This window comes from Mirounga leonina, unplaced genomic scaffold (assembly GCF_011800145.1).
Source record: "Mirounga leonina isolate KUSES-001 unplaced genomic scaffold, KU_Mleo_1.0 Mir_101799, whole genome shotgun sequence".
Classification (NCBI taxonomy): domain Eukaryota; kingdom Metazoa; phylum Chordata; class Mammalia; order Carnivora; family Phocidae; genus Mirounga; species Mirounga leonina.
The window spans coordinates 4,553,615-4,679,652 of NW_023270210.1; the positions used below are offsets into that span (position 1 = coordinate 4,553,615).

The following is a 126,038-nucleotide window of genomic DNA, read 5'->3' on the forward strand; positions in this document are numbered from 1 at the left end:
CCTTTTCCCAGTTCTTTGACTAGAGGGAGAAGACTTCTCTTTGGTCATTTCACGTATGCCTGTTGCCAATTTCAGGTTGGAAGTGTCTGTAGTGTGCTGTCAGGGATACATGGGAGGCAATAAGGAAACCCAGGGAACTCGCCACCATGTCATTCCTCAAGTCCCGAGGTCCCTCGACAGTCCTCTATCTTCTTTCTGCTTCTTGGGGTCTTCCTATGATGCTTATTGCATTATGTTCAGGGTTCACTAGTTGTCACAGAGAGAATCTGGGGGGAATGGGACTATTCCATCTTTGCTGGACCTGGAAGTCTTTATATTTTATCAAAGTAATAAGAACGACAAACCCATATCAAATGCTTACTATAGACCAGGTATTCTGTCTTCTGAAAGCTTTCTGTATATTATCTCATTCCATCCATATGCAATGCTGTGGAGCAGGATTAGCTTTCTCGTTGACAGATGAGAAAACTGAGTCTCGGGGTTGAAATGACTTGCTTAAGGTCACATAGCTAGTTGGTGACCCAGAGCTATCTGATTCCTGAGCCCTGTCATTAACCTCATGATAGAAGGTTTCTTAGATCAAAGAACAAGCAAATTGCAGCAGGAACAGAGAGGAAGGTGAGATGAACAATTCCCTGGGAAGGAGCAGCAGTCAGCAAGGATGGGCAAAAACATTTCTTGAGCATCTACTCTAGCTCAAGCACTGTATTAATCAGTTTGCATGTCATGCCATCAGGGAAGGCTGTCTAAAAGATTTGGCACTGCACTGGGCCTTAAAAGATAAGTGAGATTCCTAGAGGCAGAGAAAGAAGTGAAAGAAATTATAGGTAGATGGAACGGTATGAGCCAAGCCAGAGAGACTGGAAAGCACATAAAGAACTCAGGGAATGGAGACCACGCTGGAGCAGCTGGAACACGGGGAAATGCAGTTGGAGAAGTTGAAGCAAGATCAAGTCACAGAGGGTCTTAAGTGCCTGGCATAGGTGCTTAGGCTGAATGCACCTCAACAATGGGAAGCAAGGACAATGCATCCCAATCAGATGCAAGGTCAAGATGGTCCTGTGGGTAGCTGCATGCCTGTCTTCTTGCCTGTGGCTTCGAGAAATTCGATTTTATATAAGCTGAAGATTTTAGTTCCTGAATACATGATATTAAATGTTAGACTAGATCTGATAATTTCAGATTACTGAAAGAACAGGCCCAAACACCGGGAAAGGCACAATTCCTGGAAAGAAAAGGAGGAAAGGGACTGCAAAGTTCGCTGGGGGCTGGACGCCCAGGTTACTCAACTCCAAGCCCGCCCGGAAGTGGGCCTGGATTCAGCACCACTTAGGTGCTAATCCCTCACATGCTGTCACTCCAAGGGAGGGGGAGAAGCAGTCTCCAAAGAACCCCAAATCCCTGTCCCAGCCAAAAGCCTCTCTTCAATTCAGAAAGAGTGAATGAGCTGCTCTCACCTCTGCCTGCATTTTTCAACCTCTCTGACCAAAGGGCATATCTTCTCTTACAGAAACAATGGAGGACTGAGAGCTGGAAGTGTCCCCAAAGCCCAGACTAGTGTGTGTAGCAGGGACTCAAAAATAGATTCCTTGAATGACTGATTGGCTAGTTGCCTTGTAAACTGGCAGCATGCATTCCCATGTTCGGTATATTTCTCCATAATCTGAACCTTCCCACAGCCTGCCAGGCAGGGCTTTTAGTCCCACTCTACAGATGAGCAAGTCCAAGCTGCTCAGTAGCAAATGGATGCACCGGATGCAGTTGAACCTCTAATCTTTGGCTTATGTGCTTGCCCAATAGGACCTCCTACCCACCTCTGACTGGCTCTCCATTGGGCACCTTGCCTCGCCTGCCCACAAGGTCCCCAGCCTCTGCTATCCCCCACTTCCAAAACTCCTTGGAAGAAGTAACCAGTTTCCACCAGCATCTTCCTTAGTGAACTTACAAACTCTAGGCTTCTCTGCACCCAGCCTCCCCACTGGCCCCCTGATCTCTTGGGGGATTCATGCATCTAGTCCATGAGGGGAACTCATCTGCAGGTCCTTACTGTTCCTTGGCATTAGGTGTTCCTCAATGCTGAGTTTTCAGAAGGCCCGCCCAGTCTGCAAACAGACCCTGGCACCCATCCTATGGTCAACAGTGTCTAGCTGTGGTATAATGGAACAAGGCCTGGTTTTGGTACCAGACAGACCTGGGTGTGAATCATAGCTTGGCATCTTACTTGCTCTGGGTCCTTGGTCAATCAGTATACCCTGTCCGTCTAAGTATGGTTCTCGGAGAGAACCACAGACTGCAAGGCATCTAGGTTCCTCCTATGAACCCCATACCTGGCTGGAGCCACAGGGTAGAGGGAACAGTTGATGGAAGAAACAGCCATCCCCAGAAATCAGCTGAGAGGAAGGACATTTGCCCAGTTAGCAAGAAACGCCAGTGCTTGGGGCATTGTGAAGTGAGTTTGCTCAAAGGCTTAGACAGTAGCACGCATCACACATCACGCCCAGCCATTTCTCACCTCTGGCACCATGGATGGCTCTCCCAGCAGAGGTCCAGATAGCCTCTCAGATCCTCGGGAGCAAAGGCACGGAGACTCTGCACCACCTCTGGAGGTCTTGACAGGGGTTGGCAGGGGTAGGGAGCATGGAAGGCAGGGGCTGCTACCAGGGACAGCCTTGCTTGGAAGCAGAGCCAACTGAGAAGGGAGGTGGAGGATGGGGGGTTGCACTCCTCAGAAATCAGATCCACTGAGGCCCCAGACCTGGAGAGCAAGGTGAGTCCTCCTGCAGCCCTTCACCACCCCCAGCACAGAGCCTCACCAGACCCTCTCTGGAAGAAGAGCCACCTTCTCCCGGAGTTGAACAGAAAGAAAATCCATCATTCTAAAAGAACAGCAGAAATTTCCTGAAGGAGCAGAAATGAAATCTGGGAGGGAAGAGATTTTAGCAGATCTGATATGGGCTTTTTAATCTGCTAGCTGATATCTCTAAGCTAATTTCCAAACAAAGAGAACAAAGAGCCAGCTGGGCCTCCAGGGACATTCATATTTTCTGACTGAAAAGTGCATCAGGTTGGATGAAAGTGAACAGACCCACGCCCACAGCACCATCCTCCATGAGTGGGGCATGAGAGGGGCAGGCAGGCTGGGGGGAGGGCAGGAAGGGGGACAAGGAGGGAGGGCATTGTCAGTAATGGATGCACCTCGCTCTTTGACCTTAAGAACTGTCCTCTAAATATTTTCTAAATAATTTCTTCACAGCTTTTCTGGGTTCACATACACTGGCACACCCAGTGAGGAGGGGGCTGACACCTAGTGGTAGGGCAAAATGGCCCAGAGACGTGGCTGGGATGTCTGAAGACCTGGCAGTGATCCCTGGCTCCAGTATCCCTTCCCTTGTCCTGATTAGCTGTATGATTTTGGTAGGGCCTTTGACCTCTGCTTTGAACTCTGCCCAGCCAAATTCCCAAGACTTTGGTAAGGAGCAGAGGGACAGGGGCTCATGACACATTTGGGGAGCCATAAGGGCTGTGCCCATGGGATACAGGAATCTCACGGCCATCAATGGCTGCCTAAGGGCATCCAGCAAAGTATGGTTCAAGTCCATACAAGGTCAGTGCTGCCTTCTCATTTCCTACCCATTCAACCAACAGAAGAGCCACATTACTTGCAGAATCTCTTAGGGTCCACTTCCGTATTCTTCCTCAGGAAGGCTTGTTCCTCCAGCTTGTCTTGCACAGCTGAGGTGTATCCCCCACATAGTCCTGACCATGTCCCTTCTTTGCTCCAAACCCTCCCACGGGTTCCCATTGTCATCAGGATAAATTCAAAGTCCCTTGGAGTGGCCTGCAAGGCCCTATAGGATCTGGCCCTCATGGTCTGCCACTATCCGCCCACCAAGGCCCCCTAGTCATCTGGCTGCCCCTCTTTCTTTAGGATTCTCATGTTTCCTGCCATGCTGTTCCTGTGGCTGTCTTCCCCATTAGACTGTGAAGTCTGATGGCATTGACTGGCCTCATTTATGCTTGGATCCTGGCACAGAGACGGACTAGGCACTCAGAACAACCTTGTGGAATGAATCTCAGGGACCATGTTTCCGCGTGGACACAGATTGAGTGACACAGGAAATGAGCCCAGCACAGGACCACGTCACCAAAGGCCTGCTGTTCATATCACCTCTCCAACCCAACAGGCTGGGGGCCTCATTGAGACACATGAAATTCAGACCCCTGGAACCTGGACTCCCTGAGCCCTATGAGCATCCTGTGTGAGAGGACTACTATCCTGCCCTGCAAGATGGTGCCAACCCCGAAGGCAGCATGAGTGAAACCTGTGGACATCCAGGTGCTGTCCATCATGAGGTGGGAGCCTCCGCCAAGTCCTTGCTCACCCACACGCTGTGTGGAATGCTGAGTACCATGGACACTTCTGTCAGCCTTTACTTTCCCCCTCTGGCTTTGGTCAGCATTGGGCAGAGAGAGGCAGGTCCTTCCCTCAGGAAGGCTGGAGCCTCTGGGACACCATGGGCACCAGCTTCTCCCTGGGAGAAGTCTTCTCTCTTGCCTTGAGCACAAACCCCTTGAGGCCTGATCCCATGTCTCCTTCCCCTCTCAGCACATTGGACCTGGCCAGGTGCTGACACTTTCAAATGCAGACTGACTCCAGTCATTGAAACAAATCACTATTAGTTACCAACCCAAAGTGAAGGGGGTACATTTGTCAAGGGGAAATAATTACCTATTTGGGGGCACCATACAAAGACAGTCGTACCTCAACACATCTGACCCCCAGCCCAAAAGGCCAGCCCCTGGTAGAACTGCACCCATGAAGCTCTACTTGAATCCTGAGCCTGAGGCTTGGTTAAAAATTAGTCTTAGAAACAGCCTTATGAATATCTTCTGAATTTACTTTGAAACTCTTGACTAGTGTTCCACTGAGCATCTTAACTTTAAATCCTCGGGTTTAAAAAATGTCCTTTCTTTCTAGATTTGGGGCCATTGGGGAAAAACATGTCCCTCTGAGAAGAAAAATATGCTTTCTTTTTTCTGATGATGAAAACTCTGGAGTTCCACACGTTTTGTTTTGTTTCTTTCTTTTTTGCTCTGGCTGCCAGTAAGCTCCTGGCTAAATGTTATTGTTAGCCCCCAAATTATGTCAACGCTTGGAAATACCAGGTTTGTTTCTTCTCTTTTCCCCTGATTATTTTTTCTCAGTTTCCTACTTTATTAACTGGACAATGCTCACCCTACCCCCAATCCCTTATAGAGTCAGCGTAGGGATATACAAATCATACTTTCAGAAAAGTCTTTCTATAATAATAATAATCATAACCCAGCTGTGTGCTCAAAGAACAGGGTTCCAGGGGGCTCCCTTAGAAGAAGTGACTGATTAACTGAGCCAATGAGCAGGCCTGCAGCATCAACCAAATGGCCAAGATTCTCCCTCTTCCTTTCCATGATACAGTTGGAAACTGAACCCAAGAGAAGGGAGAAGACTTGTCCAAGGTCATGGCCCAAGGTGAAGTCAGAATTGGAATAAATCTCTCCTGACTAAGTTTCGGCTCTATCTCGCTGCATCTTTCTTGCCCTCCGGTTTGACAAATGGGGAAACTGAGACCCAGAAAAAGCAAGTAGTTGATAATAACTCCCCTTGGCCACAGAATCCCAGAGACCACAAAGTATATCCAACTTCTTGTTCTAAGCCCATTATGGCACTAATGTGTGTATTGCAAGGGGGAAAGAGAGAATACGTTCTTTTTTTGTAGTGAACCATGCATCAGTCTTCACTGCATAAGTAGGGGCATGGTTTAAGCTACACAACAGCCAAATCTGTGGCCTAGTGAGGTGTTTATAGCAGCCAGATATAATCAGGGGATTCTATGAAAGCATCAACAATGGATGTAGGACCTTTAGTTTCAACCCCTTGGGATCCTCCAGCCTATCTTGGTGCTGAATAGATGGCATTCCAGATTACCCTTCCATCCGCTCTGAGTCCACAGCATCTCATGCTTATCTAATCAACCACAGGCACCCCTAACAATGGTACCTTGAGCTGGGCACTCAGACTTGCCCACACCCATCTATTCCAGTGTTGGGTGACAGGCTTCAGCAGGGTAGTCTAAACACTTCCTGGGGTTCTAGACTGGGGATCTGGCAAGTGGAATGGATCCCCTCCTCCCATTGTCCTTGTCCTGATATTCACTGGAGAGTATTTATAGCTCGTGGAGGAGCCCAAGCAGAGGGAAAGATACCACCAAAACTGGGAGTGGACTCTGCCACTGGAAAATGGAGACTCTGTAATTTACTCCATTATAATTCAAGAAATAAAATCTATTTCCGGTGATTAACTGGGTCTATTTATAGACGATGAGGCCTGAACTGTGATATTTATAGAATGTCATCGCATTTAGAAGTAATAGCACAATTACATGTTTATGAAGTAATGGTTTTGCAATTTTTCCTAGAATTCTCTGACATTTAGATCTGGAAATTTTACATTTTAACAAGCAAGAACAGCAGCTATTTATTTAAGGGTGAACAGCAGAAACTGTCTTCTCTGTAACTAACTCCTTTTTACTCTAAGAGCCTGCAAACCGTCCAATTCATTTTGCTTTCCCATATGAAATAAGATGATGTATGGCGAATAATACACCTACTTTTGTGGAGCTCTGATTTTCTTCTTAAATGGTGTCTTTCATCGCTTGGGATTCTTACATCCCTGAATCTTCCTCCTTGGGATTTGGTGTTGACATGTTTCTCCTTTTCCATAATGATCTAAGCCAGGCTAAGAGGCCAAAACAGATGTGTTCAATATTCAAAATAATACAGTGGAAGTGAAATGAGATCCCATGCTAAAGAGTCCTCCTTTGCTCTGACTCATAATAGGACTTGGTGTGGCAAGCGGAGGGAATGGAAATTCGCATTTGGTTATTGATCTCAGTAGTAAATCAGCCTGACCAGTTGGGTATCCCTGGGGCAGGTGTTCGAAACACTTTGTAAGGCCCAAGACCGAGTGCTGACCCCGAATCCCTTTATCACCCAATTCCAAGGTGGACATTCTTCACACACAGCTACTGAGCCCTAACTCACACCTCCTGGTGGCAGGCACAGCCTCCGGTGCTGGAAGATGGGTCTGCAGTGACCTGGAGCCGCGATGTGCTGGTAGCATTTGTTGATTCCCATGGTGTAAATATTCACATCGTAGCTGATTTCAAACTACCAATGTGATGTCACCTGTCAGCTGGCTCCAAAGTTTCGGAAAATTGATCATCGTTGGGAACCACTGCTGACCACCACCTGCAGCCAAATGATGAAGTGTAACCGGCACCAGGCTGAGAGGTAAGAGTTCTGGGTCCAGGACCAGTTCCTGGGCCTGGATTCATTGACTCCTCCTTGTGAGTGCACATTTTCTACCCCGAGCCTCAGTTTCCCCAGCTCTCAAATGAAAATAATCCTTGCCCTGGGCCTGCTTCGAAGGCATTGGGATGTCAAGAGTCAATGGCCAGGGAAGTGCACAGAAAACATGGGTGCTCTGCACATGAGACAGACTTCTTGCCTGCCCCCCACCTCCAAGCTAAGTGCCCTCAACACCTCCCCGTGTCCTTTCTTAAACATGCCCGCATTTGCCAGTGACAACTTGTTTCACTCTCTTGCCAGCCAAACTCCTCTGTGGCTTTTGCTGGGTGCCCCAGTGTTTAAAACATGGATATTCTGGGGAGCAACCACAAGCTGCTTGGCCATGAAGGCCTCAGAACCCACTGGAAGTTTGGGAGAGTTGTTTCTGATCATAGCAGACACCTCTGGAGGGGAGGTACAGGACTCAGGGGTTCAACTTCTTTGGCCTCCCCCCACATCACCTAAAACAGGGCACTGTGCACCTCACAACTTCACGTTTGGTAACTGACCCAACAATTCACTTGTGTTTTGCCTAGAAAGTGACACGGACATCCCAACAAACAGTCACCTCCTCCTCAGGAGAACTGGGGTTGCAAGATGGCAAAGCATTCTGTGTCACTGGAGGGGTACCCTGCCCATGGGCTCAGTGCTGCCCGCATTTGCCATGGGCAGGCCTCTCTCTTTGTGGTACCTCATCTTCAAGTCCCCAGGGGATGTGGATGTTGAAGGGTGCCCTCTTGCCTACCATCGGCCCCCTCTCCTGGACACTGGGTATTGGCTATGGACATTTCCTCCAGGGGGTTCTCCTCACTCTGGCAGTACCCCCTGAGAACTGCCCCTCCTCCAGTGCTCATCATCTCAGTAAATGGCCCCTCCTCTTCCCGGTCACCCGAGATGAATACCTTCTCTCTGATTTCCCACAGCCAACCAGTTACCGAGTTTGGTCCATCCTACTCCTCCATGTCTGGGAACCATCTCATCCTTCCCGGGCCCATCGCCAGCACCACCACGGTCCTACAGTAAACTCCTGACTGGTCCCCTGCCTATGGTCTCTCCCTCCAATCCATCCTCCACGTTTCATGACGTGACCTTTCTGAGTTGCACATACAATCATGTGACGCCCCGGCCTGGAACTCTTCTGGGGGTCCCTGCTGCTTGCATTCTGCCTGAACAATTTATGTACAGCTCTAAGCCTCAGAGTCTACATAACAAATTGTTCCCTAGACATGTCCCCTGGACACTCTATAGATCCCTCAAACCAACTTGTCCCAAATAGAACTCATCACCTCCCCTTCCTCTTCCTCAAACCCGCCTCTTCCCCGGGTCTTCCTATCTTGGTATGTGGCACCATCACGCCACAGCGCCTGCTGTGGGTCATGTCAGAAAGCTGTCGCTGTTGACTCCTCTACCTCCTTTGTCTGGTCCTTTCCATTCTACATCCTAAAATTACAGAATACATCCACCCACTTTTCTCCAGGCCCACTGCTACTGCCCTGGTCCAAGCCATCATCATTTTTGCCTGGATTCTTCCAAATCTCCCTCCCCCCCCATCCATTCTATCCTCTTTGTAGCAATTCATGTGCTCTTAAAACACTGATCTCATGCTACTTTTGCTGAAAAAATGTTCAAGAGTATTCCATTACCTACATTATAAAGTAATTTGCATACATTACCTCCATTCTTTATAACAACCTAGGAAAGTAGCTATTATCCAGGAAACTGATTCACAGGGAGGAAACAATACAGCGAGTGATGAGCAAAGTCAGGGTTTGAATTCAGCTCTGCTTGGCTCTAAAGCCCATGCTCTTTCTCCGTACCACAGGGATTGGGGGGCGGTGGGCATGTGAGTTTTGCCCAAGCAGTGCAAGCTCTTTCTTAAACCACACTCAATCGAGCTCATTCCCCGGCGGCCCTGATGTGGAAGTAAGCAAGGAAGAGGATCCAGGGCTCAGATGGGGGTTCTCCAAGGATGCTCCCAGCGTGGACAGTCACAAACTCCAACACTTGGGAAGCCATTTGTCTGCCGATTTGTCTGTCCTCTTTGAGGCCCCTTTTCAGCCCCACTAATATTGAAGCATCTACTACTCACAATGAAACGTGAGTGCACGCACAGGAATTGCACCAACAGGTAACTTCTCTTGCCCTCAGCCCTCGTTAATGAAATGGGAGGATGAGTCCCTGCCCTGCGTCCTCCCTAGGCTGTTGGATTGGTCAAGGAAAAAAGGGACTCGAACATTTTAGCAAACCGCAAAGTGTGTTACAAGTATGTGGGTTTCCTGAGCATAACCTTCTTGTTTTCCTGTTGGTGTCGCGAAGACAAGGAACAGTCAGTCCCCTCAGCCAGAAAGCCAGAGTCTGGGGTGGTGCAGGCATCTGGCTGTGTGGTGATGTCATCCCTTGTCGTCCAAGTTTGTCAGCTTAGACAGGTCGTAGGCCTGCTGGGCTAATTCTCTAGTTGCTTTCCACCCTGGGCCTCAAACCATCAGCTCAAGGAGGGGCCACTTTCCTAATGCGCACTCCAGGAGAGCAGTGGGCGCCTCTGGCCCTGCAACCTGACTGCTCCTGGGAAGACACCCCTCTGGAGCCCAACAGAGGGGTCAGGCCAACTTGAGCTCTAACTCCAGCTCTGTCTCTTACCAGCTGTACAACCTGGACTAGGTAACCACTCAGAGCCTCAGCCTCATACATAAAGTAGACATCATAATTAATTTGGCACAGGGTGAGTTTGGCTTCAGATTCAGTAATTACAATTATTTCAGCGGACAATGACTAGATATCCACTCTCTGAGCCACAGAGCCAGGTACGATAATCACGAGCATTGGTTGGGTGCCAGGTGCTTTATGTGTCTTCACCAGTGCTGGGAGGGAGGCACCACTTTTGTCCCACGTTATACATGGGAAAGGAAACCAAGGCTCCAAGAAGCAAGGTGACTTGCCCCAAGTCATACCATGAGTGAGGAGCTCGATGGCTCGAGCTGTGCAATCTTCCTCAATGCCCTTGAGGACTGTGGGCAAAGGGACAGACAGATCTAAGGATAGCTCCTGGCCCCCTCCTTCTTCTGGGGCCCCACACTTAGGGCCCCCTTGGTGACCACCTCAGTCATGGCTAAAAAGACTGTGCAGCCCTTCCCCAGCCCCATCTTGGCTGCTGGCTGGCAGAGCCGATGTCCAACTCGGTGTTAATGATTAACGCACAGTGGTGGGATCACAGAGTTGCCTGAGAGTCCTGTGTCCAAGAATGAACTGCATTGCTAAATCAGCGAAGACAGTTGCCAAGGTAACCCCCATGTAATCTATTTAACTGGCTCCCCAAACACCAATCAAGGTCAGATAACGCACTCGAGCACCATATGAACACACTCAGACAGCAGGGAAGGAAGAAACCTCATTAGGAAGAAGGAAAAAAAGCACCCTAAATTTCATTTTGAAAAGTGTTAATTGGGGATGCAGTAGGCCTGGGCAGGGGCCGAGTCCACCACTAGGGGCATGTCCTGGCCACAGAAGAAGTCACTGGGGGCCATTTGGTAAGAGCTGCCTCCGTCTTCCCACTTAGGATCAAAACAAAAGGCGTGGCTAGACTGAATTATTTATTTCATTGAATATTTTATTAATGCAAAGGCTTGCATTTACATTTTAGCCTAACAGGGTGGTTTTTACTCCTTTTAGGGGTCCCTTATCTGCTTCTCCCTTAACCACTAGCCCCCTCACCAGCTCTTCTCGATAGTTCTTTTTTTTTTTTTAAAGATTTTATTTATTTATTTGAGACAGAGAGAATGAGAGACAGAGAGCATGAGAGGGAGGAGGGTCAGAGGGAGAAGCAGACTCCCTGCCGAGCAGGGATCCTGATGCGGGACTCGATCCCGGGACTCCAGGATCATGACCTGAGCTGAAGGCAGTCGCCTAACCAACTGAGCCACCCAGGCGCCCCTCGATAGTTCTTTTTTTTTTTTTAAGACTCTGAGGGGCCATTGAACTTGCATTTCTTCTTCCCTCACCCCATCAGCATCCCCAGAGAGGGGCCCGGAGAAAGCTCCCAGTTTGTAGACTTGTTCTCTAATGCTATCTCATTTCTGACTCTTATAAACAAGGTCTTGGGCAGGAGGTGGGGAGACAGAGGGGAGGCATGGAGTGGGCGTTATGTCTCTGGAGGAGACTCCCAACAGTGAGCCCTGTCATGTCACCCATCCCTGTCCTCGGCCGGCACTGGGCCAGGAAGAATAAAACTGGCTAGCTTCGAAGGGCGAGCCTGAATCAAATCTCCAGGGCTCTTGTCCCCAGCTTTGGACTCTCTGAGGCTCTCTGAGACCCCTGGCCAGTTAGAGCAGAGGGGTGCCTGCCCCACTCACTCATCCCCCAGTCTGCTTCCCGGTCTTCACCCAATCCATTGTGGTGGTCTTGTCTCCCACAACCCCACTGGTCCTGCTGGACTCACATTAGGGTCTTAGGAAATGTTACTGAGTTAAGCCATCCACCTCCTCTTGAGCAGATCCTGAGACTTGGCCTTTAGTTCATCTTCCCCCTTCTGATCCTTCCAGGGAGGACACTGAGCCATCTGAATCAGTAGCCACGGGAGCAGTTGATGGGCATGTCGATCAAACATTTCCTCCAAAGAAGAGAAGCATTTTGCTTTTTTTACCCAGAGGCCCGGCCACATGTAGATTTGTCAAATTTGTGTCTCGAACCCTCTTTTTTCAAGCATGATTAACTTGAGGAACTAAGAGAGCTAAGAGAGCTCTCAACTCTGATGGCTTCATCAGAAAATTAGCAGCTCGTGTCTGGATTTGGGCCCATCAGGCAGAATGCTCATGCCACTCACAGTCCATGATAGAAAGTCTTCCCAGATGAACTGAAATACCCCAAGGTGGAACGACTGCGTGTTAGGAACACACGAGCTGCGACGCTGGGACCTTCGAGCCTCCACTTCCCCATCTGTCTTGAATATGGGAAAGGGGGGCCCTAGGACACAGGACCAACCCACTGAGGGCAGACTCCTTCGGTTCAGGAATTGTCAGCAAACGCTTCAGAAAGGCCATCAGTTGTGGATGTGGAGGTGGGGCTCAGCGTGCCGGGTTGGAGGGGGGCTGAACTGGAAGAAGGCGGGGCGTTGCAACACCACAGATATGTGTACATTCAACATCCTGGGCTGATAGTTTTAGAGGAGGTGGATGTGATTGGATATTTCCAATTTGGCCAACAGGCTCCTTTCAAAGTCCAGTGCAAATTGTGTAATAGCTGTGACGTAGTAAACACACACCAGCCTGGGAAGCATTGCTCTCATCCTTTGAACCTCAGCATCAGCCCAGCAGTGTGTTAACACTACAGACCTTTATAAAGTCAGATGCAGATAGAAATTTTCTCGTCCTCCCAAATTGCTCTCTGATTGGCAGGCAGGCCACTCTCCTCGAAGTTTCCCAGATGGAGGGCTGAAGGGTGTATTTTGGTGGCTTCCAGAATGGAGGGGATCACAGCAGGCCTCTTTCTGAAAGGCTCCCAGAGGAGCTGCCTGGCTGGGGAGAGTCATGAGAGGGCCCTTCACGTCTCAGCTCAACGTCCTTCTCTCCCAAGGGCTCCCCCGGTTTCCCTCCTCCTCTGCCAAGACCCAGGTTTGCAAAGAGACTGAGAGGCAGGGGAAGGGGACAAGCCCTGGGATAAGCTGACACCCCATTTCCCACCCTTTCCCTTGTGTTCTCTCCTCCCACAGTTGCACTCTTTCTATAAAAGGACCCCACTTTGGAAACCACCCAAATGTCCACTGCGGCGTGAAGGGATAAACCAAATGCCATAGATCTATATAAATGGAATGTTAGTCAGCCTGAAAAACTGAAGGAAGTGCTAACACCTGCTACAACATGGATGAACCTTGAGGCCATGATGCTCAGTGGCTCAGTGAAATAAGCAGTCTCCCAAAGAAGAAATTCTGCATGATGCTACTTGGATGAGGTACTTGGAGTGGGCAGCTTCATAGAGACAGAAAATAGAATGAGGAGGGGCAGGGGGAGGGGGAGTTGTTGTTCGACGGGGACAGAGTTTCAGTTTGGGAAGATGAAGAGTTCTGGAGATGACGATGAGATGATCGTCCGGCCGTGGAATGTACTGAATACCCATGAAGTGGACATTTAAAGTGGTTAAAGTGATAAATGGTATGTTAGGTATATTTTGCCACAAGGCAACATTTTCAAGAAAGAGCCCCACTTGGATCTGCTTGCAGGCAAGAAAGAGGGACTCGGCAAATCAGTTCCTATTTAGGTCAACCCCCACCACACTTTTCTGCAAGCACTCTTCAGCGGGCCCGGCGCTTGGGGGCCCCGGGCGAAACGGGAGGCACTCACAGTAGAGCCTCACAAGTGGGCTTCTCGTCAGCCACTGGGAATCCAAACAAACAAGCCTCAGGCGCCCCAGATTCGGCTGGACCCCAGCCCGCCCTCCTCACGCCAGGGAGGGAGGCAGGCGGGTGAGGTGAGGAGCGGGCTCCTCTCTGACCAGGCGGGAAAGCGGAGGCCAGGCCCAACACCACAGAGTAGGTGGCGGGGTGCGGACGGAGCCCGGTCTACACCACAGGGCTGCAGGCTTGCTTGGCTAGAGCGCCCTTCCTGGGGCATTTGGGCCAGCCTGGGCCCCACTGGAACAGAGTAGCCAGACAAGAGGGCAGATGCTGGCCCAGGAGGGACCATTTTGAGCCTTGTGGAACCCAGCCCTCTGAAACCGAAACCGCCTCCCCTTAAGCCGGACAGAACCTTTTTTCCTCAGTAAAAAGGCTCCAGGATCAGGATGATCTAGGTGACAAAGCAGGATGAGTATCCAGTTTTACAGAGGAGGAACCAAGGATCAGTGAGGGGAGATGATTGCCCAGGGTCCCAGCTAGTGAGTGACAGAGAAAGGACTGGAACCCCCTAAATCAAGCCCTCTGGTTTACTGCCCTCTGTGGCCCCACCCCAGTCATCTGGAGGCACAGTCCTATATGTTATTCCTTACCCCACCCCCAGATTATAGCAGAGATCAAGGTCAAAGTGGCCTTAGAAAGCAAATTTTAGAAGCTGGAAAAGAACAGAGGCCAAAGGGTACAGAGCCCCAGATGTCACCAAGGTTAATACCAAACATGCATTTTTTCGACGGGCAGTGAGGAGTTCCTAACTAGTCCTTTTTTTTTTTCTTTTTTTTTTACTTTGTTCATTATATTTTTAAAAATTGAGATGTAATTCACATACCATAAAATTCACCCTTTGAAAGTGTACAGTTTTTAGTCGATGCACAGGGTTGTGGGACCATCTCCACTCTCTCGTTCCAGAATATTTCCTTCACCCCAAAAAGAAACTCTGTACCCATTATCAGGTACTCCCCATGTCCCCTCCCCCCGGCCCCCGGCAACCACTCGTCTGCTGTGTGTCTCCGAGCATTTTCCCACGGTTGACATTTTACATAAAGGGGTTCATTCAGCTTCTGAGGCACTTCATTCTTTTCATGGCTGACTCATATTCTCTAGTACAGATAAACCACATTTTGTTTATACACTCATCAGTTGATGGAAATTTCAGTTGCTTCCACCCTTTACTGGTATGAATCCTGCTGCTGTGAACATTTGTGTACAACTTTTTTGCATGGACATCGGTTTTCAGTTCTTTTGGGGCTATACCTTGGAGTGGAATTGCTAGGTCAGCTGGTCACTCTGTGTAAATTTTGAGGAACTGCCAGACCTTGTTCCAAAGTGACTACAACATTTTACATTCCCACCAGCAACATATGAGGGTTCCAGTTTCTCCACATCCTCACACCACTTATTTTCCTTTTTAAAAACTTAGAGCCAGCCTCGTGGGTGTGAAGTGTTCTTTCACTGTGGTTTTGATTTGCATTTCCCTAATGACCCGTGACGTTGAGCATCTCTTCCTGTGCTCATGGGTCATGGGTATATCTTCTTTGGAGAAATGTCTATTCAGATCTTTTGCTCAATTTTAATTGGATTATTTATCTTTTTATTGTCAAATTCTTTACATATTCTAGATACATATCCCTATCAAATATATGATTTGCAAATATTTTCTCCCACAAACTGACCTTTGGTTCATACGGTTCAGAAACACCAGAGCTGGGAGGATCTTCTGGGAGCACTTGGATCTCTTGATCCCCCTGTACGTGAACGTCCCTTCCAGAATCCCAACTGCTGTCATGGCAACCAGGTAGAAGCCGGGTGTAGACTGATGGCAATAGCAATTTGCTCTTAAAAAACATTTTTAGTCAAAAGTAACCTCTCCCCAGTCTGCTATGGAAAACAGATTAAAACAAAGCAACCATCCAGAGACAGCCACCTTCAACAAACAGCCCACCCAACCAAGTCTGCAACGCTCAGAGCACGGACTCCATTTGTCACACAGGGTATGGCTACCTTGTTTATCTCCTCAGTCTGGAAAAATCTGACTCCCCGAGACATTACAAATGAGGTTTGAATTTTAATTAAATCTCATTCAAAATACACGTGTTCAATCACAGCAAAGCCTGCAACAAATTGGCTTAGTCCATTTCAACAGTGGGTTGGCTCCAGCTGGGCGGGAGTTGGGAGTTCGGTCCCATAGGCTGAGTTTAGTGAACCACCTCAGGAGTGCAGATGGCTCCTGGCAGGGCCACTTGGTAGCTCGTGACAAGAATGGTCAGGCTCTAAGTGGGCCTGCTTGAAGACAGAAGGACTTGCATTGAAAACGAGTTGTAAGAAAAACCTGGGAGCCGAGAGAGCACGGTGGTGCCCTGATGATGAGAAGAAGATCCCACTGGCCACGCCAAAGCCCAGACTCTGGTTAGGATCAAGCTTAACTAGCAGATGGTACTAGAAATGGGGAGAATGAGCACATTTCTCTCAGCCTCGTGCTGTAATCTGTAAAGCACCTGGAATACCTGGGAAACATCTGTCCACCTCCGCCACTTCTGCTTCTTGGCCCACACTTGCCTCTAGCCAGATCTCCGTGGCTAAGGCAAAGATTGCAAGGCCAGCGTTCACATCAGCCAGGGACCTGGGCCTTTTGCCACCACAGACCCTGCCGTGGCCTGGACCGGCCCCCGTAGTGTGCAACAGTTTGTGTTTGTGCTTTGAAGGGTGTGGGGCCACCCCATCTCAGCCAGATGCGAGGGCACACTAAAGCTGGTGTCTTGCCAAAGATACCCCCTAGAGCCTCCATCCAGAGCCATACCTTCGCCACAGAGAAACTACACTTGCGGGTTTGGTTCTGAGGTGCCGTGTAGGGGTCTTGTTCATCCTGCGCCATGTGAAATGGCCAGAATGGGTTGGGAGCAAAAGGGAAGGAGCAAATTCAGCCCTACCCCTGAGAGGACGAGGAAAGCTTCCATTAGCGCGAGAGCCAAGCCAGTACCGCTGTCTTCTGAGCTCAGATCAAATTCCTGCCAGCAAGGCCATCTCAGCTCTGTTACTCATGAAGGAGAAAAACAAAACACTGTCATCTCGACCACTGTAGAATGGTTGGGAAGAACCATTTCCAAAACCTAACTCAGAAAGTGCTCAAGTCCCATAAAGAAACCATTTTCTCCAAGGAAGTAGGGCCAGCCGTGCTCAGGTCCATCTTGGCGAGCTTAGGTGTCCTGGTTTCTCTTGATACTAGCGAGCTGTGGACAGCTGCTTCTCTCCTGGGAAAGTAGGCTGACTGGCATGGTGTGCCTCACAGGGTTGTTTCCCAGCAGCCGCTGCACTGAGCATCTCAGCCAAATCCAACCACCTTGGCCAGAGAGCACAGGAAAGCTGACAAGCTGTTCAGAGCTTTCCTTCAAATGTGTGCAAAGCATTTTGATCGGAAGGGATTACATTTAAACTCTCTTTATGGTGTCACCTTGGGAAACGTAGCATGACCAAAAACGGTGGAGTCCCCAGTTTTGATTTTCTACAATTTCCATGTTTGATCTGACATCTGCCATCCTTCTCCTGGTCACAGGCCCCTTCTTGTGTTGCCCACGGACTGAGCTCTTGCCCTTTGCCCTTGCTCAGAGCCACTGCCGGGTCCCCAAGAACAGACTGAGGTCCCCACCATCTGAGGCATCAGCCCCTTGTCCAACTTCTGTGCTTTCCTCAGAGCCATCCCCCCAAACCTCCTCTTGGGCCTAGAGGACAATAATATCCTCCCCTTTTCTGGACTGGGCAGGACTCGGTGTCTCAGGGCACCCTGCAAAAAACGGTCTCAGGTTCGGGAAGTCAGGATGTTTATTTGAGCCAAATCAGGGTGTCTGGACAGGCCACTCAAAGGAGACAGTAGCCAGGGGTGAGCTACCTCCCCAGCCAAAATGGTGCCCTCTCTGCCTCGGATGGTGGAAGGTTCATCCCGATGGATCCCAGAGGACCAGACCCCAAACACAGTGAGCTCTATGATGAGCAATAATGACAGCCCACACCAGGTGGTGATTTACGGTTTATAGCATTCTTGCACCTGAATCCTGTCGCCCAATCCCCCAGGAGCCTTGAGCATCTGTTCGCTGGCTTGCCTCAGATTTTAAGATTTGTGGCACAATCAGAATTCAAACCCAGTGCTCTTCATGGTGCTCAGGCCGCCAGTGACACTTCCCCCAGAGCCCCACAGAAGTGGAGGAGGTTGCTGTGAGGTTGGAAAAAAAGCTAGAACAAACGCATCAAACAAAACAAAAAAAACCCAACCCCGTGTATGCTTCACAAAGACGGTTGTGGGAGAAGTGTTTGGCTTGGAACCCAAAATGTTTTTCCAAGCTACAAAGGAAAAGACCAAGAGTCAGAGGTTCAAATGGGCATATTGACTACATTTCCAAGAGTGACACGATGGTTTAGGAATGGCTGGACTGTTCCTCTCCTTGGCTTCCCTTGGTAGGCACCAGTGAGAGGGCACCAGGCACCATATCCAGCCGATCACCTGGGCGGCAAGCAACAAGACTGGGTGTGCAGCCCTGAGCCTTCCCAGCAGCAGCCCCAGGGGCCCAGGCTCCAAGGTGGCACTAAATGGCTGTGTGATGACATCAGACCATCCAAACAGTCCCCTGATTCTGCCCAACAGGGCCCCACCTGATGGTAGAAGTAGAATAATATAAATGATCAAAGGAAAAGCAGAGAAGAACCAAACTCAAGGCCAGGCTTTTTTGGATTGGGCCTGCAAAGAGACCGAGGAGGCTGTCACACCAATCTCCCCTTGCAGGTTGGGGAGCTGCCATGGGGCATGGTGGCCTGGAAGGTGGGGAGAGAGGTGGCCGCCAGCACGTGGAGACCAGAAACACAGAGATGAGAATGGCCGTGTGCGAGAGCATGTGTGGGTCTATGTGCACACGTATATACAAGCGTGTGTGCAAGTGCATGGGTGTGCAAGTGTGTGCACATATGAGCATGTGTTTGTGAGTGCACGTGCTCTTCTGTGTACATAAGCTTGTGTGTGTGTGTGTGTGCACATTTATGTGTATGTATTATTATATATTCCACCAGTGAAGGCTTCCCTGGGGTTCCCTGGTTCCCCTTTTCCAAAAATATAGTATAAAGTGAAGGAAAAAAATCCCTGAGCCTCAGTGATTACTCACCCTACCAGTCCAAGAGGAGGAGAGGGCAACACCCCTGTACGTAAGTGCTGTTATTATATTCTGATTTCGCAGATGAGGAAATAGGCATTAACTTGGCCAGTGTCCCAGTAAACCCCATCCCAACTCCCTGGGAGGTACTTGCAGAGGGGGGACTAGAATCCAGGACTTCTGACTTCTACACCACGGCTCTTTTTTTGATACCCACCACTCGGGACCATCGCACTCTTCTGAGCAAAATGACAATGGCACATAGAGGGACCGAAAGAGCTGAGAGAGGCCATCCAGCTTTGCTCCTGGCCTGCTGCGAGCTGGTCGGGTCCCTTTCCTGGAGGCTGGGATGGAAAATGGCCATGGTCCCAGTGCCCCTGTGGAGTGCACAGTGACAGGTGGTGCTCAGTTGAGACAGCCTTATGAGTTGTGGTGACCAAGGCACCTGGAAGACCCAGCTCTGCTATGGTTAACATAGAGGAAGCAGGGTGGTGTGGCCAGACTGGCCGGTTGGAACCGGGTCAAGGAGGACCCTCTGTGGGGCGGAGACAAGCTCAGCCTTTACCCCATAAACAGTGGGAAGCAATGGAAGGGTTCTAGGCAGGGAAGTAGCACAGGCAGATGTGGGGTCAAGGCACCTTGCTCTCTGAGCGCCAGTCTGGACCCAGGGAGACCAGACAGGAGACTGGAGTGGTGGGGCTGGTCCCAAGGGGTGTAGGGAAAATCCGGGCTCCAATCCCCATAAGAATCCCTCTGCCTACAAAGGCGAATGCCCCCTTAAAGACAGCGATGATCATATTGCTTTATAATTGGCTTTTCCAACTATTTACATACAACAGTACCCCCCCAAAACAGGTGTCAAAAATCACAAACTCTATTGTGCTGAAAAAGTCATTTTGACAAGTCTAATTTACTGAGATTGAGTCATGAGAGCATAAACAAATCTTTCTTGTCAAGGTCCATATTGAAAGTGGGGAAAATGGATTGTAGAATTAAGCACACTAATGTTTGGAAAGGTCTTCTTATTTCCTTTGGAAAATTCTAGCACTGCTCACACATATGTTGCCCCTCATCCTCCAAACCTGTCCCCCAGCAGAACACACCATTTGGTTGCCCAGAAATATGAGTGGCCCCAGAGGTGGCAGCGCTCTGGCTCCTAGCCGTGAGGTTCTCGTGTAAATCAGTTCCACAACCTCAACTAGGGTAACATGAGAAATCTGAGGGACCTTGGGGACAACCAGCCAAAAGAGGACCCGGATTCCGTAGACAGAATAAAGCTCTTGACTATGGTTGCTAGTTTCTCACGTGTTTTATAAATCCCTTTGGCAGTCAAAGCTAGAAGGAAAAAGCAAAAGAACATTCCAGTGTCCATGTCTCCTCTTGCCATATTTAAGACCAAAATCAGCTGGGCCACTCTGCTTCATCTTGGACTTCTGCAGCAGCCACTTCTCTCCCTTTTCTGATGCCCCCATGCCCTGGCACCCAAGGATGGTGGGTTGCTCCTCTTGGCCTTCTCCATTGTGTTGAAAGCCCATTTGTGGTTCTCCCAGTTGGCCCTGGTGTCTGGGCATGTGTGGTGGGTCCCGAACATCCACCGCCTGCCCCAGTTTGGGCTGGTTTGGGTTCTACCCTGATGTCTCCACCTCTACTTGCCTGGGAATCCCACAGCAGAGAGCACCCTTAAGGCTTCTAAACTTCCTGGACTCTGGTGGGCCCCCTCCCCCTCAGGAAAGGCTTGGTTGAGGTCCAATTTGGGTTAAAAGTCGGGAAGGCCCATGAGCCATCACCCTACTTCACCTCCCCACCGAGCCTGGGGTGAAAGGGAGTCCCCAAGATACCCACGGTCACCACTTATCCATGGCAAATCAAGAGCACTAATTTTTTTTTTAAAGATTTTATTTATGTATTTGACAGACAGAGACACAACGAGAGAGGGAACACAAGCAGGGGGAGTGGGAGAGGGAGAAGCAGGCTCCCTGCCGAGCAGGAAGCCCGATGCGGGGCTTGATCCCAGGACCCCGGGACCATGACCGGAGCCGAAGGCAGATGCCCAACGACTGAGCCACCCAGGCACCCCACTATTTTTTTTTTAAGATTTTATTTACTTATTTGACAGAGAGAGAGAGCGCATAAGCAGGGGGAGCGGCAGGCAGAGGGAGAGGGAGAAGCAGGCTTCCCGCTGAGCAGGGAGCCCATGTGATGCAGGGCTCCATCCCAGGACCCTGGGATCATGACCTGAGCCAAAGGCAGACGCTTAACGACTGAGCCATCCAGGTGCCCCAAGAGCACTAATTTAATGTATGAAGCAGACGAGGCAACAACTGCAGTTTTATTTTATTTTATTTTATTTTATTTTATTTTATTTTATTTTATTTTATTTTAAAGATTTTATTTATTTGTTTGACAGAGACATAGTGAAAGAGGGAATACAAGGAGGGGGAGTGGAAGAGGGAGAAGCAGGCTTCCCGCCGAGCAGGGAGCCCGACGTGGGGCTCGATCTCAGGACCCCGGGATCATGACCTGAGCCGAAGGCAGGCGCTTAACGACTGAGCCACCCAGGCGCCCCAACAACTGCAGTTTTATAAGTGATTTCCTTCAAAAGTGATTGACCTTCGAAAAGTGAAAAGTATTTGGTATTTCATCAGTTCATGAGGCACCTGGCCTGGTCAGCTCAGTGTCCACTCTGCGGGGACATCGGAGGCTATATGCACAAACTGGAGATGGGACAGCCACACTTTGAATTGTCACCAGGTACCACCGAACCACAGATCGACCCAGCTGACTCATAGAGGGAACCATTTATTTGCAGCAACGCCAGCTAAGGAAGCGGGAGATCTGATCTCAGAAATCAGTACCACATCTGTAAATTAACATTCGTCACTCTACAATCGTTTCCCCTCCTGTGACTGATTAAAGTCATGGGTGGCAAAGAAGCACTTTGCCCTGCTTGGAGAAATCCCCATTGGTCCAGAGGCAGTGGAAGCCACCCAGGGCTGGCTGAATTCCTGCACAAACACACTCATCATGCCACAGTTGGAAGGAAGAAGCCTCGTGAAAGCGCAATGTGCCAGACGCGTTTCAATTAACAGCCCCTTGCTTAGTGACGTCGGACTACAAGCCGCCCACGCCCCCCCACCCGCCCCCCAGCCAGCTCGGGCCAGCAGGCCAGCAGTCAGTCCCCAGTAGCTTGGACCAGTGCTGCTCCCTGCCTAGAAATCAAATGTCGGCTTGCATCCTCATCAGTCTCAATGCCGCATCAGGTCGTGTAAAAGAAACATTCATTGCCGCTGAATTTAAAATTGAAATTATAATTAATTTGTGAGATAGACAGATATATATATATATATATATATATATATATATATATATATAAGCTTTTTGTAAATTCTGGTGATATGGTCGGAGGCTTTCTAAAGAGTGACCTGGAAACAGTGTGAGGATGTGTTTAATGGAAGAAGCTTGGAAGGCTGGAACGAAGAAATTACTGAAATATGGGTAAGAGGTAATGAGAATGTGACCGTATCACTTCTCCATTAAAAATAATAATAATAATAAAATTTAAAAAAAAAAGAAACTTTTACAATACAAATCAAAGGAGTGGCGGGAAAGTCAGATTGCCCCAACACCTGACAAAAAGAGGAGCGCTTGGTTTTAGACAGGTCGCGCAGGGAGCACAGCGGGGGCTGGCCCGGGAGAGGAGGGGAGGCCCCTGGCCCTTCCACCAAAGCCCCGGGTGCTGCTCGCTCGTGCACGCCGCAGGGGTGGAGACAACATCTTCCCTCTACCTTCCAGGTTTTTGGCTGAGACCCTCCGGTAATAAAAAGGTTAACAGGAGGAAACCAAACTGCAGCTGAATAACCCGGATCCCTCCTGTATCCAAGGAAGAGACCCAGGAAAACTGAGCAACTCCCCGAAATGGCCCAAGCCACCACCTGAACTAACACCTCTCGCTGAAGACACCAGAAGCCGCTGGGGGTGGGGGAGCCAGTCGGGGGAGGTTATCAAGAAAAGCAGGGTAAACAAGGGTAAGGTTGTTATGCAGATAAATTGGAGGCCTTCTCCATTGATAAGAGTTTCTAGAGATTAGAGTCTCCCCCCTCTTCCTGGTACGAGGAGGGAGACCCTTACAAATGGAGATTTCCCTTAGACATGTAAATGTCTCTTACAAAAGGGTGACTTGTACTCCATTTTCCGAGCTTCTCCTACGTCTGCTCTTTCTTAAAAATAAGAGCTCAAGATAATCCCTATGCCCAAGAGGCATATTTTGGGGTGGCGAATTCTGCCCCTCTTCAACACCCGACCCAGCTCACTCCTAGGATTTGGGGCCGGGGCCTAGCTGGAGAGGGGAAAAGCCTTCTCCCACAGGAAAAGCTGCTGTCGGCAGCATCCTTGTCTTGGACGAGGCCGTCACCTTGGTCACTGCGGCCGAATCTGCCCCTGCCCTTCGACCCTGCCCCAGAGACCCAACACCACCGTGGTCTGCACCACAGACCCGGTGGGTGCCCGTGGGTTCGCGCAGGGTGGGTGCAAGTTTGTCTCAGGCAAGTGCGCCGGCTGGCAGGGGGCGCCCAGAGCTGCTTTGCCCTCTCTCTGACGTAGTCGCAAGCAGGATCTAGCTTCTTTTCTTCTTAAAGCACCCAAGAACTTACCAGAAAGAACTCAGCCTTCTCAAGGGAGCAGAGGTGGACAAAGCTGGGACTAAGAGTATTCTGAAAGTCCGAGCAGCTTGCCCAAGGCCACCCCGCTGGGAAGAGGAGCCGGATTTAGACCCCAGCTTTCTGCCTCCCACGTGATGCATGGCCCCCAACAGACTCTCGCCCTGGACGCCCATGAGTAAACGGCAGTCCGGGCGTGGGGGTCCCATGGCCTCATTCCTCCCTGAGAGAAGAGAGGCATGGCGTTCCTTGGTTTCCTGTCTCAGGAAGTGACTGGAAGGTTCATTCTGACGGCCCATCGCACTGCACTCCCCTCTTGAAGCATTGCCAAGCCCTTTGCCCATTTGCAGGGCCCATCGGCCCGGGTTTGAGTCTGGTTTGGAGTCTGTGTGGCTCCCTGTGCTATTTCCTTCAGGTCCTGTGTTTGCCCTCTGACTGACGCACTGCTCTGGACTTAGCCAGACGCGGGCTCAAATCTCAGCCCCTCACTTCCCTGCTGTGTGACCAGGGATGAGGGATTTAAGCTCTCGGAGCCTCGGGTCCCTCCCACGGAACATACCGTTAGTCCCCTATGCCAGCAGCAGGGCTGTGAGGCTCTCTGGAAGCCCTCTGGGTGGGGCTGAGCCGCGGGCCTGCGTGGCTCCCAGGGCAAGGCCCTTCCGCTGAATGGAACGAGGTGTGTTGGAAGCCAGAACCACAGGGGGCCGGGAGTCGGCCGCAGCGCAGGGTCAGGCTGCGAATGGCCTCCTATGACCATGACCTTGTTGGAGTCTGGCGTCCTGATCTTGGATGCCCACCCCGGCTTGGGATTTTGCTTGCTTTTGCCAGGTGCTTACCAAGTCCTCCTTTGTACTGGGGATCCCGTGGGAGGTAAAGCGGACCTAGACTCTTCCTTCGTGGCACCTCCAGGCTAGGGGCTCCTGGGCTGTGGCTGCCACGTTATTCTGGGATTTGGGGGCTGCCCACCAGCCTGAAAGGCCTTCAGGTCGATGGTGTGCCCGCCGTTCGGGGGGAGCCCCACACCTCGTATCCGGCACGTGCTTCCCCCAAGTCTGTGTGGGAGGTAAAGCACGCGGCCCTTCTTCTTGGAAGGCGGATATATCTGGGGAAAGTTTGCCATCAGCCACCAGATGCAGCCCTTGGCAGCGTCGGGCTGGGCACCAGGCATGGGCTCCACGATGGAAACCATGGAAAGCACACGTGTTGTCCATTCCCAGGTGGCAAGCTCCGTGGGGCAGGGGGGGACAGACGGCTGCCTAGGTACAACGGAATGCCAGCAAGGCAGTGGTAGGGGTGGGCGTAGGGAGACACTGGGGGGCTGGGGTTGGTGGGGGATCAAGGCATTCTGAGCAGGGTACAGTGGAAGGGCGATCGCAGAGGTGAGAAGAGGTCACTGCCATAAGCCCTCTTAAAATGCCAGAGCAGGGCCAGCCCCCACAGCCCGTGGGATTAGATCACAAGGCAGCTTCTGGGGCCCCAGGCTGTACCCACAGGAAAGGCTGAAACTTTTCGTTCCTTAGAAATCCATCTGCTCAGAGAGAAGGAGAGGAGTGTCCACTCAAAGGTGCCTCCTGCCCAAACCCCCCGCCCCCCAACACACAGATGTCGGCAGGAAGGAGCTGGGCCCTCATTGCTTCCCGCCTGGCTCGCTCTGTGTGCTCTGAGCTGCCTTAGGAGACTGGGGCAAGGGGGCAAAGGGGCAAGTGCCTGGGCCCTTCACACTCCCAGGCAAGAGTTCAGTCCGGAGAAAAGCCACATTCCTCTCATTGTCATTTGCACCCCTTTGTCCCCACTGGGCCCCATCTCCTCTGTGACTTGGTCCTGCGCAGGTTTACAGCCGGGGCATCAGCGACAAGGCCAGAAGGGCAGCCCCACGGAACAGAATGGGCTTGGGGGAGGGGAAGGCAGAGGGCCATCTGAGCCACTTCGGACGGAGTACCAGCACTGCAGTCAGTTCTCGTGGCCCCTCAGCTACTTTCTCAATGGGATTGCTGAAGCTCACAGAAGTTCAGCAGCTCGTCGGAAGCCAGGGAGCAGGTAAGTGGCCAGAGGCTGGGTTCTAACGCAGACGGTTGCACCTCAAAAGCCCATGTTCCTTCCAGGACCCCTGGCGGACAACTCAAACCCTCCCATCAGACCTCCTCCTCCCTCCAGTTCAAGCCGCACCTGCACACGCCGGGGTCCAGGGCAGCAACCTGAGACTAAAATTTGTTCTCTGTCGCCTGCCACGACAACAGGGAGTTTTGCCAGTTAGGGTCATTTGCACTGTAGTATCTAAAACCATGCTGCTCAGTGGGGAAGGTACTAGTCACACGTGGCCATTTTAAACAGAAGTTAATTAAAATTAAACCAAGTTGAGAATTTAGTTCCTCTGTTGTACTAGCCACATTTCACATGCTCAAGAGCCGGCATGATGGCCAGCATGGCTCTAGAATAATGCCTGCTACGTAGTGGGCACTCAGTACATCTCGTCTGAATGTGGAACAAACAAAAGAACTTTGAAGGCTACGACTTTGATAAATAGTAAAGGGGGTAAACAGCTTCCAAGAGCTATTGACTTCTGTTTCTGATCACGAACTAGGTAATCTGGATCATTCTTCTCAAGGAAAACTAGAAAAGGTATATAAAAGGGTAAATTTATGGGCAAATCTGAGTGAACACAGGCTGCAGAAAACAATAAGAGTGCTATCTTATGGGGGCCTCAGGGTATATGAAGAATTCAAATACACTAGTATTGGAAGAGGGGAAGTAGAATTAAAGCATAAGGACTGGGCGCCTGTGTGGCTCAGTCGGTTAAACGTCTGCCTTTGGCTCGGGTATAAAATAAAGCATAAGAACCTTGCATCACCTGGGAAGAGAGTACAGGTAGAAAGTAACATAAGACTTTGCCAAGTCAAGGGTGAATGTTATAGTCTCTAAGGCCCCCGGGGTCTCCAAGAGCCTTTCAGCGGGTCTGAAAGAGGCAAGCGATTTTCATAATGACACTAAGATGAGCATTGCCTTTGCCACTCTCCTCGCACACGTGGAGGTTTCCAGAGGCCACGTGACATGTGATGTCACAACAAATGGCATGCAGGAGCAGATGTGAGAATCCAGCAGTCTTCTCTTAAGCCGGACATTAAAGAGTTTTGCAAAATTGTAAAACAATAACACTCTTCTTGTTATATTTTTTGATTTAGAAGAATATAGTCATTTTTCATAAAACAAATGTTGTGTTGACATGTAATGTGTATTAGGGTTCTCCAGAGAAACAGAACCAAGAACCAACAAGACACACACACACACACACACGCACACGTATATATGGAGGGAGGGAGACAGAGTTATTACAAGGAGTTGGCTCACATGATTGTGAAGGCTGACCAATCTCAAGATCTGCGGGATGAGTCGGCCAGCTGGTGGCCCAGGTGTATGTAGCTCCAGTCCGAGTCTGAAGGCTTGAGAACCAGGAGAAATGATGACAGTTCCAGTCCAAAGGCTAACAGGCTCAAAATGAAAAGTTCTACTTTTCAAAAGACACTGCTAAGAGAAGTAAAGACAAGTTACAAACTGGGAGAAAATATTCACAAATCATTTATCTGATAAGGGGTTTGTGTCTAAAATACATAGAGAAGTCTTATAAGTCTTTTTTCTCTTTCTTCTTTCTCTTAGATTGTTTTTTATTGCTCAAGTGTCTCTCTCCTCCATCCTTGTCAATTGGTAGTTATATCTACATATTATTACTAGTGCTTACTACTGCTTTGGTTCAAGTTTGAAGGAAGGGAAAAGCCTACCTTGTGGTTGGAAAGCAATCAGGCAGGAGGAATTCTCTTACTTGGGGGAGGGTTAGACTTTTGTTCTAGTCAGGCCTTCAGCTGATTTGATGAGGCCCACCTACATTAGAGTGGGCAATCTGTTTGATTCAGTCTGCTGATTTAAATGTCCGTCTCATCCAAAATCATGGTCCCAGAAACACCCAGAATCATGTTTGACCAGATATCTGGGTACTCAATGGTCTAGTCAAGTTGACACATAAAATCAACCATCACAAATGGATTTATTATTTTGTAATTTTTAAATGAATTGATAAATATTTTAAAATTATTTTGGTTTTAACTTCTGACATACTAAATATCAATAAATATAATGTAAAGGGAATCCAGAGATTAGAATATTTGAGCATCTCTGCTCTAGGGTAATTATTATTGCAGATGGTGGAGACCACTCCCCAACCCTGACTTTTGGCTTCTTCCCCATCATTCTTACCTCTAGAGGCATAGCCTGATTCCCTATGAGCATGTGGCTTTGTCCCATCACTTCTGATGGCAGGCATGAGAAGTGTGGGGCAAAAAGCATGGACCCCTAAACGATACTCCCAAGGTACCCCAGTCCAAGAGAGCTCTTCTTGCTGATGGATTCACTCTCTCTCCATATGCATATAAATATACACAGGCAGAACCCAGAACCACATGGAGCATATACACAGTTCGAAGGTAGATAAGATGTTTCCAGATGGAGATAGCAAAGCAATTGTTTGCAATGGTGCAATGGGACCTCAAGTTTGCTAGCAAGCTGGTAAATAACTGTACCAAATACAAGGTTGTCGAAACAGTAAACATTCAAAATGGCTGCCTCTCTCTGGCCTTCTGGGCAATGTAAGGGGCTTTCAAAATGTTGGGAAAAGGAAAGTGCGCTGAGGTTATAAAGACTTTGGAAATGGGAATTTGAAGTGGAGCTCCTCTTTAGGAGGCCCCAGGTGACACAGTAAGAGAGGCAGATGGCACCTGGGCAATCATTTACTCAGGAGATGGGAGAGGCAGATGGGCCTTGCTCCTGGGCACATGCGAGCCTTGCTGTAAATGTATAAAAACTTGCTTCTTTGGGCTTCATGCTTACTTCTCCAGCATTGAAATTTCCTTTACAAACACTAAAAAGCCAAAGAGAGGAAGAGGCCCTTTTTTGGGGCCTCAAGAGCCAGCATTTTATGTGGGGCACCGCAGGAATCCTGGGGCTAGGGCCAGGGTGGAAATGCTCAGGAGACAGGGAATCCTAACTCTAGACCTTGCGCTTTTCCACAGCTCTATCCCTAGGAGACTCCCAAAGCCCTAGTGCGAGGCTGGGACAGGGGATTCGAGAAGTTTTAGTGCCCGTGCCTTTCCTCAGTGCTTCCTGAAAGGAGGAAAGGTAGAAGGTTCTTGCAGGAATTTCCCCAAAGGCAAGCTTCGGGCCGAATCCAAAAACTCACTGATGCCAACTCACTGTTCTTCTTCTCTCTCACTGTGTGTGTGTACCTTTGCGTCTCTGAACTCTCACTGTCTGTCTGCACCCAGACCTGGGCTGACAGGGGTGCAGGCCGGATCTTCTGCCCTCACCGAGAAAGCAAGCTTCGGCTGTCACGGGCTGCCTCTTGCCCAGACCCCAGGTAACCTCTATTCCCAATGAGCATGTGCGCTTTAGCAGCCAGACTCTTTCTGGATTATGAGGGAGAAAACAAATGACAAATAAGCTGCTAGCATGTGCCTGCCTGAAATGTGTCCTTCGAAGGCTTAGCAACCACACGTCTGGCCGTCGGGGGCCCAGCAGGCCTTCTGCCATCCCAGCAGCCTGCGGAGAGATGCATCTGGGGGAGACCAAGTGCCGGGGGCCCGGGACAGGTGGAGAGGGATAAAGGAGGCTGAGGGGCAACACGGGAGGCCACCTGATACTTTCATGAGGGGTTTAAAGCCAAGCCAAGCTGCAGCAAACCTTCCCTGACCACCTGCGCCCCTCCCTGCGCACACAGACGCGCTCGCAGGTGCTCTGTGTGCTGTGATGCGCACACGGACCCGCGGACCCACACACACTCTCACGTGCACCTCTGGTCCCTGATGGCCTGGGCTTCCTTCTGCCCACTGGCCCAGAAACCGCCCTTCCTAGCCCGCGGAGCATCCTGCTGCCGTGCCCTCAGCCCTCCCTCCTGCCGGCCCACCTGCCCAGAGCCCAGAGCCGCTCCCCCCCTCCCTACCCCCCCCATCTGCACCTCCTGCCCCATGCCGAGGTGCCGGTCCGCGGGGGAAGGGCAGTCCCAGACCATTGCTCCTGGGACCCGGGGCCCCCTCATTCCCAGGCCCAGCCTGGGTGGAGCATGCCGCTTCCCTCGCCCTGCTGCTGTCCTGGGGCTGGGTGGGCCCCAGGGGCTCCCTCTTGCCATTGAGCCTACATGAGTTATGGTTTGAATTGTGTGTCCTCCAAAAGATGTTGAAACCCTAATCCCCAGTACCTGTGACTGTGACCTGGTCTGGAAATAGGATCTTTACAGAGGTCGTCAAGTTCAGATAAAGTCATTAGTGTGGGCCCTAATCCAGGATGACTGGTGTCCTTATAAAGGGGGGAATTGGGACACAGAGACAGATCCACAGAGACGGAAGACTTCATGAAGACAGAGGCAGAACACGGTCCACACGCCAAGGAGCCCCTGAGGCTGTTCAAGGCAGAAGAGAGGCCTGGTACAGGGAGTCCCTTCCGGCCTTCAGAAGGAACCAGCTCCGCTGACACCTTGGGTTCGGGCTTCTCGCTTCCAGAACTGGGAGAGCTGTTCCGCCCCTGGTGAGCTGCCTTGAGGTGCTAGCCGAGGGCTGGTCCTGCTGGCTCTAGTCCCATAGCCCTATCTCTGGCTCAGGCTGGGGGAAACAGTTCCTGAGGGCCCTGCCTGCCTTTCTGGATCACCCACCTGGCCCCTCCCAGTAACCTGATGTCCACAAACGCAGTCCTCAGCTTCTAGCAGTTCGGTGGCTCCTCACAGTCGCCAGAGGAAGCCCAGAGGAAGCCCAACCCCTGCCACCTCCACGGCCAGAGGGGCCGGTCCCCCACCCCAGGAATCTGAATGTCACCGCTCACTCCCCTCTCCCTCTCGCTCAGGCCCCATCCCACTAGTGACCGAGCCAGCTCACCACCTGTCGCTCTACCTCCACTCTGGCCTAAGCTCCCCTCTCCCGCCCGGAGGGCTGTGTCAGCTTCCGCCCTGGCCTCTTCACTTCCGCACGGCCCACCTCCCACCGTTCCCCACGGGGCCACCAGCGGGGTCCTTCACAAGCGTGAATCTGACTGCAGCTTCCGCCTACCTCCCACATTTGGGTGGCATCTGGCGGCTCTGAACACAAAGGCCACAAGGCCCTGTGACTGCAGCCCCATCATCCTCTCCAGTGTTGTTTTCTGGCCTCCTGTCACTTGCTGTCAGTGATCCAGGAGGGCCCCCGGGGCCCCCTGGAATGGTGGCCTGGGTCCTGCGGGAGGAAGTGCTGCGGGTGTGACAGGTGGGCGGGGAGAGGGCCTCCTCAGCCAGTTGGTCGCACCAGGGCATGAGCAAGGTTTCTAGGGCTGAGGTGGGCAGGGAGCATGCATTATGCTAATTAGACCTGGCTTCTCAGGACTGTCCTTCAGCCACAGATTTCTAGAAAGCGCAAGCACAATGAGCGCGTGGCATGAACAGATGGCGCCAGGAAGTGAAGGAGTGTGAGTGTGTACGTGTTCGTGAGTATGTGTGTGTTCATGATACAAGTGTGTCTAGATATGTGAGTGACTGTGCTTATGTGCGCACGCATCCTCCACACGCATACATATACTTGTGTGTTTGTGTGCACGTGTATGTGTGGGTGCATGGGTGTATATGTGTGTATGTGTTTATCTTTGAGTGTATCAATATGTGCATGCGTGTGTGTGTGTGTTTATGTATGTGTATATGTGTTTATGTGTGTGCTCGGATCTGGGCATGGATGGATGTTTACACAGGGTGTGTATGCACGGGTATGCATATATGTGTATAAATGTGTGTGTGTAGGTATGTGCATACATATGTATATGGCCGTGTGTCAGTGCGTGTGTGTAGTGTGGATGTCTATAGGTGTGCAGATGTGTGTGTGAGCTGATCTGCACAGCTGTGTATGCATGTGTGTGTATATGTTGAGGTGTGTGTAGTAGATGAGTGTACGTGTGTGAGGGCTACACACCTACATGGTTGTGTGGGTTCATGTCTGTATTTGGGCGTATCTACCTACGTGTAGACATGTGTGTGAGGGTATGTAAGCGTATACAAATGAGTGCACTGGGGGTGTGTGGATGGATAGGGGTGTGAGGATGTGTGTTTGTATTTGTATCTGGGCATCAACTGAGTGAGCGCGATGTGTGGAAAAGATGCATCTACGTGTCTGAGTGTGGGTGTGTGTGTGATGTGGGTACGTATGGGTAGTTGAACGCATGTCCGCATCAAATATATCTTCATGGGTGTGGGTATGGGGTGCACATGATGTGCGTGTTCATACATCTGCACATCTGCACGGATGTTGATGTGTGTGGGTGTGTAGATGGATATCTGTGACTGAGTGCATCTGTGCAGGTGTGATTGTGGGGACGGTGCGGTGTGTGGGGGGAGTGTGGATATATATGGGCGTATGGACACGTGCCTGTATCCCAGTGTATGTGCACATGTGTTTGCGTGTACGAAGGTATACGCATTTCAGTGCATGTGAGTTGGGAGTGCAGTTGAATGTGTAAATGTGTGTCCACATCTGGGTTTATCTGCACACGGCGGTGTGTGTGTGTGTGTGCATGTACGTGTGTATGTTGGGAGCGCAGATGGGTGTGTAGACGTGTCTGTATCCAGGTGTATCTGCAGAGGTGTAGAGGCGAGGGGAGTCCATCTGTGTGTACGTGTGTGTTGTGGGAGGTGTCTGCCTGGGGGTGGGGTCTGGATGGTATTTGCCTGGGCCCTTGCCCCCGCAGCCCTCTGGACAAGTCATGACTCCTCCTTCTCCCGAGCTTTCCCCAGGTGGAACAATGGGGACAGCAATAGCGCTTATCACGCAAGATGGCTCTGAGCATTCAGTTGGCTTCCCCAACATCAGGTCTGTCCTGAGGGACCTAAGTCAGCGGGCTCAAGGAGAGCCTCGCCTTGGATTCAGATTATCGAACACTCTGGTTTCTTCTAGTCTGCCTGGAACAGGCTGCAGGCAAAGGCAGGGAGTGGCTGCAAGTCTGGGCCCCCTTTTCTGGGTACCCTGCCCCGTCTCCCTTCAGCCTGGTCTGCCCAGGACCCAAACCTGGGGTCACCCCATCAGGACAGTGACAGATCCTCTGCCATCGACTTCGGTACTTAAACATGTCATATGAAGCTGAGCAAAGAAACACCAAATTTAATAAAGCCCAGGAACGGGGAGAGCTCTCCAACCCAAATCAATCCTCGATGTGTTTTTAATTAAGTTATAGCCCTTTGTGATTAAAGAGTGTGAATTTCATTACTGTGACCATTTATCAAAGAGCGTACCTGCTGAACCTCTCCAGCAGGCAGGGAAGAAGGCTTTTTATTTTCATCAACACCAAGTGCCCAGCTTGTATCTCGACTGACTCATCAGGGAGAATTGTCTCCCCTCCCAAGCTGCCACCCACTCAGTACTGACAAAAACCATGCCCGCCCCGCCCCCAACATTGCCCATCAAAAGGCCAAGGCAGGTGAGTAAAAAACCTCTGATTTGGCTCACGTCTCTCTCCCAAACCCCAGCCAGCCAGGTGCCCCAACTGCCGAAGTTCAGCCCAGGCCTCGGGAGTTGGGGTGCATAGAGGAGGGAGCCTGAGCATTCCCTAATGTTGAGGTTGGCCTTCCTTGAAACATGGTCCGCTTCAGACGTTGGCCTGGCCATGGCTCATGGGGCTCCAGGTATGAATGAAGACTGAATGTTAACAATTGAAAGACCACTTCAGGGACGGTGCCTCAGCTAGTTTCTACACGTGTGTGTATGTACATGTGTTCTTTATGTTTCCCAAGATTGTTTTCTTGAAGTACTATACACAGAAAAGTGCTCAGACCATGTGTGTACCAGATAAATTTCACATGAACCAGATCAAGAACCAGAACCTTAGTGCTCCCCGCAAGTTCCCACAGTATCCCTCATGATCACTAATCCCAACCCCCGCCCCGCCACCCAATGGTAACCACCATGCTGAATTCTACCAGTGTTTGTTTAATTTCGTACTTTATTTAAACGGAATCATAAAGAGCTTCCTTTTTTGAGTCTGGCTTCTTTTACTCAATATTATGTCTGTGAGATGTGTACGTGCATATGTCATGGTTTATTTATTCATTCCGCACCTGATGAATATTGGGCTTGTTTCCAGTTGGGGCAGTATGAACATTGCTGTTATGACCATTTGTGTACATGTCTACTGCTCAGCACACATTTGCATTTCTGTTGGTGGAATAGGTGCATCGAGTATGTCTGTTCAGCTGGAGTAGACGCTGCCATATCGCCATCCTGTTTTCCCCAAAGTGGTTGTACGATTTACATTCACACCAGCAGAATATGAGCGGTCTGATCAGTCTACCTCTGGAGCCAGGAAGACCCTTCAGAATTGTCCCAAATTGGGGCCGGGGACTGAGTCTTGCGCCTCAGATGCACCCTTCTGGGGAGAGGAGGTGGCTTCGGGCTAGGTGGCTCTTTTCAGCTGAGAGCAATCACCAGGAGGGGGAACTCATCTGAGAGCTGTCAGCTGTCAACTCTCTCTGCTTGGGTGCTTCAGTCCTGAAGGGGAATCTGGGAAGCACACTACAGAGTCTACTACGGTAGTGGTATTGCTTGGGAGCTGAAATTTGCATTTTCTGGTGACTCCTGAGGTTGCACCTCCTTTGGCCATTTGGATCGCCTCTTCCGTGAAATGTTGATTCAGGTCCTTTGCCACATTTGCTGTTGGGATATCTGTGTTTTCTTATTAGTTTGTATGATTTCTTTATCTATTCTAGATAGTCCTTTGGATATATATTCTGGACATATATCTCCGAGAACTCTCCCAAAGTGCATAATATATAAAGAATCCTTACAAATCAATATGAAAAAGACAGACACTTCAATACAAAAATTGGCCAAGGACTTGAATATATATATATATATATATATATATATAGCAAATATCTTCTCCCCCCTCTTCCTACTCTTAATGCTTTTTTGATAAACAAAAGTTGATAATTTTAAGGTAGTCTAATGTATCATATTTTTAACATGGTTAGTGCATTTAGTGTCCCATGTGAGCTACCTTTGCCTACTCTAAAGTCATGAAGATGTTCTCCTTTGCTCCTCTAAAATATTTGTGATTTTTTTTTACCTTTTACACTTTGCCTAGAAGTGGTTTGGGTATGTAACTTGAGGGAGGAGTCACACTGTATTTTTCCATATGACATTCCATTGGCCCATAATAATTTATTGAAGAGACGATCTTCTTCATGATCAGCTAATGATGTATGTGTGGGTCTGTTTCTGGACTCCATTCTGTTCCATTTTCACATTGACTTTTACCTGTCCTTGCACCAATGTCACATTGTCTTATTATCATAGCATTTTTGATATCTAGCAATGTAAAAAATAATTTTTAAGCCAGCTTGGATCTTGACTAGAATTGAGTCAAATCTATGGGTTAATGTGAGGCAAGTTTATATGTTTACAGTATTTGGTGTTCCAGCCTCTTAATAATAGCACATCCCTCTTTTATTTGGATTTTCTTAATTTCTCTCAATAATGTTTTCTTATTTTCTATGTAGAAGTTTTGGACATATTTCATTTATTTCTAGGATCTATTTTTAGGTATTTGATGTTTTTTGATATTGTAAGTGGCATCTTTTCTCATTTTATTTATTTATTTGTTGCTGATATATAAAAATGTAACTGATTCCTATTAAGGAAAGTCCTATATATTGACTTTGTATCCTCTTATTTTATGAATTCTAATAGTTTATAGATTCTATTGGATTTATTATGTATGCAATCATGTCATTTGCAAATAGTAGATTTAATTATTTTCTATTGAACTAGATTGGACTTCTGGTACAATGTAGAATGGAAGTGGGGATAGTGGGCAACTTTTTCTCATTCTTAATCTATAGGTAAAGATTTTAATACTTCACTGGTTTTTTTTTGTTTTTGTTTTACATTTTTAAAAATTGTATTATGTTATGTTAATCCCCATACATTACATCATTAGTTTTTGATGTAGTGTTCCGTGATTCATTGTTTGTGTATAACACCCAGTGCCCCATTCAGTACATGCCCTCTTTAATACCCATCACCAGGCTAACCCATCCCCCCACCCCCCTCCCCTCTAGAACCCTCAGTTTGTTTCTCAGAGTCCATAGTCTCTCATGGTTCATCTCCTCCTCCGAATTACCCCCCTTCATTTTTCCGTTCCTACTATCTTCTTTTTTTTTTTAACATATAATGTATTATTTGTTTCAGAGGTACAGGTCTGTGATTCAACAGTCTTACACAATTCACAGCGCTCATCATAGCACATACCCTCCCCAGTGTCTATCACCCAGCCACCACATCCCTCCCACCCCCTACCACTCCAGCAACCCTCAGTTTGTTTCCTGAGATTAGGAATTCCCCATATCAGTGAGATGATATGATACATGTCTTTCTCTGATTGACTTATTTTGCTCAGCATAATACCTCCAGTTCCATCCACGTTGTTGCAAATGGCAAGATCTCATTCCTTTTGATGGCTGCATAATACTTCACTGTTGATTATGATGGTTGCTATAGTTTTTGTAGCTTCCCTTTATCTGACTAGGAAGTTCCCTTCTACTCCTAATTTGCTTAGAGATTTTTGTTTGTTCATCTGCTTGATCATGGATGCCTGTGAATGTTGTCAAAAGCTTTTCTTTTTTTTTTTTTTTAAGATTTTATTTATTTATTTGACAGAGAGAGAAAGATAGCAAGAGCGGGAACACAAGCAGGAGGAGTGGGAAAGGGAGAAGCAAGCTCCCCACTGAGTAGGGAGCCCGATGCAGGGCTGGATCCCAGGACCCTGAGATCATGACCTGAGCTGAAGGCAGATGCTTAACGACTGAGCCACCCAGGCTCCCTGTCAAATGCTTTTCTGCATCTATTTAAATAATTCCATGATTTTTGCTCTTTTTTTTTCTGTTAATATGATTAATCAGCTTGATTGATTTTCTAATATTAAGCCACCCTTGCGTACCTGGAATAAAACTCAATTGGTTGTTGAATTAGATTATTTTTCCCTAGAAGCAGACACTGGGTCAAGTATTGGAGTCCAAGGAGGTGATTCCTGAAAACACCAGAAGGAATATGAATGTGAAATGTTCCCTCTTTTCCTTTTTCTCTGTCTACACACACACACACACACACACACATGAACAGGGCAATAAATATATATGAATAAATATGCATGGACAGATATATGAGTGTAATTTAAATGGGGATATATCTATATATATATATTTATATGTGTATAAATAAGTATATTGATACATATTATAGGTGTATATATATTAGATTTGATTAGCTAATTTTTTTTTTTCTTTTTGGTTATTTTAAGTAGGCTCCATGCCCAGCATGGGGCTTGAAATCACGACTCTGAGATTAAGACCTGCATGCTCTAGCGACTGAATGAGCCAGGTGCCCCTGATAGGCTAATATTTCATTAAGGATTTGTGAGACTATGTTCGTGAGAGAAATTGGTCTATAATGTTCCTTTCTTGTAATATCCTTGTCAGGTTTTGGACTCAAGGTTATAGTGACCTCATCAAAAAAGGAAGTGCTCCTCCTTTTCTATTCTCTGCAAGAGCTTATGTAAGGTTAGGGTTATTTCTTCCTTAAGTGCTTAGAAGGATACACAAGTGAATCCAACTAGGCATGGGGGCTCTTTGCGGGGTGGTTTTAAACTAATTTTCAACTTCATTGGTAGATATTGGACTACTCAAATTTTCTGTTTCTTCTTCTGTCAGCTTTGGAAATTGTAGCTTTTTTGTTTTCTTTTTTACTATAAGAAAAAGAAACCTCTAAGCACAAGAGAGCACCTAACTTGAGACATCATGTGAGACATACGACCCTTGCAGAGACGTAGGCGGTTTCCCTGGCTGCTCCAGGGATGCAAAAGGTTAAATTCATTTATGATAGGAATGCACTTGTCAAGTCAGAGCATAAAATGATCTGGAGGCAAATGCTAATGCATTGACTCGGAAGCATTTCCATGTTATCAACAGCCCTCCGTGATTATGCAAATTGGAAATAAATGATTGGCATTCACAAATGTGCCTCAGAGCACATATGGATAATTAGCACAGCACCGAGGAAGCCAGTTGTAGAAGGCAATTGTGACAAATCCACAAAAATAATGATTCTCGGTTAATAGTTAATGATATGTGTCGGGGGGAGTAGAGCTATGGGGCCCACCTCCTTCAGAGCGTGCTCTCCTTTCTTCCTCAGCCAGTCTTTACAGCAGTGCCGAGCTCTCTACCTGACCCGCTGCCAGGACTGGGAAATTGGAGACTCCAGGCCAGGATGCCATGGAAGTCTATCATAGTCTATCGCAAAGCAAGATTCAACAGCTCCCTTCTCAGTTTGCAAATGGGCTGGAAGAGCACCAGCCAGAAGGCTCGAATGTCAAGCTTGTTTAAAAGCCCACAGTGTTTAGCCAGTGCGGGGCTGGGGTTTTATTACTAACACCAGCCACCATGGGCAGCACCCAAGTCATGGTCCCTCCCCCCTCACCTTCCAGTAACAATTCATAGAGAAGGCATGTCAATTCCACAGCTCAGACGGTCGGTCTGATGTCTGGAATAACACAAGGGCACTGGTGCTATTAAAAGCAAATGGGGTTTGATTGAAGGGCCCATGGAGTACGGAGACAGCACTTTTTAACAATCTGTATACATAGGTTGCCTGGCGGCGGCCTGGGAACTGATGAAAGAACAGAGGTGGTTAGGGGAACTCCCTGCTGGCCAATTGTAATACTTTTGGTTGGCCCGGGGAGGGTCTTTTCTGCTGGCCAAAGTCCCCAGGACAAGAGCAATTGACGCGGGGTTTGGAAGCCCAGATCCTGGTTCTGCGAGGCCCCTGGCTCCTCACGTGGTCTAGGTGAGTTTCTCTCGTTTACTGTAATCCTTCAAGGTGGTGGGTGGGTAAAATCCTCTACTTTGTGGCTAGGGAGCTTAGACTCACTGGAGGTGCGAGGGTCTGGTAGCCAGGGGAAGGCCCGGTGCTGTTGGTTCTTTTAGGCCTTTGTCCTGCAGCCAAGTCACTGAAGCTTTTGACAAGAAGGTCTTGGAAATAGAAGCTTGGGCACTTGGAAGACCTAGATTGAAATCTTGTTTCTGCCAGTTACTGGGTGATCTTGGGCAATTTCCTATTCCACACAGTGTCCCCTGATTTCGAGGAGAGCAGTTCTCAAGCTTTTTGGTCTCAAGGTCCCTTTACACTCCAACAAGGACTTCACAGGAACTTTGGTTATGAAGGCTCTCTCTCTGTATTGATATTTACAGCTTTAGGAATTGAGATTGAGAAAACTTTAAAATATTTATTAATTCATTCACAAAATAACAATAATGTACCCATTGCATATTAACATAAATAACTATATTTTCCAAAACAAAAATGACCACCGAGGTGGACATCGATTTACATTTTTGTGAATCTCTTTAATGTCATGCTTAAATGAAGACAGCCGCGGGGCGCCTGGGTGGCTCAGTGGGGTTAAGCGTCTGCCTTTGGCTCCGGTCATGATCCCGGGCTCCCTGCTCAGGGGGGAATCTGCTTCCCCCTCTCCCCCGCCCCTCCCCCTCTCCATCTCTGTCTCCCTCTCTCGCTCACTCTCTTTCTCTCTCAAATAAATAATTAAATCTGTTTTTAAGAAACTAGAAGACCCCTGCCCCCCTGTACCTGCCTGTGGGTCCAGGCTGCTGTGATGTCACCTGTAAAACAGTCACTGTGCAGTTGTGAGAGAAGGCAAGTGGAAAAGGAAGATGTCCCCCCTTCCCCCGACCAGCTCAGGTCCTGGACCACGTGTCCTGGCCCCCCCAAGGTGTCTGCACATTGATGCTTAAGCTTGCTTTGGGAGGGGGCCACTTTCTCACCCCCAGATCCTGAGGGAACTGAGTCATTTTATTTCCAGAATCCTTACCTGCATTGGGGTCAGGCCACGGCCATGGCTGTGCCCACCTACCGACTCAGGGTCTGTAACTGGTGCCGAACGGCTTTAGGTAGTTCAAAGAGAAACAAAGCAAAAGCCAATAGAAACAAGCGAACAGGTGTGCAAAACGGTATATTCCATTTCCTGTTAGAGAGCCGGAATGAACCGTTCACACAGCAAGGTGACTGGGCACGGCATGCGGAGCGGGCTTTCGGAACAGGGGGCTGCTCTGCAGTGGAAAAGGGTTATGTCGTGGAATTATGTTCAGAAGGACAAGAGGAGAATAAGCCGATAATGCTTCAGCCAACACTGCTGGGCGGTCTCCTGAGCTCCGAGAGACGGGTGGAGGACCTCGAGTACTGGCCGACAATCCCAAGACTTGAGCTTGGCCAGGGGGGATTCTGCTGCCAGTTCTGTGTGTGTGTGTGTGTGTGTGTGAGAGAGAGAGAGAGAGAGAGAGACTTCGACAAGTTACTTCTCTCTGGCTCCAGCCCCCCATCTATAAAATGGAAAGAGTGTCACCACCCTGTCCCTTCTCAGGGCTTTAGGGCACCCCAGCCACGAGGATGGCTGCAGAAGACCCTGGGAATCCGTGGTATGCCCCGAAGAGGTCAGAGCCCTTCAGGAAGAGGCCGCAGACCCGAACGGGGCAGGGCAGTGCCCACATGGAAGCCGCCGGCCTCACTGTCTTGGGGAATAATAACAAAATTCCCCCCACCAATCCTCCTCCTCCCTGCCCACTCCCCAAACATCCCATGCCCATGCTGGCACATTGAGGCGGTGGGAAGGCCGAGTTCAGAAAGGGTCTTTCTGTTCTCGGCTTCTCACAGGCTTAGCTGAAGCACCCCCCCTCGCCCCCCGCCACCACCAAGGTGGTAGCTGATGTGACTTCCCTGGGTTTGGGTCGAGAGACAACCGTTTCCCTTGAAAAGCTTGCTGGTAATCTCCATGGTCTCTGCTAAGCTCTGGGAGCCAACTGTGGCCACATACCCAGGGGTTTTCTAACCAATCTCTCTATTCAGAGCCTTTGTTGTCCCTCGCCTACCTCCTATCAGCTGCGGGACAAACTGTGACCTGCCCCCAGGTAGGCTGGCCAGGAGCGGCTGACCGGTAGGGCCCGATCCACCAAAGTGACTGTGGATGGCGACCGGCAGAGGACCAGGATGGCACCCATGCCAAAGGGCACTTGTTCCAGAGGCAGCAAAGGGGTGAGAAGATCAGACTGCTTTAATCGCTACTCAGAGAACAAACAGGGCTTTACACTCATGATCCTATTTATATACACGTGGGTCTCACTGGAACCACCACACGGCAGAATGGGAAGGGAAAGTTTGGACAACTGAGACGATCCTTTGCCAGGGCCTGGGATCAAAGCCGGAATGGCTGCCACCCACCCAAGGACCTTTCACTCTCCACTGTCGCTCATTGGGACAGGGTGGGAGGAGCCAGTCGGCTTAGAGCCCAGTTCAACCTGGAGGGCAGTCATCACGACATACCTGGGGAAGGCTGTGGGTGGCCGCACTGAGGGGTCCGCAGCTTCGCAGGAAGGGAGAAGAACCAGCCTCAGCGCTTATGCTGGTCTCCACTGAACGGTTTATAAAGGGCCAGGACGTCCACTGTCTTCCTGGAACCAAGAGGTCAGCAAACAAGTAAGGTTCAGAGAGGTGAGGAGACTTCATTGCCCAGAGACCCATACCTGGTGTGGTAGGCTAAGTACTGGCCTCCAGAAAGTTCTGTGTCCCGATCTCCGGAACCTGTGAATGGTATACAGCCAAGGGGACACTGCAGACGTGACTACGGATCTCGAGAAGGAGAGCTCATCCTGGACTATCTGGGTGGGCCTTAAATGCCATCACAAGCGTCCCGGTAAGAGGGAGGCTGAGGCGGTTTGACAGGGACAGAAGAGGGAAAGACCCCGTGACGCGGAAAGCAGAGACTGCAGGGCCGCACTAGGAAGGTGGAGGCAGGGCCCTGAAGGCAGGAGTGCAGGTGGCTGTCCCAAGCTGGAAAGGGCGAGGGAACGCGTTCTCTCCTCACAGCATCCAGAGGCAAGCAGCCCAGCTGACACCTGGACTTTAGCCAAGTGGGACCAACTGTGGGCTTCCACCCTCCAGAACTATAGGAGAGTAAATGTAAATGGTGAAGGACGGGAGGACTTCCGGGGGAGACGCTGGTGGTTCAGGAGCTGGAAGCTGCTGGAAGCCACCAGCTAAAAGTCCCTTGCTTGAGGCACATCATATGATTTACCCAGTCGCTTCAAGGAAGGGGCTAGAAGCATGGAGGTCGTGGCCTGTCCTTGGCCCGAGGGGCTGGGAGAGTCAGTCCATTGCTGACTGAGACTGGACCGGTGACTTCTGGATTCCGCACCTCCTTCTTCACTGAATCCGGGTGTCCCTGCCAACCCAAGGCGGCTTCTGTCTGGCTCCAGGCCCCTGTGGCCCTGAGGTGAGCGCAGTCCACGAGGGCAGTTGGGGGCAGCGTTCACGCTCTGGTGGCTGTGGAAACCAGCCGTTCCCCTTGGAGAGAGGAGAGCTTTGGCAACTTTTGGAGGCTCTTCCTTCCCTTGTGGCCCAACAGCAGTAGGCTGCTCGGGAAGGAGTGAGCCCCACATTCTTCCTCCCTGAGGTCCCTCCCAGGGGCCACAGTAGGTGGTGCGGGAAAGTGTCATGGTTGACAGCTGGGTGGCACTTGGCGACGTGAAAATTAAAATCACCAGGAACTGTCGCCATTCCTTCTCTTCTCTCCCCTCCCTGCCTCCCCTCCTCTGAGCTTCTCTCTCTGTTCTTGTTCTTCCTCCATTGCCTTTTTTCCTGGTTCATTTTATAGCCCTCAGATTCCTAGCTCTGACAACTCTCGGTTGACGCTTGGATTTCAGAACTTTTAAGAACTACTTTGAATCCTTAAGGTGTCTACAAACTGCTCAATTTGAGCAATGGTTGGGGGGGTGGGGCGGGGACAAAGAAGAGACTGCTCCCGCCGCCCGGCGCCCCACAGTAACCCCAGCATCTTTACTCTGTGAGTTCCAGAACCTGGGCAAGTTTGAAAAATTCTTTTTTTTTAAGAGAGAAAGCAAGTGAGCAAGCAGGGGGCGGGTGAAGAAGGGTAGAGGGAAAGGGAGAGAAAGAGTCCTAAGCAGCCTCCATGCCCAGTGCGGAGCCCCTGACACAGGGCTCGATCCCACGACCCTGCGATCATGATCTGAGCCCAAATCAAGAGTTGGAGGCTTAACCAACTGAGCCACGCAGGCTCCCCGAAAAATTAATTTTTATTCCAAAACTCTATTTCTAGTGGGCACTTCCAAGTCTTTTTCTTAAGCTCCTACTGTTTTCCAATCTCCAGTCGAGTCAAGTTCTGTGAAACTCAAGCTTTGCCTGTTGGGGATCTACTTTTCTCTAGATTTTACCATGCAGGGGAAAGAGCTTGCTTTCTCCATGCAGCAGTGACTGGAACGGAAAAGTGCATCCACTGAGCAGGTTTCAGAGCCTCTGAGTGTTTAGATGGTGTGCAGGTGGCTTTTAAGATGCCCTTTTTAGAGGAACGCGGGCCACCACCTACCTCCGTGTCTCCAGCATCTGTAAGCATTACAATTTCTAAAGTACTTTCACAAATCCATTTCATTCCCCGCCCCCCCCCTTATTCTAGACATTACCCAGGGCAATGTCCCTCTCCCACTTCATAGGTCCAGGGCATCCCCGGGGCCACCCAGCCGGCTCAAGAGTGGAGTTCCTGAAATGGTGAAGCTGCAAGTGCCCTTGTTCCATAAATGTGGACACTAAGTCTCTGAAGAGGAACAGGCCCTGCCACTTGCAGGTGGCCCCGCAGGACAGAAATTCAGGTGTCACCGGCCCTCCTCCTCCTCCCCCCCACCCCCCTCCCTGCCTGGGCCCGGACACTTGGCCTCTATGATGTTCACCTCCAAAGCCGAGTGCCAGCCCGGGGAGGAGCCACATGGTCTGTCTTTGAGAAAGTGCCAGGGCGCGGCAAAGAAGGGGTGTGTGCGTGCCAGCGAGTACGGGGACTGCCGGCTTCTGTGGGAGGGCACATCTTGGGGTCGGGAAGCTGGTCGCAAGTCAGTACGGATGCGCTGGATTCACACCGGGAAGCGGGCTGCGGCGGAGCTGTGGGCCGAAACCGTGCTCAGTAAGTGGAATCTTCAACCCCCCTGGGGCTCCATCTATCGCTGCCTCTGGAGAACTCCTTTTATGAAGCAAAGGGTCTCCTTGTAATGCAAATCACCGCCCCCTAATTGGTCTGCTTTGTAACTTCTGTGCCTTCAATTGCTTAAGGGGACCGGGTCCCTTTATCGCTAATAGTACATTTTAATTTTGTTTCACACAAAGCTAGGAAGCTGCCAACTTCAACTCGGACTTCAAGGCTGCTGCCTCCGGACCCGGAGAAGACCCACTTGCGCCCCTGGGGCAGGCCCGGTCCCCGCCTGCCGCCTCCCCTCCCCTGCCCAGTGCAGGTTTGTGCCGAGCACTTAATCGGGAAGCGGGGAGTGCACTCCGTACCACCTGGAGCCATCTCCGAGAGAGTGCCCGCATCCTCCGAGGCCTGCGAGGAATACCAATTGCATGGTTACCGGGCCCCCTCAGGAGCCCACAAGAGGAAATTAAAAGGCATGCACACGCCTGGAATAAAGGGCCCTCTTCTTGCAGCTAATCACCGGAATTGGTCACTGAGTTGTCCCCTCCCCCCTCTGGTGAAAGACATGGTCTTTCTCATGTTCTGTTCCATCACTTCGTTCTCAGAAATGCGTGCGGGGGGCTGAGCTTCGCACGGGCTCCCCCTCCCAGTGCCCTCCATCCCCAGCCCTGCCCTCCCTTTCTCCCCAGCCCCCCCCACCCCCCACCCCCGCTTCTCCCATCAGGAGGGGCGGCAGTCAGTCCATCCCACGCAGGAGACAGATCAGTCCTGGCCCCAAGGCCACACAGGTGGGAGGAAGGGCCCGGCATTTCAATGAATGCCTCCTGCCAGGCCCTGTGCAGGTTGCAAAAGGCCTCCACTTCCCTCTCTGTGTGCGCTTCACACCCCATCAGGCGCACCGCGGCCACTTTCCCTCAATGAAGTGGCCCGAAGTGACAGACGCCGTCGTCAGGGGCTTTCGTTCCAGGGCCAGGCCGGGGACCCTCTGTGCTCCAGGGCTTGCTACCTCCTGCTGGTGTGTGGCTCGGGCACACTGGACAATGGGAGAGTCCCCAAGAGGAGTCTGGGCAGCCCCAAAGGGCAGGAGCGGGAGCCCAAGTCGCCAGGGGCTGCCAGGAGGGGCCGCCCTCTCGACACCTGCTGAAAACAAGCCGGAGGGAGGCCTCAGGGAAGAGTCTCCCTTTCCCCTGCCAGGCAAGCGATTAGGGTTGGGTCACCTGAACTCCAGGGCCAGTTTCCCCAGGAATTCTGCAGAGTAGTACAAGCTGTGGTCTTGCCTCCTGTCGTGGCTGTGGGCACTTCGCTCTGGTGTCCTGTGGGGGGCCTGGCCTGTGATCTTGGGGTTGACGGGGGATCCTAACATTCATACTATCGCGTGTTGAACTGTGGCCCCCCAAAAGATATGCCTGCCTGGACCCTGTGAATGTGACCTTATTTGCAAAAGGGTCTTTGTAGATGCAGTGAAGTGAAGGATCCCCAGATGAGATATTCTAAATTATCCAGGTAGACCCTAAACCCAATGACAGGTGTTATACGAGAGGGAAGAAGGTGATGAAAAGCTGGAGGCACAGACTAGGGGATGCAGCCACAAGCCAAGGAACTTCAGGGGCCACCAGAAACAAAGAGGCGATGAGAGATTCTCCCCTGGGGACTTCAGACAGAGCAGGGCCCTGTGGACACCTCAATTTCTACTCTGGCCTCCAGAGCTGGAAGAGCATCCATCCATCCAGCCATCCATTTCTGCATAAATCATACATTTCTGTTGTTTTAAGCCACTAAGTTTTTTGCCATTTGTGATGGCAGCCACGGGAAGCCAGTGTCCATACCACAGACAGGGGGAAGGAAGGAGGAGGAGGGAGAAGGAGGAGTGGAGAAGAAACCTCCACCAGTCCCAAAGCTAACACTTCCGAGCATTTGCCAAGGGCCGAGCAGGCCCTTCCCCTCGGCCCCAGTGTGCAGGGACAGGGGAGCTTGGCTGGGAGCCCAGGCAGCGGGACCACGCGCCTGCCTTAGCCTTGGCAGCCCAGCACACTAGCTGGGCTGCCAATGGGTTCAGGCAAGAGAAGACCAATTTCTGACCCAGAGGAGATGCCACGCGGCCAGCCAAACCCAGCACCTCCAAGCCTCCCCGGCTCCCCCCCAAACACTGCCGAGCTGGCCCCCAGGAAAGCAGGAGCCCCAGGACACTCTCAGCGCACTGGTGGATCCTTTCCCTGTCTCCCCTTCGCACCAAGTGTTCCTCCTGTTGTGACTCCCATGGGACGGAAACGCGCGGCTAGGACGCCAGAGCGGCACCCCGTGGCTTGTTCTTGCTCAGGCCGTGGGCATGGCGGAGGGTGGAAGTGTCGCCAGTGACTGATGGATGAGGCCTCGGGCGCTTGGCAGGCGGGCTGCCCGGGAGAATTTTTCAGAGTCCGTGCTCTCCCCTGCGTTAATGCCACTCGCCCCGGACACCTTCGATGCAGTTCTGCGGCTGCTTTATTTCCTCTTGAAAAACTATTATCAAATTATTTACATCTTAGCCATCACACCATCTTAAAATCGAAGACACACAGTATTTCGGTGATTCAGAAACTTGACTTTGGCTTTCTGGGCTGCTCAGGATGGGCTCTGTGGTGTTCGTGTCTGTTCTGTCCATTAGGAACAGCTGATTATCTAAGCCTGCGATAGCCAAATACACCCACAGCTAGGCTTAAAAAAAAAAAAAATCTTTCTTATTGAAATCCTTGCAGGAAAAATGACTTTTTACTGCAACTGCAGAATACTTTTTTTTTTTTTTTTAAGATTTTATTTATTTATTTGATAGAGAGAGACACAGCGAGAGAGGGAACACAGCAGGGGGAGCGGGAGAGGGAGAAGCAGGCTTCCCACGGAGCAGGGAGCCCGATGTGGGGCTCGATGTGGGGCCCGATGCGGGGCTCGATGTGGGGCTCGATGTGGGGCTCGATGCGGGGCTCGATCCCAGGACCCTGGGATTATGACCTGAGACGAAGGCAGATGCTTAACGACTGAGCCACCCAGGTGCCCCGCAACTGCAGAATTCTTTAGCTCCCAGCTCTTCGCTGAGTTTTTATAACGTCATGCTTGAGAGTGGGAAATTGGTAGTGGCTCTTCACTCACATCAGCCCAGCACGGGGCCCCAACATTATAGCCCTGGTCTCCTTCCATCATTATTATTTGCATGTCTAGCGCCTCACAAGACCAAGCTGTGAGCTCCCGAGGAGGGCAGAATTTCTGTCCTTCTCACCGCTGCACCCTCGATCCCTAGCACATAGTATGCCTGGCATCCCTAAAGATTTTTTTAGTGAGTGAGTGAATGAACGAGTTCATTGGGACCTGAGGCTCAGAGCAGGTCACAAGCAAGTAGAAGACAGAGCTGGGATGTGACCCTAGGACTGATGTCAGAGTTCATGCTCTGTCCCCTCCCTACACCATAGTGATGGCGGGATGGAGTCCTTGGGCTGATGCTCCCATGGGAGCAGGTGGGTAGAGGCTGGGGGCCAAGAAGAAGCTGGGGACAAAACCAGCCAGTCCCTGAGTAGGCAGGACTCGAGGGGGTGGCTGAGGATGGCTACCCGGGGCTGTGTATCCTGAGAAGGAGGGCTTGTCAGGGAGGTTCTGGGCACAGACTCCAGGGGTGCTGTTGAGTTGGGTTTGGGTATGATGTCTAGCTATGGCCTGGGGGGCGGGGCTTACATTCCAGCAGCCGGAGGAGCTGAGAGGAAGAGGTCTGGCTTTGGCTGAAACAAGGAGGAAGCAGGAAGTGGGCTTGGGGGACATCTGCACAGCCTCGGGCAGTCTGAGCAAGATCTGCACTCATCTCAGGTGTCAACAGAATGAACCCCAAATCCTTGTGCCAAGGCAAGAGGGGGTGCCTGAGAGATTCCAGACTGGGGCACCCTGCAGAAAAGGGGCAGCAGGCAAGGCCAGGGCAGGAGTCAGGAACTTTGGAAGCCACGTGCTATGCTGGATGACTCTGGACCCCTTTTATCTCAGCTGGTTTTCCTACCTTTCCCCCGCTCTAGGAATTGGTTAACTTCCTTGCCAACTAAGCAATGGACGAAGCAGTAAGATGCACACATCCCCTTCAATTCCTTTCTGCAAAAGTCCATTGCGTATCTTATCATGTGCGAAGTGTCGGGGACTGGAAGGCAAGTTCAACTCCATCCCCCGGGGGAGAGAATCCTAGTTAGGAGAATTGGCCACCCTGATATGGACCCGTGGACCCACGGGAAGGGACTAGGGCAGAGGGAGTCATTCTCAGCTCTGCAGGGCTAGGAAGGCTTCTAGGAAGTGGTGGGGTTTGAACTGAGCCTGGAAAGGTGGAAAGAAGGTGAGCAGGTGTGGAAAACATCCTAGGTGAGGAAGAAGCGAGCAGAGGCCCAGGGACAGAGGACACCAGGGTAAGCTGGGGAGAAAAGGGACTGATATGGGGTATGGATGTCCGTGAGGATGGGTGGGGGAGTGGGGAGTGGCTGGAGAGGTAGGCTGGGGCCACCTGATGCTGAGAGCCAGACTGAGTGGCTCAGATAGCATCTCGCAGGTACTAGGGAGCTATCACAGGCTTGTGAGTAAGGGCAGGAACCAAGCAGGACTTTGGGAATACACCTCTGGTGGCTGAATGGAAGAATATACATTATCTCTCATGGGACTCTTCTTTTCTTTTCTTCTCTTCTCTTTTCTTTCTCTTTTGCTTTTCTTCCTCTTTTGCTTTTATTTATTTACTTACTTGGCCAGGGAGGATTTGTGGTTGTGACCTGATTTGGGAAAAGGTCTTTGCAGAGGAAATCAAGTTAAGGATTTCAAGATGAGCTCATCCTGGATTATCTGGGGGTGGGGGGTCTAAATCTAATGACAAGTGTCCTAAGAAGAGGAGCAATGCAGAGGAGAACAAGGAGGCCATGTGAAGACGGGGGGCAGAGACTGGAGGGACGCGGCCACGAGCCAAGGCACCACCAGAAGCTGGAGGACGTGCGGAAGGATTCTCTCCTAGAGCCTTCAGAGAAAGCACAAACCTGCTGACACCCGGGTTTCAGCCCCGTGGTAGTTTCTCGAAGACCATGCGCAGTTCCCATCTGCCTCCCCTAGTAGACTGTGCACTCACAGAAGGCAGGGGCCATGTCTTTCTTGTCGTTTCGGGCCCAGCACGGAACACAGGCCTGGCCCGCACTGGGCCCTCGGGGAACGTAGGCCGAGTGGAGGACCGGGGGCCACTGAGGCCGGGAGCCCGCGGAGCCCTGTGCACACCAAGCGCGGTCTGCCATATTTACGTGGCTGTTCGCCCTTTTCTGTTCCTGATCGACAGATAATAAAAGTATCGCTAGCTGTTATGTGGAGTCTGCAAAACGTTTTAATATTGGAGTAGAGAGAGGAATGGCATACAAGGAAATGAGGCCCGGCCCTGTGATGCTTCCCTCCACCAGGCCTTTTCCTAGGCCGAACTGGAGGAGTCCCAGGCCGCGGCCTTCAGGTGCAGCACAGCTCCTCACCAGCCTGGCTCCTGACCAGCCACTCGCAGCCCAATGCAGAGCACGGGGCGGGCAGCGGAGAACCTAGCAGCCCCGCCAGCTAGGAAACGTCCACGGGGTCTCCAGTCCCATCTGGCCACTTCCTCACCCCGTTTTAGAATCTGCTGGCTGCGAAGAGCCTAGTCACATAAAGCTGATCCCGGGAGCTTCCCCCACGGCGCGGGGGAGGCAGCTTTGCACTCTGCTCCTCGTCCACTGCTCCTTGCAGGTACTGGTTCCAGCAGGGATTCCGAAGACAGGCTTTTGAGGGCTGCTCCGTGCTGCAGGGTCCCTGGGGCCAGCGTGCTGGCTAAAGAGAAATGGTTTAGACAACTTGCTTTAAATAATCTGGCAAATGAATCTCCTTTCTTTATTCATTAGGGATATTTGCACCTAAATAGCCTCTTTGTTTCCTGTGATTTGGGTCCCCAGCCAAAGCGGGCAGGCGCGGGGACCGACAGGGCCAGGGCTCAGGAGGGAGGGGAGATGCTTCTGCAAAGCCCAGAGATGGGCCAGGACCGAGAGCCTCCCTCTGCCTCTAGCGCCCTCTCTTACCTCCAAGGCGCCTCCAAGAACTTCAAGCTCTAGGCGGAGGTCCCAGAGGAGTTTCCTCCTGCCAAGGAGGCCCAAAGCCAAGGATCTGGAGTCGGGTAGCTCTCGGATCACCTCCTGGCTTCTCGACAGGCCGCAGAGGGGCTGCAGACAAGCCTGTCCTGGCTCAGCAGTCGGCTGTTTGCCGAGGCCGGGATGCTCCGAAGAAAGGCAGCTTGCGAGGCTGCGGGCAGGGGGCTCTTCCCCGGGGGAAGGCGGCTGGGGGCCGGCGGGCGCTCGTTCGTTGCACCTGTGGTTTGTGGCTTGTGGCCTGTGACCCACCCGCCTGGCCCCTGGGCCCTCACCCAACTGTGCAGAGGCCCTCAGACAAACACTTTGGCAAATGAGGGCTGAAAGAAGAAAGGCGCTCCTCCTGGGTGCTGTGTTAATGGAACTTCCGTGGAACCTCACGTCCCTGGGGACGGCAAAACTCCTTGAACATACCTCTGATTGGAATGTTCTTCATTTTCTTGTTTCAGTCTCTCTCACCACGGATTTGCTGGTGTATCTGATGAGACCAAAAAAAAAAAAAAAGAAAAAAACCAGGAGAAAAAGTTTCTCTACAGATCAGCTACATTTTCATTCAGTTTGTTTTATGAGCATGAAAGGTTGAAACATAAAGTATCCAGATTACCTGTATTAATGAGATGTTTTATATTGAAAAAACACACAAGAAAATAAGTTGTAATGTAAAACTCAGCAGGCTTTGATTTTCTGCCACCAAGCTATTCAAAAAAATAATAATTAAGACGCAAACAGTAAACTGATTCTATGCATAAATTAGAGCTGTCAAAGGCAAATGTTTGCTTTTTAGATTATGATGTATGTAGATTTAGCTGTAAACTATGGGCTCCACACGTTAATTGAGCTAAACCTGAGCTCTCCTCAGGCGCGGTGGCTGGGCCAGGGCAGAGGCGCCCTGGTGTGGGGGCGGGGTGCAGCCCAGGCAGGGGCTGCGGTGGGGGGGGGGGGCGGTGGAGAGGGCTTCCTCCCCTGCAGTGCCATCGAAGGCCAAGACCGAGCCAGCAGACGCCTGGTGCCAGGACCCCACAGCAAACCACCCCCTCCCCGCCAGGAACTGAAATGCACATTGCTGGGTGCCATCAGCGAGGCAAAGAGACCTCGTGGGAGGGGGTGCGGACTTCAGTTGCTTTTCTCCTGTTAAGCTCTGAGATGCCCACAAGCTAGTCTTGCTCGAGGAAGAACTCAGTTATGTCTACACACATGTCCTTAAACTGTCTCCCGTTAGTCTGCACAGACGGCAGCCAGTGCTCCCCAAACAACAAGCAGGCCACGGCAGATTGTGAAAATGCTTATGGATAAGCATCCCAAAACATTGCCATTATAACAGACCAAACACTGGGGCATCTGAGACCCAAACAGCTCTCCGTGGAAAAGTCTTAATATTAGGAATTTTCTTAGGGTCAGACATGTGACAAGGGCCCCGAGCCTGGGCTGTGCTGGAGGCAGGATTCCAGTGTCCACGGGGCCAACCCCCGCCGCCCACTCCCACCCTGACCCCTCGGTGGCCTCACTCCCACCTGTCAGCCCTCTGGGGAGGCAGTGGTAGGATCAGGGTGGATTCAGCTGGAACGGCCCTCCCTCAAAGAGAGGCTCTTCTAGCCCCGCTTTCCACACCGACCGCACGGGGCTCTTGGCCCCACAGCTGCCCAGAAGCAGCTGCGGTGCGGTGCTGGCCACAGACGCTGGCAGGGATGGGGCAAGGGGACAGGGGCCTTCTAGGCCTGTGAGTGCCACCTTCTTGCACAGAAGGAAGGAACCCTGGCCCTGGCTCTGGCCCAGCCTAGCCACTTGACTCTCTGAGGGGCCTCTAGCACTTTCTGCAAGGGGGGGCGGGGGGTGTTGGAGTCTTCGTTTTCCCAGGTGTGAAACCTTTACATGATTGCCCGGACATTTTTTACGGGCTTATTCTGTCCTTGGCTTATATTGATTGTCACGACGCACAGCCCCTGCAAGCTGAGGGGCTGGGGGCGTGGTGACACCCACCACCCCCGGCAGCTACTCTCAGGGCATCCCACTCAGGGCCCCACTGCCCACAGCCTCCCACCCTGGCAGTCTCGGCGAGGTCTGTAACTACTGATTATTTCTTACTTTCAAGGCTGGAAATACACCAACTCTCTTTATCCACAGATTCATGGCTGTCCCTGGAGGGTTAAAATATAAATAGCAGTTTCCAAGCGTACTAATAAATACATGAAGCTAAGCAAACAATTTCTCAGCTGGCCTCCCAGCCCCTCAGTGGACCCTCTGCCTGCGTTGTTAATGTGCCCACCAGTTTCTCTGGGCACGCTCCCCTCTTGCTGAGGCCAGAGAGAGCCTGGTGAAATGGGCTAAAAATAAAATGAACAAGAGGCAGCAAACAAGTAAAGGACACTGCCCAGGGACCAACCCTGAGCCCCAGGAGCCCACACTGGGGAGGCTAGAGGGGCCTTGGACTGGCATTGCCCTGCGCCGGGGGAGGATGAGCTGCGGATGATACTCTTTATCAGCCCCACAGTGGGAGGGAGCACCCTGTCCCTGGAGTGGTGACGGGACTGGAGGGGTGGAGAGAGAGGGGCCCAAGGCTGGCGTGGCCTCCCATCCCTGTGCATCACTCAGGCAGCCAGAGCGGACCCAGGGTGGCTCAGGGGGCCCTGACACGCCTGGAGGCCGGAGCCCTGAGCCGGCCAGGCCCTGAGAGCCTGTGGGAGGGACAGGCAGGGCCCTCCGGGGCAGCCAGGTCTCCGGCCCACGCTGCGGGACAGGTGGGAAGACCAGGCCCCCAGGGGGACAGGCAAGTCAGGGCCAGCCCGGGGTCCCTGTGTCCTTGGCCAGGGCTCTCGCAGAGACTCCCCAGGGGCCTGTGGTCTCCAGAGGACCCGGAAGCCCCATCCAAGACCACCAGGAGCAACCGGTCCGAGGCCTGGGCCGCTGGGGGAGATTTTCTCGTTGAGGACTCAGTTGGCCTGGTCTGCTGACCCCGGTCACCTGCTGAAGGGGGCATCTGTCGAGCACACGGCCCCTGGGAACACGAGTTGGCCCTGGTGCCGGCCGATGGGGCTTTGCCAATGGGCGCCCATGGCTTTCCCTCCTTCCCTCTTTCCCTGCCCCCCTTCCTTCCCAGCCTGTCAGAGGGATGCAGGGACAGGGCCTCAGCTCCGGGTCCCCTTCACCTCCCACGTGAATGTCTGTCTGTCTCCCGCCGCCCTCGAAGAGCAGGCTGCTCCACGCGAGCTGGAGGCCACTGGCTTCCCCAGCCCCCGCCCCCCGCCCCGGTGCTGGGCCTCTCAGCAGAGGACAGCAGGCCACATGGGTCGCTGACCCCCAGGCAGGTCCCGGCCTGGGGGAGGCACACACGGGGCTTTCGATGTACCCGGAGCTCTAGTGGCAGAACCCTGCCCGCCAGCGCAGACAGGGCCCGAGTCCCCGGTGTGGCAGGGACGCACAGAGGAGACAGCGACGGGCTGCAGCCCGGCCTCCCCCCGCCCCGCCGAGCCCTGCCCTGGTCCACCTCAGAGGGCCAACAGGGGCAGGTCCCACCGGGCAGAGGACCAGCCCTAGAGACTGAGACCTCCACAGGACGAGCCTGGGCTGCGGCACGGGGGCAGGAAGAGACCCGCCTGCCAAGGGGCCCTGGGCCCCACTCGGGGCAGCCAGCTGAGCCCCACAGGACCCCACCCCTGGGGCAACGCGGGGGCCCGAAGCCCCAGACACAGGGCTCCGGGGCTCCAGAGGGTTTGGTTAAACCGGAAACCACCTGGAGGACCTGGGGGCCAAGGTGACCGAGGAGGAGGCTGAGGGTGGGCGAGGGGCCGTCACCCCGGGGCTCCCGGGCCGGGCTCACGGGCCCTCCCTCTCCCCCCAGGGCCAGAGTTGTATGTCCAACAGTCTGCTGGACATGTCCACCTGGATATGCCTTAAACTCCTCCAACAGACCATGACCAAACCCGAACTTTAGCACCCTCCCTCACACACACACACACACACACACACACACACACAGACACATAGATACCACTGAGGAAATGCCTGAAGGGAGTTCCCTAGTCCCTGGAGCCCAGGCATGTCTTCCTAATTCCTCCCCTGGCCCCTCTCCCAGAACAACCCATGGGCTCCTCAGTCTCAGGCTCCAGGGATGGATCTTCCGCCTTTCCCCTCGGACTACACCTCTGCCTCCCCCCAAGCAATGGTGCCAACAGGTAGCAGGTGCCAAGGCTGAACCCCTCTTGGGGCTGGGCCTCCTCCCTCCCTTCCCACCTACTCACATCATATCCCCCTGTTCTGATGGGAAGCCTTTTACTTTCAACCTTAAATACTTAAATGCTTTGCTGGGCCTCCCTGGCGTTGGTGTCCAGCTCGGACCATGCAACACTCACAGTTTCGATAGGGAAATTTCGCCAAACCACGGAAATCCGCAAGCTTGTGTGAGGTGTGTACTTATTTTGTTTTTGATGACAGTTCTGGGCATTTTCCAGTATCCAGTTGTTTCACTGTTCAGAGCCCTCTTCTCTAAGCTGGTTTTTTTGTGCCAGCTGACCTTCTGTGTCAGGAATGACACACAGCGCCACCGGCCTCTCGTGGGCCCCAGCTGCACGGACCCAGAGGGGACAGCCCAGCTGAGCCTCTTGGAATCGGGGCTTCCCTCTCCGCTGCCTGCGGGATTGACTTCCATGAAAACGGAGATGTGTTTAGGACAAGAGTGGCCCCCTGGTCCGCTGGACTCCAGCTCTACCTTTCTTGTCTGGTTTCTTGGAAGCTAAATTTGGAAGGATCCTGGTCTTTGATTTCCTCTTGGCCTAGGGGACCCATCCTCTTCACAACGTATAAAGAAAAGATCAGAAACCAAACTGCAGACCGTTGCCTACAAGAGTTGCTGACATCTCGAAGCAAACAAGTCTGCCGAGGGACAATTAGGCTGATGCAGGCTCTCTGGATTTCCATTCCATTTCTTTTAACTGCCTCAGTACCAGCTGAACTGCCAGCCCTGGGAGATGAAATTGAACCCAAGGATTTCCCCAGCTATCTGGAATGAAGTTTTCACTTCTTTAATTAGAGTCCCAGAATGTCAAGGCTGCAGGGGCCCTTGGGATCAGCTGGCCCGTCCCCATCACAGGACTGACAGCCAGACTGGGAGGCCCAGCTGGGGGCCCACCCCTGCCTCCTCTCCTGCCAGGGCCCTTCCTGTTACACCTGCTGCTGCTAGTTTTTTCCTCTGTGATAGACTTTTCTTGCAGACACACTAGGTGCTCAATAGGCACTCGGTAAAGGGTATCAGGGCTCTTCTGCAGTCTCCAGGCTGCAAGTCTTGGATCCACCAAGCATTCAGCCCTCGTAGTAAGTGGATGCCAAATTTCTTTCTCTAGACCCCAACACACGCAGGAGACCATGCAGCACCTCTACCTGACTTTGAATCCTCCTGCTGGTTCGGTCCCAACCTTATTTGGCACCTACATTCTTTTTTTTAAAGATTTTATTTATTTATTTGAGACAGAGAGAATGAGAAACAGAGAGCATGAGAGGGAGGAGGGTCAGAGGGAGAAGCAGACTCCCTGCCGAGCAGGGAGCCCAATGCGGGACTCGATCCCGGGACTCCAGGATCATGACCTGAGCCGAAGGCAGTCGCTTAACCAACTGAGCCACCCAGGCGCCCCTGGCACCTACATTCTTGTGCAGGACACCTATGTTCCCTGAACAGACCAGGCAATTTCCCACCCCCCGGGCCATTGCTCTTGCTAGTCCCTCAAACCAAGAGGCTATTCAATCCTGGCTATCCACCAAGACCCTTTTCTTTTTTCAAGGCCCATCTCCGGGATTCCCTTTTCTGGGAAGCATTTCCAAAGAGAGTTCCACCACATTGCTCCCTCCTTCCCCCACAATCTACTCATTCATTCCACAGATATTTTAATGGGCACCCACCATGTGGCAGGCACTGTTCTAGGCACAGGAGCTACGGCGGTGAACAAGGCCAATGAAAGTCTCTGCTCTCACGGAGCTGGCATTCTAGTGGCGAAGAGAGGCAATAAAGGGAAGAAGTAAATGATGTAGCATTTTAGAGGTGGCATTAACTTCTCCTGCACCCCCTGGTTCTACTTATCTACATGTTGCCCTTATTTTCTTCTGCCCTGTGGTGTGGTCACTTTGTTGATTCTTTCGTCTCTCACTGGGAGTCAGCTCCTCGATGGTAGTGGCCAAGGCCTGGCATGCTCTGCAGCCCTCTGGCCAACAAGCATACGGCAAGCACTCAAGAAACACTTGCGAAATGAGCATGTAAATGAATGAGGGAGTGAGTGAATGGATGAGAGAGTGTGTGTGTGTGTGTGTGTGTGAGTAAATGAGTGAATTGGTGAGTGAGCGAACGAATAAGTGGGTGAATGGAGGAGTGAGTGCATGGATAAGTGAGTGGATGCGTGAGTGAGAGGACGAATGAATGAGTGAATGTGTGAGTGAACAGATGAGTGATTGACTGAATGAATCCATCAGTGAGTGAATGAATAGATAACTGAGTGGATGAGTGAATAAATGAGTGAATGTGTGTGTGGACGAATGGATGAGTGAGTGGACAAGTGTGAATGCCAGGGAGGGGTCTCTAGGCTCAGGACACGTGGTTTTTAGCTTTTCCAAAACAAGGCTTCTACACCTGAAAGCTAGGTGGCTTGGGCGTAGGATTTCTGAGGCCCAGGAGAAGTCAGCAGTGGTTCTCACGCCACAGGACAAAGAAGTGACTACAGAAACTCAAGATAGCAACTTTGTGGTCCGCGCCACAGTTTTGCTTCATTAGACTGGAGACTCTGGCTACCTTTCAGGGGAAGACATTTCCGGGGGCCTGGGCTTACTGATCCAGCCCCTCATGGCCAGGATGTGCTCCCATAGCACCTCTGATTTCGTGGCAAGCATCAGTAGTATACAGAATGAGAGGCCTTTACAATTTCATATAGAAAAAGAAAAAGTAAACACCAATTCCTCCCTTGACCCATTCTTTGTTAAATATGTGTTGGAATTAGCTGGTTCTTACACTGCCAAATCCCTTTTAATTATTTGCCAAAGATTTTCATATCATTATTAACCAAGTGAATCTTATCCTAAATCTTAATTTTATTTGATGTTTAAGGGATTAAGGGAATGATTTTATGACCTAAAATGTGAATGGTCTCTTTCTAAAAATCCAATCGGTGGTGTAATTGAGCTGTGAACGCTATTTTAGTTTTCTTACAACATATATAATCTGCTGTGGGATTTTATTTTCTCAAGAGACTTGATTTATCTGCTCTTTATACACATCCAGTCTCTGTAAATATGCTTTTGGCTTTTCAGTAATACTATGAGACCTGAATGCTTTGGCAGAGATCAGCAGGGGTAGGAGATGGAGAGGAACGGTGCCATGCATTTAAACAGACTAGGCTGACAGAAAAAAGAACATTTTAAGCATTTACAAAGTATTCAATATACTTTTATTTATTTTGTTTTAAATATTTTAATTTTTAATTTTTAAATTTTTTATTTAAATTCAATTGAGTTAACATATAGTGTATTATTAGTTTCAGAAGTAGAATTTAGTGATTCATCAGTTGCATGTAACACCCAGTGCTCATTCCATCAGTGCCCTCCTTAAAGCCCGTCAGCCAGTTACCCCATCCCCCTACCCACCTCCCCTCCAGCAACCCTCAGTTTGTTCCCTAGAGTTAAGAGTCTCTTATGGTTTGCCTCCCTCTCTGTAGGTAATCTTTACCCCCAACGTGGGGCTGGAGCTCACAACCCCGACCGAGATCAAGAGTCACACGCTCTACAGACTGAGCCAGCCAGGCGCCCCTCAATATTAGATATGTTTCATAGTGTTCCATGAATTAGCCTAGGGTTAACTGGGTTGTTGTTGCTGTTTTTTAAGTTAGTTTTTCCTTTAGTTTTGGTCACTATTTTTTGTTGCTGCTGTTGTTTTAATCGGGGTGACCTTTGCCATTGGGAAGACAGCTGCTTACTTATCAAATGGTGTGTTTTGGGATGTCCTTATGATCCAACTGGGTTCAGAATGCAAAGTGAATCCACTCAACACTACCCAAGGGGGCCTGAATATGACTCAAAGTCTCCCATCAACCCCCAAAGCCCAAAGCCACGGGTGACGTGTCAGTGCTTAACAGCCTGGCTCTGTGCACAGTCAGGAGCACTCGGGCTCTCGGGAACACCAACTGAACTTTCAGGACGGAATAGCAGAAAACACACTCCCCCGACTACTTTATGGGCCTCTTTCATCAAACCAGAATCATCTCTCAGTTTCTGGGCTAGAAAGCTTAGCATCATCGTTCAGTCTCCAGCCCCCTTCCCCTTCCACTGACTCGTAACAAAGGGCCATCATTTTAACTTTCTCTTCTCAATGTCTCTTGGATGCATCCCTCCCTTTCTGTTTTTCCTGCCGCCTCCTTCATCCAGGCCCCTGTGATCTCAGCCTTGGACACCCCAATTACCCCCACATTCTTTTCTCAGCCTCATGCTCCCATGCTGAGACCTGACTTGACTCTCCATTCATCCTCCTAAGAATCTCTCTCTTCTGCTCCCTGACATGCTAGGGAACCCTTTGCCCCCCATGACAACTCCAGGCTTTCCCAGTTGATTTTCTAGATCCTTACTAACGTGGCTATACCCAACCTTTAGCCTTCTAATCCCTAATGAACGCAGCCTGGGTCAGTAGCTGTTGAGAGACATCTGTATTTTGTGGTTTTGGTATAAAGCTGGACAGACTGATGGAATGGAAGAATGAGCTTGGAGACAGTCCCATGTACAGATAAAATCTGCTTTATGACAGAGGAGTGGGGAGGGAACAGTCTTCTCAATCAATTGTACAGGGACAACTGGGTATCCATAAGGATAAAAAATGAAATAGGGCCCCTACTTCACATCACACACACAAATCAAGACCAGGTGGATTGAGGACTTAAATGTGAAAGGTAAAACTACAAAGCTTCCAGAAGATCATAAAGGAGAATATCTTCATGACCTAAGGGTAGGGAAAGATTCCTTAAACATGGCATGAGAAACACAAAGCATAAGGGAAAGGGGGACAAGCTGGACTATATTAAAATCAGGGGAGAAAAGTCAAATTCATAGAAACAGAAACAGAGTGGACACAAGTGGTTGCCAGGGGCTGAGGAGTGGGGGAAATTAAGAGAAGTTGGTGAAAGGGTACAAACTTTCAGTTATAGGATGAATAAGGTCTGAGGATCTCATGTAAAGCATGGTGACTGTAGTTGATAGCACTGGATTGTATAACTGAACTTTGCTAGGGGAGTAGAAATTCAGTGTTCTCAACAACAACAAAAAAGGTAAATATGTGAGGTGATGGATGTGTTAATTAACTCAGTTGCAGGAATCCTTTTACAATGTCTACATATATCAAATCACCGCATTGTACACTTCAAATATATTACAATTTTATCTGTCAATTATACGTCAATAAAACTGGGAGGAAAAAGTATCCACATTAGACTGGGAGTTCCAGGGCAGGGGAGCCAAGTGGGACCCTGGGTGCCAGCATAGGGCATATCTCAGGGCAGAGACACTCTGGGGAGCTGTGGTTGATGAAATTAGGAGGACGCTCTCAAGAAGTGCTGCCCTTGATCTGCTTGAGAGGAGATATCTGTTGACTGCACACCACTGTGTCATCCAAAGCACAGTTGTGCTTTAAGGGGCTGCCATTCGAAGCTCAGGGTAGGGTGTATGTAACTCCCAAGACTTGGACACTACCTCTGGGGACCCTGCTGGGAAGGTAGCTTGGCGCTGGCTGGTCACAGGACAGTTACTGCCCACAACTGTGGTCACCTACCTCTTGGGGCCCCCTGTGGGCATTTTTTTTTTGCTGGCCTTCATCTTCATTGTTAGCACTGTTTACTTTTTTTTTTTTTTTTTTTTTAGCACTGTTTACTTTTTGCCACTCAATCTACTTTCTTTTTAGGGTGCTGTCTTCTAGCTTATTTTACTATTTAAAATTTTTTCCTACCTTTTAATTTTTTCTCTCTCTTTTATTTTATTTGTTTATTTTAAGCTCAATGCGGGGCTTGAACTCATGACCCCAAGATCAAGAGTCACATGCTCTACCAACTGAGCCAGCCAGGCACCCTTCTAGCTTTTTATTTTTAGCTTGTTTTGACAAAGGACGGGAAATGACAGCATGAGGGAAGCAACTTTGAGGAGAATTTCTTGTCTAGACCAGGGAGACAGGAGGCCCTTGGTGGAACCCCCATTTTGATGGCAGGGCAGCCCTTGACCACTAAGTCATTCTGCTGGTCTGTATTTATATTTCAAGCTGCCTACCTTGGACAATTGTCTGCTGGCAGCCCAAGGAAAATGTTAGATGATGCTAACACTTAATGACTACAGACATCCAACAAGGGTTTCACTAGGGGGCCCATTAATGACAACTGACCACAGTAACAAGGGGAAAGCAGTGAGTTGGGAGGCCAGGCCCAAAGGGGCTTCCTAGTGTTGCCCCTCACCTGAAACCCCTGGGAAGGTGACCCCTGATAAGGTTATAGGAATTCCTTTGGACAGAAACCAGGCCCCAGGAACACCCTTAACTGTGCAGTTAGTACCCCTTCAGGCAAGGATTCCCCCAAGAACTCCCACCTCTCCTGAGGCCATGCAGGATGCTGTCTGCAACTGGCATTCTTCAGGTAGTGGTGACAAGCATCTTGGGAGTCATCGTAAGTGTCTCTCCTCCAACACACACCATGAGTGCTCCATACAGCAGGAGCTGGCTGAGGAGAGGACCACCTCCTGCAGTCCCCAAAGGTTCCTCACTCCATATGTCTGTCCAGTTGCAACCTGGAAGGCTGATTTACTTGCCCGGCATCCCACATGACCACACATCATGACCAAAAGTAGAGAGTGGGGACTTGAACTCAGATGCCTACCTTTTGTGTGAGTGAGTGCTGCTGGCCCATGCACCCACAGATATTCTGTTCTGGAACAGACCTTGCTCTCACCTGAAATGAGATCAAGTTTAAAAGAGATGAACATGACAGCCAATGGTAATGTGGAATGGGATGCAGAGGACACAAGAGATGGGCTGTGCTAGTAAGTATTGTTTTGGTAACGTTTGTTTGTTATGGAAAGAAAGGCACCATCGTTTCTCTAAATTCCAAGGAGACACTGTTCTAAGAAGGGTTGCAATTTTGTGAACCTCCCCACTCCCCTGTTGATGATCTCTTGTGAGGCCCTGCTACCAAGGTCCCATGCCATGCGGCAAGACATTCTTCTTGTCATGACAACCTCTATCTTCTATAGCACAATATATGGAATGCTCATATTTGGCCAACTTGTGGACACCACCCAACATAGTGTGCATTATTCTGGCAGGTCTTTCCCTTTCTAAATGGAAGTTGTCAGAAGGTTATAAGAACAGCCAGGCCCATGGTTGGGGCATAAAGACCTAGAACTTTTATGTTCCCATCTGGAAAAGGATGAACAGTGTTGGGAGGGAGGCATCCCTCCTGAGAACCTGGGCTGAACCTCCACCCCAGCTGAGGGAAGGACGCTGGGAGGAAATCAGGACCACTTCCCTTTTGAGTGAGGGGTAGAGAGACATTCTTCCTGTTGGGGGCTGAGATCAGGAAAGGGGGATAAGTGGGGGGGCTAACTCACAAAGTCCAAGTCAATTACCAAGGGGCTTAGTTTAAGGATTCGGAAACAGTCCACAGAGCTCCCCAGACATGCAGGGGCAGAACATGGAGGCATTCCACAGGCCTGAGGCCTGGTGGGGTCACCAGGTGGTAGAAGAAGGGTGGAGGAGTTAGGTGACTGGGGCTGCGAATCCCAGGAGCAAACACTTTGTCCAGAGCAGCATGATTTAAAGCTCTGTTGAGAGACCTGTGGCCTCTGGGCCCAGTGCACCTTGCTTCTCAGAGCCCAGAGAATAAAATGTGCCCAAAATAGAGAGTCAAGCTTGTTCCCCCTTTTCCTGCTAGAACCCCAGTCTGCTGTGTCATGAGGAGGTGTGGGCAGTTTGGGCAGTATCAGGACCAGACCCTTGGCATGGCCTTTGGCCAGGTAGCCGTGTGGTTTCTATAAGGGGCTCCCTGGGCAGCAGATATCAACAAATGGGAATGAATTCTGGAAAGGAAGAAGGTGGTGATAAGTGGATGTTTGTGAACACTAACAAGAGCTCCTTTGGGAATTCCCAGAAATAATCAAGGGGTGTGTTAGTCAATTTGGGCTACTGTAACAAAATTTCACAGGCTGGGTGCCTTAAATAATAAACATTTCTCACAGTTCTAGAGCTGGGAAATCCAAAATCAAGGTGTTGGTGGATTTGGTTCCTGTTGAGGGCCCTTTTCCTGGTTTGCAGATAGCCGCCATCTTGCTGTGTCCTTACATGGTGGAGAGAGGGAGAGGGTTCTGGTCCCTCCCTCTTCCTATAAGGACACTAATTTCATCATAGGGCTCCACCCCCATGACCTCATCTAAACCTAATTACCTCCCAAAGGACCCACCTCCAAATATCATCACACTGGGAGGTAGTTAGATTAAACATGATTTTGAGGGACACAAACATTCAGTCCCTAACAGGGGGTGAGTCAGGACCCTCAGTGAACAGGGAGGGGCAAGAACTGGGCCTCTGGCTTATTAATATTCTTGGGACCCTGTATCTATAGGCAGGTGAGGCCCTGAAACCACGGATTACAAGATGATATGAAGTCTGTGAGGAGGGAGTGTTGGGAGTGCAAAGCTGCCTTTGCCCCCCCACATCAGGCCCTAGAACAAACACACAGCCAGTCTCAGGATGTTGAAGTTTTCTAGATTTCTAGCCCCTGCTGTTTCTTGCACTAAATGGTTAAAAACAGTGGCTTTGCTTCATGCCAATCGAGTGAAACCAGTGCTTCAGTGCCCAGAACCCCTTCCTGGTACAGCTCTTGGTCAGTGGGGACCACAAGAGAATCAAATGACTTTTGGAAAACATAAGTGAAGTAGAAGTCAGTGCTGAGGCAGCTCGCACATTGTGTCCCTGATCTGGTGGCTCCTCTTGTTGACACGGGGTGGGTCGCAGTCCTGTAGCTGCCTCAGCTCCTGCCAGCTTTCTTGGTGAGGGGCACCAGCTTCCCTTGCTGGTCACCCATGGTACCCAGGTTGGAGGTGGCCAGAGACAGATGGGGGTACCAGTGTGCCTTTGTTCTTGCCCATGCCCCATTTTCCTTCCTGACTGTTGGCCTGGGTGACCTTAAGCTAAACACTTGATGCTTAGAGCCCTCCACCAGCCCCCCACCCAGGGCAGCGGGTCCCATCCTACGATAACCCTATCATTCTATATCACCTTGGCCGTGCTGCTTCAGCTCAACCCTGATTGGCGTGGAGACACCCCACACCCCAGAAGAAAGAGAGTTTAGAAGCAAGGAAAGTGGATGGTAGGCAGGCAGAAATATACAAAAACACAGCATCCCCTAAGGAGTAAAATTACTTTGCATTTGTGACTGCAACCCAAAAGTGAATGCAGTTTTTTTGGTGACTTTTTTTTTTAAGATTTTATTTATTTATTTTTTAAGTAATCTCTACACCCAACGTGGGGCTTGAACTCACAACTCCGAGATCAAGAGTTGCACGCTCCACCAAACCAAGCCAGCCAGGCATGCCTGGTGACTTTTTTCTGTAGCTTTATTGAGGCTTAATTGACAAATAATTGTTTATATTTAAGGTGCACAACTTGATGTTTTGATACATATATACATTGTAAAATGATTACCAATACTGTTGTATACTTGAATGCACTTTAAAAAGCCCAATCCATAGTAAAAACAGCTTTTGTCCCTCTAAGACACGCTTGGGATTGTTTAGGGGATCTTGATCTTCCTTGTTAATGTCAAGTCTTGCAGTCCTAGGTGGCTATTGCCACAGTCCAGCAGCCAGTTTGGAGCACGTGGGCTCAGGTCAGGAGACAACTTGTTGATTCTAATCCTTCTCTGTTCTTCCTCATTATAAGACCTTAAACATGTCCTATCCCTAATTTTAGGTCTCAATTTCCCCATCTGCACAATGGCTTGTTTGGATACATTGATGACTTCAAACATTTTTACTTTATCTTTTTTACTTTTTATCTTTAAAAAAAACGTTTTTTAAGTAATCTTTACACCAACATGAGGCTGGAACTCATGACCCTGAGATCAAGAGTCCCATGGCCTACCAACTGAGCCAGCCAGGCGCCCCTCAAACATTTTTATAGTAAGAAATATATTTTGCATGAACACCGAAAACAAGTACACATACAAATCAGTATCAAGTGTAACAAAAGTTTCATGAATCAATACGTAGATTACAACTTGAGATGCTGCTGTACACTGAAGGTTTATGTGCCTAAAACTCGTATGTTGAAACCTAACTCCCAAGGTGATGGTATCAAGAGGTGAGGCCTTTGGGAGGTGATGAGGTCGTGAGGGTGGAGCCCTCATGAATGGAATGGTGTCCTTATAAAAGAGACCCCAGAGAGCTCCCTTGCCTCTTCCATCATGAGAAGACACAGCGAAAGGATGGCTGTCTATGAATCAGGAAGTAGACTCTCACCAGACACCAAGTCTGTTGGTGCCTTGATCTTGGACTTCCCAGCTTCCAGAACTGGGAGGAGGAAGTGTTTGCTGTTTAAGTCCCTCAGTCTATGGTATTCTGTTATAGCAGCCCAAACAGACCAAGAAATTGGTACTGAGAATTGGGGTGCTGCTCTAACAAAGCTCTAAACATGTGGGAGCAGCTCTGGAACAGTAGAGACTGGAGCCTCCATTGCTGTGCGTGGGCCTTTAAAGAGAGCTCAGGAAGGAAAGAGAGGTGCTAGAGAGAATGCCTCAGTCTTCTGGATGGAAAAGGTCACTCTGATGAGATCTCACATGGAAATGAGGACATGTTATTGGCAATTGGAGGGGAGGCGATCCTTGTTATATAGTGGCAAAGAACTTGGCTGAACTGTGTTCATGTTCTAGTGTTTTATGGAAGGCGGAACTTGCAAGTAATGAAATAGGATATTAGCTGAAGAGATTTCTAGCAAAGCGTTGAAGGTGAGGCTTGGCTCCTCCTGACAGCTCATAGTGGAATGTGAGAAGAGAGAAGTGACTTAAATATGGGATTGTTCAGCAAAAAAGAAAGAGAACTCAAAGACTGGGAAAATTCCCAGCCCACCCATATTGGGAAAAATGAGAACCCTAAGGGTATGGCCAAGCAACCCTTTGATACGGAGATTAGCAAGGATGTGAACTACAGACCATCATCAACAAAGGCTAGACACAGAGGTGGGGTGACACCAGCAGATACGCTGCCAGCTGGGACTAAAGGAGACAGAGAAAGTGAGGTCAAAAGGAAGGAAGAATGATGGACTTCTCAGACCCTATAGGACTGGAGCGTAATGCCATTCAGCCGCAAACACACACTGTTCTTCCCAAAAGCTCAGGGTGCCTGCATCAGGCCACGGCTGCCTCCACCTAGGATCCAAAGGACAGAGTGGCCACGTGGAGTCATGGGCTTGGGAGTCCAGCCAGGGAGAACCTCAGGGCACCAGCAGAGAGCCATCTTGGGGGCAGGGCCCAGGCAGAGAGCCACCGCGGGCCATCCCAAGGAGCTGGAGGGTACTGTTGCCAGCCCAGTGGGCTTGAAAGAGCATCAAGCCCAACGGGATTATTCTGGAGCCTTAAGGTTTAATGTTTGCCCTGTTGGTTTGAGACTTACTTGGGACCCATTTACCTCTTCCTTCTTTCCTATTTCTCCCTTTTGGAAGGGGACTGTCTATCCTATGCCTGTCCCACCACTGTAACTTCTTTGCTTTCGCGGGCTCACAGCTGGAGGGGAATTGGCCTCAGGATGCACCAAACCTTGGGTCTTGCTCATAGGTGATCTAGATGAGGTGTAGATGAGCCTTTGGCCTTAGACTTTAGAGCTGATGCCAGAACCTATTAAAATTTGGGGGGCTGTTGGGTGGGATTTTGCATGTGAGAAGGACATGAATTTGGGGAACTAGGGGCAGGATGCTTAGACTGAATGTGCCAGAATTCATATGTTGAAATCTTAACCCAGCCTTTGGGAGGTGATGAGGTCGTGAGGGTGGAGCCCTCATGAATGGGACTGATGCCATCATAAAAGAGACCCAGAGAGCTGCCTCAACCTTTCTGCCTTGTGAGAACACAGCAGAAGATGACCATCTATGAACCTCACCAGACAGCAAATCTCTTGCTGCCTTGCTCTTAGACTTCCCGGCTTCCAAAATTGTGAGACATGAATGTTTGTTGTTTAAGCCACCCGGTGCATAGGTTTTGTTTTTGTTTTTTGTTTTTGTTTTTTGTTTTTTGTTTTTTTTGTGTTTTTTTTTTTTTTTGCTAACAGCCCAAATGGACTAAGACGATACACTTGAATATTTTCCATTATGTTTTTTTTTTAAATTTTATTATGTTATGTTGGTCACCATACAATACATCATTGGTTTTTGATGTGGTGATCCACGATCCGTTGTTTTCGTATAACACACAGTGCTCCATGCAGTACGTGCCCTCCTTAATACCCATCACCGGGCTCACCAATCCCCCCTCCCCGCTCCCCTCTAAAACCCTGTTTGTTTCTCACAGTCCATAGTGTCTCATGGTTCATCTCTCCCTCCAATTCCCGCCCCCCATTTTCCCCTTCCTTCTCCTAATGTCCTCCATGTTATTCCGTATGTTCCACAAATAAGTGAAACCATATGATAATTGACTTTCTCTGCTTGACTTATTTCACTTAGCATAATCTCCTCCAGTCCCATCCATGTTGATGTAAAAGTTGGGTATTCATCTTTTCTGATGGCTGAGTAATATTCCATTGTATATATGGACCACATCTTCTTTATCCATTCATCTGTTGAAGGGCATCTCGGCTCTTTCCACAGTTTGGCTATTGCGGACATATGGCCCTTCTTTTCACTACATTTGTGTCTTTGAGGTAAATACCCAGGGTGCAATCACAAAGACAAACTCAAAGTGGATGAAAGACCTCAATGTGAGACAGGAATCCATCAAAATCCTAGAGGAGAACATAGGCAGTAACCTCTTTGACATCGCCCACAGCAACTTCTTTCAAGATACAGCTCTAAAAGCTAGTGAAACAAAAGCAAAAATGAACTTTTGGGACTTCATCAAGATAAAAAGCTTCTGCACAGCAAAGGAAACAGTCAACAAAACAAAGAGGCAACCCACAAAATGGGAGAAGATATTTGCAAATGACACTACAGATAAAGAGCCGGTATCCAAGATCTATAAAGAACTTCTCAAACTCAGCACCCAAAAAACAAATAATCAAGTCAAAAAGTGGGCAGAAGATATGAAAAGACACTTCTCTGAAGGAGACATCCAAATAGCTAACAGACACATGAAAAAATGTTCATCATCATTAGCCATCAGGGAAATCCAAATCAAAACCACATTGAGATACCACCTACACCAGTTAGAATGGCAAAAATGGACAGGGAAAGAAACAACAAATGTTGTAGAGGTTGTAGAGAAAGGGGAACCCTCTTACATTGTTGGTGGGAATGCAAGTTGGTACAGCCACTTTGGAAAACAGTGTGGAGGTGCCTCAAAAATTTAAAAATAGAGATACCCCATTATGTTCTTTTTATTCTGTTTCATGTTTCCAAATATGCTGGTTGAGGCTTGCAAACTTGATTTTAGGACAACCACATGTAGGTCACGAGTTGCAGTTTGAACAACTAACTCTAGATGCTTCTAGTGCATTCAGCCAACCCCCAAGCTCTAGGATGCCATGGGGGCATTTAGAGGCCTATGCTGGTAGCCTACCTCTAAAGTGGCTTCCTCTGAGTGTGGACGTCTGGAGGGGGCTGTGTTTTCCCCTCTGCTGGAAAGGCAAAGACATTCACTCCCTGCCCTCCATCCCCACAGAAGGAAAGAGCCTAAGACCCTGAAGACAGGGCCCTGTGGCTGGTCCTTTCTGCCACTGCATCTAGGGCTACAGAGCCCAGGAAACCAGAACTACCCAGGGAGAGCACTGACTAGTGCTCACTTCTGGCCATTGCTTACAGTGACAAGGCAAGGGGGCATGAGCTGCACCGAAGAGCCCTGGGGACACAGCATCACTCTGACCTAGCTAAAGGGCCAGGCACTGGGCTGGACGGTTCAAGGTCCCGCTAGCTGAGAACCTGACTTGGGCCTTCCTGACTGGGGAGGCAGGCGGACAATTACAGAGGATTCAAGTAGTTAAATAAGCCAGCAAGGTCTGACCAATACCAATGCAGCATGGGCAACATGAGAGTCAGTTTATGTGTGACCCTGGCCAGACCATGGTCCCCAGTTATTCAATCAAACACTAATCTGAGTGTTGCTGTGAAGGTATTTCGTACTCGTGGGCAACATCTACAATCAGCTGACTTCAAGTCAAGAAGACTATGAACACTTAATAATGTGGATGGGCCTCATACAATCAGTGAAAGGCCTTCTGAGATTTCCCAAAGAAGAAATCCTGCCTCCAGACTACATCAGCAACCCCTGACTGAGTTTCCAGTCTGCTGGCCTGCCCTATAAATTTGGGACTTGCCAGGACCCACAATTTTGGGAACCAGCTCCCTAAAATCCATCCATCTCTCTGTTCACCCATCCATCCATCCATCCATCCATCCATCCAACCGCCCACCCACCCACCCACCTATCCATCTATCTAGGTCTATCTGTCTATCTCATCTCTTGGCTCTGCTTCTGTGGAGAACCTGACTGAGCCAGGTTGACGCTCCGTGGGCACTCCCAGGACACTGGTCAACTACAGCCTCGCAGCGTTATGGAGGTTTTGGCAACAACGGTTCTGACCAGAATTAGTGGTTAACATTTACCTGCGCTGTTCCGACCATGCAGCTCTCTTCCCGGCAGGCCAGAGGTAGCTGGAGAAGGTGGCAGATGAGGCTTGGGGGCAGACTGAGGGGCTCTCCTCTCAGGAGTAGGGGCTCTTCCACCTGACATCTCTGAAATGGCAACAAGGGGCATTCAGGACTGGCGGACACCAACCAGCTCACCTCTTTTTTCCAAAGCTCAGCCTCTCTGCAGGGTTGCTGGTAGTGATCAGAATCGGAAACGAGATGAGCAGAGGGAAAGTGCCTCCTTGCTGGGGGCCCAGGGCTGCACTGACTTCTGTGGCTCTGGGACACTTTGGCCTTTGTGGGCCCCTTCCTCAATAACAAAATGCATAACAGTTATAGTTGATGACTCTGTAGCTATAAAGATGAATATGTGAATTCATATGAATGTCTATGAATCCACATTAATAGTACATATTAAAATATTTTCTTCCATCTAAGAGTTCATTGTCTCCCTTCTGATTTGAAAAGAAATCGAAGTATTTTCATGAGCCGCTAAAAGTATCATGGCCCTAGTACATCCTGTGCCTAATGGAGACGTCTGCCCTGAGTCCCCTGTCAGCCCTGGGAGGCACTTGGAGAATGTCCAGGCCACGGAGGAGCAACCTTCTCCCCTGGAAGAGCCGAGTCAGCACAAAGGATAGGGTGGACAGCTGCTTTTTGTCTTTGTCATTAAAAAAGTCTATTGAGTCCTGTGGGAAAAGATACAGTCTTACAGTTAGATGACCAATTATGTCAGAAAAAGCAAGGTCCCTGAGAAAAATGAGCAGTGATTTTTTTATGATTTAAAGTCATTATAATTGTCACTGACCCTATCAAGCACTTATTATAAGCTGCACATAGGGCTAAGTGCCATACCTTCATCTTCATATGAACCCCATCTTCGAGACTGGAAGGTTGGGGCACCAGGCTGCTGGGGGGTAGGGGGTCAGAGGAAGTGAAGGGCACAAAGCAGAAGGGACCAGTGGGGGAAACGGACTGTGGAAGACACCCTCAGGGCTTCCCCGTGTTCTTATGATTTGCCCTTCTGGAACCACCTTCCATGATAGCTTGATAAACTTGGAACAATAGCACAGAAGCCAATGCAAAAGTTAACATTTTCATGCATGTTTTCAGGAAAAGAGCCTGTGCTTGCCTCTGATTTTCCTCTCAGTGACTTCCCAGGCCAACAACAGAAGCCATTAAATAAGAACACATTTTGTATGTTTCCTGCTCTTGAACTGAATGAGGACGACCCATCTGGGAGTCTGGGGAAGTCTTCGCAAAGGGAGTGAGCCAGGGAGCGCTTGGAGTCCTGAGAGAAAACTGCTTCCTGGTTCCGGGGTGGAGAGGCCCCAGGGCTGGCTGCTCCATCTGGTGGGCCCAGAGGTGCGGAGGGCCTAGAAGTGAGGAAAAACTGCTGTTATCAGCTGCACGTTGTGTACAAGGCCACGGCAGCTCCAAGGGGCAAAGTCGAGATAAGGAGCCGGGCAGTGTGACTCCAGACAGTTCTGACTTGGTCACTTAACTGGATGGCCATGAATGGGTTACTTTGTCCCTTGGAGCTGCCTCTTCCTTGCACGGCACTGTTTGCACACCTACTGTATACTGGAGCTCCCCACGTGCTCTTAGGGAAACCTGGCAGCGAGGTGAAGCTTTGCCCGGGCCCAGCGCTCAGACGAGGAAGCAGGCTCTGAGAGCCTTCGCAAGTGCCGGAAGGTAGAGAGATGCAGATACCCAAGGGCTTAGAACTGGCAGGACGTCTGCCAGTCCTACAGTCTGCCCTTCCATCTGCTGCTTTGGACCCTCAACTGGCCCTCCCATTGTTCTGCCCCCCCTTTTAAAATTGTACTTAATATGGGTGTGTGATGAAATCTGTCAATAACACTTTCCAACAATATTTATTTATTTGAGAGAGAGAGAGCATGAGCAGGGGGAGAAGAGGCAGAGGGAGAGGGAGAAGCAGACTCACCGCTGAGCAGGGAGCCCGACGCGGGGCTCGATCCCAGGACCCTGAGATCATGACCTGAGCTGAAGGCAGTAGCTCAATAGACTGAGCCACCCAGGCGCCCCTGTCAATTAACATTTTAAAGTGTACGATGCAGTGGCATTAATTATATTAATGAAGTTATGCAACAATCCCCACTAATTCCAGAACATTTTCATCACCCCATCCCCCAAAACCCCCATACCATCAACCAGTCACTCCATTCTTCCCCTCCCCCCGGCCACTGGCAACCACTAATTTGTTTTCTGTCTGTACGGATTGGCCCCTTCTGGACATTACACATGAATGGAATCATACAGTATGTGGTCTTTTGGGACTGGCTTCTTCACCTTAGCATGAAATTTTAGGTGTAGCATGGATCTGCACTTCATTCTCTTTCATGGCTGAGTAATACTTCATTAAGGATGGACTGCAGTTTATTTTTCCTCTGGCCAGTTGATGAACATTTGGGCTGTTTCCACTTTTTTCGATTATGAATAATGCTGCTATGAGCATTCATTGTCTGAGCACCAGTCCTCTTGGGTATGTACTCAGGAGTGGAAATGCTGGGGCACAAGGTAACTGTATGTTTAACTTTTTGAAGAACCACCAAAGTGCTTTCTGCAGAGGCTGCCCCATTTTCCAGTCCCATCAGCAGTGCACAGGGGTTCCAGTTTCTCCACAGCCTCCCCAACACTTGTTCTTTTCTGGGGTTTTGTTTGTTGTTTTTGTTTTTTTGTTTTTTTTAATCTTAGTGGCACGAGGTAGTATCTCATTGTGGTTTTGATTTGCATTTCTCCAGTTGCTACTGATGTTGAGCATCTTTTCATGTGTTTGTTGGCCCTTCCCATTGTTCTTTTTTTTTTTTTTTAAGATTTTTATTTATTTATTTGTCGGAGAGAGAGAGAGCACAAGCAGGGGGAGCAGCAGAGGGAGAGGGAGAAGCAGGCTCCTCACTGAGCAAGGAGCCCAATGTGGGACTCGATCCCAGGACCCTGGGATCATGACCTGAGCCAAAGGCAGACGCTTAACGACTGAGCCACCCAGGTGTCCCCCATTGTTCTTAATATAGAATAAAACATCCCTACCAGAGCCTCAAAGGCCCTGCCCCCTCCCCTCTGGCAGCCCCCACCCCTGCCCCAGTGCCTGCCCCTCTGCTCATCCATTTGCACTCTGAGATCCAGCCACACAGGCCTCCCTCTTCCTCACGTGCCTCAGAGCCTGTACACACACAGTCCCCTCTTGTTGCAACTGTTCTCTTCCCCCGGTTCCCCATCCCTGCGGTTACCTCCTTATCCTCCATCTGTCCGCCCTGCCCACCAGACTAGGCTGACCCCTGTCTGCGTGCACGGAGCATCACCAGGCACTGCCCCTCCCCACACCTCATCCGAGTGATGGGCCTCCTGCTCCTTGAGGTTTCCTGATGGCATGTTCGCTGCTACAGCCCCAGCTCCTAGCTGAGTGCTGGACAAACACTACGTTTGGGTCCAAAGCAGTGGACAGAAGGCTGGACCGAAGGATTGAAGGATGTGCAGGTTTCCTGCCAATTCCATCTTGGGCTGTTCCTGCCCCGAGCACCCAGTACTAGGTGGATATGTCTGGATATGTCTCCTAAGTACCAGGGTGGCAGCACAGACGGGCATCCCCAAACCTCTCCCATTGACATCTTTGGAGTTACCCAGCGTCAGCTGTGGTCTGTTATGACTCATGCCCTTGAGGCACATGTCTGTTGTCAGCAAGGGACTCATGGATGCAGCTCCTCAGCCTTGGCAGCCAGCTAGGCCTGCTGACATAGGGGAGAGAGTCCCACACTGGGAGGCAAGAGCCAGAGTTCTCGTCTCAGTCTGCGATGACTCGCTGTGGGAGCTGGGGCCCTGGCCTCCCCAATCTGCAGCATACATCAGAACCACCTGTAGAGCGCTTTTCGAACTGCAGCTGGCTCTCCCCCTCTCCCTCCACCCGGAGATTCTGATTTAGTAGCTTTGGCATAGGGCCCAGGAAATCTGCATTTTAATCAGCAGCCCCAGTGTCCCCTGATGCTCAGCCTGGCTTGGATACTCTGCACGAGCTGCTTGAGGGCCCTCTCCACTGCCCCAGACTTTGGTTCTAGGATTCTAGAATGTCTTTCCATCACAGTCTTTGCTGGGTGAGTTCCAAGAACTTCCGTGAAGTAAGGCCAGCTCCCTTTCTATTTCCTGAACACCAACTCTGAGCCAAGCCCTAGGCTAGTTGATTGCTGACCTACAGTAGATTCTAGTCTTTTAGGGTGGACTGATTCTGCCACCGGCAGCACTTCCCCTCTAAAGCCACAAACACTCTATGACAAGGGCTAGAATACTGAGGTGCAAACCGAGGGTGTTGGGGAGGCAGGGGGGAATGGCAAAACCCCTCCTGATGGGCACCTCAGGGAAGCCAGGCGGGGCAGGCACTGCTGGGTTTTGAGCAATACACTGGAAGCAACACACTGGGCTTTGAGCAATATACTGGAAGAGACCACGGCAGTTTATGGCCGTGTGTCAGGGAAGGTGAGGGCAGGAGGGGCAGGAGAAGCACCATGGAGGGAAAAGGAAGGTTCTAGATTATGAGGTGAGAGAAGTGGTCATGGCCATATCGTGGAGGACCTGGAGTATCAGGGTGACAGCGGTTGGGGTGGGAGATAGTGGCCGGGCAGCTTTGGAGCCTGATACAGATCCTTTTGTCCCTGGGGAACCATGAGAGGCCCAGAAGCATGGGCTACTGGTAAAAGTCTCTTCAATAAATGGTGCTGGAGAAACTGGAGAGCTACACGCAAAAGAATGAAACTGGCCCACTTTCTAAAACCAAAAATAAACTCAAAATGGATTAAAGACCTAAATGTGAGACCTCAAACCATAAAAATCCTAAAAGAAAACATAAGTAGTAATTTCTTAGACATTGGTCTTAGCAACATTTTTCTGGATATGTCTCCTAAGGCAAGGGAAACAAAAGCAAAAATAAACTATTGGGACTACATCAAAATAAAAAGCTTTTGCACAGTGAAGGAAACTATCAACAAAATGAAAAGGCAGAAGATATTTGCAAATAATATATCCAATAAGAGGCTAATATTTAAAATATATAAAAGAACTTATACAACTCAACACCAAAAAACCCCCAAATAATCTGATTTAAAAAATGAGCAGAGGACCTGAATTGACATTTTTCCAAAGAAGACATAATGGCCAATGGACACATGAAAAGATACTCACCATCACTCATCATCAGGAATATGCCAATCAAAATCACAAGATATCACTTCACATTAGTCAAGAAGGGCTAATATCAAAAAGACAAGAAATAACGTGTTGTCAAGGATGTAGAGAAAAAGGAAGCCTCGCACACTGATGGTGGGAATGCAAATTGCTGCAGGCACTCTGGAAAACAGTATGGACGTTCTTCAAAAAATTAAAAATAGAAATACCATATGATCCAGTAATTCCACTACTGGGTATTTACACAAAACAAAAACACCAATTCAAAATGATATATACTTATTTACAATGGCCAAGACAATGGGCAGCAACCCAAGTGTCCATCCATAGATGAATGGATAAGGAAGATGTGGCATTTACATGTAATGGAACATTACTCAGCCATAAAGAAGAATGAGATCTTGCCATTGGCAACAACATGGATGGACCTAGAGGGTATAATGCTAAGTGAAATAAGTCAGACAGAGAAAGATTAATTTCATATGATTTCACTTATATGTGGACAAAGCAAATCAGCAAACAAACAAAAAACCAGAAATAGACTCATAAATACAGAGAACAAACTGGTGCTCATCAGAGGGGGGGGGGGGGGGGGATGGGTGAAATAGGTGAAGGGGATGAAGAGGTACAAACTTCTAGTTATAAGATAAATAAGTCAGGGAGATAAAAAGCACAGTACAGAGAATATAGTCAATGATATTGTGATAACCTTGTATGGTGACAGAGGATGACCACATTTATCATGGTGAGCACCGAGTGAGGTACAGACTTGTGGAATCACTATCTTGTACACCTGAAACTAAAATAACGTGTATGTTAGCTATACTTCCGTAATAAAAATTAAAACTAAAAAATAAGCATCTATTTTAAAACAACAGCTTTGGGAGCTCGAGGCTGCAGCACTGGGGAGGGTCTGGTGATAGAAGCCCTCCCTGCCCTGAACTTGAGTTTCTCCTCCTTAGGTTGCCCCTCATTGACCAGTATGCCTCCCCATTTGGGATGGTCTTAATGATTTCAGGTCTGAGCTGGGGCTTCCAGCAAGCCTGCTTCCTGACCCGTTGGCTTTCTGTTTAGAGCAGGGAAGAGGACTTTGCTAGGCTGTGTGCCCAGAGGAGGAACGAGCACAAGCCCAAGGTGGTTAGGAATGGCAGGGCTCTGGATTCCCAGACCGTCTCTACCCCTTGCACTGCTTGAGCAAGCCACACACCCTCTCTAAGTCTCAGTCTGCTCCTCCATGAAATGAGGGTACAATTAATACCTGCCTTAGGATGTCAATGACCTTAAACATGAGGCTTTACAGAAAGTCTGGACATTCTCCTGTTCTTCATGGCAGAAGAGAAACCCCACTAGACCTACTAACTTGGTGGCCAAAGCCGAAGTGCTGAGCTTCAATCACGCCCCTGGGGCAATGAACCTCGAAGAAGGGCTGAAGAGAACACACAGGCAAGGCTGCCAGAACAGGGGGAGGAAGAGAAGCAGCTTGCAGAGCCAAAGGGGCACCCAGAAGACTAGAGAACACCAAAGACAGCTTCATCATTTGGGAGAGAAGACAGGGGAGGGACAGAAGAAGGGGACCCCCGGGGGAGTGACGAGGCTGATAGTGGGTTGCACAAATCTGGATTTGCACAAATCTGGATTCCCTCTGAGGAGTAACCTGCCCCTGCCTGGCCTTGGCCTGCTCTCAGGAGCCTTGAAGCTGCTAGACACTGTTCCCTCCTCTTGATGGAAGGTCAAAGTATGGGTTCAAACCCAAGGGTGTGGCCACTCTGGGCTGGGGGGAGTGGGGAATGCAAAGATGGTTATCCCCAGGGAGGAAGGCAGAGTTGGGCTCAACCCTGGGCCTCCAGGTCTGGGCTCCAACAGACACATTGCCCCCACCTAGCTCACCTCCTCGAGCACTGATCTCTGGGCAGAGGTCAGAATGTTAGCCCAAGGGCAGCTGTGGGAGGTGGAGAGGTGGGGGGACAGCTGCCAGACTTGGGTCAAGGACACCTCCCCTCCTCTTATAGGTAGACCACCACTCAACAGCACGTTCTGCCCTTCTTCGTCTCTGATTTATGACCCATGCTCAGGGCCACCAGCAGTTCCAGGCCCTTGCCTGCAGGCCCCCTGAACACTGTCACCACTCTGTGAATGCCTCCAAACTACGTGTGAACCAAGTCATCTCCTGTCAGGATCCTCCACTGTTGCCTTGACCCTGGGAAGAATCTCGGTTCCAGCTCCCAAATCCAGTGTTGGGGCCCTTCCCCCATGGCATGCCACTAAGAATTTCTGTAGGAGTCACTTCCAATAGGCCCTGTCTCCTGGACACAGGAGCACCCGTTCTTCACCCTATTCCTGTAGGGGCCACCCTCTTGCTGAGCCTCACAGTCCGTCGGGCTGTGCCCTCCACCTGCTGACCTTCTGCTCCTTACCCTTCCCTGCTCTGCCACCCTCACCTCCTCTCCCAGGTCTGGCTTACAACCTGCTGGCCCAAAGCCTACAGCTGTTTCCCTGGGCTGGTGCGGAGGGGCTGTGGATATGACGGTTAATGTTTTGTGTCAAACCAGCTAGGCCATGGTGCCCAGTTCTTTGGTCAAATACCAGTCTAGATGTTGCTGTGAAGGTATTTTTCGGATGTCATTAGCATTTACATCAGGAGACTTTGAGTAAAGCAGATGACCCTCTATATGTGAGTGGGCCTCGTCCAATCAGTCGATGGTCCTGAGAGCAAAGACCAAGGTTCCCCAAAGAAAAGATTATGAGCCCAGACTGCAGCATGTAAACCCTGCCTGAGATTCCAGCCTTCAACTCAAGAGTGCAGGCCTGCCCTGCTGATTTCAGAATTGCCAGCCCCCGTCATTGCGCAAGCCAACTCCTTAAAATAAATCTCCCTCTGTCTCTCGGTCTCTCGGTCTCTGTCTCTTTCTCTCTCCCCTTACTCACACAGCAGACACATGAGTGAAGTGTGTTGGCTGGGCTGGCATGTGGCAGCCACCACCACGCATGGGAAATGTGAACACTCTCGGGGAACCCAGTCTGCACCCGGGCCCTCCCCACCCCACACGGACTCAAGCCTGTTTCCCACATGGCTGGTACAGAGGCCACTGGCCAGTGAGGAGGAGGGCTGGGTCTACCCCAGCTCACCCGGCAGCTGAGTGACCTTGGGTCAGGTCCTTCCCCTCCCTGGGCCAAAGTGTCCCTATTCTCAGCAGCAGCGCCAGACAGCAGTACTTGTTTGTAAATGTTTTACAGTAGCAGATTGCTCTGTGCCAAAGGGAATCTTATACAGTAGATCAACTTTTAAAGCTGTCCAGGTAGGGCCTCTCTGGCTTCCGTGGAGGGGAGGGAGCAGCAGAGAGCTCCCTCCACCTGCCCCTCAGTCCTGCCTGAACCTTGGACCTTGACCCCCGAGTCTTCATGCTCTGGTCTGCTCCAACATGTGCAGGCTGTACTCCCCACGCTTCCGGGTGGAACCCATTTCCTTGGTGTCCTGCCTAGCTCAATGTGCCTCTGGGCTGGTAGAGGGAATCTCATTACTGCTCGTGACTCAGAAAAGTCTAAAAGCAGCAGACAACAGCTCCTTTCAGAGCTCCCTCTGAACCCCAGGGTCTCCATTATGTGACGATGATTTTTAGAGGCTTGAGACAAGAGCAATCACATATAAGGCAGAAAAATGTGGCCTTGTCTTCTAGGAGAAGTGGCAGTGGGAGCCCCGCTCGGAGTTCTCACACTCAGGCCCCACTCTGTACTTTGGCTGAGAAAGGTGGCCCTGGACTAAGGCAGCCCCACTCCCCTGACAGGCCCAACTGAAGGCCCACCCAGCAGCTTTGTGAGAGGCCTTCCTGCCCCCAGGACTGGTGTGGCCTGGAAGATTGACACTGTTCCTTTTCGAGGTAGCCTGTCAGCTCTCCTGGGGACTGGCACATGTAAGTCTTGTGTATCCCAAAAGGCCAAGGGCAGCTGACCTGAGAGTTCAGAAGGATGGCTGGCCTCCGTCCCCCTCTACCACCAGGTAAATGAAGGCACTTCCCAGAATGAGTCTGGACAACAAAACAGGAACAGGTAAGCTTAGTTAAAACATGATTCTTCCCTGGGACTCATTCAAGGTGATAGTGTGGTGGGTATCATTCCTCTAGCACAAGGGAAAACGTCCCCCCATGTACACTCCTGCCATCTCTGCCTCTGCGGAGCCTCTGAAGGCTCAGGAATAAAGAGCAATTGAAGAGCTGTGAATAATGTAATCAGAATTTCAAGAGTATGAGAGGAGGTGGTTAAGAGCCCACTCTGAAGGTCAAAGAAATCTTTTGTGGTTTTGCTTTCCCTGACCACCCTGAACACACCACCAAATGCCAGTGGTTTTTATTATGGGTAGGCTCCAAAATGGAATCCTAGGCACCAGTGTGAACGAACCAACAGGGATCAGAGGTGTTGTTTTCAAACCCAAGAGGGTACAAAGGCAGCCCAGGAGCCCTGGCTCTTTGGCGGCTCTGACTTGCCACCTGCTCTCTGCGGCTTGACTCCCCCAGGCTTTTTTCTCCTCTGCAGGAGACACCCAGGACATTAATAGCCTATGGACACTATGGCTATATATGTGACTCTCATAGGCAGGGTCTGGTCCCACCTTCTGGGTAGTTCCTGCCACACACTGGGCAGCTGGTCTCAGGCAAAGAGGACATCAGTGGGGGCAGGCAAATGTCCCTGGATAGCATCTCTCTACTACCACTACAACTTAGGCCAGAACCAGGGTAAAGCAAAGCAAAGCAAAGCAAAGTAAAGGAGTCAGGAGTTGGTAGGAGGTGTGAACACTGGCCATTGCCCGCTATCATCAAGGAGCTGGTGTGACACCTGACCTATCCTTGTCTTACTGCAAACTGTCACTGCCATGGCTAGCTTCTTGGGAGGTGGCCTGGGAACAGGGACATTGTACCCAAATCAAATCTCCCTGGCCTGCTGGAATTTCCTCTCTCTAGAGTCACTTTGCTCCCAAAGGCCCAGGAGGGGCTCATCCTTCTTCTGCCTCCTCCTTCTCAGCACCTCCCCGTCCAGGTCAAGAGCACTACTCTGCCCAAAGTGTTCTGGATTGTTGAGTGCTTACCCAGCGTGTATGATTGAACTCTGACCCTCACAACTGCCCTGGAGAAGGGGTATCATCCCATTTGAGGAGGAGGAAGCTGAGCCCAGAGAGGAGAAGGGCCACTTCAAGAGCCCAAGACCACAGACAACCTTGTCTGTGACAAAGCTTGTCAACCATACCACCTCACCAGCCCAGGCCTGGCAGAGGATTTGAAGCCAAGCATCCCCAGCTGGGACTGGCCCCAGGCCAGGTTGCTTTCCACTCCTGGGGATACTGTATGGCTACACAGTGATTGTGATGCCTCCTTTTCAGACTTGGTGAGCCACCTTGCAGCAACCGCCCGGCCAGTGTCTTCTGCCCAGAGGACATGCTGCCTCAGCCTTGCGTGAAAGGCAAAGGGACTCCACCCAAAGAAGGCACTGGTCAGCCACAAGGAGCTCCTTGGGTGCCACCTGGAAGGGGCTGGACCCTTGGAGGGTCCACAGGCTTGGGGTCTCGGGAACAGCACGGCCCACTATATGAGTTTCCCGGGGCTGTTGCAACAAGTTACCACAAACTGTGTGACTTGAAAGAACAGAAATGAAGTGTTTCATAGTTCTGCAGGCCAGAGGTCTAAAATCCAGGTGTCAGCACAGCTGCACTCTCTCCAAAGGCTCTAGAGGAGGGTCATGTGTCTTCCAGTGTCTGGTGGTGGCCAGCATCCTCGGTGTTTCTTGGCTTGTGGCTGCATCAACCCAATCTCTGCCTCCTACTTCACATGGCCTTCTCTTCGGCTCTATGTTCTCCTCCTCCTCTGTATTTTATAAGGACACTTGTCATTGGATTTGGGCTCCACCAGGATAATCCAGGATGATCTCATCTTGAGATCTTTAACTTGATTACATCCAAAGACCCTTTTTCCAAACCAGGGCACATTCATAGGATCTGGAGGTTAGGGCTTGGACATATCCTTTTTGGGCTACCATTCACCCCATTACATCCATCTCCACCAATGGATCACAGGTCACTGACTTCCTAGAAGTCTGGCTATCAGGGCACAGAGGCCATTGGCAAGACCAACTGTCACCTTCTTTCAGAACTGAAGTAGCCTCACAGGAGGAGGCTGCCCTGCCTCAAAGACCCCTGGCAAGTGAGGAACAGAGCAGAGACTTGTTGCCCAGCCCCGAGGCTTTCATTGCCTGGATAAGCCTGCTGCACTCAGGGCCGAGTCAGGGCCCAGCCCAGCTCATTTATATTTGCAAGGGGAACAAGCCTTCGAGGTCCCTGCACACAAGGCAGGACAAAGCTTTGGGGGTGGTGACTCCATTCCTATATCTCAGCATGGCATTGGGAGGCCTTGGTCCCCACAGGCCTCAGGTCCCTCAGCTGGAAAAGGAGAGGGCTGGAGTAAGGAACTCAGGGGGTTCTCCTGGCTCAGGTGCCCACAGCTGCCCAGGAAGCCATAGTGGTCCATTGCTTTCCATATGGCTGCTGATGGCCAGGAGAGGGGCCGTGCTCGGATGGACCAGACTCCAGCTGCTATGGCACCAAGAGCAACCACACTGGCAGTGTTCCTCTGCAATTCCAACAGGGGTGTCCTTGGCTGGTGTGTACCTTGTGGGTCCCTAGGAATGGCCTGCACCCCTCATAGTAAGCCAAGCCAGAGCAAAATGCCTTTGCAGTTTGCAGCCTGGGGTAGGGACAGAACAAAGTTGCACTCCAGACACCCTAGAGGGCTGGGCGTGGCTGCCACTCGATGCTCTCCGCCTCCTGAAACATTAGTGGCTATCTTGTTCCCCTTGGTATGCCTCCACCAAAAGGAACCTCAGTCTCAACCTCCCTCCTTCCTAAAGCAGTCAATACTAATATGACTCTGACTTCTTGAGTGGTCTTCTTCCCTCTATTGCACCAGAATCTGAGTATTAGCCACTTCAGCCACCCATCCCAGTCCTTAAGGAACCTGCTAGCCACATCAGTAGATGCCCTCTCTCCCACTGGGCAAATGGTAGTTCTTCTATCCGCCCTCCAACTTTTCCTCCTTCAGATATGCTCTAGTTTGACAGGGTTCTTCCGAGTGTGGGGCCCAGAACTAGCCAGAATATCTGGTTGGTGTCCAGCCAGAGCAGAGCAGGGGGAGAGCTGTATAGATCAGACACTGCCAAACACTTGGCATCTATTATCTCAGTGAATCCTCCTGACAGCACTTTGAGGTAGTTTTTATTATTGTACTCACTAAAAAGATGAAACAAACCATCTGAGTCTCAGAGGTGTTAAGTAACTTGCCCAAAGGCACAGAGATAAGTGGTAGTCAAAAGTCAAATCAGACGTTCTGGTTCCAGAGTTCATGCCTTACACACTAAACTGCAAAAGAGAGTAGCACACTCACCTCCCTTGTTCTGAATACGTTGCCTCTGTTGATGCAGCCCAAGGCCCTGATTGCTTATCTGAGCCTGCCATGATGGCTCCAAATTCATACTGACCAGTTGACTATTCTCCTCACCCATCTCCATGTGTTGCCTTCTGTGCTCTCTGGGCCCTGGTTCAGAGTCCTTCAGTCTCCACTGCACAGATTGCTTCCTCCAACTGAACCATGCTCTAGCCTGCACAGGTCTGTCCTCCCCTCCCTCCACGCCCCTGCCAGCCAATGTGATCAATGAGGAGAGAGAAGTTAGAGCACAACAGACAGGCAAAAGGCTGGTGCACAGAGCTATGAGCTGGCAACTGGTAAATTGAGAGCAATTCCTGGAAATCAGGAAACAACCATTGAGGCCAAAGGCATCAAAATTAAATTGGCCTTTAAAACAAAAAAGTGCATCTCTGCAGGCATCAACTGTGATTCTGCAAGGTTCTAAGATGACCTCTAAATGAGATAAAGTCTCCCAGCCCACGTTGGGCTGGGCACATGGGGAGCAGAGTGTTGGGTGATCTTTGGGAGCCATTAGCATGATCTTATTTGAATTGCAAGCTATTGAGGAAAGCTGGAAGGGGAGAATCTGGGCCTCCAGTCTGATCTATGGCACAACACAGGGGCATGAACTGTGTCATGTGAGAAACAGGAGGTAAGAGACATAGCACATTCAGTAGAGCCTGGAGCCAGGGGGCTTTCTCCCTTTTGAGGATTCTTCCCGCTTTAGGAGCCAAGAATCCTGGGGTTGGAGTAGCCCAGAAGTAGGACATATCCTTACAGTAAGATCATTTTTTAAAAAAGATTTATTTATTTGAGAGAGAGAGAGAGAGCAGGGGGAGGGGCAGAGGCAAAGGGAGAGAGAGAATGCTCAAGCAAACTCCACGCTGAGTGCTGAGCCGGACATGGGGCTCGATCCCAGGACGCTGAGATCATGACCTGAGCCAAAATCAAGAGTCAGAAGCTTAACTGACTGAGCCACCCAGGCACCCCTCCAATAAGATCATCTTTAAGAAGCATGAATGAGTGTCAATACCGATGGTGACATTCCTTGGGGACTCAAGTCAGAATATGCTCCATGAGCTTTGAGCATTCATAGATATAGTCACATGGCATTTTCAAGTTTTACATTCTTGGCACTGGAGTCCAAGTGAATAAACATCCCCCACCCCAGTGATGAACAAGGCTGTCCTGTGGGAAAATGGGGAGGAAAGACTCAGTGCTCACCTTTGGGGAGCTCAGAGACAAGGATACACCTCCTTCTAATATCACATCCAGCTTGATAGTGGGATCAGGAAGTTCAGAGGAAAACATGATTTTTTCACTTAAAAACCTGGGAAGCCTTCCTGGAAGAGGCAATAGTTGACCTGGACCTGGGAGGGTAAGTAGTATTTCAACAGTCAGAGATGGTGATGAGGGTGTTTTGGTGGAGGGGAAAGCATGGGCAAAGGCATGGAAGGACATACTTGGAAAATGGTGAGGGGCTTATTTGGCTAGAGCCCCGTGTCCTGGGCTGACAGTGTGGGCTGAGATCAGGTCTGCCTGATTCTGCAGGTGATAGGAAGCCACCAAAATCCTGATTAAGGGAAGTAGCATGAGCAGATGTATGCACAGCCTCATGCAGTTGTTTTCAGAGTGAGATCTGTGGAACACCGGAGATCCCTAAGACCCTTTTAGGGGATCTTCAAGGTCAAAACTATTTTCACAATAACACTCAAACATTCTTTGACTTTTCCACTGGATGGATTGGCACTGGTAGCGCAAAAGCCGTGGTGAGTTATACTGCATTATGTGTATATATACACACACACACCTCACATCTTCTTTATCCATTCATCTATCAGTGGACATTGGGTTGCTTCCATATCTTGGTTATGGTAAATAATGCTGCAATAAACATAGGAGTGCATGTATCTTTTTGAATTAGTGTTTTTGTTTTCTTTAGGTAAATATTCAGCAGTGGGATTACTGAGATCTTGCCACTTGTGACAAAATGGATGGACCTAGAACATATTATGCTGAGTGAAGTATTTCAGATAGGGAAAGACAAATACCATATGATTTCACTTACATGTGGAATCTAAAGAGCAAAACAAATGAACAAACAAGTAAACAAACCAAAAACCAGACTCTTAAATACACAACAAACTGGTGGTTGCCAGAGGGCAGGTGGGTGGGCGTGGATAAAATAGATGGAGGGGATCAAGAGGTACAAACTTCCAGTTGTAAAATAGATATGTCACAGAGATGAAAGGTACAGCATAGGGAATATAGTTAATAATATTGTAATAACTTTGTATGGTGACAGATGGTAGCTATACTTATTGTGGTGAGCACTGAGTAATGTATAGAATTGTTGAATCAATATGTTGTACACCTGAAAATAATATAACAGTGTATGTTAACTATACTTAAAAAAAAAAGCAGTGGTGGGTAAAACAGCAGATGCCTGAGCATGAATCAGGGCAGCAGCACCAAACTGTACTAGCTGTCATTGGATTCTTCACTGCCAAGCGCTTGCAGTTAAAAAAAAAAAAGAGCCAGATTCACTTAAGACTGTTGTCAGCGAAGCAGTAATAATTAACTTTATTAAATACTGACCTTTGAGTACCCATATTTTAAAAAATTCTGTGCGACAAAACTGGAAATGTGTTTAAAGCACTTGTGCCTGAAACCAAAGCACAACAGTTGACTCAAGGCAAAGCACTCGTGTGATTGTTTTGAATTGTGAGCTGAATTGGCTGACTTTTCATAGAACATAACATTCACTTGAAAGAATGACTAAGTAATGTTATTCAGATTTGGGTATTCGGCAGACATTTTCTCGTAAATGAACGAAGTGAGCCCATCACTTCAAGGAAAACAACTGACATATTTTTTGCCAACGATAAAATTTCAGCTTTAATGCCAAAATTAAAAATTTGAAAAGCTTGTATCCACCACTGTGAGTTTGACAGCTTCCCAAGAGTTAAAGACTTTTTCCAATGAGATGGATGGTTATGGTAACAAATGTGATTTTTTTTGATGTTGGAGAGAAATGTGGCAACATATGGAAGTTTCACATAAGTCCAGGGCACCAATATTTTCCAAGTGACCGAAGTAGGATGTTACCAACACATAGCTGGGTAAAAGATCCATTCAAAGCATAAGAGAGTCCTTTGGGGACTCAATGGAGTCAAGTATGGAAAGTTCATTAATATCATTTCACATTCCACACTGCAACTTAACCTATAAGGAACAACTACTGGTCAAGTTTTGGTGTCACATCAAAGAAGAATGTCCACAATTATATGAAAAGTCAATTAAAATATTCTTCCCTTCTCTAATTGCATATCTGTGTGAGGCTGGATTTCCTTCATATACTTCACCCTTAAGAATATATCATAACTGAATTGAGTAGATGTGAGAATCTAGCTGTTTTCTACAAAGCCATATACTAGACAAGTTTGAAAAGAATGTAAAATAATGCAACTCTTTTCAATATGAGTTGTTTTGGAAAATACAGTTATTTTCATTAAAATATTATTTATATTCATGGGAAATGAGTTTATTATTTTAATTTATATATATATATATATATATATATATATATATATATATACATATATATATACAATTTTGTTTCTAATGTGGTTAACATGAAGAGCTATAACCCACATAAACAAAAGCTCTTTGGGGTCTTCTACAAATTTTGTTGTCATTGTTGATTTATTCATTGTAATCTGCTTTTTTTTTTATTGAAGTGAAATTCACATGACATAAAATTAACCATTTTATTTTTTAACCATTTTAAATTTTATAATTCAGTGACATTTAGTACATTCACAGTATTGTGCAACCATCACCCCTATTTAGTTCCAGAACATTTTTTCACCCCAAAAGGAAACTCCAAACCCATTGAGCAGTCACTCCCTTTTCCATTCTCCTCCAGCCTCTGGCAACCACTGATCTGTTTTCTGTTTCTGTGAATTTGCCCTCAATAAGTCTGAAGAGTACAAAAGAGAGGGGCACCTGAGTGGCTCAGTGGGTTAAGCATTCGACTCTTGGTTTCAGCTCAGGTCTTGAGCTTAGGATCGTGAGATGGAGCCTGCATTGGGCTCCACGGTAGGCGTGGAGCCTACTTTTTAAAAAAGTGCAAAAACGAACCAAATAGTTTGAGAACCACTGGCTCAGTGGTTCAAATCCCAGCTCTGCCACCTTGTTCAAGTTCCTTAACTTACTGGAGTTGCATTTTCCTGAGGATGTCCAATAAATGGGAGTTCTTATCCATTTACTCTGTCTCTAGATATCTTGAGAATAAGAGCCAGGTCCTGTTCACCTCATGGCCACTTGCTTAGCAGCTGAGAGACCAGTGAGTAACTCCACCTCTCTGAGCCTTGCTTTCTTTATCTATAAAAAGGAGCTAACTGCAACACCCACTTCACAGGGTAGCTGTGAGAATCAGGGTAGGAGTGAATGTTTACCACATGCTCAGTGCACAGGACGCACTCAATGGCAGGCAGTCGTTTCGAGGGTCACAATGACAACAAAGCCATGGACAAGAATGCCAACACCATACCTGCTGGCTCTCACACTCTGCATGTAGCTCAAGAGCCACCACTGCAGCTTGGCCCTTCCTCTGGGCTGTTTGCGTGGTGGGCCCATAATCCATGACAAGATCATGGCAGCACAATCTTTCCAGTGCTTTAAGGGGCCTTCATCTTTGCTTAGCCACTCTCTGTGCCCAGGCTGCTTGGGCTTTGGAAGAGCAAATAAGCTTACACTAAGCATTCCTGCTAGAGGCACATCTCAACTCCAGCTCCAGAGAACACTCCAGTCCCCCAGTTCTGCACTCAGCTGGATTAAAGGCCACTTTGACAACTGGCTGGTGGAAGTTTCCAAGATACCCTGGAAAGGCCCTAGGGGTTCAAACTTAAGAGATGCTCTTCTACCTACCTGGTAGTTCCCCATGGCCACTCTCCCAACCCATTCATTTATCAAAGGAAAGAAAGAGGCTCTGTTACTGCAGTCCATTCTGGTGTTACCAGGCCCCCTGAGGTAAATCTGTCTTCACTGCCATGGGCGTGTAGATCCAGGCCTGTCAGGCCTGCAGCTGTTGGCTCTGAGCCCCACAGTTATAGACTGAGCCCCATGAAGTTAGAGATGCCACTGTTCAGCCACCCTTCACGCCCACATTTAACACCTCACTGACATGGCTGTGAAATCTGAGTTCTTGTCAAAGTTATTTTGAGAGTGGTAAGCTGAGGAAGGCTGGCCCTCTCAGCCACATGCACAAAAGGCAAGTAGGGTGGTGGAGTGGAGAGAGAACAGGACTGGAAATCAAGAGACTTGGAATTCAACTCTGCTGAGGACTGGAGATGTGACATCCCTATGCCTCAGTTTCCCCACTTAAGAATGAGAAAGAAGGTTGGACTAACTATGGATTCTTGGATTTTAGTCAGCATTAGTCAGGGAACAACAACCTCTTTGAGGATATTCTATCTGATTCATTTTGCTCTAGAGAGGCTTGTTCTGGGCCAGGGACCTGAATGAAACAGGCAAGGGACAATTTTACCCTCAGTGGGTGACATAAATCATCACATAATGTAGAGAAAGTTGGCCAGTGCCAAGGTTCACTCAAATGGGAAGGGAGTAACTTCCTGCTCTGCACATACAGGGCACCCATGGGGGCAGTGGGCTGAAGGCAGATTGGTATATGTGTTGATAGAGGATGGCAGCAGGTGAGGGTGAGGTAGGCAACCAGGAATACACCTCAGTCAGGGCCTGGGGTAGCTTATTAGGCGGTCTTAGGGACCTCTGGAAACTTAGCCTGGGGATGGTATGGATTGCATCACTGGCACACTGCATGCTCTATGGGCAATGGGTTCGGAGTGTCTGTGGTTTTCAGCACCCCAGTACTCAGATGGTCCTCACTGCTGTTCTCCACAGATGCTGAAGCCATGTACTATTAAGGGCACTGTGGTGGCTTCTCAGTGAATGTAGAGGCCAGCACAGGACAGGGGAAGATGCAGTTGGGAATCAGGGTAGGAAGAACATGAGGGGCACTGGGCTTGAGGTGGGGGAGGCAGACCTTTTATGTGGTCATTGGAGCATCAGGGCACAATGCTAGAGAAATACGGGACTGAGGTCCCAGGTGGCCTATCCCAATGGGGCAGAGGCGAGGCCACAGGGATGCCTTAGAGCAGAGGGTCAGCTGACAGGAGGCCTCAGCACTCGAAGACTGGCTTTCTCTTTCTGGAATCCAAGATAGTGCATAGTATGTCCTTTTTCTTTCTACTCTCCCTTTGATACCACATTAGCAATATGTTCATTCAGGACTCAGATTTATTCCAAAAAAACCAAACTGACTAATCTTCCCAAGGAATGTAGACTTTTCATAATTTCCATCTACCACTCCCACCTCTCTGGGGAGGTAAAGAGAGATGGGAAAGAATATAGAAATTATCTGCAGCCTTAAAGTTGGCTACAAGGAAACCCTAGGCAACAAAGCAAACATGAGCAGTCTTTCCTGTAGTTTTCATATCAATATGAAATTACCCACTTTATTCATTTATAAGGCTCAACATGGCAAATCTCTCAGCTACCAGGCCCCAGGCAGCTAAGATGCGGGGTGGTATGTGAACACATGTACTTTACCACATGCCTACCTTGATGTCTCCCAGGGACCTGATTCCTCCTACAGGGCCTGCCCAGATTTCGGGCCAGTCCACCATCTGCCACCTGGGAGTACATGCTCGGATGGCCATCATTGTTCATCCTGCACAAGCCATACTCTTGCAGGTGGGTAAAGGGCACGCATACAGAGGGCCTCTGTTCTGTGAGGAGGGCAACACAGATACCAACATCCCCATTCAAAGACAAAGAAAGTGAGGCCCAGAAAGGCTAAGTGGTTGGTCACATCCAGGTAGCAGGAATAGAGCTGGGTCATAACTCAGCTTTCTTGACTCCAAGCTCAGTCACCTTGCCATGCTGCCTGATGCCTCCCAAGCTGGCAATGAATAGTGTTTTAAGAGGTCATCTTAGGGTAAGGGCACAAGTTGGGAAATCTTTCTCCACAATTCCCTGTTTACTCAACATATGCAAACATGAACTTGTGTTCAACGCATTTCAGTTAATATATCACTTTCAGACGCAATTGAGAAATTTGCCCTCAAAACTAGAGGAGAGGATGAGACCTCTGGGTTTATGAATTCAGGAGTCAAAGAGTCAGATCTTTATGGCGAGTTCTGACATAATGTTAACTGTCCTCTGCTCCACAGTACCCCTCCAGGACCCTCTCCTTGCTCACATCTCTAGCCCAAGTAGAGATCAATCAATCAATTAATTAATTTTATTGATTATTTCCTTAATGGAAGAGAGATTAGTAGGTGTATAAAGAAGAGTTACAGTCATGGGAATACACTGCTTCACAACCTAAATGGTAACAAAAAGTAGAGTTATAGGCTGAATAATGGCCCCCAACCTGGAACCTGTAAATGTGACCTTATAGGGAAAGAGCATCTTTGCAAATGTGATTAAGTTCAGGATCTTGAGATGGGGAGATTATCCTAGATTATCTGGGTGGGACCAAATGCAATCACACATATCCCTTTAAGAGGGAGACAGAAAGAGATTTGACACAGTCACACAGAGGAGAAGACACTGTGACCATGGAGTCAGAGATCTGCATGATGTAGCCATAACCTGAGGACTGCTGGAAGCTTTAGATCAGAAGCCGAGAGAGACAAAGAACAGATTCTCCCTTGGAGCCTCTGGAAGGACTGCAGCCCTGCTGACACCTTGATTTTGGCCTGGTGATATGAATTTTGAACTTCTGGTCTCCAGAACTGTGATAGAATAAATTTTGGTTGTTTTAAACCCCCCAGGTTGTGATCATTTGTTACAGCAACCATAGGAAATACAACTATAAAGCTCTATAGAGGGCCATTAAGGAAGACCTGGGTAAATGGAGAAACATGCCTTGTTTCTAGATATGAAAATTCAATATTGAAAATACACCAATTATCTGTAAATCTAAAATTCAAAAAAATCTCAATAAAGATTCTAAAAGGATTTTCAGAACAGGATAAAACTATTCAAAAGGTCATCTAGAAGAATAAGCACATGGCAAGAATATTCAGAAAGAAGAGCCATAAAGACAAACTCTTCTTACCAGCTAGGGAAGCATATTATAAGGTTCCTGCACAGGGGAAAAATAGATCAATTGATTACAGCAGAAAGCCCCAAAATATACCCACATATATATGCAAGTTTAGTATATGATAAACGCAAGTTTCAGCGTTGAAAGGATGGTGAAAGCTATTTAGAAAAGTATAGAGTCACATCTCTACCTCACTCCTTACACTGAAATAAACTCCAGGTGTGTCAAAGACTTAAATGTTAAATATGAAGCCATAAAAGTACAAGAAGAATACATGGAGCTTTTCTCGTTATAGATATTATCATCTTGGGTTAGGGAAAGTTTTTCTAAACATGACAGAAAACCTTGAAGTCATAAAGAAAAAGGTTATGAATTTGACTGCATATAAATGAAAACCTTCTAGGTGGAAAAGTACAATAAACAAGATCATATATATACATATAGTATATATATAAAAATATTTACAACAGATATGACACAGGCTTTATAGCCTTCTCTACAATGAGCTCTTACAAATCCATAACGAAAAGAGCAAACATCCCAATAGAAAAATAGGCAAAGGCCCTGAATAAACCATTCCCCAAGAGAATAAATATAGATGGCCAATAAAGATGTGGAAAGATGCTATCAATAATAATCAAAGCAATGCCAAGAAAAGGTGTTCTTTTTCACCAAATTGCCAAAGATTTAAAAGATTGGCTAAACTGGTGAAGGTCTTGCACTTTTGGTAAGAGTGTAAATTAATATATTTTGAGAGCTGTTTGGCAATGTGTATTAACATATACAATGTGCACAGCCTTTGACTCAGCAAGCCCATTTTGAGGAGTTGACAAGTACTGACATGGAAAGATATTCATGATGTAGAGTGGAGATAAAGTGCTTTATAGAATGGCATATTTATGATGAATAGACAGCAGTCTGGAGAATGTTCACCAAATGTTAACAATAGTTATCCTTGGAAAAGGAGATTTGGGTGTGATTTTAATTTTTCTTTGTACTTTCAGTATTGTTTGCAGTTTTAAAATGGGCATGTGTCATTTTTTCTGCAAAAAACACTAACGCTATTTTTTAAAAAAAGAAATGCAGAAGATGAAACATTAACATAGAACTTTGTCACAAAAGTGGTCAGCTGTTTAGGAACAGACATGGAGGGAGAAGGTATAACACTGAGAATGAAGCTTCCCTTCCATCCCCACTTCCTAGCTGGGTTGTTTTTGGCAACTGAAAGGATAGGAATGGAACATACCCTCTTAGAGTCCCTGCAAGAGTTAGATGTGAAAATATATGGCAGATAGTAAGCACTCAAGAGAAAATGGCCTTATCATCATCATTTATTCATGAAAACCTAAGAACCCTTCTCATTGTGGCTGGTTGAACAATGGCCCCCCAATGCTGTCCATGTTCTAATCCTCAGAACCTAGAAAGATGTTACTGACATGGCAAAAGGGACTCTGCAAATGTGATTGACTTGAGGATCTTGAGATGGAGAAATCATCCTGGATTTTCTGGATTGGCCTTAAATGTAATCATGGGGTCCTTATAAGAGGGATGCAGGAGGGTTGGCATCAGAGAAGGAGATGTGATGAAAGAAGCAGAAGTGGAATGATGTGGGGCATTGAACCAAGGAATGTGGGTGCCTCTAGGAGCTAGAAAAGGCAAAGAAATAGATTCTCCCCTAGAGCCTCCAGAAGGAATGCAATTCTGCCAAACCATTTCTGCTTCTGACCTCCAGAACTGTAAGATAATAAATTTGTGTTGTTTTAAGTCACTGTTTGCAGTCACTTGTTTCAGCAGCTATAGGAAACTAGTACATCATATAAAGTGAAAGAAGTCACTTTCCCTTGCCTCATGTACTTGTCTTAGGCTTCTTTCCACATGCTCAGCTCTTGAGGGAAGGGGCTATGTTTGGTTTATCTTATACCCCCGCAGAGCCCAGCACAGCACCTGGTCCTGAGAGAACCTTTCCAATCCATTCTCATTCTATGCTGGGGCCAATGACCCATACCAGTTTTTCCCAGGCCTGTTCACACAGCCTCCTTATGGGCCTCCTAGCTTCACTGCCTCCTTTTCAGCACCATTGTCCACACAGCCCCCAACGTGACCTAATATGCCAAGTCTGCCATGTCACCCCTCTGCTTTGAAATATCAGTGACGCCCCAACACCTACAGGATAAAATCCAGAGCCATAACCTATTCCAACCCCACCTACTTCTGCCTGTTCTCCGCCATTTGCTGCCACCTACTTTATTACTATGGCCATCCCAAACCCCTTGCTCTTTCCCTTTCACCCTTCCATATCTTCATACAAGCTGTCCCCTCTGCTTGGCAAATTCTCGCATCCTTTCTGCCTGGCCATTCCCAGCCATCCCTCAAACGTCACCTCCCCTGCAAAAGCTTTCCCTAACCTCTTTCAGCAGAAACTGAGAGTCCCCACAACCCTTTACTAGAGTGTGTTTCCTGACTGTACCACAGGCACTGGTTCTATGTCTGCCCCCATGTAACCATGAGCTACTGGTGGGAAAGGACCATGGCTGATTCATTTCTGCATCCCCAGAGCAGAAGCTCAGCAAATGCCCTCTGTACTGGCCAATTGCTGAATCAGTGTTTATCAAGAGGGATTACTTAGCATGTATGGATCCCTGACACATTTCAACTTAACTTGGCATCAACAAATGTATCACATTATCTGTCTTTTCCATTGCTTCTCCAGCACCAGGCTTTAGGGGCTCATCGATTTATCTGACAGGATGCCCAGCACCTGCATGACTCTGTTTATTGATCTTAGGCTACGATCATTACATCTGTTACCCAGCTCTGGACAAGTGCCTTTAATAGTCCTTCTCTTTCCCCTCTCACTTGAGATCTGTCAGCCACAGAAATGTTGTTCTTTCCTTCTCTTTACTTAGTCCATGCCATGCTGATCATTTGTTCACCACTCTGGAAGTCCCTGAATCTCCTACATGACTCCATGGAGGGCTTCAGAAAAAGAGCTATAACACCAAGAGAGAGAGCATGCCCAGCACCTAGCACAGTGCCTGGCACATTGTGAGCACTTGTTACACAAATGTCTATAGCAGTAGTTCTCAAATGTAAGCATGCGTCAGAATCATCCAAGGGCTTGTTAAAACACAAACTGCCGGGTGCCACCCCCAGAGATTCTGATTCAGTAAGTCTAGGGTTGGGGACAAGAATTTGCATTTCTAACAAGTTTCCAGGTGATGGTGATGCTGTTGGTCTAGGTACCACATTTTGAGAACCACTGGTCTTTGTGAAGTGTGTAAATGAGTAAACGAAAGGGAACTTGTGAAATTAGTCACTCTACCTTGGGGAATGTAGAACTCCTAATAGTGGGCATGGAATGCACATTGATGCTGGAGGTGGGAGGTAGTTCACATGTTAGAGAATGGGATCTTGAGGAATGCACATGGGACTGGGAGGTTGGGGGGGGAATGCATAGAGAAGGAAGGACAGGCTAAGGGACACTATAAAGATACTGGTGACTGTGTGAGTGAATTGGCATCCTATATCCAATGCATCCAGTGATGTTTAGCCAACTCTTATAGATTAGCTGCTTCATTACCTGTTCCTTAATCCAGCTCTAGCTACAAATTAAGGAGTCTGCAGAGCAGAAGAGGGCCTAGGCAAGGAAAAGATAAATAAAGATAAATGCTACTAAGAAGGTGACATACAGGGCTGCTGGATTAGGTGAGCTAGGTCTAGCATCCTAGAGATTTGTTAATGCAGGGAAGAACAAATAAAAGCAGAAATTTTCATAATTTCTAATTGGATATTTTTCATATCTAGTCATTCTTATTTCATTTATGCCTGGTTTGGTATATGTTTTTGTTTGTTTGTTTTTGATGGATGTTATTTCTTCATCTCTTTGGGCATCCTAAACATATCTTTTATTGAGTCATTTTCAGGCTGCACTATTATTCTCATTTTGTCAGGAGCAAATTCATCTCTTAAGTGTTGAGGGGTTTTTTTGTTTTGTTTTTAGTTGACACTCATAGTATAGTTTTCCTTATGTGTTTTGAAATTTTTGCTCATGTCACATAGTTGTGCATTTTCTTCTTTTCTCTGCCCACATCCTTTCCTGCTTAGCAGTCTTGCTAATGCCTCCACCTAGCACCCTAGGGCCCCAGTTGAGAATTAGGTCTTATGTTTGTGGATCAAGACCTCCATGCTTCTGTGATTTGGGGAATTCCACCAGGTTTACAGGCAGCTTGAACCAAGTCCTGTGTTTGTTTCATTCTACAAACTTAGGTTTGCAGTTTGATATAAACTATAGCTCCAGTCAGGAGGTGGTTGTAACATTTATAACTCTTCTATGAATGGGGAGGGACCACACTAGGATCTGATTTCAAGCGGTAAAATCCAGTCCCTTCCCATTACCCCATGAGAGCAGAATACCCGATTGTCTCTGTCTGCATCTAGATCCAGACCTCAACTGGCTGTGGCTTCATTCCTGCTTAGCAGGTATGTTTATGTTCCATTTTTGGTCCACTGAGATATTTATTTTATTTTTTTATTGCAGTTGTGCCTTTTAAATTCTCTTTATAGTATATACTTGCCATGTTTTGGTGGGGTGTCTCAAAGTGTAAACTTAAAATCCATCTTAACTAGTGGTCCAAATTGGTTTAACTCTCAGGAGTCCTTTACTAGTACTGTTTGGACTCTGCACTGATTTACAAAAGACTGCATTAGTTTCCTAGGGCTGCCATAATACAATGCCACCAGCTGGGCAGCTGAAAACAAGAGAAATTTATTCTTTCTCATTTCTGGAAACTAGAAATCTAAAATCGAGGCATCAGCAGGACCAGGCTCTCTTTGAAGGCTATAGAGGAGGATCTTTCCTTGCCTCTTCCTAGCTTTTGGTTGTTGCTGGCAATCCTGTGTCTGGGTCTCTGTTTTCTCTTCTTAGAAGGGCACCAGTTATTGGAGTAGGGCCCACCCTAATCTAGTATGATCTCATCTTAACTAATCACATTTGCAAAGACCCTATTTCCAAATAAGACCATATTCACACGTTTAGGGCAGGCATGAACTTTGGGAGGACACTATTCAACTCAGTACATTAAGTTATTGGCCTATTGGCCAGTCCTGCTCCTGACTGAGGCAAGGAGGTACTGAGTTTACCTCCCTATTCCCAGCTCTAGCTGAGGCCATTTGGCTCCCCCATTAAGCGCTGTATTCAAATACTGGATTGAATTAAGGAATGGGAAGCCATCACTTAACCTTGCTTCAGTCAGAACATTGGAGTTCATTGTCCTTCTAACAGCGATCAGTAGTAAATCCCCACGTATGAAGATGGCAAATGATTTCTTCCACTTGTACCCTAACACTCCTGAGTTTTGAGCAAAGTGCTCAGGTCCAGAGGACAGGCTCAGTTCTTTCTAGAGGTACCCTGAGAATTCACAGTTGGCAAAGGAAGTCCAGGAATACCTCATTTACCTAGCATCATTGTACTTTTTGTTCCTGCAATAAACAATTCCAAGTGGCTAAACTTCTTGCATTTGAACCTGCTTTATACTGTATTGCTGCTTCCACCCTCACTGTCAGTGGCCATTTCTGATGTCTGTTAGCCTCATTTCTAGTAGCTCTGGTCCTCTCTTCCTAATGTGCTGCTTCTATGTGCCACAGGCAGAGAGACTTGGCAGCAGAGCTTGTTAGACATGTGAGTGTAAGACAGACTGTGTGCAAAGTCTGCAGGGTCCTCTGGGAAAGAAAGGGCAGGAGATGAAGGATTATTTCAGCTTTTCAGAGGTCTTTCTGAGGTTGCTGACTTTATGATTCTCTTAGGTGACCTTGGAATAACTGAAATGTCACTGCACAATGTAGACCCTACTCTTTGCAATCTGCAGGTTTCACAGGTTTTAAATTTGGACCCAGGCTCCCATTTGTGTCATTGGAGGCCTAGAAAGGGCAGAGTGGTGAGGCTGAGGTCAGCCCACAGCTTAGGCTCTTCCTGCTGTTCCATCTTCCTTCTTCCTGCCTTACTCAGTGGTTTCCTCTCAGATGCCTAGGGCAGAGCAAGGCTCCATGTACTGGACCCCAGGTATCACAGCAGGAAAGTTTTAGGGGATACCACAGGCAGTATGGCATGGTAGAAAGTAGGGCCTTCGAACCAGCAAGACCTAGGTTCTAATCCCCACTCTGACCACTTGTTAGCTTTATGACTTGGGAGAAATAACTTAATCTCTCTGGTCTTGATTTAAATACCTGTAAAATGAGAATAATAATGTGTACCTTGCATGGATGCTTTTTGGGTATAATTAAGACAAATAAAAGCATTTAGCATATTGTAGACACTCAATGATAGCCTAGCATTCATATTATTGGATGTTAGTCTTTTTTTAAAAAGATTTTCTTTATTTATTTGTCAGATAGAGAGAGAGAGAGAGTGCACAAGCAGGGAGAAGGGCAGAGGGAGAAGCAGGCTCCCCGCTGAGCAAGGAGCCTGATGCGGGACTCTATCCTAGGACCCTGGGATCATGACCTGAGCCTAAGGCAGAGGCTTAACCAACTGAGCCACCCAGGCATCCTGGATGTTAGTCTTTTATTTATTTAATTTAATTTAATTTAATTTTATTATGTTATGTTAGTCATCATACAGTACATCATTAGTTTTTGATGTAGTGATCCATGATTCATTGTTTTCGTATAACACCCAGTGCTCCACGCAGTATGTGCCCTCCTTAATACTAAACTGTGGAAAGAGCCAAGATGCCCTTCAACAGATGAATGGATAAAGAAGATGTGGTCCATATATACAATGGATGTTAGTCTTTTAAATAAAAACTTATTTTATTGTGATAAGAACACTTATAATGAAATCTATCTTCTCAACAAAATTTTAAGTGTGTAATATAATATTGTTGGCTATAGGTACAATGTTGTACAGTAGATCTCTAAAGCTTACTCATCTTGCTTAACTGAAACTTTATGCCCCTTGATCAGTAACTCCCTATTTATTCCTCCTTTCAGTTCTGGCAACCACTAGTCTATCCTTTGATTCTATGAATTTAACTATTTTAGATACTACATATAAATGGAATCATGCAGTATTTGTATTTTTCTGTTAATGCTTTATTTCACTTAGCATAATGCCCTCAAGGTTCATCCATGTGGTTGCATATTGCAGAATTTCCTTCTTTTTAAAGGCTGAATAGTATTCTGTTACATGTGTATACATTTTCATTATCCATTCGTCAGTGGACATTTAGGTTGTTCCCACCTCTTGGCTACTGTGAATATTGCTGCAATGAACACGGCAGTGCTAATATCTCTTTGAGATCTTGGTGTCAATTTTTTGGATAAATGCCCAGATGTGGGATTGCTAAATCATATGACAGTTCTATTTTAAATTTCTTGAGAAACCTATACTGTTTTCCATAGCAGCTGTACCATTTTGCATTCCCACCAACAGTGTGCAAGACTTCCAATTCCTCTACATCGTTGCCAACATTCACTGTCTTTAGCTTTCTTGATAGAAGCGACCCTAACAGGTGCAAGGTGATACATCATTGTGGTTTTGATTTGTATTTTCATGATGATTAGTGATGTTGAGCATTTTTCATATACCTGTTGGCCATGTATGGCCATGTATGGCCATTGTATGTCTTTGGAAAAATGTCCTTTCAAGTCCTTAGCCCATTTTTAAATAATTATTAGGGACTTTTGTTGTTGTTGTTGTTTGTTTTGTTTTATTTTGTTTTGCTATTGAGTTGTGGAGTTTCTTTATATATTTTGGAGATGAACCCCATATCAGAGAGAGAGTTTGCAAATGCTTTCTTCTATTCTGTTGGTTATCTTTCCACTCTGTTGCTTGTTATATTTGATACACAGAAGTTTTTTATTTGATGTAGTCCCATTTGTTTATTTTTGGTATGGTTGCCTGTGCTTTTGGTGTCATATCCATGAAATCACTGTCAAGACTAATGAAGCTTTTCTCCTATGTTATCTTCTAGAAGTTTTACAGTTTCAGGTTAAGTGTTTAACCCATCTTGAGTCCATTTTTCTGTATGTGTAAGATGGGGGTCAGTTTCATTTTTTAGCAATGTGGATATCCAGTGTTCCCAACACCATTTGTTGAAATGACCATCCTTTCCCCATTGTGTATTTATGATACCCACTTCAAAGATCAGTTGACTGTATACGTGTGGATTTATTTCTGGGCCCTCTATTCTATTTCATTTGTCTGTGTGTATGCCCTGATGCCAGTACAATACCATTTTGATTACTGTAGCTTTGAATTATATTTTGAAATCAGGAGATGTGATGCCTCCAGCTTTGTTCTTTCTCAGGATTGATTTGGCTACTTGTGGTCTTTTGTGATGCCATTTGAATTGCAGAATTTTTTTTACCATTTCTATAAAAAAATGCCATTGGGATTTTGGTAGGGATTGCATTGAATTTGTAGACTGCTTTGGGTAATATGAACATGTTAATAATATTAATCCTTCTGATCCATGAATACAGGCTATCTTTTCATTTATTTGTGTCTTCTTGAATTTATTTCTTTTTTAAAGTAATCTCTATGCCCAATATGGGGCTCAAACTCACAACCCCAAGATCAAGAGTCACACGCTCTACCAACTGAGCCAGCCAGGTACCCCTAATTTTTTTCAATGTTTTGTAGTTTTCAGTATACAAGTCTTTTACCTCCTTAGTTAAGTTTATTCCTAAGTATTTTATTATTTGTGGTGTTATTGGAAATGGAATTGTTTTTCTAATTTTCAGATAGTTCAGTGTTATATACATAAGTTCTACTAATTTTTGTATGTTGATTTTGTGTCCTGCAACTTTATTGAATTTGCTCATTAGTTATAACAGTTTTTTTAATGGAGTCTTCAGGGTTTTCTATATATACAATCATGCCATCTGAGAACAAGGACATTTTACTTCTTCCTTTCCTATTTGGATGTCTTTTATTTCTCTTTGTGGCCTAATTATTCTGGCTAGGACTTCTACTACTACACTGAATAGAAGTGGCAAGAGTGGGCACCCTTGTCTTGTTCCTGGTCTTAGAGGAAAAGCCTTCCATTTTTCACCATTGAGTATGATGTCTTAGCTGTGGGTTTTTCATATATGGTCTTTATTATGTTGAGGTACTTTTCTTCTATTCCAGTTTATCGAGAGCTTTTCTCATGAAAAGGTGTTGAATTTTGTCAAATGTTTTTTCTGCCTCTATTGAGATGATCATGTGATTTTTATCCTTTATTCTGTTACCGTGCTGTATTACATTACTTGATTTGCATATGTTGAGCCATCCTTGCATCCTAGGGATAAATTCCACATGGTCATGGTGTATGATCCTTTTAATGTGCTGTTGAATTTGGTTTCTACTAGTATTCTGCTGAAGATTTTTCACCTATATTCATTAGGTATATTGGCCTGTTGTTTTCTTATGATGTCTTTGTCTGGCTTTGGTATCAGGATAATTCTGCCCTCATAAAATGGATTTGGAAATGTTCCCGCCTCTTCCATGTCTTGGAAGAGTTTAGGAAGGACTGGCATTAATTCTTTAAATATTTGGTAGAATTCACCAGTAAAGCAATCTGCTCCTGCGCTTGTCTTTGTTGGGAGGTTTTAAATTACTAATTCAATCTCCATACTAGTCACAGGTCTGTTCAGGCTTCCTGTTTCTTCATGACTGAGTCTTGATAGGTTATGTGTTTCTAGGAATTTATTCATTTCTTCCAGGTTATCCAGTTTGTTGGCATTTAGCTGTTCATAGTAGTTTCTTATGATCCTTTGTATTTCTGTGACAACGGTTGTAATCTCTTCTTACATTTCTTTTTTTGTTGTTTATTTTTATTTATTTATTTATTTATTTTTATCATTATGTTACATTAATCACCATGCATTACATCATTAGTTTTTGATGTAGTGTTCCATGATTCATTGTTTGCGTAAAACACCCAGTGCTCCATGCAGAACGTGCCCTCTTTAATACCCATCACCAGGCTAATCCATTCTCCCACCTCCCTCCTGACTAGAACCCTCAGTTTGTTTTTCAGAGTCCATCAAATCTCATGGTTCATCTCCCCCTCCGATTTCCCCACCTTCATTCTTCCTCTCCTGCTATCTTCTTCTTCTTCTTTTTTTTTTAACATATAATGTATTATTTGTTTCAGAGGTACAGCTCTGTGATTCAAAAGTCTTGCACAATTCACAGTGCTCACCATAGACATACCCTCCCCAATGTCTATCACCCAGCCACCCCATCCCTCCCACCACCCACCAGTCCAGCAACCCTCAGTTTGCTTCCAGAGATTAAGAATTCCTCATATCAGTGAGGTCATATGATACTTGTCTTTCTCTGATTGACTTATTTCACTCAGCATAACACCCTCCAGTTCCATCCACGTCGTTGCAAATGGCAAGATTTCATTCCTTTTGATGGCTGCATAGTATTCCATTGTATATATGGACCACATCTTCTTTATCCATTCATCTGTCAATGGACATCTTGGCTCTTTCCACAGTTTGGCTATTGTGGACATTGCTGCTATAAACATCGGGGTGCATGTACCCTTTCGGAACCTTACATTTGTATCTTTGGGATAAATACCCAGTACTGCAATTGCTGGATCGTATGGTAGCTCTATTTTCAACTTTTTGAGGAACCTCCATACTATTTTCCAGAGTGGCTGCACCAGCTTGCATTCCCACCAACAGTGTAGGAGAGTTCCCCTTTCTCTGCATCCCCGGCAACATCTGTTGTTTCCTGACTTGTTAATTTTAGCCATTCTGACTGGTGTGAGGTGGTATCTCATTGAGGTTTTGATTTGTATTTCCCTGATGCTGAGCGATGTTGAGCATTTTTCATGAGTCTGTTGGCCATTTGGATGTCTTCTTTGGAAAAATGTCTGTTCATGTCTTCTGCCCATTTCTTGATTGGATCATTTGTTCTTTGGGTGTTGAATTTAACAAGTTCTTTATAGATTTTGGATATTAGCCCTTTATCTGATATTTTTTGCAAATATCTTCTCCCATTCTGTCGGTTGTCTTTTGGTTTTGTTGACTGTTTCTTTTGCTGTGGAAAGCTTCTTATCTTGATGAGGTCCCAATAGTTCATTTTTGCCCTTGCTTCCCTTGCCCTTGGCGATATGTCTAGGAAGAAGTTGCTGCGGCTGAGGTTGAAGAGGTTGCTGCCTGTGTTCTCCTCAAGGATTTTGACGGACTCCTGTCTCACATTTAAGTCTTTCAACCATTTGGAGTCTATTTTTGTGTGTGGTGTAAGGAAATGGTCCAGTTTCATTTTTCTGCATGTGGCTGTCCAATTTTCCCAACACCATTTGTTGAAGAGACTGTCTTTTTTCCATTGGACATTCTTTCCTGCTTTGTCAAAGATTAGGTGACCATAGAGTTGAGGGTCCATTTCTGGGCTCTCTATTCTGTTCCATTGATCTATGTGTCTGTTTTTGTGCCAGTACCATACTGTCTTGATGGTGACAGCTTTGTAATAGAGCTGGAAGTCCGGAATTGTGATGCCGCCAGCTTTGCTTTTCTTTTTCAACATTCCTCTGGCTATTCGGGGTCTTTTCTGGTTTCATACAAATTTTAGGATTATTTGTTCCATTTCTTTGAAAAAAGTGGATGGTATTTTGATGGGGATTGCATTGAATATTGTAGATTGCTCTAGGAAGTATTGATATCTTCACAATATTTGTTCTTCCAATCCATGAGCATGGAACGTTTTTCCATTTCTTTGTGTCTTCCTCAATTTCTTTCATGAGTATTTTATAGTTTTCTGAGTACAGATCCTTTGTCTCTTTGGTTAGATTTATTCCTAGGTATCTTATGGTTTTGGGTGCAATTGTAAATGGGATCGACTCCTTAATTTCTCTTTCTTCAGTCTTCTTGGTGTATAGGAATGCCACTGATTTCTGTGCATTGATTTTATATCCCGCCACTTTACTGAATTTCTGTATGAGTTCTAACAGTTTTGGGGTGGAGTCTTTTGGGTTTTCCACGTGAAGTATCATATCATCTGTGAGGAGTGAGAGTTTGACTTCTTTGCCGATTTGGATGCCTTTTATTTCTTTTTGTTGTCTGATTGATGTGGCTAGGACTTCTATGTTGAATAGCAGTGGTGATAGTGGACATCCCTGCCGTGTTCCTGACCTTAGGAGGAAAGCTCTCACTTTTTCCCCATTGAGAATGATATTCGCTGTGGGTTTTTCACAGATGGCTTTTATGATATTGAGGTATGGACCCTCTATCCCTATACTCTGAAGAGTTTTGATCAAGAAAGGATGCTGTACTTTGTCAAATGCTTTTTCTGCATCTATTGAGAGGATCATATGGTTCTTGTTTTTTCTTTGATTAATGTACTGTATCACATTGATTGATTTGCGGATGTTGAACCAACCTTGCAGCCCAGGGATAAATCCCACTGGGTCGTGGTGAATAATCCTTTTAATGTACTGTTGGATCCTATTGGCTAGTATTTTGGTGAGAATTTTTGCATCCATGTTCATGAAAGATATTGGTCTGTAATTCTCCTCTTTGATGGGGTCTTTGTCTGGTTTGGGGATCAAGGTAATGGTGGCCTCATAAAATGAGTTTGGAAGTTTTCCTTCCATTTCTATTTTTTGGAACAGTTTCAGAAGAATAGGTATTAATTCTTCTTTAAATGTTTGGTAGAATTCCCCTGGGAAGCCATCTGGCCCTGGGCTTTTGTTTGTTGGGAGATTTTTGATGACTGCTTCAATTTCCTTAGTGGTTATGGGTCTGTTCAGGTTTTCTACTTCTTCCTGGTTCAGTTTTGGCAGTTGATACATCTCTAGGAATGCATCCATTTCTTCCAGATTATCTAATTTGCTGGCATATAGTTGCTCATAATATTTTCTTATAATTGTTTGTATTTCTTCCGTGTTGGTTGTGATCTCTCCTCTTTCATTCATGATTTTGTTGATTTGGGTCATTTCTCTTTTCTTTTTGATAAGTCTGGCCAGGGGTTTTTCAATCTTGTTAATTCTTTCAAAGAACCAGCTCCTTGTTTTGTTGATCTGTTCTACTGTTCTTTTGGTTTCTATTTCATTGATTTCTGCTCTGATCTTTATTATTTCTCTTCTCCTGAAGGGTTTAGGCTTTACTTGCTGTTCTTTCTCCAGCTCCTTTAGGTGTAGGGTTAGGTTGTATACTTGAGACCTTTCTTGTTTCTTGAGAAAGGCTTGTATTGCTATATACTTTCCTCTTAGGACTGCCTTTGCTGTATCCCAAAGATTTTGAACAGTTGTGTTTTCATTTTCATTTGTTTCCATGAATTTTTTTAATTCTTCTTTAATTTCCTGGTTGACCCATTCATTCTTTAGTAGGATGCTCTTTAGCCTCCATGTATTTGAGTTCCTTCCGACTTTCCTCTTGTGATTGAGTTCTAGTTTCAAAGCATTGTGGTCTCAAAATATGCAGGGAATGATCCCAATCTTTTGGTAGCAGTTGAGACATGATTTGTTATCTAGGATGTGATCTATTCTGGAGGATGTTCCATGGGCACTAGAGAAGAATGTGTATTCTGTTGCTTTGGGATGGAATGTTCTGAATATATCTGTGAAGTCCATTTGGTCCAGTGTGTCATTTAAAGTCTTTATTTCCTTGTTGATCTTTTGCTTAGATGATCTGTCCATTTCAGTGAGGGGGATGTTAAAGTTCCCCACTATTATTGTATTGTTGTTGATGTGTTTCTTTGTTTTTGTTATTAAATGGTTTATATAATTGGCTGCTCCCATGTTAGGGGCATAGATATTTACAATTGTTAGATCTTCTTGTTGGATAGACCCTTTAAGTAGGATATAGTGTCCTTCCTCATCTCTTACATAGTCTTTGGTTTAAAATCTAATTTGTCTGATATAAGGATTGCCACCCCAGCTTTCTTTTGGTGTCCATTAGCATGGTAAATGGTTTTCCACCCCCTCACTTTCAATCTAGGGGTGTCTTTGGGTCTAAAATGAGTCTTTTGCAGACAGCATATCAATGGGTCTTGGTTTTTTATCCAATCTGATAGCCTGTGTCTTTTGATTGGGGCATTTAGCCCATTTACATTCAGGGTAACTATTGAAAGATATGAATTTAGTGCCATCGTATTGCCTGTAAGGTGACTGTTACTGTATATTGTCTGTGTTCCTTTCTGGTCTGTGTTGCTTTTAGGCTCTCTCTTTGATTAGAGGACCCCTTTCAAGATTTCTTGTAGGGCTGGTTTCGTGTTTGCAAATTCCTTTAGTTTTTGTTTGCCCTGGAAGCTTTTTATCTCTCCTTCTATTTTCAATGACAGTCTAACTGGACATAGTATTCTTGGCTGCATATTTTTCTCATTTAGTGCTCTGAATATATCCTGCCAGTCCTTTCTGGCCTGCCAGGTCTCTGTGGATAGGTCCTTCGCCAGTCTAATGTTTCTACCATTATAGGTTACATATCTCTTCTCCCAAGCTGCTTTCAGGACTTTTTCTTTGTCTCTGAGACTCGTAAGTTTTACTATTAGATGTCAGGGTGTTGACCTATTTTTATTAATTTTGAGAGGGGTTCTCAGTGCCTCCAAGATTTTGATGCCTGTTTCCTTCCCCAAATTAGGGAGGTTCTCTGCTATAATTTGCTCCAGTATATCTTCTGCCCCTCTCTCTCTTTCTTCTTCTTCTGGGATCCTAAGTATTCTAATGTTGTTTCATCTTATGGTATCACTTATCTCTGGAATTCTGCCCTCGTGATCCAGTAGTTGTTTATCTCTCTTTTTCTCAGCTTCTTTATTTTCCATCATTTGGTCTTCTATATCACTAATTCTCTCTTCTGCCTCATTTATCCTAGCAGGTAGAGCCTCCATTTTTTATTGCAGCTCATTAATAGCCTTTTTGATTTCAACTTGGTTAGATTTTAGTTCTTTTATTTCTCCAGAAAGGGTTTCTCTAATAACTTCCATGATTTTTTCAAGCCCAGCTAGTATCTTTAAAATCGTCCTTCTGAACTCTAGTTCCTACATCTTGTATTGATTAGGTCCCTGGCAGTTGGTACTGCCTCTTGTTCTTTTTTTTAGGTGATTTTTTCCATCTTGTCATTTTGTCCAGAGGAGAATAGATAAAATATCTTAGAGTTATAACAGTCTATTTTAAGTGATAATAAGTTAAATTCACTCATACACACTCTACACTGTAATTTCTCCCAGTAATACTTTATGTTATTGTTGTCAAATTTTACATCTATTCATATTATGTATCTTTAAACATACTTTTAGTTTATTTTTAATGCTTTTGTTTTTTAACTTTTATAGTATAATTAAAAGTGATTTTATCTATCACTATTACAATAATACAGTATTCTGTATCTGTCTATACATTTAACTTTACCAATGAGTTTCATATATTCTTATGTTATTACACTGCTGTTTAGCATCCTTTCATTTCAACTTAAAGAACTCTCTTAAGCATTTCTTGTAAGGCAGGTCTTGTGGTGATGAATTCCCTCAGCTTTTGTTTATTTTAGAAAATCTTTATCTCTTTTTCATTTTTGAAGGACAGCTTTGTGTGGGATAGTATTCTTTGTTGGCAGTTTTTTCCTTTAGCATTTTGAATATATCATTCCACTCTTTTTTTGGCCTGTAAGGTTTCTGCTGAAAAATATGTTCATAGCCTAAGGAGTTTCCTTGTATGTGACAAGTCACTTTTCTTCAGCTGCTTTCAAAATACTATCTTTGATTTTTGACAATTTGATTTTAATGTGCCTCAGTATGGATTTCTTTGGGTTCATCTTATTTGTTGTCTTTTGGGCTTTTTGGATCTGGATGTCCATTTCCTTCTGCAGAATTGGGATATTTTCAGCTGTTTTTAAAAATGAACTTTCTGGTCTTCTTTCTCTCTCTTCTCTTTCTGGAACTCCCATAATGTATATATTGGTCTACTTAATGGTTTTTCATAAATTCCTTAAGCTTTCATCATTATTTTTCATTCTTTAATCTTATTACTCCACTGACTGAATTATTATCAATGACTTTTGTTTCAGTTTTCTGTTTCTTTCTTCTGTTTGATCTAGTCTGCTGTTGAGCCCTGCTAGCAAAATTTTCAGTGTAGTTATTTTGTTTTTGGACTCCATGATTTCTGTTTAGTACTTTTTATATTTGTTGAAATTCTCACTTTGTTCATGCATTGTTTTCTTGACCTCAGTGCACATCTTTATGACAATTATTTTGAATTCTTCCAGGTAAATTATATAACTCCATTTCATTAGGGTCAGCTTTATCATGTTCCTTTGTTTAGAACATCTTTGTCTAATCCTTCATTTTCTTTCACTCTGTGTTGGTGTCTGCACATTAGACAAAGCAAATACTTCTGCTTGTCTTCATAGACTGGCCTCATACAGGAGAAGACTTCCATCAGTCAGCCTGGTCAGAGTTCTGGAGGCTTCTACCAACTTTTTTCCTTGCCCAGGGAGAAGAAAACAACTGTGCTTTTTTTTAAACACTCACTGTTTGCTGAGCCAGGGACTTTGGAGCTATAGCATCTACCATTCTAAACCACCATCTCCACTTCCCCTAGATGGCTAATTATACTGGACCCATCAGAGCTCCACATCTGGCAAGACAGAAGCAAGACTTCTTTCTAGAGAGCTTCTTTAGAAAAGTTGAGGTACTGGATGCAGAAACCTACCTTCTCCTTTCCCTGGTAGAATCTGGGTGCTAGAGGGTCTCTTCCCAATCATATAGCACTGTGCTAGATGTAGGGACTCTGGACCCAAGTCTTCCTACTGGCCTTAGTGAATGTGGTTTTATTTTCACCTGGGGTTATAGGAGCCTTTCAATTAGTTTCTGGATTTCTAACAGAAAAGAATTTGTTCATAAAATGTTATTGAATTGGTGTGTTTGTGAGGGGGAGGAGGGCACAGGGCTTCCTAGTCCATCATCTTATGATACTCTGGACGTTAGTCTCCTGTTCATCCATTTACTCAGCATCAAAAAATGTTCATAGTTTCCTGTCTTTCCTCCTCTTTTCAGACACAGTAACACAAGAGACAAACAGTCTTCTGTTCCTGCTGAGAGATTGCTAATAAGCACTAGTCCTCAGCTCCATAGGATGCAGAATGGGTCAGTAATACAGCTGCAGGCTTTAGGACAGTAGGCAGATGTGACCAGCTTTCTCTCACTTTGCCTCTGGCCTCTTTTCTCCAAACAATAAGACCCTCAGCCCTGTAGGCTAGCAAGTCCAAATTGGCAGCTCACCCCTCCAGCGGGCCCAGGGGACAAGAAACCTCCAAGTTCAGCATCTCAGAAGTACTGAGAAGAGGTGGGCACAACTCTGTGTTCTCTACCATTTGAAGAACTTCTTAAAGACCTTCAGAAGCAGACACGAGGTCTTATTCCCTTTCCTTACTCTTATTCACATCTTCCTCCTGTCCCTTTACCACCTCAGTCATGGTCTGAGGAAACAGTGGGATAAGCAGCTACTGCTACAGAAAGACCAACATGAGGGTTCCAATATTGGGGCCATGTTTCTGTTCAGAATCCAACAGCCATTTGCAATCGCATTTTTGATGTTTTCAAAGTCATTTCCTGACTATTTTTTAATCAAATCCCCATTTTAGAGGTGAAGAAACTAAGGCAAAGAAAGAAGAGGATCCCTGAATGAGTCAGCAGCTGAAGGGGGGCCAGAGCCCTGGTTTCTTGCCTCTTTGAGCTCTTTCCATACTATGTGGGCCCCATACGTTTGGAATGAAAGATTCAGAAGATGGTTACAAGTATGTCCACCACCCCTTAAGTAGTCAGCCTGAACTTCCTTGGACATTCCAGGACTCAGGACTTCACTCTAAGCAAAGGACTAGCCAGGATGCTGAAGGGGGAGGACAATGTCTTCATTCTGGTTTTGTCACTCAAGCTCTAGACTCCTGAAGAGCATGCTTCCTGGGCCCAGCTCACTAGCCATGTGTGAAGAGTGATCCTGAAGAAGAGGACACCTGGGGGTCAGGAGCAGAGCTGGGGTGAGAAACTAGACCCTTTCTCTTCCCTGGGTCACTCACAGGGCACTTACACATTCTGCCCTGCTTGGTTACCTTTCTGAGCTTCACTTTCCCCATTTGTGAAGTAAATATAACCCTTTCATCAACTGTCTTACAGAGGCTGTTAAAAGACTCAGAGGTGATAGGGTAAGTGAGTCATCTTTAATCTAGGAAGTAGTATCTGCATCTGACTTTGCTACTGATCCCATTCATGGAGCAGCTACTGGGAGAAGATGCAAAGTTAGGTACTGTATGTGAATCATCTCCAACTAGGCCTCAGAGGACAAGTGACTTACCAAGTGACATTAAGCTGTTCAGTGGCAGAAATTAGATGAGAGCCTTTTCTGATCAGTCCCAGAGGCCTGAGACTGAGCTGGAGGTCATATTGCTGTGTGCATAATGTTGGTAAATTTAACAAATAAAAAAAGGACCCCAGTGAAAAACTGAGAGCTTTTCCCCTAAGGTCAGGAACATGGCAGGGATGTCCACTATCACCACTGCTATTCAACATACTACTAGAAGTCCTAGCTTCAACAATCAGACAACAAAAAGAAATAAAAGGCATCTGAGTCTGCAAAGAAGAAGTCAAACTCTCACTCTGCAGATGATATGATACTTTATGTGGAAAACCCAAAAGACTCCACCCCAAAACTGTTAGAACTCATACAGAAATTCAGTAAAGTGGTGGGATATAAAATCAATGCACAGAAATCAGTTGCATTTCTGTATACCAACAACAAGACAGAAGAAAGAGAAATTAAGGAGTCGATCCCATTTACAATTGCACCCAAAACCATAAGATACCTAGGAATAAATCTAACCAAAGAGGCAAAGGATCTATACTCAGAAAACTATAGAATACTCATGAAAGAAATTGAGGAAGACACAAAGAAATGGAAAAATGTTCCATGCTCATGGATTGGAAGAACAAATATTGTGAACATGTTTATGCTACCTAGAGCAAATTAATGCACTCCCTATCAAAATACCATCAAATTTTTTCACAGAGCTGGAATAATCCTAAAATTTGTATGAAACCAGAAAAGACCCCGAATAGCCAGAGGAATGTTGAAAAAGAAAAGCAAAGCTGGTGGCATCACAATTCCGGACTTCCAGCTCTATTACAAAGCTGTCACCATCAAGACAGTATGGTACTGGCACAAAAACAGACACATAGATCAATGGAACAGAATAGAGAGCCCAGAAATGGACCCTCAACTCTATGGTCACCTAATCTTTGACAAAGCAGGAAAGAATGTCCAATGGAAAAAAGACAGTCTCTTCAACAAATGGTGTTGGGAAAATTGGACAGCCACATGCAGAAGAATGAAACTGGACCATTTCCTTACACCACACACAAAAATAGACTTCAAATGGTTGAAAGACTTAAATGTGAGACAGGAGTCCATCAAAATCCTAGAGGAGAACACAGGCAGCAACCTCTTCGACCTCAGCCGCAGTAACTTCTTCCTAGACACATCGCCAAGGGCAAGGGAAGCAAGGGCAAAAATGAACTATTGGGACCTCATCAAGATAAGAAGCTTTCCACAGCAAAAGAAACAGTCAACAAAACCAAAAGACAACCGACAGAATGGGAGAAGATATTTGCAAAAAATATCAGATAAAGGGCTAGTATCCAAAATCTATAAAGAACTTGTTAAATTCAACACCCAAAGAACAAATGATCCAATCAAGAAATGGGCAGAAGACATGAATAGACATTTTTCCAAAGAAGACATCCAAATGGCCAATAGACACATGAAAAAGTGCTCAACATTGCTCAGCATCAGGGAAATCCAAATCAAAACCTCAATGAGATACCACACCACCTCACACCAGTCAGAATGGCTAAAATTAACAAGCCAGGAAACGACAGATGTTGGCGAGGGTGAGGAGAAAGGGGAACCCTCCTACACTGTTGGTGGGAATGCAAGCTGGTGCAGCCACTCTGGAAAACAGTATGGAGGTTCCTCAAAAGTTGAAAATAGAGCTACCCTATGACCAAGCAATTGCACTACTGAGTATTTTCCCCAAAGGTACAAATGTAGTGATCCAAAGGGGCACATGCACCCCGATGTTTATAGCAGCAATGTCCACAATAGCCAAACTATGGAAAGAGCCTAGATGTCCATCAACAGATGAATGGATAAAGAAGATGTGGTATATATATACAATGGAATATTATGCAGCCATAAAAAAAGAAATCTTGCCATTTGCAATGACATGGATGGAACTAGAGGGTATTATGCTAAGCGAAATAAGTCAATCAGAGAAAGACAAGTATCATATGACCTCACTGATATGAGGAATTTGAGAAACAAGACAGAGGAGCATAGAGGAAGGGAGGGAAAAATGAAACAAGATGACACCAGAGAGGGAGACAGACCATGAGAGACTCTTAATCTCAGGATACAAACTGAGGGTTGCTGGAGTGGAGGGGGGTGGGAGGGATGGGGTGGCTGGGTGATGGACATTGGGGAGGGTAAGTACTATGGTGAGTGCTGTGAATTGTGTAAGTCTGATGAATCACAGACCTGTACCCCTGAAACAAATAATACATTATATGTTAATAAAAAAAATTTTTAAAGAGACCCCAGTTAAATTTGAATTTCAGATAAATAATAAACAATTTTTAGTGTAAGTATATACATTGAGATATTTGGAACACAGTTATACCAAAAAATTATTTGTTTATCTGAAATTCAAACTTAACTGGGCATCCTGTATTTTATTCAGCAACCATATGTGTATATGGAGTTGGCATTGCAGGAGCAGCAGGTACGCAGGCTGTCTGTATACTCATTTTGAAGCAAGGGAGTTAGTAGGCCATATGCCAGGGAGAGAACTGATCTCCCCACCAAACCAAGTCTTTACTGCTATTCTCAGCTTGGGGGCTACCATAAACATATACAAACATGATACTTTGGTTTGATGAAAAACCCTCACCTGGGATGCCTGGGTGGCTCAGTTGTTAAGTGTCTGCCTTCGGCTCAGGTCATGATCCAGGGTCCTGGGCTCAAGCTCCACATTGGGCTCCCTGCTCAGTGGGAAGCCTGCTTCTCCCTCTCCCACTCCCCCTGCTTGTGTTTCCCTCTCTCACTGTGTCTCTCTCTGTCAAATAAATAAATAACATCTTAAAAAAGAGAGAAAAAAAGAAAAAGCCTCATCTCAACTTAGGGCCCTTCTTTTTCCCTTCTTAATTGTTCCCAAGACTCTGTTTTTCCTCATTCATTGGGACCCCTTTGGGGATATTTTAAAAATATTTTATCAAGGATAAAAAGGATATTTTAAGAATAAGTAAAGGTTTAAATTTTAAGTCCATCTAAAGATGGACTAGGATTTTTAAAAAGGGTTGTAACTTGCTTCTGGCCAAGATGAAGTAACAGGGATTGAATTTACTCTCCTTCCTAAATAATCAACAGACAATATATTTTTGAAAAACCAGTATTTTTCAAGATGTTGGACATCAGGTAGTGAAAGACAAAAATGGGAAACAAATGAAGTGAGTGCTACAACTGTCCCAGCTTATTGCCTAGAAAGAAATGCCAGGCTGTGGGGCGGGGGGAATCCAATAAAGAGCTTGGTGTTTTCTCGGAGGTGAGGAAAGAGCTAGGAATCCAGGAAGGCCAATGAGGCTAAATTTCACAGGGCAGAATATTGGAGAGCTGAGTAGACAGGGTGTTCTAAAGATCTGCCAAAGGTCTCCCTTGGGTATTCGGTAGAGTACTGATCAGTGCATGCATGTAGGTGGCTACTGAGGCTTAGGAAAGAACCATCCAAAAACAATTAGAAGAAACAATGTTTGGCATTAACACAACTCTGGGGATTATGCTTGCTCCTACATGCCAATCTGGAAAATCTCATTCACAGGGCATTGGGTAGAGCATGCAGTAGTTCTTTTATCAGTATTGGGAAATACTTAGCCCTAGTCTGATAACTGCTCCAGTCCTAACAAATCATAAAAGCAAATCAGAAAAGTTCAAACTATTTTCAAGTACCTTAACTGCATCCCATAGCAGAGTTCAAGAATATTTATGATAACATAAAAATATCCAGCACCTAATAAGGTAAAATTCATGTTTGGCATCCAATAGAAAATTCCCAAGCATGCAAAAAAAGCAGGAAAATATGACTCATATTGAGGAGATAAATCATTTAAAACCAATCCAGAACTGAAACAGATGTTAGAATGAGTAGACTAGAACAATAAAATAATTATTATAACTGTACTCCATATTTTCAAAAAGTTAAGACATGTGAGATATAAAAAAGACCCACATTGAACTTCTAGAGATAAAAATTACAATGTCTGAGATGAAAAATATATTAGATGATAATAATGGAAGATTAGACATTGTAGGAAAAAAAGACTAGTGAACTTGAAGACATAGTAATAGAAACTGTCCAAATGAAACTCAAAGAGAAAAGAGGGTATAAATAAAGAACAGAGCATTACTGAGCTTTAGGACAACTTCAAAGGCTTAATATGTGTGTAATTAGAGTCCCTGTAAAATGGTAAGGAGCAGAAAACATATTGAAGAAATAAAAGCTAAAAAATTTCTAGATATAATGATTATTACAAACCCACAGATTCAAAAATTTCAGTAAACTTCAAGCACAAGAAACATGAAGAAACTATACCAAGGCAATGTTATAATCAAATTGCTCCAAACTAGTGATAAGACAAAAAATATCTTAAAAGCAACAAGAGGAAAAAGTTACATTATGTATAGAGGAACAAAAATAAGGATTATAGCAGATTTCTTGTGAGAAACAACACAAATAAGAAGGTGGTAGATCAATATCTTTAAAGTACTGGATGAAAACAAATAAAAAACTTGTTGACCTCACCTTCTGTACCCAGTGAAATTATATTTCAGAAATGAAAGTAAAGACTTTGTTAGACATACAAAAGCTAAAAGAATTCATCATCAGCGACCTGCAATACAAGAAATATTAAAGGAAGTCCTTCAGACAGGAGAAAATGATACCAGAAGGAAATACGGATCTACATAAAGGAATGAAGAGCACTGGAAATGGTAACTACATGGGTAAATAATATAAGATTTTTCTTATTATTATTTAAATTTATTTAGAAGATAATTAGCTATTTAATAAAAATAATAACAATTGAGTGTGGAGTTTATAACATAAGTAAAAGTAAGTCATATGATAATAGCACAAAAGAGAAGAGAAGAAAAATGGAGGTATACTGCTATGACATTCTTATAATATGTGAAGTGCTATAGTATTACTTAATATTATTAATTAATAATATTATTTAAAGGCAGATCATGATAATAATGTACACTGTAAATCTTGAATCAACCACTAAAATAATGAAACAAAGAGTGATACCTTAAAAATGAACAAAGGAGATAAAATGGAATCTAGGAAATACTCCACTAATCCCAAAGAAGTTTTTTTAAAAAGAGAGGAAAGGGAGAACACAGAATATATGGCACAAATAAAAAGCAAATGAAAAAATAATACACTTAAATCTAATAATATCAATAACCATATTAAATATAAATCATCTAAACACCACAATAAAAAGGCAGAGATTGTCAGATTGGATTTAAATCCAAAACCTGACTGTATACTCCTTATAAGAAATGCATTTTAAATATAAAGACACAAACAGATTCAAAGTGAAAGGATGAAAAATACAATGCCAACACTAATCAAAAGAAATCTGGAGTGGTTATATTAGTATCAGACAAATTAAATTTCAGAATAAGTAAGTTCTAGAATAAAGAATGTTGGGGTGCCCAGGTGGCTCAGTTGGTTAAGCATCCAACTCTTGATCTCAGCTCAGGTCTTGATCTCAGGGTCATGAGTTCAAGCCCCACATTGGGCTCAATGCTGGGCATGGAGCCTACTTAAAAAAAATTAGAAGGGCACCTGGGTGGCTCAGTTGTTAAGCGTCTGCCTTTGGCTCAGGTCATGATCCAAGGGTCCTGGGACTGAGCCCCGCATTGGGCTCTCTGCTCAGTTGGGAGCCTGCTTCTCCCTCTCCCTCTGCCTGTCACTCTGCCTGCTTGTGCTCTCTCTCTGTGTCAAATAAATAAATAAATAAAATCTTTAAAAAAATAAAAAAATAAAAAAAATAGAATAAAGAATGTTAACATGGATAAAGAAGATCATTCCATAATGATAAAAGGGTTAATTCACCAAGAATATATGAGCTTATGAACCTAACATGAGGCAAAAACTGACACAACACAAGGATTAATAGAAATAAATAAAGCTGGAGATTTCAATAGCCTTCTCTTGATAATTGATAGAACAAGTATACAGGAATTCAATAAAGATATGAAAGATCTAAACAATATTATAAACAAACTTGATCTACTTGACATTTATAGAATAGTCCACCCAACCACATTAGAGTATATATTCTTTTTAAATATACATGGAACATTTACCAAGATAGAAAATATTTTGGGTCATAAAACAAGTTTCAATAAAATTGAAAGAATTCAAGCCATACAAAATCTGTTCTCTGATCATAATGAAATTAAGTTAGAAATCCATAACAGAAATATCTCTGAAAAATTCCCAATTATTTGGAAAGTAAATAAGACAGTTCTAAATAATCCACACATAAAGGTAGAAATAAAAAGTTAGGAAATGCTTTGAATTGAATAAAAATGAAAACATAACATCTAAAAATTTGGTGAAAGCTGTTAAAATAGTACTTAAGGGAAATTTTATAGCACTAAATGCCTATACTAGAAAAGAAAAAAGAATCTCAAATCATTCATCTCAGCTTCTACTTCAAGAAATGAGAAAAAGAGGGCGCCTGGGTGGCTCAGTTGGTTAAGCGACTGCCTTCGGCTCAGGTCATGATCCCAGGGTCCTGGGATCGGGTCCCACATCAGGCTCCCGGCTCAGCGGGGAGCCTGCTTCTCCCTCTGACCCTCTCCTCTCTCATGCTGTTTCTCTCTCGCTTGCTCTCTAATAAATAAATAAATAAAATCTTAAAAAAAAAAAAGAAATGAGAAAAAGAAAGCAAATTAAACCCAAAGTAAGTGGAATACAGGAAAAAATAAGATCAAAGCAGAAATCAATGAAACAGAAAACAAGAACTATAGAGAAAAATCATTCTAACAAACACTGGTCCTTTCAAAAGATCAATAAACTTGATAAACCTCTAGCCATGCTGACCAGGAAAAAAAGAGATAAGACACAAATTACTAATACTGGGAGCTGAGAAATGATGTCACTATGGATTCTACAGGTATTTAAAGGATAAGATATCATAAACAACTTTATGACAATACATTTAGTGACTTAGATGAAATAGACCCATTCCTTGAAAGACACAAACTACCAAAGCTGACTCCTGAAGAAATAGAATATCTCTGTATCTATTAAAGAAATTGAATTTGTAGTTAGAAACTTTCCCATACAGAAAACTCCAGAAACAGATGACTTAATTGGTGAATTCTATCAAACATTTAAGGATGAAATAAAAGAAAATATAAAAACCTCTCCCAGAGAATGGATGAGAAGGGAAGACTTTCCAACTCATTTTATGAGGCCAGCATTATTTTGATACCAAAGCCAGATAATAACATTGTAAGAAAACTACAGATCAATATTCATCATGAATGTAAATGTAAAAATTCTGAACAAAATTTTAGCAAATCAAATTCAACATTACATAAAATGGATAATACATTGTGACCAAGTAGAATTTATCCCAGGAATTCAAGGTTGGTCTAATGTTTGAAAAACAATCAATATAATTTGCCATATTAACAAATTAGTAGAGAAAAATCATATTATTGCAATGAAGGTAAAAAAAGCATTTAACAGTATCCAACACCTATTGGTAATAATTCTCAACAAACTTTGAATAGATGGAACTTGCTCAACCTGAAGAAGGGCAACTATACAAAGTCTACAGCTAACATAAAACTTAATGGTAAAAAAAAAAAAAAAGCTTTCTTCCCAAATTTGGGAACACTGCAAGAATGTCCAGTCTCAGCACTTCTATACAACATTGTACTGGAGGTTCTAGCTAGGGCAATCAAGAAAAAAAGAAGGGAAAGAAAGAAGAAAGGAAGGAAAGGAAGAAGAGAGAGAGAAAGAAAGGGAAAAAAGAAGGTAGGAAGCGAGGAAGGAAAGAAGGAAGAAAAGGCAATTGAGAATGGAAAGGAAGAAGTAAAACTAGCTTTATTCACAACCAATGATTGTCTATTCGCAATCAATACAATTGTGGAAAATTTGATGAAAATGTGCAAAAACAGCTAGTAAGTGAGTTTAGTAAGGTAACAGGATACAAGATCGATATACAAAAATCAGTTGTTTTCCTATTTACTACTTATGAATAATCAGAAATTAAAATTTAAAAATTCTTTTTAAAATAGCATCAAAGATATGAAATACTTAGGGATGAACCTGTGAAAAGGTGTGAGAGACCTGTACAGTAAAAACTATGAAACACTGCTAAAAGAAAATAAAAAGACCTAAATAAACAGAGAGAAAAACCATGTTCATGGGGCAGAGATTTCATATTGTTAAAATGTCAATTCTTCCCAAATTGATCTATGGATTCAATACAATACCAATCAAAATTCTAGGAGGTGTTTGTGTAGAAACTAACAAACTGATTCTAAAATTCACATGGAAATGCAAAGGACCTAGCAGAGCCAAAACTTGGAAAAAGAAGAAGAGTTGGAGAACTTACACTATTTGATTTCAAGACTTATTATAAAGCTGCAGTATTCTAGACATAGTGGTGTTGGTGTCCAAGATAGACAAATACATCAGTGGAATAGAATAGAGTCTAGAAATAGGTCCACACATTTATGGAAAACTGGTTTTTGACAAAGCTATAAAGGCAATTCAGTGGAGAAATGATAGTTTATATATATATATATATTTAAAGCAGGGGCTTCAACTCTTTCATTTTATTAAAATGGCACATAAATATTAAAAAAGCATACTGATCACTTCATATAGCTATGAGCTCCCATGTGTGTTGCTGAGAATGTCTATGTGTAAAAAAAATAATAAATTTTGATCCATACTACATGATATATACAAAAATTAATTCAAAATGTATCATGGGCCTAAATGTAACCCCTAAAACTTATTATAAAACTAGAAGAAAACATTGGAGAAGACCTTTGCAAACTTGATTAGGTAAAGATTTCTTAGATATCAGAAGCACAATTTATAAAGGAAAAAAGTTGATAAATGAGACTTCATCAAATTTTAAAATGTCTGCTTTTTAAAAGGTACTGTTAAGAGAATGAAAAAATAAGACCATGAGAAGACATTTGAAAATCATACCTCTTATAAAAGACTTGTAACTAGAATATATAAAGAAGTCATACAACTCACTAATAAAAAGACAACACAAATTTTAAAAGGGCAACAGATTTGAATAGACATTTCTTCAGAGAGGATATACAAATGGCCAATAAGCACATTAAAAGATGCTCAACATCATTAGCCATCAGGGAAATGCAAATCAAAGCCCCACTAAGACACCACTTTATACACATTACATGGTTACAATCAAAATGATGGACAATAACAAGCCTTGGCAAGAATGTGGAGAAATTGGAACCCTCATACACTGCTGGTGGGAATGTAAAATGGTGCAGCCACTTTGGAAGACAGTCAAGCAGTCCCTCAAAAGGTTAAACATGGAGTTCCCATATGACCCAGCACTTCCACTCCTAGGTATAGACCCAAGAAAAATGAAAACTTGTTCACACAAAACTTTTGCATGGATGTTCATAGCAGTATTATTCATAATAGTCAAAAGATGGAAACAACCCAAACTTCCATCAACTAATGAATGAATAAACAAAATGTGGTCTATCCATACATTGCAATATTATTCAGCCATCAAAATGAATGAAGTACAGGTAGGTACTACAACATGGATGAACCCTGAAAACATTACACTAAGTGAAAGAAGCCAGTCACAGAAGGCCATATATTGTATGACTCCACTTAGATAAAATGTCCAGAATAGGCATATCCATAAAGACAGAAAGTAGGTTACTGGTTGCCAGGGGCTAGGGATATGGGGAATAGGAGATGACTGTTTAATGAAAATATTGTGGAATTAGGGGCGCCTGGGTGGCTCAGTCGGTTAGGTGGCTGACTCTTGATTTTGGCTCAGGTCATGATCTCAGGGTTGTGAGACTGAGCCCTGCATCGGGCTTCGGGCTCAGCATGGAGTCTGCTTGTCCATCTCCCCACCCCCGCCCCTACCCTCACCCCCTCCATGTGCACTCTCTCTCTCTTAAATAAATAAATACAATCTTTAAAAGAAGAAAGAAAATATTGTGGAATTAGTGGTGATGGTTGCACAACTTTGTGAAAACACTAAAATTAACTGAACTGTATACTTTTAAAGGGTGAATTTTATGGAATGTGAATGATACCTCACTAAAGCCATTATTTAAAAAAGAAAAAATGAATCTGGGTTATTCTGGGTTATTTCCATTTTTGATTAGATTTTTGTATCTTTTTTTTTGTATTACATACAATCTTCGGACAATATGAGTGGGAGGGAAGAGGGACAGTGCCATCCTAATATTACTGTATGGAATGACCTTGTGGAGCTGAAATGCAGTGTTTTACTATTTTTCAAAAATCTCTAAAAGAGACCTTTTATTAAAACAAGGAGCCTGAGGCAGACCTCATTGGAATGGGTTCAGAAAACTCATGGTAAAGCGTTTGAGCACTGTGAGAGATGCAAATGCATTGGCAATACATGGGTCCAGCTCCCACTACACTCACACTGGTTGGACTGTGTGAACTGTATGCCCAGGTGAAAGCAGCTTTGTCCCTGAGAAGAAACAAGGGGAACAGGATGGGTTTTTCAGCCATCTTCCCCCTGTTTTTGCTCAACTTGACCATCATGCAACGAAAATACCCAAGTCCATCAGAAAACCTGAGAGGTTGTTAAGGACAGGGGTGGCTCACATGCATAGTAGAGAGTGGGGGTACTGGACTTGGGGGTTAGAGTACCCAATGAAAATACCCAAGTCTATCAGAAAACCTGAGAGGTTGTTAAGGACAAGGGTGGCTCACCTGCATAGTAGAGAGTGGGTACTGGACTTGGGGGTTAGAGTCCCAGCTCTGCCACTTTCTAGCTGGGTGACCTTGGGAAATCCACACAGCCTCTTCAAGCCTCAGTTTTCTCTTCTGCAAAATAGGAGTAATAACATTTACAAGGCTGTCTATGGATTCCCACAGAAGATGTATGTGATTTGTGAAAGTGCTTGACAATGCTTGTTTGGTTGCATTTGTATGTGAAACTCCTGTAGAGTCATTACTATAATGTCCCCCAAATAGCAAGTTTTAAAGAGTCTAAACCACTCATGTCCCTCCACGTATCACACATGCCAGAACAGTATTTAAATACTGCCAGGTACTCCATTTACCACAGTAAGAATGTGTGGAGCATATACTCTGTAACAGGGTCTTCTCACATTTTCTCATTTAATTCCTGCAACAACCCTATTAGGTAGGTCCTTTGGGCTTCCCATTTCATGGGTAAAGAAATTAAGACTCAAAGAGGTTAAATGATTTAATCTTTCATGCCTCAAAGTAATGGAGAAAAGAGAAATTGGCAAGTGTTTGAACAGGAGACAGAAGAAAGCAGTGATTAAGTGCATGGCCTGTCTGAATCTCAGCCCCACCACTCACAAAGCACTTGTCTTGGAGTCAGTTGTCTCATCTGTAAAAGGGGATGATAATGGCATCCACCTCAGTTGGTATTAAAAGGATGAAGTGAATCAATACACATAAGACACAGAGAACAGTGGCTGGCACAGAGGATTAGCTATGCTCAATAATTCACAACAAAATAATTTAATCATTTATGAGACATCAAAAATTTTAGGTTGATGATAACTAATATAACCTACCTGATGGACTTCTGTGTTTGCTCACCACTTAGCTGTTGCATCATATTGGGATTTCTTTTGGATATTGACATGTTTTATGACTACCTCTCAGGCCACCAAAAATGGCTTTGTCCTCAAAGTACAGGCTAGTCACCCTTGTCTAGGGTGGACAGCCTTTATACCACCTCTCTGGAACCTGGGACCCAGAGAGTGCAAAGAAGCTGTATAATGTGACACATCAAAGGTATGACCAAGCTCAGACTGGAAGCCAGGTCTCCATTCATCTAAGCTCACTTAAAAGCCAGTGACCGGGTGTAGGATTGGGAAGGACTTGAGGACTGTGGGAGTACAGTGAGCAGCTTCTCCTAAGAGTCAGTGAAAGCTGTCAAGACATCTTTCTAAGAGAGGTAGGTGATATTTGCCTTGGTTCTTTGGCAATCTGCTGACAAGAAAACCTCTGCATGGTACTTCTGAGAATGTTTTTGGACAAAAACAGGGATACTAAATATCTAGTTGATAGAACAAAGAGGGGGCAATAAATGCCTTTTGGCACATGTTCATGGAGGTGTTAGGTGCTCAATCACTATCTCAACTGTGTAGATGTGCCATGGCCTGCCAGGGTCCAGGCAGTGTGAACAGAGTGGTGCTTGTGTCTGGGTAGTGGGAGGGTTCTGCCTTAGGACCTACTTCCCAAAAGGGCTGGGGTGCTGGCACTGCTTCCCAAGGGGTCTAGGTCAGGGAGGTGGGAAGCTGTTTTTTGGTTTCTCTCACCCAGAAATTCTGCCTCAACAAACAAGGTGCCCACCGGCCTGCACTCTTTTGCTCTTTTCCCTCTTCAGGCTTTATAAAGTTCCTCAGCTTTGACCTGGGTCCAATGTTCCAGACCCTGCCTCCTCCTCAAGCTGGCTGGCTGGGCACCAGGGAGCCAGCAGGGAATGTTTTTGGATCTTGAGCATAGGAGGGGGATGGTCACTGTAACAGGGATGCTCTGAGCTCACCACCTAGTACCTCTAGTACCACCAATTCACTGAGACCCTGGGCCGAGTCTGAGCCTGCCCCTTCCCCACGGCTCAGCTGCCCATCTACAGAACAAGGGGGTGAATGCAAGAGCCTCAGTGATCCTAGAAAGTGAGGGCAGGGAGGGATCTTAGCGGCCATGGAACCTGTCATTGACAGATGAGGAAACTGAGGCTCAGAGAAGTGGAGGCACCAATCAAAGTGACTCAGAGCACAGTTGGTTGAGTGTGACCTGGGCTCTGGGCTCTGTCTTGACTCCCATGGCAGGCTGCCCTTCCAACTGGTACCCCTGAGGACTCCACGTGTGCTTCCAGCTGACCTGGACAGGACCTCGGCTTAGATGGGGGCTACTCCTCAGGAACAACTCTCCTGGGTTGCCTTAAATCCATCCTGGAAGTAGGCAGGCTGGGCTCACATAGAACTCTCCAGGCTTCATTCTGACCAAGGCTGGAGCCATTCAGGGAGTCACAGAGGATTCTCCCCCCACCTTCTTTCTCATTGTATCAATACTCTTCAGCCAAGGCACCCACTCACCACCTTTCTGGCTGGCTGGCTCCTCCTCTCAGCTCTCCCTCTCCCCTCCCTGGCTCCTGCTCACCCGCTCTGGCTCCTCCTTGCCTGCTTCTAGCCCCTCTTAGCTCCCCTGCTCCTCTCAGCTGCCCACCCCGGCACTTGGTCTTGTTCTTGGCAAGCCTTCGAGGCTCTGCGGATCTGAGAATCTCTGGCCTCATCAGACAGGGCAGAGACGCAGGCAGGCTGCACTGGCAGCGGCCCAGACCCCAAGGGGTTGGAGGTCTTGGGACTTGGGCCCCAGTGTTGAGCTGGGCCTACAGCTGCCTCAGAAGATGTCACAGCAAAAGGAGCAGCCTGGCAGGGTGGGGGCCTAAGCTGCAGGGACCAGGCTACCTGAGAGACTGGGGCAAGCAGGCAGGCAGGAGATCAGAAGCTGCTCGGATCCACAGGTGGCCTCACCCCACAACACCATGTCTACACAGACTGAACCTCTGTGCCAAGATGAGGGCTGCATCTACATAATATGAGGCTCTGCCAGGTGAAGCCGGGCCCTCTAAGGAGATGCAGATGTTGTCCACGCAGGAGCCCCCCCTGCCGCAAGGAAAAGAGGGCTATGTCTCCAAAGGACAAGACTCTGCAAAGAGATGCAGGTGGCATCTACATGGAGCCCAGCCCAGGAGGTCCCTACACGGGGCTGGGATCTGCCAGGAGAGGCCGGCAGAAGGAACAGAACAGCGCCCCCCGCTGGAGACACGGGCATCGCCAACACCAGGGACTGTGGCTCCTCCTCGGGATGCAGACTACCACTGCATGGACCATGGCCCCGCAGAGAACTGCAGCACCTGCAAATGTGGCTCTTCAGGACCTCTGCGGGCTCTCCGTGGCACACAGCTTTTTGCACGTTGGCGCTTGGCTGGACCAGCCGAGTGAAGCTTCATAAGGAGATGCAGGTGTGTGCATGCAAGGAGGCCCAGCGGAGAGGTTCAGATGAGGCTGCAGCCACCCAAGACAAGACTGTGTCTGCCCCGGATGAAGCTGCATCCGTCCTGAATAAGGTTGTGTCTGCAGAGAATGAGGTTTCATCTGCAGAGAATCTGGCAGCGTCTACACAGAACTACAGAGCCTCCACAAAAAAACGAGGCTTCTCAAGAAACTGCAACCTGTACCAGCACAGGCCAAGCCCCTGCCCGCATAAGGACACCAAACCATCCTGTGGAGACGCAGCCTACATCTACAGTGTGCATGGCTCCCCTGGGCACCACCACCTGGATCAGCACAGAAACCCCCTCTGCAATGAATTACAGCCAATATAAGGATGAGCCAGGGCTGCTGGTGGGTATGCAGTCTGTGTCTACATGGAGTGTGGCTCTAAGCTGGACCATCATGGAGCAACACTTCGCAAGTGCACTCCAACTGCTCATTGCCAAGCCCGGGCTCTATTGCCAGTGTCGCCTGCCTTCACAGCCAGCAGCTGGATGAAGCTCAGAACTAGCCATTGCAAGGGAAAACTGGCTGCGCCGAACTCAACCAGGGATCTCTGTGGAGACTCACCCTATGTCCACACCAAGTAGAGCTCCTCAAGGAGCTGCAGCCCGGTGCAGGAAGCAGAAAGAGCCTCTGCGAGGGGTCACTGGCTGCATCCACCCGCCCCCAGGAGTGCGGCTCTTCAGGGAAGTACAGCCTGGGTTGTCAGAGCAGAAGGGGGTGCTGCTAAGGGTTGCTGGCTGATTCTACCTGAACCAGGGCTCCGGCTGGAGGCTCAGCCCATGTCTACATTGAGCCCTGATCAGCAAAGAGCTGAATGAGGGCTCATTGAGGCCTCTTCCAGGGGACACAGGCTGCATCTTAACAGAGCACAGGTGCATGTGCTAAGAAACAACATGGATCAGTGCAGCCAAACAAGCCTCCATGTGGGACCACTGGCAACATCCCAGTAGAGTGGAGCTCCAAGTGCAAGTGCAGGACACACCTACATGCAACCCAGCTGGGCCATCCTCCAGTCCCAACCCCTTATATCCCCAGCCACAGGCCGCTGGACGGGCACTGCCCATGTGCACGGCCTTGCGCAGGGCTGGACCCAGCCCTCCCAGTCACTGGATTTGCTGTGCTCCATTCTTCTCTACCATTGCCTGAGGGACTCTCCCCCTGACACCCCATTTTATCCCTGCCCCCTCTCTCGGAGTTTCATGCCTGTCCCCAGCGCCACTATGCAGTTCCTCTCTGCTAGGTTGCAGAAGCCCGACATTCCCAGATTTGGACAGAGTACCACATATAGGCTAGGGTACAGAGCCGATACCTTTGAGCAAACCTTTCTGCAGGGCTTAATCTGCAAAAAGTCTTCCTAATCTGAAACACCACCAGCACCTGATTCCGTTTCTGTCTGGTTGGGAGATTCTGGATTCACAGCCACATGGGGAGTGGCTGTGTGGGTCCAGAGACCCTGGGCAGCATTTGGACAGGAGTGGGTGTGGCAATAGGAATGTTCCCAGCAGAAGGCACCCCATGGAGAAAGGCCCAGGGGTAGGAAAGCACGGACTATTTTGAGGCAACAGCAAGCCATGTATGTTTTCTGGAATGTGCTTTGTTGCGGCTCCTGGGCTCCCTGGCACTTTGCATTTCCACATTCGTCTCCTGATGCCCACTGCCATATTGTTCTCAAAGGTGGAGCTCCTCCCAGGTGCCCCAGCACTCCTCCCATCTCCTCTCCCTCCACAAGTCCCAGCAACCCGCAGGGCTCCAGTTACTCTCTACAGTGGTGCTGTCCAATAGAAATTGCTGCAGTGGTGGAAATGCTCCATGTTTTCACTCTCCAATACAGTAGCCATGAGTCCCATGCAGCTGTTGAGCTACCGGGGATATGGCTAGTGTGAGTGAGGACCTGAATTTTTAATTGTAATTAATTGTTTCTTTTCTATTTCAAAGTTGTGGTAAAACATATATGATATAAAATGTTCCCTTTGAGCCATTTTTGGCACACAATTCAATGACATTAATTGCATTCACAGTGTGTGTATCCATCAACTCATCTATGTCCAACACTTTTTTATCATCCCAAACAGAAACTCTGTACTTAGCCTTTTTAAATTAAAATTAGTTTACATTTAAATGGTCACATGTGGCTAGTAGCCACCACATTGGACAAAACAAGTCTAGAAGCCAATGATCACCAAATCAACATCCCCAGCCTAGACCTAACCTCTGCCCTGACCTCTAGTCCTGGATATCCAACTGCCTCACAGGCACCCCCACCTGAGTGCCCTACAAGCACCTCAAACTCCATGAACTTTCCACAGTCGAGCGCAGCATCTCCACCCCCACCGCCTAGTACAGTTCCCCCTGGGCTCCCTTTCTTACAAAATGGCACCCCCAACCACCCAATAGCCTGAGTCAGAAACCCATGAGTCATCTCAGATATCTCCCATTTACTTTGCTTCCACAGCCAATTATTTCTGAGCTCTGCCGATTCTCCTTCCTTAAAGTATCTCATCTGGGCTCCATCTTCTCCCTCCCTGTTGCCATGTCCCAGGGCTGGCTCCCTCCTCCACACTGTCTGACCCGGACTCTGCTCCTCCCAGCCCTTCACCACCACACCCCTGCCCCACCCAGCTTCCTGAGCCCTGCTGCCAGAGGCTGGCTGGGCTCCCAGACCCTGCCTCCAGCACAAGAGGCTCCCTAGAGCTGCAGGGCCTCATTATTCAGAGGCTGCTGAGCCCCACTCCTCCCACAGTGTGCAGAGCCCAGAGGGATGCTCTCTGTGAAGACCAAGACCTTGGCAAGCTTAAGAAGATCAGGCTTCTGGGACAGCCTCCCAGGCTAGCCAAGAGGTGGTGGGAGAAGGCTTCCACGGCGGGGGCGGGGGGCGGGGGACGCCCCACAAATTGGGACTCAAAGTCTGGCACTGCCACTGAATAGCTGCTTCAGTCTCTCATCTGTAGGACAGGGATGATTATCTTCCATCCTTCACTGTGCTGTGAGGACGAAATGAAGCAATGCAGGGGAAGGGGTGTGACGTGTTGTAGGAGCAGAGGCATTGGTCCCAGCGCTCACAGGTGACACGAGGCGTTGGAAAGTGCTGTGGCACTAACTTGGAGATTATTCCAAGAGGCTACAGACTTGTCAACTGGAGTTCAGAAAGGGCCAAATGCCCTCCAGGAAAAGGGGCCAAATGAGGTCACATACAACTCTGGTTTCCAGAAATGCCTTGCCAAGCTCCAGGTGTTCCCTGGGGGATGTCAGCTTGGCTAATGGGCAAGCGCCCCCCTGCCCCCCATCCCCTGCAGGGAGGTTTCTGTTTGTGGCCCTTTATCACTCTCGATCCTGGGGAGTTTAGAGGGCTACTTTGGGCCTGCTGACTGCACACTGCTTGCTGGGCACTAGGTGGTGGCTACTGAAGGACTTCTTTCTCCCAGAGCCTGGCTGGTGGTCATAGAGTCATTAAGAAGGAGTGAAGCTTTTACTTAGAAAGGAATAAAGAAATTCTGCATTTGAGAAAGTGAGTCATCAGCATTAAATGTCTAGCTGAATCTTCTGGTAGCAAAGACAGCTTTTTTCCTGTAGGTTCATTCTGCAGGCAGCCAGCATAGCATCACTTCTGCCACATTTAGTGCAAATGCAGCTCTTCCCAAAACCAGCTCCCCGGGGGGACTGCCCTCCCCTTCGATGATTTCTGCACAGGACAGACAACAGGATTCCAGAGGGTGGTCAGGCCCTTCTTACTGGAGAAGGGGAGGTGGGCCAGGCTACAAGGATCTCTGTTTTGAAGACCCTGTTTTCAGCCGTGGGCTAAAGTGAACAGTGGTCAAAAGCCATGCCTTTGGTCAGGCTTCTGTTTGCTCTTACCCGCTGGGACCACAGGCTGGGACTCTCCCTTTGAGAAGGCCTGGGGCTTGACAAAGTATTTCTGGACATGGAGTTTTATGTGGCCTCACTTCCATGGCGGGGCATAGAGCCAGGGGGGCAGGGAAAAGATGACTAATAAACAAGCCCTAAATATGGACTCCCAGATTGGCTTGGCTTAGGCCTTAAACATCACTTATCCTCCCTTATGTTATGGGTGGGGAAACTGAGGCTTTAACAGAAGCAATTTGCCGAGTGTCCCTACACACTACGGTAGCCATGCATTTCCCATGCTAAACAGGGCTCCTTTCCTTGAGAGCTGAAGAGGCCGTTCTCCATGAAGGCTTCCCCATACTGGCCCCTTGGTGCCTTCCTGACTAGTCAAGCCACAGCCCCTACTGGGAGTTTTCTTTCTTTTTTTTTTTTTTTTAAAGATTTCATTTATTTATTTGTCAGAGAGAGAGAG

At 47.1% G+C, this 126,038-nt stretch overlaps 1 long non-coding RNA gene across 1 annotated transcript; it reads right to left on the reverse strand.

Annotated features, from left to right (window-relative positions):
• Window positions 1-48,995: 48,995 nt before the first annotated feature.
• Window positions 48,996-118,493, reverse strand: LOC118015239. Its single transcript, XR_004680593.1, has 4 exons — window positions 118,389-118,493; window positions 68,544-68,672; window positions 49,688-50,231; window positions 48,996-49,442 (listed from the first exon to the last, which is right to left on the reverse strand). It is a non-coding gene; the product is annotated as an uncharacterized LOC118015239 (long non-coding RNA).
• Window positions 118,494-126,038: the final 7,545 nt, after the last annotated feature.